Source organism: Protopterus annectens, chromosome 1.part2 (genome assembly GCF_019279795.1).
Source record: "Protopterus annectens isolate FY-2018-M chromosome 1.part2, PAN1.0, whole genome shotgun sequence".
NCBI lineage: Eukaryota > Metazoa > Chordata > Ceratodontiformes > Protopteridae > Protopterus > Protopterus annectens.
The window spans coordinates 1,200,850,959-1,200,995,137 of record NC_056727.1 but is presented as its reverse complement, the minus strand read 5'-3'; positions in this window follow the sequence as shown (position 1 = coordinate 1,200,995,137).

Sequence of the window (144,179 nt, the reverse complement as noted above, 5' to 3'; positions counted from 1 at the left end):
CAACATACTTAGTATTTTGTTACAACACATTCCACATAATCAATCTCTTTTCAGCAAAATAATACACAGTTCACTCTGTCAACATCCTGCAATCTAAGCAACATTTTTGATTATGTTTACATTTTTACGCGAATTATTACACAAATGCAAACAGTCGACCAGCTTTGCCTTAATCCCCTAAATGTTGCCCTGTATCCTTCAGCTACACCAGTCAGTGTGCAAGATAAATATGTCATAAAGCCAGTTCTGTCTTCTACTACAACTCATGTTTATGTATAATGTATGTATATTTCATAGTTTCATAGTTTAGTACTAGGCTATCTGCCCTGGGGCATTTGTAAGCCTAGCCATAGTGATGTGGCTTTTGCCACCCCATGAAATGGTACAAAAATGTACAGAATAAATTTAGAATACTGTGCCTCTGTCTAGTAGTGACACAATGAAGGTCCCCTTATATAATAGAATTAGTTTACTGTGCCCCTGTCTAGCAGTGACACAGATGTGACCCCTGGGGTAAACTTACGATCTCCCATCCACTCATCAAGATTTCTCTTGAAGAGAGTCAGTGAGGGGCTCTGCCTAATATGAACTGGGATCTTGTTCCAAAGCATGGGAAGCCTCTGGGTTATGAATCTATCCCTCCAGCATGTCCTATTCATACTTGTGCCGAGGTTTAAGTCTTTAGCTCTCGTGGTCCTGATGGATTTGGATTTTTTGAGGTGGAGCATGTCCATCAGATCCTGATTGGACATGGCCTTGTACATCAGGCAGAGATCACCTCTGAGCAGGCGGTATATGCTACTGAATAGTGCTGAAGTTTCTTTAGTCTGGCAGAATAAGACATATGTTGGAGACCCTTGATCCTCTTGGTGAGGTACTTTTGTGGTCTCTCCAACTGTTGCAAATGCCGGGTGAAGTACATACCAAATGGGGCACTGTACTCAATCATGGGTCTGATGAGGGAGGAGTATAGGGGTACAATGACATCCTTGGATCTGGATGTGAATCCCTTCAAGATGAGGTGTGCAAGGTAGAATGTTTTTCTAACCACTTTGGCAACGTGGGTGTCAAATGAGAGGTCGCTGTCGACTTGGGTCCCTAGGTCTCTGATTACTTTTACCGTACTCAGTGGGTTGCTGTCTATGTGATAATTTGTGGGTACTTTGTTTTTCCCAAAGGGGATGACTATACATTTTTTGGCATTTAGTTTAAGGCCGTGACTCCGGCACCAGTTGTCCGTTTCTGTGAGGCCTTTTTGTAGGATGTATGTGTCCACTGGTGTATCGACTATGGCGCCTAGTTTGCAGTCATCTGCGAACTTTGTCAGCCACAACACTCCCATGTTTGCTTTAACATCTGAGAAATAAATGCCAAACAAGAGGGATCCCAGGACAGATCCCTGTGGGACACCACTTGTGACTGGCTTTGAGTCTGACATTGCTCCAGCGATTTTAACTTTATGGGTTTCGTCCTTTAGCCAGTTTGCAACCCATCTAGTGACATAAGGGTTTACGTTTAAGCTGTTGAGCTTATCTATGATGCCTGAGTGGGGTATTGTGTCAAAGGCCTTAGCCAAGTCCAGGTAGGCTGTATGGACTGCTTTGCCCTCATCAATGGCTCTAGTGACTGTTTCGAAAAAGTCAACCAGGTTCAAAAGGCAGGATCTGCCCTTTACAAATCCGAACTGGGTGGGGTCAAGTGTCTGTAGGTCCCCTATGTCTCTGTTTATGAGTTCCATAATGATTCTTTCCATAGCTTTGCAGACCAGGCTGGTTAAGCTTATGGGGCGGTAGTTCCCAGGGTCTGTAGAGGTACCCCCTTTGTGGAGTGGGACCACTGTTGCTGTACGCCAGTGTTCAGGTACATATCCTGTAGTAAGGCTAAGGTTAAATAGCATTTTTATGTGTGGGTTTAGCTCCTCTTGGAGTTCACGTAGCACGCAACCCAGGATACCGTCAGGTCCCATTGATGCTGTGTTTTTAGCTTTGTTGAGGGCGGTTTTCACTTTGACATCTGAGATGACAGGGAGATTACATTCAGCTGGGATAAGTATTTCTTCTTTTGGGGGTGAGGGAGGGGAGAAATTTGCACTGAACCTGTCAGCCAGAATGTTGGCAATATCTGTGGGTTCAGTGTATTTTTTGTTGTTGTGAACCAACTCTGAGCATATCTGAGGGTTTCCGCCCAGGTTTCTAACATAGCTGAAGAAGGCTTTGTGGTTATCTTTAGTGTCCTTAGCGATTTTTCTCTCAAAGTTGGCCTTGGATGTTTTTATGAGAGAATGTAGTTTTCTGCTAATGTTGATCAGAGATATCTTCCCTTTATGGGATTTTGCTCTGACGTGCAGTAGCTTCCTTCTTTTGTTATACAATTTGTTAATGGCTGAGGTCCACCAGACAGGACGCTTGCCTTTGGTGGAGAGGGACTTGGATTTATTTGGGATTACATGATCCATGCATTCTTGGAGATGTCCATAGAAAGCATTTGTGAAGGTTTCAGCATTGTGGGATGTGGTAACCACTGGCCCAGTGGGCTTAAAGGATACCATCTCAGTCTTAAGAAGAGTGAAGTCTGCTTTTGAGAAGTTTTTCACTGTGGTCTTTTGTGCTGGGGGTGGAGGTGGGATATGTATATCCAGGGTGATTAGTTTGTGGTCAGATCTCACTAGTGAGGGGTATACCTCCAGTGTGGAGCATTTTGTCCCCATGTTTGTGATGATCAGGTCTAGTATATTATCTCCCCTAGTGGGAGAGGTGACTAGTAGTTCCAGTGCATTTGAATTTATGAATTCCAGGAATCTTTGGGCTAGGGTGTTAGGGCTAGAATAATGTACCCAATCTATGTTTGGGTAGTTGAAGTCTCCCAGTATGATGGTATTTTGTGATACATTCATATCCTCCAATGTCTTCAGGAAGGCTGAGTGGGGTTCCTGAGATTGGGAGGGTGGTCTGTAACATGCTACCAGTTGTATAGCAGTTTTGCCTATGGTTAGTTGCACCTGTATGGTCTCTGATGCTTCATGTGTTGCTACTAACCTGGAGGTGTGGGTGTCCTTGATGAATATGGACACTCCCCCTCCCTTTGTGGTTCGGCCCGGGTTTTGGGGCCGAAAAGCATGATACGAGGTATAGCCTGGTAGCGCTGGGGTGCTCTCAGGAGCCTTGAACCAGGTTTCAGTTACTGCACAGACGATGTTCTCCATGCTGAGGAGTGCATCGAGTGCTGCATCTTGAGATTTAGACTTCTGGCATTGAGCAGCATTACCCTTAGTTTTTTTCCATTTTTGTTTTCTAAGGAGGTGGGTTTGTCTTTTGAGCCTTGCCTAAAAAAGGCACTATGGGGGTGACAAGAGCCTTAGCCAATATCCGGAAGCCCAGTGGTGACAGGTGTAAGCCATCCCTTGCAAAGCAGCGTGGCTTGTCCAACATGTCATCCCAGGCAGACAGACATTGGATCCCCTTAGAATGACACCAGTACTTGAGCCAATTATTAAAGCTGATCATCTTGTCTTTGTATTGTGGCATCATTCTTGGTGAGGGCAAGATGCTGCTCAGGGTCAGGGTCATACCAGCCTGGGCTACATAATCTGAGAGCTCCTATATGTCTCTTTTCATGTAGTCCAGGGAGGTACGTCTCAGGTCATTCACGCCAGCATGGACAATGACGGAGTCATATTTGTACTTGCTTTGGAGTGACCTGAGTGCGTGTGTTATGTGGCAGATCCTAGCTCCCGATAGGCAGCTCACAGTCACCCTCTCCTTGTTCAGCCTGGTCAGCGGGACATCAGTGTGTCTGACTATAGAGTCACCTATTACTAGTGTATCAGGCATGGTGTTTGGCCTTAAGGGCTGTGATTGGTTGACACACTGATTTATTGAAGTATGTGTTGCATGTGCTTTGTTTTGAGGTGGTGGATTTTTGGAGGTCTGCTTTGGGAGCCTCTGTTGTTTTGGTAAGTTTTTTATTAGAGCCTCCGAGTATGTCTTTGTGTTTTTATGTGTTTGGTTTGCAGTTGTGGTAGGTCTATGTGGGACTGGGTTTGTTGTGTGTGTGGTTACCATCTCCTCCTGTCTGGTCATGCCAGCCCTGAGTTGAGAGAGTTCAGCCTCCAGTTTGGCTATATAGTTGCATCTCTCACATGTATTTGTGTTTGTTGGGAGGAGGAGAGGGTTGTCTGTGTACATGAGACAATTGTAGCATTGTCTCAAGATACCCAGATTAACCAGCTGAACTGGAGAGGACGCCGGTAATCTACCACTCGACATGCTAGAACAGTATAAGGGAGTGCTGTGCCTTTAAGGGAAGTGGATATTCACAGGGGTGGTAGGTGGATGTAGTGCTTACTTAGTAGAGAAGTTTTGAGAACAATTAATTAATTTATGTATAATGGCTAACAAAACAAATTACTTTCTTCAGCATGGGGATAACAGAAAAACATTTTTTTTCTGAAAATAAATATGTAAGCAGTTCTTTAAATATGTAAGCAGTTCTTTTCTCAAAACATCAAGTTCTTTACTTAGACATACAAAACAACACTCACTCCATTCCTTCCAACTTTAGCAGAGGTTGTACTAAACACATTCATTCTCTTCATATAAGAGAACAGTTTCTCAAACCTCAGGTAACACTTCCTGTGGTGCAAATCTCAGGTGACACCACTTCTGGTAGAGGGTGAAGAATATTTTGCAGTTCCTTTTCAGCCCTGGAGACGACTTCCCTCTACCGCCCCCTTTTGGAATCTCCCTTTGTTAGCAGTTGTAACCATTTTGCATAGTGCCTTCACAGCTAGCTCCACCCTGGTTTGCCTGAGGCCCTCTCTGCCTGTTGTACTTGTCCTTAAGGGCACAATGTACACAACCCTCAATATACCACTAGTTGGAACATATATAATGGCATATACACAGACTGACTTTCACATGTGCACACAGACATACACATACAGCTAGATATATATACGTCTATGTATGTATATATCACACACACTAATATACACCCATACTTTATATATATAAAAGTACAACAAGCAGGGAGGGCCTCAAGCAAACCATGGTGGAGCTAGCTGTGAGGGCACTATGCAAAAGGGTTACAACTGCTAGCAATGGGAGATTCCATATATGCAACTGTAATGACCTGCCATGAACCCACCCTATACCAGGTATTACTCATGACTGATTCTGATGAACACTATTCTACTGACTTGTATTCCACTTAGACATACTGTATATAGTGTAAATACTTTTGAATTTGTTCCTACTGTAATATCAGCATCTGCTTGTAATATCAGTTGTAAACACTGTATTTTGTTTAACTGTTAATATTACTTAAATTTGTGTTCTCTCTTAACTTTTCGTCTCACTTCGTACCTTTGTGGAGCTTTTCTCCCCAGGACTCTGCTGAAAGTGGACACCTGTTGTCCATTCGGACTATCCTGGTAAACAAATGTTAAATAAAATAAAATAAATATATATATATATAAAAATATATAGACAGATATATATACACACACACATGCACATACATACATATACTGATTATGGAAAATGTGTGTGTACCCTTAATAAATATTTAAAATGTTTGCGGCAGTATGGAGTGCAGGAATATGCTCGCATCTTAATTGCCAACTAAAATGGTATAAAAGAAAGTAGGTCAAAGGCAAAATTCAATAAGTTAATTCCTCATATGGAGGATTATTAGATGGAAGACTTGCATGTGGAGAATGACCTAGAATCAATCATACAGTGCAAGAACCCATTCAAGGCTAACCTGTGATTTTTATTTTTCACACAGGAAACAATATGAATGTTGGGAAGAGCACTTTGGGAAGAATCCTATTGGATGGTTCATGTTATACATACATGTGTGTCACTTCACATTTGTAACTACTTTCATTCCCACTGAGGAAAGCCTGTTGGCTGAAGCCGGTCTGGGATGTATATTATTTTTCAATAAAATACTTATGTATTTCATTTAAGTCTCATTTGGTGCTTTTTACTGCAATTGGTGCTGGCATTTTTTGTCTACTTGTATCAGTTTCTGCCTTGCACCTGGTCCTACTTGCAGAGAGTTTTTTTTTAACTTTGACTTCCTCTGCTCTGCTGTGGACTTTTCAGTGTTAGCACAATTGGTGCCTGTAGTGGAGGTACTCTCTGCTACTCAGGATTATCCCAGGTTTCCCACAGATTATTTCTACAAACAGTGAGCTTTCGATAATTTTGGATCTATTCACTACATCATCCTACAAACTAGTTGAACTGGGCTTCACTTGGCTTATACGACAACAAATCTCTTCGTTTCATATTGGGACTCGGAAGCCATGTTGTTTTTTATGTATAAGGTACTGTTTCAATAATTGTTTGGGCTGGAATCGGTTTTATTCAGTGCTTTTCTGGTCAGTCTGTTTGTGTGATTAAGACTGGGTTTTTAGGACTCGCCTATGCCTGCATTAAAACAAGCCCAATATTGTTTTTTCAGCTTTTTTTTGTTTCTCATGCTGAGGGCATAACTTCATGGCGCAAACACCTATATGCAACTAGTTATGTGAGCAAGAGGTCTCTTCGTGGATGTGTAGCTGTTTTTGCAACAATCATTGTTTTTTTGGTGGATGAATGTTGAACAACACGGAACTGATTTTGGCTATAACATACTTTTGGGAGACTTTATTTTTTATGCTTCACTAAGGCGTATTCAAACGCCAGAAATATGTCGACCTGGATGTATTCACTGGGAATTTAACTAATTTTGGACATTGCAACTACAAGTTACATGGCTTTAACAAACCAGGTATATACACTGGGATCAATGCCGGCTTCCAGCTACTGATTATATGACTTTGGGGCTATATATGTATGAAACTGGGCGCAAAAACATTGTGTCTGGAATAAACTTGGCTACTGAAGAGATAAAATCTTGTTGCTTACCAGTAGGATTACTACTGGACTCTGTACATATGTTGGACGTTATAATGCATTCAAAATAACTTCCATGGTTATTTAATATTTAGGAGTTACAGTTTCAAGTATTATAACTGGCTGCATGTTCATGTTGTCATAAGTGGATTTTCATATACTTGCTGCAACTGTATGTTAAGCCATTTTTTAGATAATTTAAATACAACCAAGATGTTGTTTTGACAGTTTGATACCAATCGAGCTAGATGGAGTTATATCAAGCCAAATTCGCTACACCATTTCATAGGGTTGGATAACATTTTTGTCTACTTATTTTACTTTTATATGATCATAAATGAGTGTTCATACTTTTGATTACTCCATGAACAATACTTATTACTCTCAATATGGATGTTAAGAGACTTTTGGCGTTCGAAAATACAACAGAACTAGCAAAACCAAATGTGAAAACGCCAAAGGCTATGATGTCTTGAGACACCTATGCGTATCAAAATAAGTCTAAAACTGTAAATAAAGTCTTCTCAAAAGTAAATAGTTAAAAGCCAAGCACGCGTAAAATCCAATGATTTATTATAAATTCCAACAGGTTACAAGTTAAGTGCTTTCACCCGCTACATCACAGGCTTCTTCAGAACTAAATTTTTATAAACTGTTGTAGTTTAAATAAACATTTTGGCACCAACAATGTAGCTATTTAAAGGTACATGTCCATAAACAAAGGAACTGCACTTCCTAACATAAAATGAACATGTCAGTACTAATAGTTAACATGTAATTACATCGTAAACTGTCTAAGTAATATTCATAATAAATACAATAAAAAACAAATTGTATTAAAATATGAGCTGATAAAATCCCCCCCCCCTTTCTATCCATTGTGACCTCTCCTGATGTTATTCTTAACACTGATTTAACTTGTTCAACAACGGTCTTATGGACATGTAGTCATTGAGCCCTGGAGGTGTAGAGGCATCAGTGTATAGTTGCCACCAAATTTCCTTATAGGATAACATACCTTTGTAATCTCCCCCCCTCGGGTTGATTTTAATTGTATCCAAAATTGCAAACATAAAATTGTGTTTGTCTCCACACTTTTTTATATGCCTATATAAGGCATTTTTTCGTCCTTTATACTATACATATGAGCGTAAATACATTTATGAAACTTCCTTTCGGTCTTACCTATATAAAAACCTGAACATACAGAACATTTAGCCAAATACATAATCATTTTGGACTTGCAATTTCCCTGTCTAAACCTAATATGGGATCTATTGATGTTATCCAATGTTATTCCCTCTCCTTCGTATGTAGTATAACAAAAAATTACAACTACCACATTTTTTAGTGTGTTTGGGGGAAGGATTCTTATAAGCGAGACCACTTTCCAAATATTTCTTTATATTAGGTCCCATTTTGTAAACAAAAATGGGTTAGGATCCTAAAATATTAGCTACGTCATAATCTGCTAAAATAATATTCCAGTTAGCAGACAAAATTTTCTTAATCATGGATACATATGGACCATATTCCAAAACACATGCTCTACTAAATTTGGTTTCTGTACCAGTTTGTCTTTCCTTATTTGTATGGATAATGTCATGGTTGTTGTAACTGTAACCTAACAAGGGGGTATATTTTTTCCCCATTCCTCTATGACTTGCTTACTCACTTTTGACATCATCTTCGTGTCATACCCTCTGTCCCTAAATAAAGATGTGATGAAAGCTACTTCCTCCAACATTTCAGAATGGGATGAAGTCATCCTTACTGCTCTTATAAGTTGTCCTTTGTATATGTTAGTTAACAATTTTCTAGGATGATTGCTAGAATATTCCAAATAACTATTTGAGAATGTATTTTTCCTATAAATTCTAGATTTTAAATCTTTTTCTCCTTTAGATACATACGTATCTAGATAAGCTATACCTTCCTGACTGCTGGAAGATGTAAATTTTAAATAGTCACTACTGTGATTGATGTAATCCAAAAATTTTTCCAACATACTCCGATTGCCATCCCACAAAATATAGATATCGTCCAGAAAACGAGAATAGTATTTGATATGTTTGAAAAATTCACTTTGAAACAATAGTTTCTTCCCATTCTAGCATAACCAGATTCGCAAAAATGTGGGCACAAGCAGCCCCCATTGCTATGCCCCTGGTTTGTCTGAAGTATTCTCCTTCATAATATATGTAATTGTGTTCCAAAACTAAACTCATCATTTCAATAATAAGACATACTTTGTCCCAATCAAACTCAGCATATTTCCTGATGCTGTTGGCAAATGCGTCCAACCCCCCCTCTTTGGGTATACAGGAAAATAAATCGATTACATCAATGGTGACAAATAACATCTAATAAATCGATTACATCAATGGTGACAAATAACATCTCATCCTTGTACAGATAAATAGGGTAATTTTTCAAAAATTCCCAAGGAGTCTTTGACTAAATGGGGAATTTTGCTGTAAATATGTTTACGCATAGTGTCCACTGCTACCCCCATATGAAAAGTTTTACATCTGCTTCCAGAAATAATGGGTCGAAATGGTGGATTGTCTATATTTTTATGAACTTTAGGAATTCCTACAAGCAAAGCTGCCACTGGATGTTCAACCTTCAAGTAATTATAAATATCAATAGTAATTTGCTTGTCAATCAAAAATTCCTCTGTATGCATATCTATTCTCCTGTATGCTAAATTAATTTCATTCAGGGAAATAACCTCATAATTACCAGACATGTGTAATATGTTGTACATTTTGGAAGCATATTCAATACTGTCGTATATCACTATGCCTCCCCCTTTGTCAGGTTTCATTACCCGAATTGCTTTGTCATTCCTCATATTTCATAATACCATAGCTTCATCTATAGATAGATTAGATTTAAATCTTTTGCCACTAACTGTTTTTTGTAATTGATAAGTTTGTTTAGTAACTGATTTATCATATATTGAAATAGTAGGATGCATGGGTGGCATGAAATTACTTTTCTTTTTCAATGAATTGATACCCATACTTTGATTCCTTGCTTTGTTTTCTGTATTATGGAACATAATTGCCAAATTCAGTTTCCTTAAATACAATTTTATTTCACTTAGTCTACTAGTCTAAAATTTGTAGTGGGGATATATTTCATATCTTTAGAAAACAATTGGAAATGGGAAATATTAAGGGTAAAGTCGGTATAATTATATATATATATATATATATATATATATATATATATATATATTAAAATTTTTGTAACTATTAATTATACCCGCTTTGGTAATATCATGAGCATTGTTCGAATATACTTTGTTAGATGTGTATTTTAACTCCTCCCTCCCGGTTTCCTTGGAGGATTTATGTACCAAGCTTTCCTTTGATACCCTTGATTTTGGTGTGGATGTTGTTCTTTCCAACCCCCCCCCCCCCATTTCCAATCCCTCTGTTGGCCCTTTTGTCCTTTGTTCCAAAAATGTGAGTTCTTATCAGTTTGATAATTAAAATCAGTTACTTCGTTAACATGTGAATCATGCGGGAGATTTTTATGATCATAATGATGGTGGTTACTATTACCCCATACATATGCTCTCCCCTTATAATACTGTTCGATGTCCCTTTGTAACTTTTTATTTTTCCTATTGCATGCTTTCTTAGAACTAATTTCAGCCACATTAAATTGCTTAACGTACAATTTTTCCCACTGTGGGAATAATAGATCATTCAAAATCATTTGATTTAACTTTTCTACCTCCTGCATGTTTCTTACTAACTTTTCATCATTATATTTTATCAGTATTTGCATATATTGTATACCACATTGATCAAAAAACTGATTAAAATCTGCTCTAATTTTTTCATTTAAAGCTACACCCATAGGGTGTTTGAAGAACCTCAACCCCATAGGAATAATTTTCAAATTAATACATTTTAAAAGATATGCATTATCAAGTTTCAAACTGTTAATAACATTTAACTTCTTTCCCAGGGTATAAATAATATCCATGAGAGTACCCATAGGTAATAGCCCTTCATTTTGTTCTTCCCCTGTTACACAATTGTCAAAACCACAATTAGTATCCACATTTTTTTTAAAAAAATTGTTACCATTGTGTACATTGTTACTAGTAGTTGCAGGGAAGTCCTGAATGTTTAAAGTACCTTTATCAACAGGGACTGTCCCTTCTGTATGAACGTATGCCCTCTTTGGTAACATACTTTTTGGTTTGGTGCCAATGCGTTTAGCTTCATCGTCTAAATCACCAAAAGAAAAGTCAAACGTATAATCCAATAGACCCATTTTGCTGCTATTCCGCTGTTCATTGTGTGGAAAAAGGACCGGTAGGTCTATGGTATTAGTACCTCCCTTGCCCATTTGGAATCCCAGGTGATGGGTATAATGTAGTAGACAAACCTTCGTTGCTGTTCTCAAAACTGGTATGACCATCTTTTTCCTTACGACCATTCCGTACCATTACTATAGTGTCTGAAGTTGTTTGTGGATCCAAACCACTCCTATTAGACTTGTTGGTAATGTTCAAGTTACCCATAACCTTAAATCCAATGTTGCTCAGCAACAACGTTAGTTTACTAACTTCACCCTTGAGTTCCACCAGTTCGGCTTGCAATTTCTGCATTGTACTTATCCCGTTACTGGGTGAAGTTAAAAGCGAGGTGTCCCGATCAGACTCCATAGCACTGTAACTCGAAAAATGTAAAGAGACTTTTGGCGTTCGAAAATACAACAGAACTAGCAAAACCAAATGTGAAAACGCCAAAGGCTATGATGTCTTGAGACACCTATGTGTATCAAAATAAGTTTAAAACTGTAAATAAAGTCTTGTCAAAAGTAAATAGTTAAAAGCCAAGCATGCATAAAATCCAACATATTAGGTTTAGACAGGGAAATTGCAAGTCCAAAATGATTATATATTTGGCTAAATGTTCTGTATGTTCAGGTTTTTATATAGGTAAGACTGAAAGGAAGTTTCATAAACGTGTTTACACTCATATGTACAGTATAAAGAAGAAGGACGAAAAAAATGCCTTATACAGGCATATAAAAAAGTGTGGAGATAAACACAATTTTATGTTTGCAATTTTGGATACAATTAAAATCAACCCGAGGGGGGGAGATTACAAAGGTATGTTATCCTATAAGGAAATTTGGTGGCAACTATACACTGATGCCTCTACACCTCCAGGGCTCAATGACTACATTTCCATAAGACCGTTGTTGAACAAGTTAAATCAGTGTTGAGAATAACATCAGGAGTGGTCGCAATGGATAGAGGGGGGGGGGGTTATCAGCTCATATTTTAATAAAATTTGTTTTTTATTGTATTTATTATGAATATTACTTAGACAGTTTACGGTGTAATTACATGTTAACTATTAGTACAGACATGTTCGTTTTATGTTAGGAAGTGCAGTTCCTTTGTTTATGGACATGTACCTTTAAATAGCTACACTGTTAGTGCCAAAATGTTTATTTAAACTGCAACAGTTTATAAAAATTTAGTTCTGAAGAAGCCTGTGATGTAGCGGGTGAAAGCGCTTAACTTGTAACCTGTTGGAATTAAAAATAAATCGCTGGATTTTACGCATGCTTGGCTTTTAACTATTTACTTTTGACAAGACTTTATTTACAGTTTTAAACTTATTTTGATACGCATAGGTGTCTCAAGACATCATAGCCTTTGACGTTTTCACATTTGGTTTTGCTAGTTCAATATGGATGGTTATGGCTACAGTCAGGTACTAATTTAGCTGGATTCAGCCCTTACAGGCCGATATGACCACATTATCAACAGGGTTGAGCAACATAGGCATATTGCTGACTATATCTTAGTACCGACTATAATATCTTATTCTTTAATGAATGATATATAACCACGAAGATTATTCTTTTGTCTTGATGGGACATTATACCCAACATTCTAAATGTGAGAACAACTAAATAGTTCTTTTTCAATGTGGAGTGGCATAAGGCATTCAGCGAGTTAGGAAACGGTGTGTGTTTGATTCTATAATATATTACTCAATTGCCCAGGACAGAAACAGACTGTTTTTGAGGGTTTCTGTACCATGAATGTTACCACTGGGGCTACATTCCAATAGAGTACATTTTCATATAAACATTCTCACAACATGATGTTCAATTATTAGTACTTTTAGGGACATTCTGAGTATTCATGCCTGTATATACTCAACTTCATTAGAATTCTGTCTGGTACGGACATCTGAAGGGGGTTTTACTTTTTCCCTTCATGCCAGTTTGTGGCCAAAGTTCATTGGTCACTACTTATTTACATTTATCTTTATTGGTATGATTTTTGGTAAGTGCCTGGATAGCCTCTCTGATATGTTGGTTTATTTCTATTAGACTGGATACATATTAACCTTAGGGGGTTATCAAGATAGTTCTCTTGACAGCCTGCAGCATATACCCTCCATATAATATTTTGACTTTTCCTGTGTATAGTAACATATATACTTTGGGATCTGAATAGATCCACATTATCAACAGCTTACTTTCATGGATCTGGAAACAATACTTTAGGGGCTCTGTGCTGACAAAAATGACATTTTTTGGTATATCAACCCAGAATGGTATTCCACAACAAACAGATCCAGTTGACGGCTGCAACATTGCTTTTCATAAACTTAGTAAAAGCATGAAAAGTTTGAGAACAAATATATGGCATTTGAAGCTTTTTAAGGTCTACTTGAATAAGGAAATAACCCCAAGGGTCTGAGAATTAAGATCCAACCTTTAGTAAGTAAGATTGATGAAACCTTGACCAATGAATGGTATCAAGCCCAACAACAGGCATCTATGACTTTGTTCGAATTTTAAGCTCTTATTATGAACGAACCATTGAGATCAACATCAAAGAGGTTGGTGACCTGTGTGGGGAAGTCAAAATTTATGAGGGACATTCACAATTTTCCATATGCCTCGATAAGCTGTCAAAAGAACTGTTGGTGTTTGAAAAACAAATCAAGGACAAAAAAAAATCACAAAATGTAATAGGGATCTAACCGATTTCCAGAGGGGATGACCTTTCGACACCACTAAAAATGTCAGACTTATGGATACCAGACAGAACCCTGGTAGGAACAAAAAAAGACCCAGATCAATACTGAAGGGGTCTCACACATACAGCAGTACAACAGCGGAGGATTCCTCCACTACAGACACTGAAGGGACTAACATTGTGGAATCCCCGGTTTCCAAGAAATTTAAAAATCAGACCCATCCTTTAAACGCATTAGGAGGAGGGGTGGGAGAAAACATAGAAGGTACAAAGATAGATACAATCGAGGGTCTTCTACAAACGTTTATGAGACAATAGATTGTAACATTTTGAACATTTCTAAAACTGTTTCAACAGATGACGAAAAGAAACTTTTGAATAAAGGTTTGAACTTTGTTCCTGGGTTTTTTATTGATGAATCGGACATAGTTAATGATATTAATGACTTTTGTCGCAGGATTAACCTCAAACTTTTCTTTGGGTCTAGATCAAACTCTCATAGATCTAATGAGTTAAAATTTCACAAATCCAACTTTGTACCACCTATGAACCGCAACGTAGCTATCTTTCAACAAGCAGTACTGAGGGATATACACTAAGTTAGATCAGTTTGTCCCCTTGAAACACAATCTATCTACCAATGAACAACAGGCATTGCAACAACTTAGGGACAACAAAAATATTGTCATTACTCAGGCTGACAATGGTGGGGCCATACTTATCATGGACACGTATTATTATCTGGGGGAGGGAAATGGACAATTGTCCAACCCTTCCCATTATATGAAGATGCCTATTTACCCCACTCCGAACTTTAAGCGGGAAATTGATGATTTTTTGAATCTGGCTGTCTCAGAGGGCATCATATCTGATACAGTGAAGACACATCGTACGGTCCAAGATCCACAGAAACAAACATTATATCTTTTTCCCCAAGATACACAAATGCCTTAATAAACCTCACAGAAGACCGACTGTATCAGGCAAGGGTTCTTTGACTGAACCACTATCTGAGTTTCTTACATTACATCTCAAACCACTCCTTGGCTTCATTCGTGCCAGAATACAGGATACTACACAATTTTTACAAATAATTTCTGACAGCCAACTGGAACCTGACAGGCTACTCTGCACTCTGGATGTCAAGGCCTTATACACCAATATATGATACTGGGCTGGATTGGAAGCCCTTAACTTTTGGCTGGATAAAGCCCAAATATATCCGGAATGCTTTAACACACTTTTGGTCTGCATGGCTGAGCATGTTTTTAACAAAAATATATTCCATTTTCAGGGGAATGTCACTAGCAGCTTAAAGGTACTGCTATGGGAGCATCCTTCGCTCCTATATATGCAGACCTGTTTATTGGATATATTGAGGAACATCTCATTTATGATTCTACACCCAATCTACATCTTGAGGAACTTGACATTTGGCGTAGGTATCTGGACGATTGTTGGTTGGTTTGGCGTTCAGATGAGGAATATCTAGCAGAATTCGTATTGTATCTCAATCAGAACAAAAGGGGCATAGAATTCACCTTAACATGCGACAGATCTGATATTAATTTTTTGGACGTCACCATAACTTGGAATCCAGATGACACTTTACAAAGCAAAACATTTGGCAAATATCCCCAGTAGAACAACTTACTGCATGCAACCAGTATGCACCCCAACCACATTATCCGAAACATACCCAAATCTCAATTCCTTAGGATTCGTAGAATCTGTTCCTCAGAAAATGATTATGAAAAATCCCAACAGGATCTGGTCAATAGGTTTAGAGCTAGGAGTTGCAATGAACTGGACATACAGGGTGCTCGACAAGTTGCCTCCAACTCAACTAGAACCTCACTTCTCACATATAGTGAGAAAACTCATACTGAACAGGATGAATCTATTAGGTTCATCACAACATTTAGACGAAATATTAACTTAATCAGGAATGTTATGTCCAAACATTGGAACATTCTTACTGCCAATTAGGAACTTATACCTCAGATTGATGATGTATGCAAGTATGGATATAGAAGAGGCAGGACACTTGGGTCATTTTTCTCACATTTCAAAAGGGTAAGCTCAGCTGGAGCTATACACCATCAATTAACCATAAAAGGTGACAAATTATGGGGCACTTACAACTGTGGTCATTGCTCATCATGTCCATTTATTTTCACATCCAAACAGTTCACCAGTAAAAACACTGACAGGATATATGACAATGTTGGACAAACATCATGACCATTTTGTTTGCGTATGTCTGCGCATCGTAGTGACATATGAACCAAGAGAGAGACCAATTCTTTATACAGACACTGCCTACACCACAACTCAGCCAGATTCCAGTTCACTATTATTGACAGGATTCTTGGTGACAGATCCAACAAACATGGATGGCATTCAATACTTACTAAAAAAGAGAAGTATTGGATCATTAAAGTGGGTGCTTTGTTTTCACCAGGTTTGAATGATCATTTATAATATTGTGTTTTATTTTGATTTTCATTTTTATTTTTTGTTACATCATATATATTAATAATGTGATTTTATTGCATAATTTTTCATTCTCTTTTTATTTTCCACACAGGAAACAATTTGAATGTTGGGAAGAACACTTTGGGAAGAATCCTATTGGATGGTTCATGTTATATATATATATATGTGTGTCACTTCACATTAGTAACTACTTTCATGCCCACTGAGGAAAGCCTGTTGGCTGAAACCGGTCTGGGAAGTATATTATTTTTCAATAAAATACTTATGTATTTAATTTATTAAGTCTCATTTGGTGCTTTTTACTGCAATTGGTGCTGGTGTTTTTTTTTGTTAACCTGTGAATTACACCTTGTGGAAGTACTTGTCTTTTGGAGATGAAATTTGGGTTTGGGGAGGCCTATAGCCTTCCATTTACTTATGTTCAAAGGCAGCCTATACCCTGGATGGCCTGGGCAAATTGAATACTACTATAAAGATTTTCTTTAGGAATAATTTTCATTCTTATGACACTACAAAGTCATGTGGGCTAATATTTTGTTTTGTGGGTTACTAAATAAATAAGCCTGTTTTTACTTATATCCTGCCTCCAGTGTCTTTTTGTAACTTACAATGGTGGGGAATGTGAGCAGCTAGTTATAGATTTGCCAGTTCTCATTTCCTTTCAGAACATATGCTGCTAAGTGCAAATTATATTTGGGTTATAAATTCCCAATCATGCTGTGTGTGTTGTGCTCCATAATCATGAAGGAACTATTGGGGAAATCAGGGAGTCACAAAGTGGGACTGACCAAAGGCTTATTGCAGCTGATTATATAGACGAGCATGGCTCCCAATCCCAAGACTATGCTGTGCTGCCTTGGTAGAATCTAGCCAGTGAGAATGATCTTGAATTTTTAGTGACATTTGAGTACAATGTCACCACACAGAAATGCAGTCAAGCAGTCTGAAAAATAATCCTGTCATCTTAGCTGAATGGAAAGACGCTGAAACCATACATGCCCATGAATAAGAAAGACTAATGGCATGGAGTATGATGAGCATAAGAAATGATTGCTAGGACTCTAAAAAACCTGTAAAGTACAAGCAACAGAAATTCATAACTCACCTATTAATGTGGATAAGCTAATAAATGAATAGATGCTCGTCTTAAAGCTCTGGCTTGAACCTAATACCAAACAGCAAAGCAACAATGTTAGAGATTTAGCAGTGGATAGGTTTAAGTAAACTCTGCATAGTAATATTTGAAAAACAGATATTACAAAGTGATCACCTGGAAAGCTAATAACATTAGCAGAATGCTCATCTGTTAATGACACAATGTTTAAAAATGAATTGCCTGCTGCCAGTATTAAAACATGCATTAAGAAAATGATCTTCTTCTGTGAAACAAAATATAGCAAGTAAAGTGTTAATTCCATATGGTGCAGTGGTGTGGTGTGCAGCACTGATGCTTCACAGTTGCACAGTGTGCAGCACACAGGCCTCACAGGTGCACAGTCTGCAGCACCGGGGCCTTACAACAGCACAGTGTGCAGCACCGAGGCCTCACACTGGCACAGTGTCCAGCACAGAGCCCTCACACTGGCACAATGTCCAGCACTGAGGTCTCACAGTGAAACGGTGTGTAGCACAGAGGCCTCACAGCGGCACAGTGTGCAATAGCATGGCCTCACTGTGGCACAGTCGGTGTGCAGCACAAAGGCCTCACAGTGGCACAGTTAGTATGTAGCAGCACTGCCTCACAGTGGCACAGTGTGCAGCATTAATGATTCACAGTGGCACAGTGTACAGCATTAATGCTTCACAGTGGCATAATATGTAGTACTGATATCTATCAGAAATATGCTGACCTGTTTGGTTCATGGCTTGGGTGTCTTTGTGGAGTTTGCACATTCATCCTTTGTTTGGGCAGGTTCTCTCAGCACTCAAGTTTCTGCCCACACCCAAAGGATCTGTTATAGGTGGGTTGGCAGAGTATACACAAAATACCAATCTGCAAACTGGGCGCCGTAGTCGAAAACACATCTGACACAGATATCCTTCAGAAGGGTCTCACAGAAACGGATAACTGGTGCCAGAGCCATGGCCTAAAGTTAAATGCCAAAAAATGCATAGTCATACCCTTCAGGAAAAACAAGGTTACCCCTAGCTACCATATAGGTGGCAATCCACTGAGCACAGAAGAAGTTATTAGGGACCTGGGGACCCAGGTTGACAGTAGCCTGTCATTCGACACCCATGTAGCTAAAGTAGTTAGGAAGACCTTCTACATTGCCCACCTTATCATGAAGGGATTCACATCCAGATCAAGGGAGGTCATAGTTTCCCTATACTCATCACTCATCAGACCAATGATTGAGTACAATGCCCCATTCGGAATGTACCTGACCCGACATTTGCAGCAGCTGGAGAGGCCACAAAAGTTCCTCACCAAAAGGATAAAGGGTCTCAAAAATCTGTCCTATGCTGCCCGACTGAAAGAACTTCAGCTCTATTCAGTCACTTACCGCTTGCTCAGAGGTGACCTGTGCCTGACATACAAGGCCATGTCAAACCCAGATTTGATGAATATGCTTCACCTCAAAAAATCTAGATCCGTCAGAGCCACAAGGGCGGGAGACTTAAACCTCGACACGGCTATTAATAGGATGTGCTGGAGGGATAGATTCATCACCCAAAGACTCCCTGTGCTGTGGAACAAAATCCCGGTATATGTGAGGCAGAGCACCTCGCTGGCCTTGTTCAAGAGAAATCTTGACCAATGGATGGGAGATCGCAGATATACCCCAGGGATTACCTCAGTGTCACTGCTCGACAGAGGCACAGCAAAATAATGGGTATAGTTCCCCATACTAAAGGGGTGGCGTAAGCCACAAAACTATGGGCTAGGCTTGTAAATGCCCTCGGGCAGATAGCCTAGTATAAACCTATGAAACCTATGAAACCAAATACTCACAGCACTAAATCTAGGTACTTCCCTAGAAACTGTATAATTACTACTATATATATATATATATATATATATATATATATATAGTTATGTATAGGGGAACCGATTTTAATCAAATTACCCTTAGGTTGACATCTGTTAGTCGACAAAATTGAATCGACTACACAGATGGTTGACAGGTGTGCAAGATCGCACAGTTCTCAGGGATAGGAAAATATACCTTTTCCCTGAGATTGTTTGACCTCGGAGTAACTATAACTAGCCTGGAGTGTGGATGAGACTGAGGGATTATCCCTCCCCCTTGCAAAAAAAAAAGGATTTTTTTTGTTTGTTTTGCATGCGCCAATATTTTTGCTTGGCACATGCCTTATAGTTTGTTGGCATTAGCAAAGTCTACCTTCAGTAGATGACCTTGTGCATGCTGAAGTTTGGGTCATTCATTGATTTTCAATAGACCTACATATATATGTATATGTAATAATCTATTAGCATTTAGAAAAAAAAAACAATACAGTATTTCCCCATCTGTGCATTTTGTAAATGCTACAACGTGTATATTAGTCAAAAAACTTCACTCCACTATACCAACCCCTCTGATTTACTTAGTGACCCACCTACCTCAGTATTTGAACTCATATGTACTACCACCATTTCTGTGACTTGTACAATGTGGGTTATTATAGCAGTAGTACTGTCCTTGATTGCATTCAACATGTCACTCACTCCTCCTGACCACCCATCTCTACTATTACATTGTTATGAGAGTATACGATTTATTGTGGAAGAAGCTATAGCACAGGAGTACTATTGACCAATAAAGGCTGCTCAGAAGTTTGTTGTCTTTGAATAGGAATGCCGTGTTTAATTAGGCTTTCAAGTTGCTTAACCATATTTAAAGATGCTGTACCTGGAAATGTTTATTAATGTTTAGGTCAAGCAGCCTCTAAAACCTTTTTAAATCCCTCTCCATTTGTCACACAGTCAGTTCTACTTTACCTTTATAGTAATAAGTGTACTTGTAGTACCACCGATCAGGTTAGCCTAGAAAGCAATCTAACAGTTGTATTCTCACTGTAATATTAATTAAAGAATAGGAGCTTCACAATAAGAACTGCATTTTTAGTGTTATATACAACCAAGGCGAGCTGCATTGTGTTAATTAGTGAAACAAACACTTCTAAGTGTCAGTAAACATCTGAATATCACAAGGCTTGTCAAGTACAAACTGGATCTGTATATACTGCAGGTTAAGTCTCTTATTTCTGCTATTTTTCTAATTTTTATGTAGAATTCATTTCACCATGCTCATACTTATCAGTTAACCAAAAGACCTGATATATTAGGCAAAACTTTGTTGGTTGGGAGCACTACAAATGATCGTGTGGCATGTTACTATAACAAAACACTGTAGATGAAAAACGACATGTTAATCTTGATATTTTAGCAGATCAGAATTTGGTTTGCTGCAGATGATGAGCTTTGTTTCAGGTTATAGGAGTCAGTGAACACAAAAAATGTGAACTTCAAGTTTCTTTGCATTATTTCATTTTTTTTCAAGTTTATGCAACTTCAGAGGTAGTATGGTGGCATCGGGGTTCGGGTGCTTCTCACATTTGGGGGTGTGGGGAAATTGCACTCCTGCAAAAATATTTTTTGCATGTTTGGTAACATTATTTACGGAGATTATTTTGAAGTATGATTATTCATAGTAAATACATTCCAAAGGTCGTATTATGATTTCCAATTTAGCTGTGATCAAGGTTTTTATTAGAATTAGGGTAAGAGACAGTACTTGAAAGATCAGAGACAAGCACTACATGGCTAGATATTTTAGATAAAAAAAAAACAAATACAAGGAATGTTAAGACATTATGAAGATAATTAAAAGAAAGGATAGAAAACATATAACAGCACATGTTTAGGAAATTGCCAGTGAAACTGAAACAATTAATAATGAACAAAATAAAGATTTGACAATTATGTAAGTATTTCCTACCAGAGAAAATAAAAAAAGGGATTTGCCTTCAGGCCAACATAACTAATTAAAGGAGAAAAGTATTAAGCAGCAATAAGACTCCACCTGATTTATATGCCTTAGTGCCTATACTAATTGACAATTCAAATGCAGTAAGGAGATGTATTGCAAAGGGAAACTAAACTCTCTAAGCAGGAAACTTGGCTTGGTATAATGGTCAAGGTATTTACCTCATAAACACAAGGTACATGGTTTAATTCTTACCTTTGGGTTGTGAAATTTGGCTAGGTTTAAAATGGCCTGCAAGGGCAGATAGCCTTGTACAATCCTATGAAACAGTCTGCAAAGGAAACCAAATATGAACAACTGGCTAAGTGTTCCTTCCTTACCAGGTGTCTGAATTTTGGGCATTATAGTAGCAGTTAAGATACTTTGCTCTGTTAACAATTATGGCTTGTAATAATACAGTTGATGTCAACGATTTGAGAATAATATTCTTAATAGTGCTAAAAACAAAGATTACTGAGATTAAGTATTACTACCAAGTGCAAAATGCAGGGTGTTAGCATTTTGGGGGCCCCATGGGTACTTCCAGTCTAATTATCACCCTGTCATTGCCACCCCCCTCTAAGCAACCTTTTAGTTCGTGCTGCAAAGTTTTATTAGTAGTACACACAGACAGACCTATAGCTACAATGCTCTTAAATTACAAAAGATCTGGGTACCACACTATATTGGTCCATTTCACAAAGGGACATTAACAGTTATTGTCATATAGTTGCAACATGGATATGTTACTACAACTCTGTACAGAGCTGGACTTGGGTGAAATAGCACATTAGTCACTTCCTACTGTTTCACGTGCGCACACACACACACACACACACACACACACACACACACACTCTGCTGCTTCCCCTCGGTTACTCCCAATCTTGAGCTCCCCACACTGTATTTTGCCTTACTCTTCAGCTTTTTCAAGTAACCAAAATTTCCTACATGCAGTGAAATGCATTTTAAATCTTTCTTTTTACACAACCTTTTCATCAAATTATGGCCTGAACAGAAATTATGATCAAGGAAAGAAATCCAGTGTTGCTGTTCAAATTTAGTTTTTCTCGCTTGCTTTTAAGACCTTTTTTCATGACTAAGACAACACAGCAATAACAATTTAGGAAATAACTTAATTAAGCTGGGGTCCTCAGGTTGTAGATGGTGTGGGCTGTATTTTAGAGCATTTTCCAAATATTTTAATCCAAATGGTGGTCTAAACAAAACTTATGAGTAAGAAAATAATTTCAGTCTTATTTCTTTCTTTCAAGGAAGAAATAAGTTGTGCCCAAGGCTTAATGGTTCAAAGCTGACACAATAGTAACTCACAAAAAAGTAAGACAATGGTTGTACATAGATACTATCTGGGAAAACTGCCAGTCTACTTAACCCCCACAAAAGGGCAGTCATTACCTGTGCATCCTTCCTTGTTAGATTGGGATGAAAGCAGAGGTCCAAATGGCCACACTCATGTATTTCAAGTTACTGCTGACATACGTATACATACCACGCCTCCTCACCTCTCACCCCTACCCTCCAAAAACAGTCACCTGTAAGTGCCTGATGTGTGGTTATGAGGAAAGTGAAAAAAATAACTATTACAGTATTATATTCTTCTTTGTTGCTCCTAGACAGTACACTGTCATTCTACAAGTTATAGTAACCTCTTCTGTACAACTTTGAGGTCTGCGAGGAAAGTAAAACTAACAATGACCACATTTGTCCCCAGCCCAAACACAAGCTATAATGACCTCCCATGCACTGTTGTAAGGTTTGAAAGTGATGAGAATTAAAATAGTAATGACAACACAATCCCCAGCCTCCCACATAACTTACAGTAAAATTCTGCACACACACATCTGAGAAGGGCTGGGTTTAGAATGGGTGCAGGTGATAGCAGAAACCACAACTAAGTCCATACCAAAATCTATTTATTCAGTCTGGGGTGTGGGGGACCACTAGACTCCTAGAATATCTAAGTGTCTGAATGTTCTTTAATATATTTTATGCCCTACCTTTGAAATACAATTACTTGTTAACTGCATATTTTTTACTGCAGCCCAGAAGAATAACGTGTGTCCAGGCATTATTGGGTATGTGATAAAAATCAGTGATATTTTACACACACACATACACACACACAAGCATACGCCATAGCAATACTAGTTTTGCACTTATTTCAGCAAGATAGCAATATATTGTGCAACACTGATACTGCCACACCAGAAAAGTAACTGTTGATTCGCAGTCATCAAACAGCAGCATGGGTAAATCATTTCTATTTACCTCATTGAGGAGTAATGCATAACTGTCATTGCCTCATAATTTTACTCTGTCCTTAATAAAAAAAAAAAAAAAAAAAAAAAAAGTTGGACTGTCTGTGTTGTGTTCAAGTATTTTAGCATTTTGTATTCTGGAGCGTGTTTTTTGGTTTGCTGGTAAATCATTCAGCATTACATGCATCTATCCACAACCCCATTTCCCATTTTTGCACATGGGATTGGTGTGCCTCTTCAACAGTGCCTTCGGTGTGGAGTCTATATATCCTTCCCTTGTTTGCATGGGTTTCCTCCAGGTGCTCTGGTTTCCTCCCATATTCTAAAGACATGAGTAGATTTGACACTTTAAATTGGCTATAGGAGTGAGTGTGCTTGCAAATGCGTGGTATGGAAGAACAACCATGGCAGGGCTGACCACCCAGCAGTGTGTACCTTGGTTCTAGATGATTGTTACTGATTCAGGATACACACAGTGAAATCCAGACTGTGACGATAGGAGGTACTGTCAACCATGCCAGGAGGAGTAGGGCAGTGGATGTGTAAGATATGCCAGCACAGCTAGCTGTAGTTTTGTAAAGAATCATATGTCAGTTGTATATCAAACTGATTTGTACAGATGCTTGTGTTGGAAATGTACGTGTAAAACTCCTTGTGTTAAAAATGTAACAGAGTGCCCTGCTGGAAAGAAAATAAATGTACATGCATTATTGTAACTGTTTAAACGTATATATATATATATATATATTGTAACAGAGGATACTGGAAGAGAAGAGGTTAATCTTAGTCCAGCCAACTTTAAAATATATCTGAAATTAAATTCCTTTATGGGTTAATCCATAAAGGTGTTTTTGAATGGAGACAGAGACACAAAGTCTGTGCTAGTGAATAGTTTTATAGCTCCTGTAGGAAGAGTGGAACACTATTATTGTTTTATGGCTTCCAGATGTTTTAATAAAACTTAGCTAAGGGTCTAGTGTGTATTGTATCACATGGGCGCTAAACCCTGGCAGCTTCTAGTGATGCAGGATTGTGTGGGAAACAGAGTTAGATGACCAAATGAGTATGATGCCATTCTGTAAGCCAGAAATATTTAGATATTAGTAGGAGATTGCTCCCAGTATTCTGTATTCTGTCTTGGATCTGACAACAAGGACCACTCACCCACATCATTTTGCCTTACTGTATTCAGTAAGTAGGAACAGTAATTCTCTAGATCAGTCAGGAAAATATAGTGAGAATAGTTGACCAGCTGTGTTATATTTCATATGTCCTGTGATCGAAACTCAAGTGTTTATTGTAAATAGATATTCGGTATTTACAGGTTCTTTTATTATTTATTATTACATATATTTAAACGTTTCACTATGGCTGGTCCTTCTAGAAAAATATTTAGGTTTTTTGAGAGTAATTGCATATAACTATTTGGTGATAACTCAGGCCACTCCTGAAAGCCTTGCTGTTTGGTCAGCATTACCATTTGTATTAATATTAATTTCACTCAGTAGAATTGGGTACCCTTGGAAAAGCCTTGGATAGCTGGCTTTGTAGTATCTGGTGGCAGTGATAACTACCTTATAATCTAGGCAGAAGAGAGCATAGCTAGTAAACCTGTGACAGCCTTTCCCAGGTGTGTGTGTGTGTGTGTGTATGTATATGAGCTACTTGGAGCAGGAACACGAAACACTGGCTTCACAGACAGAGTGATGGAGGACTTGGCTGAGGACTTAACTCTGCAGCTGTACAGTGGGGAGTCTTATTGAGGACCAGTAGGGAGACGGATAAAGAAACCCAGACCCCAGGCTAAGTGTGTTCCCTGTGTGCTCTTAAGGGAAATTGTGCTTGATGCAGAGAGGTCTGCATCTGGAAATACTGTGTATATCCATTTGTATTCCAAGAGAATGTGCCTCGCCAGTGTCAGTGGTGAGGATTCAGGCTCCTTTATTACTGGCCCAGAGTGGGGGACTTCACACAGACATCAGAGTTTCATACTTCTTATTGGCTAAAAAAATGCATGTTGATTAAAAATAACTGAATAACACATTTTGTAAGAGAATTAGTATAATATTTAAAACATGTTCCTGATTTTGAGCTATTATTCTGCTATTATTGTTGGCTTTGCCCAGAATTCTTGAGCAAATAAGTTGAGAGTTATAGTACCCGATAGTTTGCCAGTATTTATAAAGCACATAGAAAAATAAAACCATCCCTGAAGATCAGAAGCATCAGCTCTTAAAATCCAAGGTGTGCAGTGAGATTGGTCATTCTGGGCTGCTGATCTCTAGGGTTTATATTGTTCATTTTTATTATCAGCTTTATCCTTACAGGGTCATACGACATCCCTGTTCTGGTTAAAGAGAATCATCAGAAAATTAATACACTTTTTTTTCCCTCATTTTCCTCAACCAGCGGCAGCTTTTGTAGGATCCCCACACAGTCAAGGATGATTAACTGCCTCCACCCCAGCCACAGGTATTCCAGGTACCTAAAGCTCACCATGATGTTAGCTTTAGAGGACAGCATTCCATCAGGAGGATTTAACTAAGCAGCATCGGTACTGTACACAAAGGCTACATATAGAAGTGTGCTCAGTAACCGTGCATGGTGCAAATGTCCACAGAAAAGTGCGCATGTAGTAACAATGCTCTGAGCAAATGTCTGAAGTATCTTAAACAGAAGCCAAATTCTACCCTGCAGCTGACATTTTGTGACTATATAAACCAGTGGTAAAATACTTATTGGAATTGTGAAGCTTGTTACTTGACAAACCATGGTTATTCTAACCAGCGATATAATTGAATTTTAAAATAGATATAAATGAGAGTCATTATTATTACCCACTTGGTTTATTAAATACACAAGACTGCTGTACTAACTTTTGCTGGTTTGAAAGATATGTTGCAAAACTTCAAAATAAAATAACTTGCTGAGGTTGGGGGCACCCCCCAGGACCTGGGGCCCCAAACGACCAAAGGGTTTGCTGTTGCCTAAAGCCAGCTATGGAAAATGTGTTGGCATTTGTGATATCCTGTCTCTCCCCTGGGTTAGAATTATAGTTACTAAATGAGGTAGTTTTTGTTGTTTAACCATGCATACCCACTAGAAATAAGTGCCACTTTTCAGAAGTGTCCCAGGAACACTGCCTGGTTAAGTGGCTTGCTGAGAATCAAACCCAGAACTACAGGATGAAGCTTTTTATCAGCTTGCACCTTTAACCCTCCAAGTTACATGGTCAGTAGTTAAATATAATGGTTGAGAAAGTAGTGTTTTAACCATGACATAGGATCTTTTACTGTCTGAGCAGAAATGTTTTGAAGGGCATCATACATTGCAGAGAATGACATATTTTACAGCAATAGCATCTTCTGAGTCCTTAAAGTAGTATTAGCTTATTTTCTGGAAATTTTCTACCTGCTAAAAATAGATGTGTAACTGAAAAGTCTGAACCAAACAAAGTTAACAAACATAAGTAGTACAGGAAATAATGTCAGTGAGATTTGTTTTTTATATTTAAATAAAATGTTTGTTTTGTAATAGAGACTTGATTATAATTTTAGGTTGTACTTCCAAACATAACTGTAGGAACATAAACAGATGAGTAGGCATTTCCAGTTATATAAACAACATATTTCCAAAAGACTTGCTATCAATGTGGAGGGCTTGCTTTGGTGTAACCCTGCTTTACAGATACTTACGCAGAGAGCAACTCTTTTGGAATTTGGCCCAAAGGATAATTCACAAGCATTAGTATATTATAATGTTTCTGTTACTGCTGACAGTATTATTAACAGGGAGCTGCTAGCTCCAGGTTGATATAAAACTCTTAACAATAGGCTTTTATGAACACAGGTTGCATAACTCCCCCAGATGTAGCCTATCAGTAGTAATATAGGCTCTTAATATGAGTGACTTTGATTATCCAACTATTTGCTTGGGTACATTTCACAGTAATTACATTTATTAGACTAGCTTCTTAGATTTTACAAATAAAAATTAGCTGAAGCAATTACTTTCCTAACCAGGGGAATAAGTGTAATGGACATCTTCCAAATTACTAAGGAAGATAATATTGAGAAAGTTATATACTTGTCTATAATAACAGTTACTATGACTGCAAAGGAATTAAAGTTAAACTGTGTATTCAGAAGGAACAAAGCACTGGAATATAAATAACTTTTTAACATACTGACTCCACTGCTATAGGATATATTTTAAAACTGTGGAAATGGGTTGAAGATTTATCTCCTACTGATATCCGGTGGAAAAAAAAACATTTAAAACAAGATGAGACTAACTGCTAATTATGTCCAAGCTGTTAAACAAAACTATAGTAATTATACATATGAAGTTAGATCTACATAGTTGACTTATGATATGAACAAAATGTATTTTTATATACTTTTTGCTCTCTTCCCTGGTACCCATCAGAACCCATCCAATATGTCTTGTGCCAATTCACAATCCAAACACAGGAGGATGTTTGCTGACTGGAGCAGAAATCAGCCATCATCCAAGCAGGCATGAATGCGGTTTGTGCCTGGCTATGCACCTCTGCATCTGAGGAGTGTTCATGTCCCAGTGGCCTGACAGATTGACTTCACCTTCTTCGAATGATGAAGCCCAAGTGTCTCCAAGCTGGAAACTTACTTGAAAGCCCTGCCTCTTGAAACTACATCATTCATAAGGGAGAGAGCTCACAAACAATTCTGATAAATCCTAACCCCACTCAGGGAGGCTGACATATGCATCTCTCTCATTACAGGGGGGGGGGGGGAGCGGGGTCTGCATCATCTCCCCCAGCACATGCACAACCCAGTGCATGCAGTGCAGAGGCTACCTTCACCATCTTGGCAGAGCAAAATGCAAATGCCCAATTGATACTCATTGCTGCAATTAGACAATTACCCCCCCCCCCAAGTATATGTGAGCTAGCACCAGCTAATTACTCCCACAATTCCTGAGGATTCCTCCACTGCACGGGCAGTTACTCAAATCCAGGCCATCTGAGCTGCAGTCAGGATTTTATCAATTTGCACTACAGGGCTTATCATACCTCTCTACTTCTTAGTGCAAGAAAACTTTACAAAACCAAAAATAACAGGGGGACAAAGACCCAAAAATTTGGACAAATTTTAAATATTGCTCCTATTAACTTAGAAAGTTGTTAGAAAAACAGGTTTAGAATTAGCATATATTTTCTGATAGGTATGAAGCCTGAAACTCAAATGGCTGCCATTATTTAGTGACTTCAGTCCTTGATTTCCCAGAAAACCATACATTTTATGAGCAGACCAAAAATATGAGCCAAAAATCTGAACACTTGAGAGGTATGGAGCTGATATATTAAGAAACTGTACAATGCAAAGCATTCTCATAAACCATTTTCTTCAGCAAACCATGAGAAGACAGCACAATTTCTAAACAGTTGAATGATACTACATGGAAAGCAAAGTCCTTGTGATGTATATTTGACCCCAGCCGGAGTGTTAGTAATAAGCCTTCTTTAAATATATAAATTTAAAAAAATGACCCAATAATAAGTTGTCTATTCTCACAGCGGTTAAGTATTTTAATGAACTATCTTTAAACTCTGAGGTATTATCCATGGCATTTTAGTGTCACACAGCAATTCTGAACACTGTAATTCATGCCAACCACCACCACTAGAACTTTGGACAGACGGGAACAACACTAGATAAGTGGTTGTTTGGGGGGGGGGCACAGACATATACACCTTTAAGTAGACAGCCTTAAAAGTGCTTACCACCCTTTCACGCACCTAATAGTGCACACCTCCCAAATGCATAACAACCCTGGAGAAAATGTGTCTTTTACAAAAGCTTAGATGTGCTACTTAATACCCAAGGTTAAAAGACATGCACGCATGGCATTCCATGGTGGACGTATATATTAAAAGAACATATATACATTACTGTATGGAAGGATGGCAGGCAGCAGATGCTGTGCTTTAATGAAGGGGAAACAACAAGCTCTTACCAGTTGGTCTGGATAGTGTGGTAGGCAAACGTTTTAAACAGTTGTTAAACAAGCAACTGCATCCTCTTTAAATACTCCACAGATGCTGCCACTAAGTGATTGTCATGTAGATGTGCTGCCATCTGTTACATTCTGTGGGGTGAACCCACCCCCACCAAACAGGACCATTCAGGCTGTTTTTGTAATAGTAAGCAAGGAATGTGGGTGGGGGGCTATCTTTACAAAGCATAACAGAAAGTGGTGTTATTGTATATCAATATACAACTGCTCTAAGCTATGTAGTATTGTTAACACATATTCGCAAATCTGATAAAATTAATTAACACCTTTAATCAGCTTTTGGCCAAGGACATAGCTAAAACATGTCTTGCATGGATCAAATAAGAAGAAAGAAAATAAAACATCAGAAAAAAAAGAAATACTGTGATGGTGAAGGTCACTACCTACAATGAAAAGTGATAAAACAGACAAAAATAAATAATTTTTCACTGTTAATATATTCACTGTTGAAGTTTCTTTGGTGTTTCCAGAGATCCACTTTAATGAATAAAAGAATTACCAATAGCCCTGTTAAAAACATGCAAAAAAAGTGTAGAGTAGGACAATATAGTACATGGCTATGCTGCTTCAGTCATGGAAAGGTCTAGTGAGGAATCATAGGTGCAAGTTTATTTTTCATTGAACCTGTAAACACCTACAACTTAATATCTCTTTCTGTCAAGTAAAACGGTGCATATTTTCAAAGTTAAAACTGAACGCCAGAGGTATGTAACTGCTCATATTTACATGGTTTGTTTCTGTGCGTTTATACTTGGACTCAAACATTTTTGATCCACTAAGTGGATTTAACTTTGTGAGTCACTAAGTTACTTTCACAATATGAAGAGCTTTCTAGGAAATTAAGGTATATGAATAAAATATTTAATTACCAGCATTTTCTCATCAATGTTTTTTTACTTCTTCGCTATGAAAATTCATTTTACAGCTATTACAGCTGGCAAACGTGACCGAAGCAGAATGAATCGCATCCGAGCTACGGGCATGTACTCTTCATATGCAAATTTAATGTGTATAAAAACAAACACTCAACATGTCTTTGGGCACTATGACTGGAATATGTTGGAATGCTTCTTCTACGTGCTATAAACTGTCTTTGCTGCAACAGAGATTTGTAGCCATCTCTGGTACACTGGTTTAAAGAAAAGGAAATGCACATACAACTTGAGATGCTGTCACTTTGCTGATCACATCATCTACTATAGCCAAAGTAGCTAGTGTTCTATCACTAGAATGCCGACTTACAGGCCCAAGTTATATGATAAACATGTCTTTCATGTTTCCGTTGCATGTTCTTTCTGCTGTGCAAGAGGTCATCATCTTTTCTGTTTTTATGTCATAGCATGTCTGCTACAGCAAGACATAAAATGAGCAAACTGCACACTAAACAGATGGAAGCATGATGGGTCCATGGTAATATCTTGGGCTAACATCTCTAAAGTCTATGGTTCAAAACTGACATAGGTCATTAACTGTCTGTGTGTAATTTGCATGTTCTTCCCATATCTCCATGGGCTACCCCACCTACCTTCAAAAATGTGCTGCATATAGTATTCCTCAACTGGAAAGGGTCTATGGACAAGTCCACTTGCCTAGTCAACAAATGTTAAATAAATGTTTAACTATTCCAAATCTTACACTGTCATTTCAGTCTAAAGTTGATACTGTGTAGCTTTCTAAGCTCTTACATTCTTTTAGCCAAATCAATTATCTACAAAACAGAAATGTTCCTACTGACATTACTGATAAAATTCACTAACAAACTTATTAAACATAGACCCCAAAATTCTCTCCATCCAACTCCCCACGTAAATGTTTATTCTTCTTGAAATGATTCTACTGATTGCTGCTTTTTTATTATAATCCTTAAATCAGTGCTTAAATCAGATAAACCTACACCTAAGTTAACTTATCAATAGTATTATTATTATACTGCACAACATTCAGGGCATTGTTAGAAATGAATTCGCTACAGACACACACACACTAAAACACACACACACACACACACACACTAAAACACACACTAAAACACCATTTAGTAATTATAATCTTGGTTCAAAAAACTGTAGAGTAGTTTGCCTAACATTTTTACTGGAATATCTTGTTTATGGATAATAAAAACAATCTCAAAAAGTCCTCTCTATCAATTAGTTCATTAAGGAATAAATATTTATTTATGCAGTACATGGATACTACAGAGCCTATAATAATTTTTAAGTACTATCTGAGATGGTGTATATGTCATATAGGGAAAATTAATACAGAGTAACAGGAAAACTTAGAGCACAGGATGGAACGTCAAAATTACCCTCCAATTTCAAGAGAAAAAGATACAGTTGTTAACACCTTCCCTGTCGCAAAACCCAGATGTAATTTTATTTAGTAGGATACTTTAAGCAGCGCCACTTAAGTGCTGTTATGATCCAGTCTCACATTATATACTAACAAAGGGCAGCTGTTTTCTGCCTGCTCCCTAGGCTTCCAACTGCTTTTCCTCTATCATAATTTTCTTGATTTTCTGGTAAATCACTGAGGATTTTAGACAGTCAAAATGATAAATATTAAGAGTTTTATACTTATTGTTTAGAAAATGAAAATTGATGCAAAACATGTTGTTCTATTAACATTTTAAGTGAATATGAGCAAATTTTGAAAACTGCCCCCACTCATTCTTTTTGGATTTGTCCAGAACTCTTAAGCAATGAAGCTGAGAGGTATGCTGCTGGTGCTAAGTGCTTTAGTAGCCTTCAAAGCTAGTAACACATTTCTACACTTTTTTTCTCTAAGTAAAGCAGATAAACCTCCATGCACTACAATGAATTGTGCTCAAGCCACTGATCGCAACATTTTATTGTGTGTTCTTGACATGGATGCCTAAATTTGCTCTTCAGATGAATTTCTTGGCATCTATGGCTCGAATGAATACTAAGCTGGTTCTGATCGGAGATCTAATCATAATCCTGTATATTTTGCCACAAAAGTTTCAGTGCATAAAGTTATAAAAGAAAATATGGTGTTGTGTAATGTGGTATCTGCATCTGGGAAGGTGCTCTGAGTCACTGAAGAACCCCAATGTTCCTTCTTTGATGTTACAGAGTTCATCAGCAGTAGAGTCAGCAACTGCCACTGACAAATGCGGTCACTCTAGTGCTTTTACGTATACTATTGTTTACTGTTCTGTTGGTTTTCTTCTTGAGAAAAATTGGCAAAACAGATCAGAACACACCAGCATGCAGCCTGGGTAGATACAGGTTTCGGACCCCCCCACCTCAATACTCACTCTGTCACACACTCCCCCCTCTTTCCTCTTTTCATTAAGAAATCCCTGATCCAAGTACAGCAACCTGGTAAGGCATGAAAATGTTTGCAGAAAATTATTTGCAAACCTTCTTTTTCAAGTTAGTGTAGAGATTAAAGCTATGAACTTTTAATAAGCTGTTTTCTGCAATTCAGGGTTTGATGCCCTTAGTCGCCATTTGCTGCTGTGCAGCTCTGAGCTAATAACTTAAGTCAGTGCTCATGGGTCACTTCTGAAAAGGGACACTTGTGTCCAGTGGGTTTAGCTGGTTAACATGTTAAAAAGGAAGATCATTGGAGATATGAAAAATACCCTTGAAAATAAGTACAAAGTATAAAAACAAAGGTTCAGTTGGTTGTCAGGTCAAAAAGATGGACATTACTAGACCAGAAGTCATATTCGACAATCATTACTGTTGAGCAGATACTACAGAAAATTGTCGGTTGCATCTTAACTATTACTAGAATGAGTCGAGGTCTTTCTTCATAATCTGCTCCTGCATAAGTAGCACAGCTCTGTTATCTGTACAATGTCCGTTATATAATGCAAATGTTGATGTAGTCTTTAGTCTAGTGTCAGTAGCACAGCTGTGTTATCTGATATCTGTATGTCTGTTATATAATGCAGATGTTGATACAGTCTTTAGTCTAGTGTCAGTAGCACAGCTGTGTTATCTGATATCTGTATAATGTCTGTTATATAATGCAGATGTTGATACAGTCTTTAGTCTACTGTAAGTAGCACAGCTGTGTTACCTGTACAATGTCAGTTATATAATGCAGATGTTGATACAGTCTTTAGTCTAGTGTCAGTAGCACAGTAGTGTTATCTTACATCTGTATAGTGTCCGTTATATAATGCAGATGTTGATACAATCTTTAGTCTTGTGTCAGTAGCACAGCTTTGTTATCTGATGTCGGTTATATAATGCAGATGTTGATACAGTCTTTAGTGTAAGTAGCACAGCTGTGTTATCTGTACAATGTCAGTTATATAATGCAGATGTTGATACAGTCTTTAGTCCAGTGTCAGTAGCACAGCTGTTATCTGATATCTGTATGTCTGTTATATAATGCAGATGTTGATACAGTCTTTAGTCTAGTGTCAGTAGCACAGCTTTGTTATCTGATATCTGTATAATGTCGGTTATATAATGCAGATGTTGATACAGTCTTTAGTGTAAGTAGCACAACTGTGTTATCTGTACAATGTCGGTTATATAATGCAGATGTTGATACAGTCTTTAGTCTAGTGTCAGTAGCACAGCTGTGTTATCTGCTATCTGTATAATGTCTGTTATATAATGCAGATGTTGATACAGTCTTTAGTCCAGTGTCAGTGGCACAGCTGTGTTATCTGATATCTGTATAATGTCGGTTATATAATGCAGGTGTTGATGCAGTCTTTAGTCCAATGTCAGTAGCACAGCTGTGTTATCTGTACAATGTTGGTTATATAATGCAGATTTTGATACAGTCTTTAGTCTAGTGTCAGTAGCACAGTTGTGTTATCTTATATCTGTATAGTGTCTGTTATATAATGCAGATGTTGATACAATCTTTAGTCTAGTGTCAGTAGCACAGCTTTGTTATCTGATATCTGTATAATGTTGGTTATATAATGCAGATGTTGATACAGTCTTCAGTCTAGTGTAAGTAGCACAGCTGTTTTATCTGTACAATGTCAGTTATATAATGCAGATGTTGATACAGTCTTAAGTCTAGTGTCAGTAGCACAGCTGAGTTATTTATCTGTACAATGTCAGTTATATAATGCAGATGTTGATACAGTCTTAAGTCTAGTGTCAGTAGCACAGCTGAGTTATCTGATATCTGTATAATGTCTGTTATATAATGCAGATATTGATACAATCTTTAGTCCAGTGTCAGTAGCACAGCTGTGTTATCTGATATCTGTATAATGTCTGTTATATAATGCAGATGTCGATACAATCTTTAGTCTAGTGTCAGTAGCACAGCTGTGTTATCTGATATCTGTATAATGTCGGTTATATAATGCAGATGCTGATACAGTCTTTAGTCTAGTGTAAGTAGCACAGCTGTGTTATCTGTACACTGTCGGTTATATAATGCAGATGTTGATACAGTCTTTAGTCTAGTGTCAGAAGCACAGCTGTGTTATCTGATATCTGTATAATGTCTTATATAATGCAGATGTTGATACAGTCTTTAGTCCAGTGTAAGTAGCACAGCTGTGTTATCTGTACAATGTCAGTTATATAATGCAGATGTTGATACAGTCTTTAGTCCACTGTCAGTAGCACAGCTGTGTTATCTGATATCTGTATAATGTCTGTTATATAATGCAGATATTGATACAGTATTTAGTCTAGTGTCAGTAGCACAGCTGTGTTATCTGATATCTGTATGTCTGTTATATAATGCAGATGTTGATAGTCTAGTCCAGTGTCAGTAGCACAGCTGTGCTATCTGATATCTGTATAATGTTGGTTATATAATGCAGATGCTGATACAGTCTTTAATCTAGTGTAATGGGCACAACTGTGTTATCTCTACAATGTTGGTTATATAATGCAGATGTTGATACAGTCTTTAGTCTAGTGTCAGTAGCACAGCTGTTATCTGATATCTGTATAATGTCTGTTATATAATGCAGATGTTGATACAGTCTTTAGTCCAGTGTCAGTAGCACAGCTGTGTTATCTGGTATCTGTATAATGTCTGTTATATAATGCAGATGTTGATACAGTCTTTAGTCCAGTGTCAATAGCACAGCTGTGTTATCTGATATCTGTATAATGTCTGTTATATAATGCAGATGTTGATACAGTCTTTAGTCCAGTGTCAGTAGCACAGCTGTGTTATATGGTATCTGTATAATGTCTGTTATATAATGCAGATGTTGATACAGTCTTTAGTCCAGTGTCAGTAGCACAGCTGTGTTATCTGGTATCTGTATAATGTCGGTTATATAATGCAGATGCTGATACAGTCTTTAGTCTAGTGTAAGTAGCACAGCTGTGTTATCTGTACACTATCGGTTATATAATGCAGATGTTGATACAGTCTTTAGTCTAGTGTCAGAAGCACAGCTGTGTTATCTGATATCTGTATAATGTCTTATATAATGCAGATGTTGATACAGTCTTTAGTCCAGTGTAAGTAGCACAGCTGTGTTATCTGTACAATGTCAGTTATATAATGCAGATGTTGATACAGTCTTTAGTCCACTGTCAGTAGCACAGCTGTGTTATCTGATATCTGTATAATGTCTGTTATATAATGCAGATATTGATACAGTATTTAGTCTAGTGTCAGTAGCACAGCTGTGTTATCTGATATCTGTATGTCTGTTATATAATGCAGATGTTGATAGTCTAGTCCAGTGTCAGTAGCACAGCTGTGTTATCTGATATCTGTATAATGTTGGTTATATAATGCAGATGCTGATACAGTCTTTAATCTAGTGTAATGGGCACAACTGTGTTATCTCTACAATGTTGGTTATATAATGCAGATGTAGATACAGTCTTTAGTCTAGTGTCAGTAGCACAGCTGTGTTATCTGATATCTGTATAATGTCTGTTATATAATGCAGATGTTGATACAGTCTTTAGTCCAGTGTCAGTAGCACAGCTGTGTTATCTGGTATCTGTATAATGTCTGTTATATAATGCAGATGTTGATACAGTCTTTAGTCCAGTGTCAATAGCACAGCTGTGTTATCTGGTATCTGTATAATGTCTGTTATATAATGCAGATGTTGATACAGTCTTTAGTCCAGTGTCAGTAGCACAGCTGTGTTATCTGGTATCTGTATAATGTCTGTTATATAATGCAGATGTTGATACAGTCTTTAGTCCAGTGTCAGTAGCACAGCTGTGTTATCTGGTATCTGTATAATATCTGTTATATAATGCAGATGTTGATACAGTCTTTAGTCCAGTGTCAATAGCACAGCTGTGTTATCTGGTATCTGTATAATGTCTGTTATATAATGCAGATGTTGATACAGTCTTTAGTCCAGTGTCAGTAGCACAGCTGTGTTATCTGATATCTGTATAATGCCTGTTATATAATGCAGATGTTGATACAGTCTTTAGTCTAGTGTCAGTAGCACAGCTGTGTTATCTGATATCTGTATAATGTCTGTTATATAATGCAGATGTTGATACAGTCTTTAGTCTACTGTAAGTAGCACAGCTGTGTTACCTGTACAATGTCAGTTATATAATGCAGATGTTGATACAGTCTTTAGTCTAGTGTCAGTAGCACAGCTGTGTTATCTGATATCTGTATGTCTGTTATATAATGCAGATGTTGATACAGTCTTTAGTCCAGTGTCAGTAGCACAGCTGTGTTATCTGGTATCTGTATAATGTCTGTTATATAATGCAGATGTTGATACAGTCTTTAGTCCAGTGTCAGTAGCACAGCTGTGTTATCTGGTATCTGTATAATGTCTGTTATATAATGCAAATGTTGATAAAGTCTCTAGTCCAGTGTCAATAGCACAGCTGTGTTATCTGGTATCTGTATAATGTCTGTTATATAATGCAGATGTTGATACAGTCTTTAGTCCAGTGTCAGTAGCACAGCTGTGTTATCTGGTATCTGTATAATGTCTGTTATATAATGCAAATGTTGATAAAGTCTCTAGTCCAGTGTCAATAGCACAGCTGTGTTATCTGATATCTGTATAATGTCTGTTATATAATGCAAATGTTGATAAAGTCTCTAGTCCAGTGTCAGTAGCACAGCTGTGTTATCTGGTATCTGTATAATGTCTGTTATATAATGCAGATGTTGATACAATCTTTAGTCCAGTGTCAGTAGCACAGCTGTGTTATCTGGTATCTGTATAATGTCTGTTATATAATGCAGATGTTGATAAAGTCTCTAGTCCAGTGTCAGTAGCACAGCTGTGTTATCTGGTATCTGTATAATGTCTGTTATATAATGCAGATGTTGATACAATCTTTAGTCCAGTGTCAGTAGCACAGCTGTGTTATCTGATATCTGTATAATGTCTGTTATATAATGCAGATGTTGATACAGTCTTTAGTCTAGTGTCAGTAGCACAGCTGTGTTATCTGGTATCTGTATAATGTCTGTTATATAATGCAAATGTTGATAAAGTCTCTAGTCCAGTGTCAATAGCACATCTGTGTTATCTGATATCTGTATAATGTCTGTTATATAATGCAAATGTTGATAAAGTCTCTAGTCCAGTGTCAGTAGCACAGCTGTGTTATCTGGTATCTGTATAATGTCTGTTATATAATGCAGATGTTGATACAATCTTTAGTCCAGTGTCAGTAGCACAGCTGTGTTATCTGGTATCTGTATAATGTCTGTTATATAATGCAGATGTTGATAAAGTCTCTAGTCCAGTGTCAGTAGCACAGCTGTGTTATCTGGTATCTGTATAATGTCTGTTATATAATGCAGATGTTGATACAATCTTTAGTCCAGTGTCAGTAGCACAGCTGTGTTATCTGGTATCTGTATAATGTCTGTTATATAATGCAGATGTTGATACAGTCTTTAGTCTAGTGTCAGTAGCACAGCTGTGTTATCTGATATCTGTATAATGTCTGTTATATAATGCAGATGTTGATACAGTCTTTAGTCTAGTGTCAGTAGCACAGCTGTGTTATCTGGTATCTGTATAATGTCTGTTATATAATGCAAATGTTGATTTTATTTGATCACTTAACATGTTTCTACTCTTCTTTGTATGCTGCCACATATGCTTACTGTTACAGGACTGCCACTGCTTCTGACACTTCCCAGTTGTTATGACAAAGCTGGGTCTCTGATTAAATAGCCATTTTTAAGCATCTGGCATACACTCCACCTGTGGCACATATGCTGCTGGACTATCCTGTTGCTTATGTTACTGCTTTCTATCAACACAACCTTCCTCAAACTATTTTGGTGTAGTTGGCTCACATTAGAGTTCTCAAGTAAACTATTAGTTGGTTGGATCCACATCTAGGAAGTCATGAGGGTTTGCTCTAATTAGTGTTGTCATAGGCCTCCTATCAGAAATCAGCTAAGTCAGTCCTGCATAGAATTTTATAGCCAGCTTTAGGTTACACCTCCTGAAAACTAGCTATAGATAAGTTCTACTCCATTTGGATTACATGCAGATATCTTACCTGTAATGAAATAGAGTAGAACCTCCATAGTTGACCACCTCTTTAACTTGACCTCATTTTCATAGACTGGACATGCACCACATGTACTCAATGGGAGACCGACCTCTCTATATTGACCACCACTGTAAGTTGTATCTTGACCACTTGGACTTTGACATGCAATGTTAATTTACCCTCTATAACTTGACCAGTTGAGTCCACTCTACACCAAGGGGGTAAAAGGTGTGGGCTTTGCCCCTTAGTTGCATTATTTTTTCTTTAGTACAAGTTCTTTTTTTCATGTTTTGTTATTACCACATATTGGATTAGGACTAGCGTCCTATTATTTATCACATGTTGCTGAGGATTTTTTTCAACGCGTAGGACTGGTCTGAACTGTAGGGACATCCTACAATTACTGAAACATTTTACAGCTAATCGAGACATGATGGCCCAAAGAAAAGACCTCAAACAGCTGACACTGAAGGAAAAGGTTGATGATCTACATTTTCTGGAAAGCAGCAGCCAAAGAAAGACGGCGGAACATTTTGGTGTTAGCAAGACCACAGTTAGCAACATCCAAAAATGTAAACATGAGTATTTGGAGAGATATGGTAAGGAAAGCAGAGATCTACAGTGGAAAAGGAGGAGAACTTCCTTTGATGAAATCAATAAAGCCACATTAAGCTGGTTCAAACAACTGAGGGCAGTTAACTCCTGAATCTCTGGGCCAAAGATCCAAGACAAAAATTCTCAGAGGAATTTGGGGTGGCAGATTTCCAAGCATCAACTGGTTGGCTCGAAAAATTTAACCTGCAACATGAGATCTCCCAGAAAGTCTTGTGTGGTGAATCTAATGAAGTTCCAGTAGAAGTTGTGGAAGAGTTCATCAATAAGTTCCCAGACTTCACCAGAGGCTTCAAAGATGACGACATCTTTAACTCTGATGAGTGCAGACCCTTTTTCCAGGCAAAGCCTGACAGGAGCCTCGTCATGAAGGGTGACAAATGTAAGAGCAGAACACTTTCCAAAGAACATTTCACAGTTCAGCTTTGTGCAAGCTCAAGTGGAGAGAACTTAAAGCCCTTAGTGATTGGTAAACTGGCAAAGCCACATGCATTCAAGAACCTGAAGCCCAAAGATGACCTCGTCACTTGGAAATCAAACAAATGTACATGGATGGCTGGGGCCCTATTTGAGGAGTGGGTAAGGGGTAACAACTGAGAAATGAAGAAGAAACAGTCTATTCTACTGCCAGTAGACAACTGTCCTGGCCACCTGCAAGTGAACCATCTCACAAACGTGACACTAAAATTTCGGGTCTACATCACATAGTTGAACTGTCATAAGTTTGACTACGTAAATGTCGAACCTGGAAGTTTGAAATGCAATAACTTCGAACACTCAGAACAGCGATTTTTTTCTCAGGGAAAAAAACTGCTGTTCCGGTACAAAACCAAAAAACACAAGTACACTTCAGACTGTTCCTAATGTGAGGTCTGTGCCCCCCACACTCCCCCTACTTAAATATACCAACTCCAAGATCACACCACAGTGGAGGAAATAGCAAAGCCGCGGAAACGGCCCACCAAATTTTTTTACAGGGAAAATAACCTGGTGTTCTGCGGCTTCACTATTTTGACATTTCGAACTTCCCAGTTCGATGTTTCGGCGTTCGGACAATTGTGCGTTCAAACTAATAACATAGACCTGAAATTTCTGCCTCCAAACATTACCTCAAAAATCCAACCTCATGACCAAGGCATCATCAAAAGATTTAAAATGCACTAGTGAGCCCAGCTCCTGCAGTGGGTCATTACTAAAACACAAACCTGTGGTCCGCCTGTGGAAGGAACTTCATCTTCTGCATGAGTTAACGTTCCGGATGCTGTCCTCTGGATCAGTTCTGCTTGGGATAAAGTTAATGCAGGAATGATGCAGAAGTGTTTTAAGGAAGGTGGATTTGTTACAATGCAAGAGCATGATGTTTTGGCCCCATCAGAAAGTCCATCTCCCATAGCAGAATTCCAAGGAGTAGACGTTGAAGGTTTTGTTGCAATGGATGATGAGGTAGCAACCTGTAATGAATCTGACCCAGAAGCAATTTTCCAAGTAATATTGACAAAGTACAGACCAGAGTAAAAGTGCATGAATCAGCTGATGAAGTGGAAGAAGCAAGTGAGGATGACACAAAAACTGCAGCGACTCCAAAAGAGGAGGATGTGAGGCATCTGATAATGCAGTTGAAGTCATTTGCTGTGGAAAAATGCCCAGGTATGCTGAGGGGTGGTGTAGCCAGCATTGATATTCTCTAATAAAAGCTGTACAAGAAAGTAAAGTAGATGTATGTATCAGTACAGTAGGCCTAGTTCCTTATGTTGACCAGTTTGTTACAGTCCCTTGGGTGGTCAGCTTACAGAGGTTCTACTGTAATGCATTCTAAAATAATTCCTGAAAGGTACCCGAGTCCCATGCAGGCAACAGGACTCTCCTAGCACTAATCTTAACCACCGGTCCATCTTTTTACACTGGAAATGCACACTTTAGCTATCATCAGTTTTACTTTCAAATAACAGGTTACAAAATAGGATAAAAAAAGATAGGATACACATTCAGAATACAAACATATCATATGTGGCATACCTTAGTTTGTGGCCTGGGCTTCTTTACAGGGTCTAATATTGTATTTAAAACCTGGAAGAGTTGAATTATTTTTTACTAAATGACTCTATGGTTAGAAACAAACATAATTCAGTGGTATGCATGAAAACCCAAAATGGGAAAGGTAATTGCTGTCTGTTCTAACACTAGAATTTTAAATATAGCATCATCAGTTATGTGACAGTTTACTTTGGTTTACTGTAGTTGGCGAAGCTATTTTTAGATGGCAAAAAAGCACTTATGCTACTTATTAATAATACAGACTAGTGCATGCAGCTCAGTAGAAGCAGCACGGCCAAAAAGGCGATGATGCAGGGAGTACTGAGTGGCTTACAACATATCAAGGCCACTAAAAGCAGTCATGATTTCAAGTGGGAGCAGCTGCTGAAGCAGAAAGAGGATTTGTCATCTCAGTCCGTCTCTACAGCAAAGCATGCAAGAGACATAAAAACTGCAATCCTTCTCGCTAAAATTAGAGAGCAAAGTAGGCACTTGAAAAACAAGATGAGAATGAACATCATCAAGATTACTGATTTAAGCGAGGGCAGTCTAGGGGAGGATGCAGTTTGATTTATCAGGAAGGAATTCCAAAAGCTCCTCTAATCCTTACACCATTTGTTGTGAAGGCTCACAGGGTCATCTCAGACATGTTATGCTTTAATGTTGAGTCACTTGATTGTGAAGTGCTTGGAGTAAAATAACTGGGAGACAATGCTGAAGAGGAAGTGAGAAATCAAATAGTTTCTCACTCTGAAGGAAACATCATCATGGCAGGGGATTTCAACTGTATTTTAGATGGAAAAGATTCTAGTACCTTAGGGAAAAGAAAGATAATGCCACAGGCTAAACAAATAAAATTCATGGACTCTTATCAACTAAAAGATATTCATGATTATACAGATCAGAGCTCATTACTATACACATTCTATTCCAACAGCTACAAAACATATTCCAGAATAGATAGGATAATATTCTCCACACAAATAATAAATGATTTAACAAAACAGTAAAATTATATCATGGCCAATTTCTAATCAAAATTCTATTATATTTGAGCTTAACGTCAATAGTACACTTAATGTACAAATAAAAAAAATTCCTGCATATCTTACACAAAACATTTTCAAACGTTCTTAAAAGAAGAAATACAAAATTTTATAAGTATAAATTCAGCATCTAACACTTCAGACATACACATGGGATGCTTTAAAAGCTTATTTATACGGACAAACAAATGGTATTATAACAAAAGGAAGTCTTGGGATAAAGATTTAAAAACAATACAAGATAAACTAGATACATAACACCTTAAAAAATAAAGATAAGCTTACATCTAAAACATTAGAGATGAAATAGATAAACTAAATGAGGAATATAGAGCTATATTTCATCACAAGACTATGATCACCTTAGAAAAATACAAATTTCTTGCCTATTCATCAACCCCCAAACACTAACCTTAAGAACAAAACTAAAAGAATAAATAAGCATAATCATAGTAAAGAGATATACTCTGAGAAAGAACGAGGTATGTAGTATACAAAACATAATAGATGAATTTAGAGATTACTTTCACAGAATCAACCAAACCACACATAACACAGAGTCTAAAGATAAGATAAAAAAAGTTATGTACTCACCATAACGTTCCATCTGAGTAGTTATACTTCATTTTTCTGCAACCTGTGGGTATACAGATCTGTATCGGATCCGAGCCGGCAAATTTTTTCTAGCATCTGCTCCAAGCTCCGAGCTCCTCCCCTTACCCATAATGCCTTACCATCTCCTATCTTCCCTCAGATCGAGTCTGCTGTAACTAAATACATAAGCAACTCAGCCCAATGAACCAAACCTGAAAAGACAGGACAAGGTCCGGGGGACGGAGGGAGGGAATGTTGCAGAAAAATGAAGTATAACTACTCAGATGGAACGTTATAGTGAGTACATAACTTCTTTATCTGAAGTAGTTAACTTAATTTTATCTGCAACCTGTGGAACAGAGTCCCCAGCTACTCCAATCTTGGGAGGTCCTTATGGAAGGATATTCCTGAGCACCGCAGAGCCAAAAAATGCTCTACCCTTAGAAATCATATCTAATTTGTAATGGGAAGTGAAGGTATGTGAATTGGCCCAGGTTGCTGCTGCACAAATGTCATCCAAAGGAACCCTAGACCAAAAGGCAGCAGAAGTCGCCATGGACCTGGTAGAGTGAGCCTTAACAATACCAGGAGGAGATAAACCGTTTGCTTTGTAGGCATGTGAAATACAAAGAGTGATTCATCTGGCCAAAGAAACTTTAGAAATAGCTTTTCCCAGAAATGCTTTGGAAAAGGAAACAATCAATTGGTCAGTCTTGCGGAAAGACTTCATTCTATGAAGATAAAAATGAAGCAGTCTATGAACATCTAACAAATGGAGTTTGTAGTCACTTTATTTTGGAAGTTAGGGAAGAAAACGGGCAGATTAATGGACTGGTTTATGTTTGCTTCAGATGCCACTTTGGGTAAGAAGGAAGGATTAGTACAGAGAGAGACCCTATCCTTGTGGAAGACCAAATACGGAGGCACGGCAGACAGAGCTTGAAGCTCAGAAACCCTCCTAGCAGATGTAATGGCAACTTGAAAAGCTGTCATCCAGGACAAAAATTTCAAATCCACCGAAGCTGCAGGTTCAAACGGAGGAGCCACCAATGCCTGTAAAACAAAGGTAAGGTCCCAAGGAGGCACTGAATCCTTGACAGGTGGACGTAACAGAAAAGTACCTTTAAGAAAAGTCTTACACAGCCTAGAGGAGGCTAAGGCAATGTTGTCTTCAGCCACATGAAAATTAGAAATGGCTGCCAATTGTACTTTCACTGTGGAGGAACTAGCTCCTTGCTGAAAAATGCCAGACAGGAAATACAGCACCGCTGGAACAGGGGCTGTAAAGGGATCTAGTTTTCTCTGTGAGGCCCAAATGGAAAAGTGCTTCCATTTACTGTGATAATTTCCTATTGGAATCTTTAAGAGAAGCCACCAGGATGGATTTTACCGGGGATGAAAGACCTGGAGTCCTGGCAATCAACGGGACTGGGGCAACCAAGCTGTCAGCTTGAGGCTGCCCAGATTGGGTGGATGGGCCCCCGACGGATGGGAGACTAGGTCCGGGCAGGGATCCAGAACCCACGGGGGAGCTAAGAGATGAGACCAAAGGAATGGGAACCAAACCTGACCAGGCCAGTATGGGACAATTTGGATAAATTTGCGCCGCAGTCGGCAAGCTTTCTGAAGAAACTTTGGAATGAGTGGCGATGGTGGATAAGCATACAGAAGCCCAGGGGGGCCAAGCATGGACTAGAGCATCTCTGGGGACTTCCTCTGGTGAGGGAATCAGAGCAAAGAACTCGCTGCATTTCTCGTTGGACAGAAATGCGAAGAGATCGCAGCAAGGCTGACCCCATGCATGGAAGATCTCCTCCGCTACTGACGGTTTCAGAGACCACTCATACGGCACCAGAATAGCCCGACTCAATCTGTCTGCTAAAATGTTGGAGCGACCCGGGATGTGCGTTTCTAACAGAAACCGACCGGTGGAGATCACCCATTCCAACACTCTGATGGCCTCGTGACATAGGGGATATGATCTGGTTCCCCCCTGCTTGATGACATACCAGACAACAGACATGTTGTCTGACTGAATTGCAATCAATCCGAGAGGAAGGACAGTGTGAAAGGCTTCCAACTCTAAAAGCACTGCCCTCATCTCTAGAACATTTATGTGCAACTTGATCTCTGACTGGGACCACGTGCCTTCCCAAACAGTGCCCCCCGCCCCCACCTGAGTTGGGAGGCGTTCGTGGTCACTGTGGCTTGGACGGGAGATGACGCGAAGGGGCGTCCTTCTGATATCTCCGGTGAACTTAACCACCAAAGAAGAGACGTCCTGCAGACGTGTCTGATCCTGATCGGAAATTCCATGGGCAGGTCTAGCCAAGACCATTGGACAGCCAGAGTCCATTGAAGAACCCGCATATGAAGGCGTGCACAAGGAAGAATCGATATGGAGGCAGCCATGGAGCCCAGAGCACCTCGCTCACCTTTGGATACTTGGAGTTGGTTATCTGAGCTATGTGGCACCTAAAATGTAAGATCCTGCCTAGAGTTAAGAATACCTTCATCTGCAAAGTGTCTAGCCGTGCCCCAATAAAGTCTAGAACTTGTACTGGTTGAAATTGGGATTTCTGAACATTGACTGTAATTCCCAGTAGATCTGCCAAGCGAATGATGTAATCTCGGGGCAGACACAGGTGATGCTTGTTGGGCACAGCGAAGAGCCAGTCGCCCAGGTATGGAAACATCTGAATACCCTGAAGCCTCAGGTGAGCTGCTACAACTGCAATTACCTTGGTGAATACCCTGGGGGATGTGGTGAGACCAAAGGGTAGGGCTCTGAACTGAAAATGGCTGGCTCCCAGCCGGAAGCGCAGAAACCTCCTGGAGCTTCTGTGTATTTCTTTGTGGTAGTAAGCATCCTGGAGGTCTAACGAGCACATCCAGTCGCACTCTCGGAGATAAGGTAGAATGGACTGTAGGATGACCATCCGGAATTTCTGTTTGGCTACAGACAGTTTTAATGTTGACAGGTCTAGAATGGGCCTGAGGTTCCTCGTCTTTTTTGGCACCAAAAAGAACCTTGAGTAGATGACTGATCCGGACTGATCGGTGGGGGGGGGCTTGCTCGATGGCTCGTTTGAGAAGCAGCTTTGAAACCTCTAGAGCTGCGGCCTCCCTGTGAGCGGATGGAACATCCAGGAGGTGTTTTTGAATATTTGGAGGGGCAACAAATGGAATAGTGTAACCTCTGGATATTATCTGTAACACCCAGTGATCTGTTGTAATGGACTCCCATGCCACTGGGTGTAAGGACAATCTTCCCCCGTCTGCCTCCAGAGTAGGACAGTCGGGCAACCCCTCAGGGCTGCTGACTGGGTCTATCAGAAAAGGGTTCCCTAGTCCCAAAATTCCTGGGACCCCCCTCTACCTCTGGGTCGGCGTCGATCCTGTCCCCCTCTGCCTCTGGGGGAATAGTTGTCCTGAGAACCCCAGGAAAACTGAGATTTTTGGAACCACATCTTCTTCTGCCCTCTTTGATTCCTAGAGAAGGACCACTGAGGGTTAGAGAAGCAGATCCCGATGGCAAAGTCTTCCCATCCTTTTCGCTTGGGACAAGTGTGTCCCGTACTGTCTTCCCAAAAAGGGAAGAACCTTTGTAAGGAGCGTTGATAAACAACGCCTTGAAAGGGTCCGCGAACTGACACAACCTGAGCCAGGCATGACGCCTCATGGCTATGCCTGTCCCAGCCGCCCTAGCTGCTCCTTCCCTGGCATGGTAAAGGAGCCGCATCGACATGTTTGAGACTGACTTCAGAGTAGACATTTTCGCAGAGAACAACTGTCTGTCCTGCGGCGATAAAGGCTCTGGGGGCGACTCAGCAAATTCCGAAGCAAGGTCTCACTGAAGCTGGATCACATGTGCCAAACAATTCAACGCATGGATTGAAAAGGTCGCTGAGGAATAGACGCGCTTCCCAAACCTATCCACCGACCTGGACTCCTTGTCTGGAGGGTGGACTGAGGAACTCTCTTGTGCTTGTTCCTTCTTTGTGACCACTGCAACCAACATAGCATCAACTGGGGCTCGTTTTGACCAAGGCTGCCTGTCAGAAGGAGGTGATAAAATTTTGTCAGAGCGTTTGGGGATGGGCTCTACGGTGTCAGGCTCTTTCCATGCCCACGTGGTGATAAGGTCCACCAAGGGGTCTGCTGGCGGGGACACCCAGAAAGTAGATGGGCCCATGCCAAAGATCTCCAGGAACACTGACTCATCCCCAGAAGGTTTTGGGGCTGACCAACCTCCCCTCTGGTGGAGGATCTCCATGATTTCTCCGAAGGAGAAGTCTTTGCGAGGTGACCTGGGGGAACCTTCTCCTTCATCTAATTCAGTGTCTATAGTGAGGGACTCGGGGGAGTCCACGTGCCTCCTTTTGCACTTGCGCTTACGGTGGCCCTCTTCAGTGGGGCTCTCAGAAGGGGATTCGTGAGCCACAGGGGTTTCCTCTGGGAAATTTACCTGGGGATCCTCTGGTAAGGGCTGTCCCTGAGACAGGATGAAGGGAGTCATCGCCAAATCCAGGGGGGCCTGGGTGGAATCCGAAGGGATGGGCTGGGGTCTCAATCCCTGGGAGAGAACCCTCTCCACCACTTCAAAGGCGGAGGGAGAGAGGACCTCCTTAGCGGACCTCCTTAGCACCCAGCAAGGAAGACGCCCTCCCCAGATCCAAAGCAGGGACTGGAGTCGAAGCAAGGGTAGCCTGAGGTCTGAGGAAACGGATCGGATCCAAAAAGGTCGGAGCTGAAGAATCTATTCCCTTGGGTCCAACTCCCTGTCTGCGGCTCAGACAGTCGCTCGGATCAGAGGAACTCAAGGTAACAGCCAGAGTCAAGGTTGGAGGAACTGTCGGCTCCGAGCTACCAGCTCCGAAAATCCTTGCAGAGCCCCAAAGCCGAAGCACAGATCAGGGAAGGAGAGATGGGGCGGAAAAAAGGCATGGAGGTCCCCCCTCCAGAGGGAGAAGGGCCTGGCAAGAATCCCATTTGTATTTGGGTCTGAATGAATCTCCACATCATCCTGTCCATGTCCAAGTCTGATAAACTCCAAGTCGACCTCGAAAAGGCCACCGACTCTGATCTGGCTGGTCTGTGCAATGATGGGGAGGAAGGCCTCAGGTCTGAATGTTCCAACGGCTCCGGTGAGAAACGAGGAGACCGGAGCCGTGGTGAAACTGGCCTCATGTCCTTAGAAGGGGGACTAAGAAAGAGCTCCCTGTCCGGGGATCTCTTGCGAGGCCTGTCCTTTCTCTTGTCCCTATCCTCTCTGCGCCTTTCTTTGTCTTTTTCCTTGTCAGCCACGCTGACTGTAGATTTGTCTTTATTAGGCCCATCACCAGAAGAAGAGGGAGGTTGAGTCCCTGTCTGGGTGGGAGATTGAGCACTAGATACCAAGGCCGTGGCAGATTCCAGCATGGAAACGGGGAGAAGGCCTTTGGCTACTAACTTGGCCTTCCGATCTCTGAGGGCCCTAGGATTGAACCTGGTGCAGATAGCACATTGAGTGGACAAATGTGCCACTCTCAAGCAGATCACCCACAGAGTGTGACCATCAGCCGGGGAGAGCTTATGGCCACACACTGTACATTTCTTGAAAACAGATTTTGGCTGATCAGCCATGGTCCTGCACCGAAAAAGAAAACACTACCTACCAGAAAAAAACACACACAAACACAGGTAGGGGAAGGGCAGGCCTGACAACTACTCTACCACGTTAACAAAACTTTTTTTTTTTTTTTAAACCGACGAACAAGCGATACGCTAAAAAAAGGCGAGGAAGGGAAAAACAATCACTCAGACACCCACTAGAATAAGTATTAATAACACTTACTATCCCTGTGTTTAGAGCAAAGGAGACTATGATGCACACTATTGGCGCAGCAAATGATATCTGAGGGAAGATAGGAGATGGTAAGGCATTATGGGTAAGGGGAGGAGCTCGGAGCTTGGAGCAGATGCTAGAAAAAAAGTTGACAGCTCAGATCAGATACGGATCCGTATACCCACAGGTTGCAGAAAAAATGAAGTTTTAACTTCAGATTAATTTATTAATAAAAATCTCTATAACAAACTCAACAAGCAACAGGCAGAAGTCATAGATAAACAAATCTCTGTAGCAGATATATATATATATATACTCAAATTAACAAACAAAATAAAGCACCAGAAAACGACGGAATTATATCAGAGTTATATAAAATTATGTCTAAAACTGCTATCTCTTTACTCCACATAGTTTACAACACAGCTCAGAATGACATTATAATGCCTCCTTCTTGGAAATGCACATTTATATCACCTATACTAAAACCTAATAAAGACCCTAAACTTTTTCTTCATATAGACCCATCTCACTACTGAATGTGGATTATAAAATGTTTATGAATATATATACTGAAAGACTAAAAAAATTCTTACTACATTTAACAGATGATGACCAGACAGGCTTTGTGATTAATAGAAGCACTTATGATATCAAATGAACTCTAGCCTTAATTGATTACTCTAAAAGAAAGAAAAAAATCTGACATGAATAAGCTTGGACATAAATTCAGCATGTGACTCAATAGATTGGGACTATCTGTTCATTTTACTAGAATGTCTAAATTTCTCTAAAAGTTTTATTGATTTACTAAAACATCTATATAAGGGAGCCCTAGCATATATTAAAATAGGATCATACAGCTCAACCAAAATACCTATCATAAAAGGAACCAAGCAAGGATGTCCTCTCTCTCCTCTATTATTCACCCTAATAATGGAGCCGTGGGCTAATGAAATAAGGGAAAATAAAAATATAGAAGGATTAGAGCTTAATGAGGAAATAACTTCTGAAGTCCAACTATTTGCAGACGATGTACTTATTACTACAAAGGGAAATGACTCCTCAATAACATCATTATTTGATTCCATCAATATATTTCAAAGGATGTCTGGATTGTCATTTAATGATAATAAAACCAAAATCTTACCTATATACACAAATACAAATAAAAGAACTATTGATAATAATAAATACAAATCTAATACAGATCAAATTGCATCCTTAGGAATCATCCTTGCTAAAGACATACAATCAATAACACAATTAAATTATAATAAGTGGTATGAAAACATTCAAACTCTATTATTGAAGTGGAATATGATTTTATTCACAACAGAAGAAAAATTAACAATCATAAAAATGACAATCCTAAGATTTTACATATTATTCAATCTATTTTAATACTTCCCATCAAAAAACCTACTAATAATTTAAATTATTTGATATTAAAATTCTTTTGGTCTCCCAAAAAAACGAGAATAGCCCTTCCAGGCGTCACACCCCCTCATCTCTCCAATGGCCATCTTACAACACAACACACCTGTGCTGACACTGGCCCTCATTTGAATCACACCCACAGACCACTGTGATTCATCAAGTAATGGTAACCCACTCCCAGTTGTAACTGATGTGTTCAAGCACAGTAGAGAAAGATTAATTTCTCAATTTTTCCAAGTAGATAGATTTAGAGGATTTAGTTTTGAAAGTATTGGCTGATCTTCCACAAGACAAGGGCCAGGGCAGGAAACATCCATTTAAATATTTTTAACAGCAAAGTGCAAGGCCAGCACAATAACACATTGTAAGGTTTATTGCCTTAACTGTTTGAAAAGGGGTCTGGTGATAATGACAGTCTTGTCTAACTACACAAGCCACAGAGAATATACTTGGAGATAAATCAGTGTCTTTCAAATCAAGCCACCATGCTGTTTAAACCCATATCCAACGTTATTCCATATGTAATCACTCTATCAATCATAAACAAATGAATAAACAAACTATCAGCAGGACTAAATCACATTTAAGAACATCTCCTGCTTTCATAGTCATTAGTTGACTGAGCCATTGCAACACTACAGCCACAGCAGTTAACGCAGTCTTCTTCAGAACTGAGTGAAGGTTTTTGAAGGATGCACCATTGGTAGCCCCCTTTTGTAACCTGTGAATTCCCAGAAAGAGACTCATTACCCACTGAAGTAACTGATTTTCTTAGCCTGATCAGAGCTTCATTTGGTCATGAAAAGGAGACAGATTCTTCAGGCATAAAAACCTTTCAAAAGTAGCTGGGTATAACAATTCAAACCACCAGTGATTTTGACAGCAGAGCTTCAAGACTGTTATGAATGTAGACCTCTTTTTTTTTTTTTTTTTTTTTTTTAACATTTCTGAGATGTAATCCTGATCAAAAAAAACTCTGTTGCTACAAAAATGCCATATTTTGGCTAGAGGCTATAGCTGGGTAAGGATTTGTTCCATTTATATGTGGCACTAATATAGGATGTGGCTCTACTGGACAGAGACACAGGGAACTAATCTAAGGGGGCGGCGAAAGCCAACACATTCTGGCTAAGCTTATAAATGCCTTTGGGCAGATAGCCTAGTACCCACCTATGAACAACATCTAAATAGTTGGAGCAAAGGGGGATAGCATTTCCAGATCTGAACTTATATTCCAGTTCTTCTATAATTAGAACAATTGCACAACTTTTGGATACTTCATAATCGGCTAAATGGAAGGTTTACTGGGAAGCAACTGTTATGCAATTAATAATGAGACCTCTAACTTGTAAGCTAGAAATAATAAGCAATCCAATACAATGGATACTAAAAGATTACTTTATGCATATAACACCCAAGGACACAACCAGCTATATTTACAATATTCTAACAAGTTTTAGAGAATTCATATATAAACATGTTATATATAAAGAATATTTTTTCTACTATTGCCTATAGCATTTACACAAGATTCTTTGTTAACATCAGGCTTAAATAAAATCACATTGTTTAAACAAAATGAAATTAAGTTTTGGTTTCAATTGACTTCAAACACCAAGGCTAAAAGTGTAGATCAGATAATACAGGAATTTCAGTTGGATAAATCCTTATGGCTAGATATATAAATCCTCAGATTATTTTTAGACAATAAAATAAATTTGATCTCACCAACCAAACATGATACAAGTGCATTGCTAGACTACTTTCAGTCAATCTTACAGCATAATCATATATTTAGAATCATAAGAAATGAAACATATAGCTGCCCAGAACGCTATTGGAATTACTTCAACACAATTAACAATGAACCTCCCTGTGATCAAGACAAAATAAACATATTAGAATCGGCAGGGAAAACAACTCTGTCACTTAAATGGAAATTATACACCTGGAGATTTATGTACAGATCTTTTTATACTCCTCAACTAACAAAGAAAATCAACAGAAAACAGAACATTTGTAAAAAATGTAAGTCAGACATAAATATAGATTGGGCTCATATGTTCTATGATTGCCGTGCTATAAGAGTATTTTGGGGGAGTGTTAATGAGCTATTACAGGCACTATTCACAGATAATGTCACGCTTAACAAATCTTTAGTGCTTTTTAATACACCCATATCACACAGTGTTAAAAAATAAAATAGCCTTTACTTTGGGCAATACTTGCTATGGCTAGAAAGAGCATTACAAAAAAAAATGGATATCTGAACCCCCCCCTTATTTCACTAAATTCAAGAATATGTTAAATGATGTTTGTCATTTACAACTTAAAACTATAATTTCTAGAACTAGAAAGATATATGCATACCATATGTGGGTAAATTTACAGAATTTGTTGAAAAAAGATGAACAATTACAATGAATAACTTCAGTTTCTTTTTTTCTTCTATATGTGAAGCACAATCAAAAATGGTTAAGTACTACATTTTATGTAAAGATTAATGGATGTCTTTGTAAATACCTTAATTATTTTATCAGTTACTCTATATAGTTATTTGAATTTTATATGTTACAGTCTCTGAAATTACATTTTTTTCTGTGAAACTTATGTGATTGTTTATACATTTGCTTTATTTAAAATCAATAAAATTGCTTTTTTAAAAAAAAAAGACGAAGTGAGAATTTGATACAAATGTTTTTTTAACAGGAGGTCAATCAGTAAAGATCATGCCAGACTACAGCAATGTTCTGTATACCAGATGCAAAGTTTTTTTCTTGCCCCTAATCTGTAAATGCAGAGATCTTGGTGTTAATGTACAGAAGAGGAAGAAAGACAGAGGCAAAAAAGCTAGCCAACGAAGAGATAGATGGATTGTGTGAGAGAAGACTCATGACAGGCAGGCATGACTGTCAAAAAGGAGAGTGACACTGAATCAAAAGAGATGGAGGCAGTTGATGCAACACCCAAACCCCATAATGGAAATGGGAAAAAGATGATGATGATTGGTGTTCATGTACAGATGTGCTTCCCTACTAGCCTGTACTTTAAATTGAATTATCAGCTGTGTATCTCAATTGTCCCCATGAAAGCAGACACACCTCTCAGTCATTTTCTCCAATCACTTCCCTCTGCCTGCGGTTCAATGACATGGGACAGCACAGTTACAGAGATGTTGTACTTAAGGGGTCTGAAAACAAAGTGCGTGTCCTTCTACATCAGGGAAAAGATCAGTCACTCACAAAGAGAAAACTTCCCGGAGACAGAGTCTGTTCACAGTACTCAGCTGCAGTCATTGAGCGAACCTGTCTGCACTCACTATCATTCTGACCAGTTCACAGACTTCAGGGAAGGGCAAAGAGGACGATGATGCTATGGAGGTTCTGGCGCTGGATTTATCGATGAAATTTCAAACTTTGAAAAAGAACAGAGGATGAAATGAATGTTAGACTGTCGTTCATATTATTAGAAGTGTACACAACAAACCTAGTTGAGCTGAACACCAAATAAGTGGAGACTTTAACACTTTGGCTTGTTCCCTTGGATAGTTAGAGAAAGAGAATATATGTTATGTCATACTGTGCATGCCTGACTCATTGGGTCCAGTGCATGTAGCCTACTTAGAACAAATTCTTAATTTTGTTTAGCATTTGTTTCTGGTGGTGAGGTATGCTGGTACCTTTGGGCATCCTGTTTATCTTAACAGTGTGCAACAAGACGTTTGTTTGGTTTTGAGAGTAATGGGCAGTGCTGTGTTCCTACTGCATTCATTTCACCTGACAACATAATTTCTTCCATCTGACATTGTGACATCAGATGAAAGAGAGATAAAGTTTTGTTATGCAGGAGCTTGGTAGAGAGATTGCAGAATGCCATTGGACAGAATAACAGCAGGATTTCCTCAACAGTAGAATGGGCCAGATGTAGTCAAACATGTAAAAGGAGCCTGGCTTCATGGTGCAGAACGATAGGGAGAGGAGGTGGTCTGCCCACCTCTGCAGTGGTTGGGGAGGGTTGTATACACACATAATCACATTGTGTAGGTATAATTTCCCTGATAGGGACTGGGAAACCACCTCCCATGCTTGGGGAGATGGATGTCTTTTGTCATTAACCTTTTACACATTCTTTCTTTGGTGGTCTACTAAGTGCAAACGGGGATAGGACTGCATAAAGAAAAATCACAAATCAACATGGTGGTTGTCTGAATGATGGCCTCTCTTGGTCGACCCTCATCCCATGGTGGCAAACAAATGGACTGCCTGGCAGAAGTGTCTGATGATTCACTGCCAGTGAGGGCAAAGTGAGTAAAAAAAAAAAAAAAATGAAAGGTGTAAAGAGCAAGCAAATTTAACTGGGCAAGGTGTTCCACTAAATTTCAAACAGCTTTTGGTTCAGTGGAATGGCTAATCATGTGGAAAGTTCTTCAGAAATCTACTTTTTCTACAAACTTCCTTACAATGTCAACTGTTGTATTCTAGACCATTGACCAGAGTTAGCACCAGTAGCCTTCTTTCCCCCTGTATAAAGCTCACTAGGGGATTATGTCACAGATTCCTGCTTTCTCAGATTTTTATTTATTTTTTTAATATCTTGACTATCAAAATTTTAAGTGAGGTCTTTTCTTCTCAACAATGATAAGCTGCCAGCGCCTATTCCCACTGGCACATTGTTTCCTCTACCTGATATGGCTGATAATGGGCCTTTATGAGTACTACAGATTGGATTAGTTATGGAATTCATTTGAGAGATTTTTGGTAATTTCTTGAAAGCTTCATGCCTTGAAATAAGCTATCAGAAATCCTTATTCATCCCTGTAAATAATTGCTCCACCTGTTTCAAATTTTATGTAGGGAAAACGGACAGGACCCTAAATGAGAGAATTAAGGAACATTACTATCATATTAGTAAAGGTAGTAATGTCAGTGCCCTGTCCAAGCACATATTAAGTGCAGACAGTTCCCACTCTTTTAAGTTTATGGTAGTAGAACGTATTTTTGATATCAGGAAGGGAGATATCAATAATTTAACAGAGCAGTTGGAATCCAAATGGATAATCAGGCTGAGAGGAGACTTTGTGCATGCCCTGAATGATAGGGTACCTATTAAACCAAGGCTTAAACTAGAAGTTTGAAGAAATAATATATGTATTCATGATTTTTACAAATGATTCAATGAATATTTATACTTTTTTGGAATGTTTTATTTTATCTGTATGTTGTTATATAATGAATTTGTTTTTGCTACTTAGATGTAGATGGAATGCTACTATTTTGGATGTAGTTCTTTATGGATGTAATATACCTTTTAGCAGTAATTGTACATAGTCATGTGATCTACTGAATTGACTATATAAATGGTTATGTATGTATGTGTTTCAGTATACATCTGATGAAGTAGCTTTGCTACGAAAGCACTTGTGTACCTGTCATTTTATATTAAAGGAAAGAATTATACTGGAATTCCTTGCTGTCCTTGGATCCATTTGTGTCTTTTATAAAGTGATATAAGAGAAAAATACTTAAAAAGATAGAAGTAACGAGACACAAAAAATAAATAATAAACAGGACAGAAATAGCCCAGTGTCTCAGTAGAATCTGGTTTTCTCTCTCGATGCTACAAATGACAAGACACGGAGGAACAAGAGTTCAGGATGTCAGTCAATCAGGGATCACAGCTCAGAAAGGCAGGAGAACTTGATAAACCCCCCGACCTCACTGGAAAGATAGAAAGAATACTGAAATATTAGCACAAACTAGCACAGTTTGACCGTCTGTAATGTTACATAATAAATTAAATTGCATGGATGTACACAACCTTAAAGGAAATATAATCCTGTACGAAGCAGTCTGTGGTATATCCTGCTTTTCCCATCACATTTTTCTCATACAACCAAAACCACCATAGGGTTAGTAAACAAGATAATAACTATAATGCTAATCTTACCTATATTCACCCTGGTAATTCCCAAGTACCCTACCATCCAACCAGCTGTGATCACTTTTCATGGTGTGCACATTTTCACCATTTACTACCCCCTGGCTCTCCATTATTGTCCCTGCTTTTTTAAATTTTTCCAAATCTTTGGGTTTCTAATACCATGACAGGAATGGACTCCATTCCCAAGTCAAGGAAAGATTTAAGTTCATGAAATTAGCACTGTTTCAATCTTTGATGCCAACCAGGAGTGCTCTTCGCAGCACCCACAATGTGCCCAGTAATGACTCCTGCAAATCATACAGATTTACATGTATTGGTAATATATCTAAACATGGTTGTAGGTTCTTTTTTATAAGACCCATTGCTCCTACTACTGTTGGGACTGTCTGGGTATCTTTCTTCCACACTGTTCTCATTTCTGCCAGCAAATCTTGATATTTTATGACTTTGTCTCTCTCTGAACGCAAGACACTGCAGTCACTGGGTATGGCAATTTCAATGATCAATGCTACTTTTGCCTTCTTTTCATGGACCACTATATCTGGTTTTCTAGCATCTACCTTTTGAACTGTTGGTAATGGATGATACCATGTGATGTAAACCATCATTTCCTATGATGCTTTGTGGCTCTTGTTTCCATTGTTTTTCAGCCACTTCAGTACCATGTTTGCAAAGAGCGTCTTTCTCACTGTGTAGTAAAATCACATGCTGCACCTGCCGACACTGTTACTTTGTACAAGTACCTCACTATCCATTACTGTTGCCAGATATAATTCACTTCTCATGGAATATACCGTTTCACCATTATCTTTCACTTCCCATCATCCCATGTAATCCCTGCTATTTCCATTATACTTCCCATGGATCTTTCTCAGTGCAGTTGCTAAGTGTTTCCCATTTTCTGCAACTCCATTTATTTATTGTGTTTTGTTTCCCAGGAAAGTCTGACCAGGCAAGTGGAGGCCTGGGGAGAAAAGCTCCACATAAAATAGACATTTACAATGAACAATAATAAAAGTTAAACATTTTGAGCATTACATTGCATGTAGTACTGAGACAAATACTAAAGACGTTTGTCATGTACATTAGAAGTATTATTTTGCGCAAGTCAGAAACATGTTAACATGTAATAGCTGGGGATACAAGAGCAATGATAATGCATACAGGGTCTGTATAGTGACATGAATGAGGCAGGATGTCTCTAGAGCAAGAGGAGGAACCGGAAATAGAGGAGGAGGAAGGGTATAAGCAGAAATCATCAAGAAAAGCATAAGTAGAAAACATTCTGAAAGTGGAAAGGCTGAGATAAGAGTAGACAGGTAAGATGATGAGGTGTGTAGGAAGGGATGTTTAGTAGGAGAGGATTACGAGTAAAGGTCAGTTGGAGGAGCAGTAGTGGGGATGAAAGAGACAGGGATAAGAAAGGTGAGAGAGTCAGGGTGACTGATAGAGAGACTGGCAGTGGAAGAGAAACAGAAAGAAAGATGGGTTTAGACAGGATGGGCACATGAGCAGAATTACGAGGAAGTTAGGTATTGCTTTACGTTGTGTTTAAAATGAGATGCCCACATCCACAGCAGTCCTGTCCATCCCCATGGTGACTCTGTTTCTTCAGGCCAAGTATTATCTTTTTTCTCATAAATGCCTTCCCCATCTCCTCACTTCACCTACTGGCCTGAACCTTTGTATTCCTACTGCCTACTTACTCCTACGACTGATATACCCACTTCTCACTGCTATGCCTTACTTCAATTCTTCTCACTCCCACCATTGTTTGAACACTCTACTGCTATCCCTTTCTCCTGACATCAAACTGTGTCCTGTCCATCCACAACTGTTATTCCTACCGCCCCATTACCACTTATTCTGATCATTCCTCACTGCTGTTCCTGTCTTCCTACTCCTCCTGGTATCTTGCCCATTCCACGCTGTTATCCCTGACTCCCCACTCCCACCATTGTCCTACTCATTCCGACTATTATCATCATATCCCCATTTCTGTTACTCTCTTGCCCATTCTCAGATATTATTCCGGTTTCCTTATTCCCATCACTGGTTTGCCCATTCTCCAGCATTATAATTACACTAATTCCTACAATGTCCCCTGTCTACTCCCCACCATTGCTCTGCCAATTTCCTAATACTACACTTGTCTCATCATTGTCCTGCCCTTTCCTAAATAGTATACCAGTCTCCCTTCTCCACCACGGGTCTGCTCCTTCCTCACTATTATCCAAGTTCCCAGTCTCACCAATGTCCTGCCCATTTTTCACTAGTGTCCTTGAATCCTTGAGCAGCCATAAGCATGCTCATTCCTCACTAGTAACCCAGTCTCCCTACACCACAGGTCTGCCCACTCCTCACCATTATCCCTGTCTTCCCATTCTCCAAAGTTCTCATCTCCCCACTCCCACAGCTGTTCCGCCCATTCCAAACCATTTGCCCGTCTCCACTCCCCATTTGTATTCTGTCACTTCCCTGCTAATATCCGCATATCCATATTCATACCATTGTCCTGCTCACCTTTCACCCGTAGTACTCACCAGCTTGCACATCACCCTGCTCATTCATTAATGTATTAACTGTGCTACTACAACACCACTCACATTATCTTACAGTCCCTTTTCTTCACTACTATTCAAATTTGTCTTACATTCACAAACTGCCACCCACCTACAGCACTATGTTTATTATAACTTCACTACTGTCCCATCTGAATCCCACTTTTCAGTGGTATCCATAATGGTTTCTCACCAGCCACAGTTAACACCGTTATTCTAGCACCACTTTTTTTTTTTTTTTTTTTTTTTTTTTTTTTTACACACGTTTCAGCAGAAACTATCAAAGATCTGCACCATCATTCCTAAATCTGAAGCATATGGTACTCGCCCATAAAAATCAGTTTGGCATTCCTCACTGCTATCATCATCTGTACCCCCACCTTGCACACACATCTCCCATTAGAGTCCCTTGTTTTTTAAGCATTCCCATTGCCATCTTGTCTCATAACCATTTCCCATTGTCATATTATCTCATAATCATCTCTCCACTGCATTCTCTAAATGATACAGACTCTGCTAGCTCCAAACACACACCAGTACAGCTCCTCTGGTCCTACTTGGACACTACATCAGTAAAGCACTCCTTCATTCCTGCTGCCACCTGATCACCAATGTATCACAGATGTGTTACCCATTCCTTACTACACCTCACACATGGAACACATTGCTCCTATATACCTGTAGGATGCAGTACTGTATCCAACTCCAGTTTCCATCTGTGTTACTGCATGCAGCCTTATTTACAAAATGCTTTTCAGACTCAATGTGCATTACAGTAAAACTTCAAAACATCATAAATTATATAATACTATTAAGCAGACTAACTATACTTGTGGTAGAACCCGAATATTAAGCTACGCATTCATAATAGAGCATTATAAACCACAAGAAATTAAAAAAGTCAACAACTACAGAAGCTTTTTTTTTTTTTATTCTCTAGATGCTTTGAACTGTCTGCTACTTGAAATAGTCAAACAGGTTTTAAAAGAAGCAGCTTCATAGAGCTAAAACACCAGAATCCCCTGCTTCAGCCTCACCTCAATGTAGTCTTCTGCTTGGCCTCAGTACTGTCCCCTTACTATAAATAAAAGTGCCACTCTCTGTGTTCATATCTACAGTGATCCATAACAGATGGTACTACAAGGCCCAGATTAGACATCGACAATCATAATACTATATACAGGAGTGACTGGCTTAGGTACAATATAGTGTTGCGACACTATATACTACATCTGTAAAAACGGTATAGTAGTACACTATAAACTGAAGCTATATATCCAGATTGGATGTCCTGGCAGAATAGTTTGCACTAGCATATGTTCAGATAAAATATTCGCTGTAATCTAATTACAGTCACTGATGGAGATTGTGGTATCCAAAACGATGGGATTATGCAACTTTGAAAAACAGAGAACATGTTTAAGAACATTTGCTCTGGTACTGTGTGCCACAGTTTTTCATCTACAGAAAATAATGAAATAACAGAAACACACACTTACAGAAATGGCAGTCTTCTAAGTTGCCCATAGGAATGTATGCATGTGAGGAGAAAGGTTAGGGGAGTGAGTGTGTGTCCTGTTCACAGTTTAACCAACAGCCACGAATGGAATACAAGGGATAACAGGAAGATTGAGTGAATAATAATAATAATTTCTACAAAAAAAAAATAAAATAAAAGAATACTCCAGAGTAGCATGTATATACATCCTAAATTTCAAACTCAAAGTAATCGGACTATCCTGGTAAACATAAGCACTGTCAAAAGTACTCTCTGGAAATAATACATCAGTTTCCTGGGTCTGTCCCAGATACAGCACCACTACCCATTTTGGTTAGTACCATCTGCCCTGCATAAAAATGTCACCATTTCTCATCTATCTACAAAATTATCATCAGATACATCAATGGTGTATTTGTGGCTATGGCACCATTCTCTATGGTGCAGATGAAGCACAGATATCAATGGGCACATTGGTATGTTCCCCATTTTTGTTTGCTTCACTGAGAAGAGGGATTTGATGTAGGTAGTAGTGGCTTACATCACTGTGTGTTATTGTGCAGTCTGGTTTGGGATTTGCTCCTGTGCACACACAACATATATTTGAATGAACAAGTCTACTGCCGTCATGTGGTAGCAACCTGGCAAGTCTACAGTGGCAAAAAGTAAACAGTCTGTGGTGTAGATATTCTGATGGAGAACTTCATGCAGTACTAGTTTGATGATAATCTTAATATGTTGAGCATGGTGTGCAAAAAGGAACTTTAAGGAAGAAATAGAGCAACACTGCTGAAAAAGCACTGGCAACTTACTTCTACATGTACACAGATCGCATTGGTGATTCTTATAGCATCTTAGGGAGGTGTATCATGATCGACATGGAAACGGCATTCTTAATTACACCATGAGCTGATGGCCCAGACCCTGAAATTAATTTATGAAGGTTGCAACACTGATGCTTTTTCACAGAAAATGTACATTCACTTTTATAAAACATGATGCAGCGGAGGGCTACTTTGAAAGATATTCGTGGATCAGCAGGACAGAATGCATAAACAACTGAGTGCAGCACTAAGAATCACTATTTTTTTTAGCACAAAGCCACAAAAATGTTGGAATGGCTCTCTTAGCACAAGTGCAGGACTTACAGCCCACAAACACTGAATTTCACTATCTGATCTTGTACAGCTGAAATGTTTTTGCATGGGGAAAGGGTTGTCTCCTTTCTCTCCTTCCAAAGCACATATAGTAACCCCGAGATTGTTGTACATCAGAATAGGAGGAAGACTTCAAGGTACTAGGGACAAGCTGTGGTTAAAGCACTGAAGAGGAACTGAACATTAGAGAGCTATACATCTTTGTAGATTCTACTTCAAATGCAGATTTTGAAGTAAGTGGAAAAAAATCATGCAGTATTAGAAACTGGCAAAGACTGTTTTTTTTTTTTTTTTTTTTTACAATGAGTGAAATCAGAAAAGATGCATGTTGAAATGATGGGCTAAACTGAAACTTGTGTATAAATAGTGATTCTTGGTGCAATACAAAATTCATCCATTTTCTGAGAACTCACTTTATCCCTTACATGTTCACATAGATGCCAAGCCTACCCCAGCAGCCAGTGGGCACAAAACAATTAAGTTCATTCTGGATGTGGTGTGGTTCTATCACAGAATGACAATTTGTGCACAATCATACATTAAACACATACAGACACGCAAACACAATCTGGAAGACTGCCAATGAACCTGTAGCAGTTCTTTTGAAGGTGGGAAGAAACTTGTAGAGGCACGGAGGACATGCAGACGTAGCTCTCAACTGCTTACCTCCAGAATTAGGGACACTATTAGTACTAGTAGTGGTGCTGCGGTAGTGTTGTCGCCTCACAGTAAGAAGTCCTGTTCGATTCTCAGCTAGAGCATCTTCTGTGTGGAGACATGCGTTAATGGGCATAACTTCATTGAAAGTTGTGCGTCAGGGCTGGCAACTCGTCACGTAAAAATCTACTGCCAATCATTAGCAGACCGGAGTTCCGCTATGGCAACCCCTAACCAGAAAAGCCGAAAGACACAACAACAACTTGAAACACTGAAAGAATAACAAAATGTGAATTAACATGATTTTTTCTAAAATAAGCCTATAGCTCCGATGGTTAGCATTATTCATTAAGTGTAATTCATCACCTTTTCTCCCAAAATTGCCAGTTTTAGGAAAGATTAGGAGGGACAAAGCTAAAAGCTGAGCCAAAATTAGGGACATTTGGCAGGTATGCATGCAGACAATACATGCAAGGCAATGCCAACTGACGCTCAGACTAAACCCTTAACATGTGGTAGCAGCACTACTCTACCTAACACTATGGCATCTGAAGGCCTAAACGTACTGCCACAAGTGTTTCAGAGACTGACTACAGCTACTCAGGACTGTATGTTGGTGGTCATGACCCACAACGCCAATATGTGTTATAACTATCCACACAGAAAGAAGCTGTATGTGGTGTTATGGCCAATTTTCTTACTTAAATGCAAACAATCCTTGGTTTGTTTTTCCTGTAATAATTAATACATGCATTTTTGCACTATTTACTGATGCTACATATAAGCTTTGCACTTCATAACTGTCCGAAGTGACATTCTGATTATAATAAAAAGGATACCAGTTTGAAAAAAGACTTCTACTTGACTTGTAGTATCATGTTTAAACCATAATGAAGAAATCATTAGAAGAATATATTATGACCCATAACAATTGGTCAGGTTGGTTGGTATGCAAGAACTGTATGATGCCACCACAAAAATTAAAAAGAAAGAAAACAGACGTAAATAGATATTAAAATATACACCATCACATGATGCTTATACAATACACAAAGCTGAAAGAAAGTAGTACAGTACTTTGTTCATAGAGCCGTTAATTATGAACTCTGGCAAACAAATCTTGCACATGCAGAAAGTCTTAAAAAATATGGTGATAGGGACTAGTTTGTTTTAACAGTAACTGACAACTTATACAAAAATGCATGGACTCGTAAGCTAAAAGTACAACTGTCTGAACTGTGACAGGGGTATTCAAAATGATTCTTAGTGAAGTTTGCCATCCTAAAAAGGTTACAAACAGATAAAGGTCCTGAATTGTTAAAGGCCAGTTTCTAGGCCCTTTCAGAAGAACAAGCATTCAGCATTTTACAACTGAATCAAGTCCTAGACTGCAGAGATTTAACTGTATTCCACAAAATATAAGTGTAGTGGTACTTTATGTCCTTTAATACATATAGATACGTAGACATTTTCACCTTTTGTAAGAGCACGCAATTCTTTCTTTCAACAGTCCATCAAAATAAGCATGTATAATGTGACATCATCAAATTCATTAACTGTTTGGAGAACATTTTGTCCACCATTTAAGGGAAAAACATATATTTAACTAATGGAATTTTCATTATTTCAAAATCTAAGCCAAATATAGTAAAAATATTATGTTTCTGAAAAAAATAGATAAGGCACCTTTTTATAAGCAAGAAAGAGCATCACAACATATATAAAAGGTTGATAAATAATCAGATAAAAAAGGGAATTAAAAACTAATTGTGGTGCAATAGCCCTGGTTCAACAAAATAATGTGCATCTATAAAAAAATGATCCTGTATTGATCGAGTCACTCAAACATATGGCATGGATGTCAAAACAAAGGGTGACAATGGGTTTTATCTCACACTGCCCCGCAATACTTCCTGTAACACATTTCTGAAAAAAACATTTCTGAATATACTGTCAAACAGGCAAAGCCTGACAGTAAAACAGTGTTCTGAAAAGATGGCTTGTCAGAAATGCAGAGGTCCAGGACCTGGATAATTACACACCCCCAGACCGTAACACTGAGGGTCAGTTAGGTGAACACCTTCAACAACTAACAATTTAGTTGGCACAGTGACAGTGTCTCAATGTTACAGCCATCAGTGAGGTTCTGCACCAAATACTCCTACCCTATTTCTAGAATAGACTACTCAGTGATATAAAATTAAATTTCATATTTCAGAACACATTCCCTGTACATCATAATCTGGCTCATATTTTGGAGATACCATGAAGAGCCTACAGTTAATACTGCCCAGCACCAAGTATTATGCTGGAATTAATGGTGAGTTTTAAATCCTGTATGCGTACTCATGTACCCCAGAGCAACAGAATATGGACCGCAGAGCATACCAGAATATGCACTGCTATTACACTGTGTTGAAACTGTTAGCAAAAAATTGTGAAATTATAACCTTCCTTCATAATAAACCAGATGATATCCCAATCAGAAAACACCGGCCTGTCAGCATAACCGTGTGATCAGGAAAGAGTAGTACCAAAAAGCATAATTCTTTTCTGGAATGATGACCAGGATGCTAAGTATTCCTCCCGTTAGAGAAACATTCAGATTAGAAGAGGTGTTCCAAATAAAAATACAGTAACATTAACCTGCGCATGATTTATCATAAAGTAAAAGCAGGTCTCGGCTAACTGGGATTTCACAATACTCCAGTCATATAAAGCTCAAGTGTAGGTGGCATATTTACACCATTATTTGCCTTTTGTGCAGGGTCTGCATGTTCTCCCTGTGAGAGGCTCTAAATTGGCCATAGGTGTGACTGTCTGTGGTGTGGAAGAACTAAGCAAAGCTAGTTGCCTGGTGGTGTAAAACTCTGCTCTAGATTGTCACGGTTAAAGTGACACCCCAACATGTGCAGAAATGGGGAGATAAAGGGGTTGTGGATGGATGGATTTAAAAAAGCCATGGCTTTAACAACTTAGAGATTTCTAGACAGTAAAATACAATTTAAAATGGCTGCTCAAAACATTATAAGGGGTAATGTTGGAAATACTGCAAATGCCTTTACCAGGCACAAACCAGTAAATGTCATGCTGTTCAAAGGCAATTTATTGATAGCAGGATGTAATCACTGACTGTGTGACATGAGGCTGCATTGTGACTACAGTTCTATCAGCAATCAGTGTGGAAATAACAAGCGCACCACACGTGGGGATTGCAAAGTAGGTATACTGAAAAATTTTAGTAAAAGATTTAAATTGCTTAAAAAAAATAAAAACCCTACCTTAACAGAAGTTTGTACTGACTATTCACAGAAGACATAATGCAAAGCAGAAGCTTGACATTATGCCCTCCCTTCCTACCTATAGAACATTTGACACTGTTCTATCTCATGTCTGCTTTTCCCCAGATTGAGTTTCTGACTAGGGCTAGAAATCAAAGGTGAAGAGCTGTGCAAAGTAGAGAAGTACTTCAAAAGGCACAGTCTGAAGGCGTAAGGCTAACACTTTCTCCTTCTGCCCTTTGACATTACTGCATTATGGGCGCAGAGGTGGCAGCTTCTGGAATTTGCAGACTTCACTGTGTCAAAGTACATAATGCATATGCTAATACCTCACAAGCCTTAGAGACTGCAGAACTATTTCAGTTAGGTAATTGGTGCACTGGAAAAACGGAAGGGGTGCAGCCTTTCTGACTTACAGAAAAGTCTCTTGACAAGTCTCTGACAACACTCTATAAATAAGTCTAATAAACAAACTACAGATTGCAAGAGGGGGAGGTAGTAATTTAAGTATGTGTGAAATTAGTAAATAGCAGATCAACAATGACAGTGAATGGAGTGTGATTTAAGGAGAAAACTGGAGGAGGGTGACACATGGTGATTTAGAACTGATCAATGACAGCCCTGTCACCAAAAGAAATCTGAGGAAATGGCAGCAACATGCGACTTTGTTAATGGAATGAACTATCTGCAGAAGTTTGAACAATATTATAGACAGGAAGAAAAGGAAATTAATGTGAATAGTGTTGAGCCAAGGGAAAAAATAATAAATAAGATACATGTTTAGCGATACAAACTTTAGGGCTGAATTCAAACATGAGGGCAATCCACATTAGCAGTTAGCAAGGAAATGGATATAGGGTCATCACAAAATATTATCTCTTGACAGCTAATCAGTATGACAAAGTGTAGCATACATGATAAATGAGACCCTGGGCACAAGAGTGTACCAACAGAGGAGAAATGCAGGATGAGATTCATTTACCAATACAAAAACAGCTGACGGAAGCCCATCCCATCATTCATACACACACGCACACGCACACGCACACACACACACACACACACACACACACACACACACACACACACACACACACACACACACACACACACACACACACACACATGCGCACACACACCCCGACAGCCAGGTGTGAGAAATCTGCCTTGTGAGACATAGTAAATAAAGAAAACTTAGAAGTTTCCAAAATAGTCTAGGGAATGCAGTTGAGACCGCTACTGAAAGTGAAGCCAGAACAAGAAATGCTCATGTCCCCTCATGATGGACAAGAAAGTGATCACATTAAAGGGAAACTGAGGAATTTTCAGTCTATGGAACCTTAATCTAAACTGACAGGAAAATGTGGTGGGAATTAAGCCTTCACAGCTCAAGGAATTTGTGTGTTTTAGGTGTGGGGGTTGCTCCTAGAATAGAGGCACTCTTTCAAGGCATACTGTACTGGACACGTATTATTCTCTTGCAAAAAGACCGGTTCATACAAAACCACAACATCTCAGTCTAATGTTTCAGCACAAGTGACATACGGCATGCAGCAACTATTTCATGACACGTTATAATTTTGATTATCCAGCAACGTTACTCTGTACAGACACCACTTACAACAAATAAAAACGAACAATCAATACCATTTCTCAGAAAACTCCATTTCCATAATGTTTTTTTTTTTTTTTGTATTTTACTTATTTTTTGGGGAAAAGACTAAGTTTTTAACAGATTCAGATGCTCCAAATTATCAGGGATACTGGACCCTCCCCCTCCAGCTTGCCTCTCTGAACCACAAAATTTCTACTGACAATGTGTGAAAGTCTCAGGGTTTCTGCTTTTCTCAATTTAGCTGGTCTGATGGCATCTGCTGTGGTGAGGTGCAGAATTAGAATAGGCCTTATGCCTTACAACCTCCACCACAGATGAAAAACAGATACAGAATAACTGTGCAATTACTTCACGTGTGAACACTATCATATTTTACATGGCACATTTTATTTTAATGCAATCTACTATTCTCATCTTCCTGCAAGATATACATGGCAAACTTGTCTCTACTATAGTAATTTGCATTCTTTTTTCAGTGCTCATATTTGATAAAGAAGAAGAACTTGAATAGAAACCAAAAAAGGAAAGAAATTAATGTTGCAGTTTAGCACAGAGGATTAAGGGCATGACCTGGTAATGAGGTTCATCGTGTAATCCTGGATTTCATTCCTTCAATTTCTATTTGTCTACTGTACAACAAGAAAGTGTTTCCAAGACTCCAAATGTGTCTGAACCTATCTGGAAAACCCAGCTATAACAAAACATTTATATAAAATAAAAAAAATAAAAAAACAATTTGAAAAATGTTTCCTAAAGGGAAAACATTGCAATGGAATGAGAATGCTGTCCAGTCTAATAATATAAGGAACCTAATGCTGCATTTGAAGTAGCTAGTACATAGCATAGACTAAATTCAGATCTGCTGAATCTAGACTGTATTGTTATGCTTGAGCACTATTCCCAGCCATCTTACATTAGGAGGGCCCTGCCTGCACCCTTGTGGCACAAGAGTGCAGTCTGAGACTCATCAACGTTGGAGATTTCCAGAAAAACGCTCACTGTGTGCTTTCCCTTTGGCAATTTAGCTTAAAAGTGTTTAATTATGCCCGTATTTAAGCCTCAGATTTGCAAGTAGCTGCACACAGGTCTATATTAAATCAGCGAACACTTAAAATAGCGAACGCTGATTTACTGACCCTTTAAAAGCGAAAGCTTGAAATCCCGAAGACATGGAACAGAGATTTTTTTCCCAGGGAGAAAAATCGCTGGGCCGTTTTCGGGACTTTGCCATTTCCTCCACTGTGGTGTGATCTTGCAGTTGGTATATTTAAGTAGGAGCGGTGTGAGGAGCACAGCCCCCCACTTTAGTTAGTGTTTTGAAGGTTTTTTTTTTTTCTTTTTGTGGAACAGCGTCTTCGGGATTTCAAGCTTTTGCTTTTAAAGGGTCGATAAATCAGCTTTTGCTGATTTAATATAGACCCCGCTGCACACCACCCAATGGGGTTCAGCAGTGCCCTTTATGGACACAAATGCCTTGAAAGACAATTTTCTCCTAGACATCGGTTAGTGAACCCTTCCAGGCTTCCCTGCTGCATTGTGGGAAACTCATTTGCACACTGAGAAGTGTTGCCATAGTTTTCACCCCCAGCCTTCAAAAGAATAAGCACCTTTGTTAATTCTCAAGCAAAATCTTGTCAAACTAGACTACTCCCCAATAGTAGTTACGGTAAAACCCTACCATAATGGACTTTCAGTTTCCAACCATTTCAAACTGATACACATGGGCATCCTGAGGCAGTGTAGTAATTTAAACCACCAACGACCAGCAAAAAACGATAGTGAACACGCAGTAATGAAGAAATAATGATTATTTATTTATAATTCCTTCAAATCCAGACCGGTTTCGGCTATTCAGCCTTTATCAATGAATACAATAAAGTTTTTTTGAATGAAATGAAGCAGCCTGCATTTATACTGGTCTCTGATTACCTGGAAGCAATATTACAGCACCACCCAGTGGCTGGAGTAACAAAGTGCATGTTCCATTCTTGATTAAAGCATATGACCAGTGACGTAAAAATGCCAGAGGTGTAGATATTAAGTCATATTTTTAAAGATAAAAATCAAAGCTCTGGAAGTAAGCCATTATATGACATACATATTACAAGGTAATAGACCGATACCATAGTCACTATTTGTGAATGCATATCATAGTGTAAAAAAGCAGAAAATATATACCACTAGTATATATATATTTTGAAGGGTGATAACCACAAGTTTAAAAGAACTGAATAATAATGAACCAAGTACTGATCATATAATATATTACAAAATAAGACAAAAAGAGTATAGTGGCCTCATTCTCAGCTATATTATAGATTATAATAAATTGAAATAATATGCTTGTAGATAATACAAGTTCAACATTGTAATTGTACAATACTCAATGTTTAACGCCAACATACCAGATACAAATACCAAACCATACATATACATATTCGTATCCTGAACAATTTTTTATCATGCTTTATAGAGTATAATATGAGGTTGTTTGCAGTGCCTCAACTATAATGACAACCACTTAATCCTAAAACAAACAAATACAATATGTCAGACATGTAATTACCCTATGAATTTAGAATCAATTCTCTCAAGTAACAACAAACTGGAAATCAAACAGGTGGTCAGCACATCAATTCTCTCAAGTAACAACAAACTGGAAATCAAACAGGTGGTCAGCACACACACACACACACACACACACACACACACACACACACACACACACACACACACACACACCTCTCACTCAAAACAAGGTCAGAACACATAAACCCACATATGCAGAGGCACTCAACAGAAGCCTACCAAAGATCACAAATCTCTCAAGTGCAAACCACTTGGACACACTGCAAAGCAAATAGAATCCACTACACAAAACACACACCAGTGTCTCAGCAAATAAGCCTGTAAGCATAACACCTCAAAACCAAATGTCCACGTCATAGGCACCCCCCTCTCCAGGCTGGACAAGGAGAATGTCATGATCAGATGCCTGTCAGGTGCTAGAATCCATCAGGTTGTACTAGCACTCCGGTCACTCATCAACAGTTATCATTATGACTGTGTCATAGTACATGTTGGGGCGAATGACTTGAAATGTTCTTGTCTGGACCATGTGAAGACACACATGACTGAACACTCAATGTCCCAGGCAGGTATGTCCCTAGCCCTAAACAGTATTCTACCTTCACCCAGGATGATGCCACAATATAGACAAAAAAATGATTAACTTCAATAACTGGCTTACCTTCTGGTGTCAGTCCAGTGGAATCCAGTTCCTATCAGCCTGGGAAGACATGGTTGACAGACCACGCTGCTTTGCCAGAGTTTGTCTTCACCTGGCTCCTCTAGGCTTTTGCATACTGGCAAAGGTGCTTGTCTCCCCCCATACTAACGTTTTTAGGCAATGCCAAAACAACATTTCTGATGTAAAAAAATCCACAACAGACAAACTCAAGGTTATGCTGCTTATTCCTTTGGAATAAACTCCCAATTCACATGAAACAGAGCTCCTCACTGACCTTATACAAGCACAACTCAGACAAGTGGATGGGAGACTGTAAATTCACCCAGTGGGTGGCAAGGACAGGGCAGTCAAACTCACTCTGCAAATAATTTCTATCTAACCAAGGTCAATTAGGGAACATGGATATAACATGGCTAGTCTTGTAAAGGCCCTAGGGCCATTAGCCTAGTAACCTCCTATGAACCTAAACAGAAAAATAAAATGAAGACAACAGAGTTGCACGTTTTTAAACCTTAGGTGCTCATTCACTTTGTCAAGCTAATGAAGTATTAATTCATAAGTAATAACCTAATTTCATTTCTCGGTGTGTTAATTAACAAAAAAAAGCTCTCCTATCTGGCAAGCTTTATATTTCTGCACTGGAATGACTTCTACACTAGTAGCCAAAAATGTAAAATAAATAAATATCAAAATCTCAGTCCTCTGTTGCTACATCTTCTTAAGTTCCAAACTCTTGGGCTCTTCTGCCTTCAAAGTATACAAGTGCATAAAAAGCAGTTGCCACCAGTATGGATAAGTATTTATTTGTCACTGGTACAAAACAGCAAGTACAAAAATAATAGCAGCAAATAAAATCCAAGAACAGGTACAATGTGCAAGAGTCAGCAATGCTGTAAAAAAGGACAAAACAAATACAACAGTACTGTTATGCAAGGTTCCACGTTGTTCTAGTATACTAACAAAAAAAGATGGCAACAGGAAAAGAATCAGGAAAAACAAATATAGAAAAGAGTAGGAAATGAGCATACCAGAATGTTCTCTGCTCATTATTTATATATCCGAGGTGGAAAGCAGACCCTGGACCTGGAAGCACACGTGCGGCATCCCAAGCCACTGACTGGCAGCTGCCTACATCTAACAAGTGCATGGGAGGTGGTGTGTTGCTATGGTGATACAGGTCACACACCCTCCTGAGCAGGGGATGGGTTAAGACAAAACAAAACAAACTGCTCTCATTGGTGGAATGACAGTGATGAGGGCCTCCCAGGAACTTTGAAGATGAGGCTGAGTCCAGTTGGGGAGGCTCAGTGCTTCACAGGTACAGAAGGGAAAAAAAGGCATTTAAAAAAAAAAAAAAAAAAAAAAATGTTATACAAGTTCTGTCAATGTCACTAATACAGAAAAATAATTCACCTGTGGAATTCAACGGCTACCAAAAACCGACCTAGATCTATAAAGCAGACAGCTTATTGTACTGGAATTTGCATAGCACTATGAAATAATGTGAGCAATGTTTACATGCCAAAAACAAAGGACTAGGATTTCTTTGCACAAATCCTGGTCTCTTTTATAATGATGCTACAAGTGGCTAAAGTCATCTTAACAAGTGAATAAAGGCAGGGTTATCTACTTCCTACGTAAACAGGATGATAGGATCTGAACTGCCCATCACATTAGTTATCTTTGGCAGAGCACTCTGCAGTGGGTAGGACACTTGGGTACGTACTTGTGCATCTTCTCATGTGGTTCTTAATAATGTAGAGGCATCACACTACAGAGGTACATTTAACACAGATGAACTTCACACTGTGTTCCTGCTAAAGCAGGACACACACAAACATAGAAGTCTGGGTCTTGCCCCTGTTTGAAAGAGGATAACGCATTAAGGAAACAGATTAGTTGCCAAATTATCTTATCGATTTGAAGTTTACTCAAGAAAGTGCTACCACTAAATGGTCAAAAACTGCAGGATAAGTAGTAAAGGACATAGACGTAATGAGGGTGCCACATTAGAGGGTTCTCTTAAAGATGAAATAATGGACAGCACTCATATAAATGTCTTAAAAATAATTATCTTAAAAAATGCTAGGGTTAAAAAAGGTAGCAGGTGGACTTCAGGGCTCCACCAGACACTAACTCTCAAACGATCAAATTATTGTGGTTGATAAATATATATACAGATAACTAGGTGACTACAACATAGATATCAACTGCGGACACACTGCTCAAACATCCAGCAGAAGCAATCACCCTCTTGGTTTTGTGACGTTTCCTGACACTTTATCAAGCAAGACCTTCTTAAGCTGGCAAAAGGACAATGTAGTTGACAAGCCATTATGAGTCTGTGTGCTTGCTAATGCCAAAACTCTCCTTCCCAATAGCAGAAAACTAATGCCCTACACTGACCACCTCAAAAAACTCCAGCTTTACTCCATAGCGTATCGCCTACTCCAAGGTGATCTCTGCCTAACATATAAAACTATGTCAAACCCAGAGCTGTTGGACATGCTACACCTAAAGAAATCCCAATCCCTCTAAGCTACATGCTCTAGGGACCTAAACCTTGTCACCACAATAAACAGGACACGCTGGAGGGATAGATTCCTGTCCCAGAGACTTCCTATACTCTGGAACAAGCTACCCATCTATGTCAAGCAAATTCTTCATTGGCACTCTTCAAGAAAAATCCTGATGAATGGATGGGAAATAGGAAATACACCCTGGGGATCACTTCTGTGTCTCTGCTCGACAGTGGCACAGGAAAATAACTTTCTTGGGTGGCGTAAGCCATGGAACCTTGCTGGCTAGGTTTACGTAGGCCCTTGGGCCGATAGCCTAGGTAGGTACTAGGCTAAGTAAAAACAAAATTAATAATGAATATGCACAGAATGCATGATATACTCCAGGTTCTAAGCACCCATAAAGAGAATCAGATGAACAAAGTTGTAAAGCAACTGAACCAAAACTACCCAAGTAAAGAAATGAGACATTAGTTTGTGATATACCAATCTGCTGTGGAAAAATATACAAGGGTTCTTACAGCTAACATCCACACAGTTGGAAATCTGTGGAGGCCATCAGGAAGTGGATCTCCCTGGAATGAGTTTTCAGGACCTCCATATCAACCACTTTAAAATGGCAACCATGACAGCAAGCTGATCATGAACTTTAGGTTTCATGATACAAATGGAGTTTTCAGTAGAGGCAGAAAATGTTCAATCCCCTTCAGAAGTTGTTTAATCAGAATGTGCTGGGCCAGACTTCAGCCTTCCATGGGACAACAGAAACGTATCCCTTAATAGTGGGGTATAACCAAGGTCTAGATCAAAATGTTGCCTGAGTGAGACCAAACAAACTTGTAAATTAAAAGCTGATGAGGACCGAGATACCTCTTGGTTCAGATGGATGACCTTTTCCATTTGAGTTTGAAATATATATTGAATGAAAGGCTTCCACAACAGTTACTAAGTTACTGATGCAGCATTTCAGGTGGAGACAGCCATCTTGTTACAGCACCAAAGCCTCATGAAGTAGAACCAGAATCATCTAAGATCTGAATGACCTGGATGGAAGCAGGCTCTTCTGGACTACCATTAGGTGATGAAATTAACCTTGGTCTTTCTGCACAGAATTTTACCAGAACTATAAGGATAAGTGAAAAGAGGGGGGATACATAAAACCCTCCCCTCCGTTTACTTTCCACTGCCTTACTGGAATGTAGGAATGTATTTGGATAACAATCAGGTCAACCTCTGCAGTGCCCCACTTCTGGATAATGGTCAGAACATTGCTTTACTGAAACTGAAGCTCTAAAATATGGCTTTAGCTGTGATTCAAGTTACCTGCTAGGACATTCAATTCTCCTTAGAAATGAACCACCAACAGGAATATGTTACCACTGCTGACAGTCCATCGGCAATTATGGATTTCTTCCCTGTAAAGAAGGTAATAGGAGAGAGAGAGAGAAAACTGAAGTACTATAATAAGGCCTGATTATCCAAAATCAATAGGCAATAGCTGTGTTTCAAGAGTGCTGTCAAGAGTTTGCAGGACCAGATTTTTTTTTTTTTTTTTACTGGGTAAGTGCACTGGACAAGCCAGGAGCACTGTCTGGTTAAGTGACTTGCTCAGAGTCACATACTAGGCAAATGGGGGAGGAAATAATAAAACCTTGTACCCTCGACTACATGAAGCAGCTCATAAACAGGTTGGAGACTTAATCTTCTGTACTACCTTGCCAGTTAAATGTCACCCATGATACTACTCCAGTGACTTTTCTGACCTTCATCCATGGCAAATCTGAAGAAAGCGGTTCACCATTCCAATGCTACAGTGAGAGATGGCAGAAAATTAAATGAAAGGGAAATCCCATCTCAAAGTGGCAGGCTGTGACTCTACATCCTACGGAACAGCAGCAGAAATTAAAATGAGCATCTCTAATAGGGAATAATGACTGAAGCCAATGGAAATTAACATTCCTTTTAAAGAGCCACATATGGGGGCAGTTCAACTGAATTAACACTACTACCATCATTAGCTCCAGAAAGTGAAAGTGGACATGAGCTTGAACCTGCCTCTGTGACTCATCCTATTAGATCAACACACTAATGAGTGGGGAAAGGTAACAAATTAATTAATAACGAACGGAGCAGCTCTGAAGAGTGTCCAGTACTGTATCGATAAATGGAATATACTGCACTGGAACTTCTCTGATGAGAAAGATCACAAGTAGCTAGAACAAAGCAAAGACCACCAGAGAGTTCTAGGTCAGTGTTACTGGCTACGAGCATGAATAACCCAAGGAAAAACTGCCCTTAAACCATTGTGGCCTAAAGGGGACAGGTCTGCTGAGGGCCAGTTGGGAAGAAGACCTGATGCTTCCCAGCCCTCCATTGGGTTCTGGTCACCTTTTTTGAATAAATGGCTCCGAAGACTTAGAGAAGGAAGAAACACGTCAATAATTAAATATAATTAACAATGCAAAGGGCTCCACGCCTCCCCATCAGATTCTCAATAACCATCTGTAAGGGGTAAACATAAAGCCTCTCACCCCAAAGGGGCACAGAGGATAGCCTGACAAAATTGCGTATGGAATGAGTGCAGCCTGAAACCTGCTGCCACACAGAGGTAGGTACCACTGGCTGTAGTACTAGCCATCATGTTTACTACTCAAACGTACAATAGACTAAACGGAACCGTTCTGGATGTCCCTTACAGATTACCACTCAGCTGAGATGGAAATCCCAGACAGATTTTCCACAACTTATTCAAATATAAAAATCTGGAAACGAAATGTCAAAGACAAGGAGAGGAGGCAGTATAATTGTTAAGGTGTTTACCCCACAGTCACAAGGCACAGTTTGATTCACACATTTGAAAGGAAAATTGGCTAGGCTTAAAATGGCCTGCAAGGGCAGCTATCCTAGTACTTATCCAGGAGTCTATAAGGGTGAACAGAATCAAAACATCAGGAGTACTGATTCTTTTGTTAGACCTGTCCCTAACCTCTGATTGTCTCTTCAGAGATTGGGGTACTGATTAAACTGTGGTTTTCTGTTCAAAAGAAAAAAAAATATAGGATTCTGTATGGGGGTGGGGCTTGTCTTCTTGGCACAAAAGGAGGTGCTTCTAAGCTGGAAACATGGCAACACTAAAAGGTGGGCTGCAAGGAAGGGAATGCTACAGAGCCCTGTTTTTTCTGTCCAAGACAAGTGTTGAGAAACTTTTGGGAAGAAGAACAAGGGTTGTGTAACTTATACAAACTGGATTTCATAAGCTTTAAGTTTTTTTTTCCAAAGCCGGGTACTCAGAAGGAAAAATGGCAGTGAAGAATGACTCAGTAGCTCTATCAATATTTAACACAGAAAAGTCTGCCCTGTAACATCTGGCCAAAGATGTGGAATTATAAGAGTGAAAAAGATGACTATCAGTCCTGTCTGTCATCCATAACTGAACAAATGCTTACCAGAAAACCCAGTCTCAGATTATGTCTTTAATGATGCAAGCTAAGCATGACATAGGTGGAGGCATGAGGTGCTGACATGTCAGCTTAAGCCACAGAGCCAAAATCAGTCCTAACACCTGAACTCTGCAAACAATCCCCATGCACCAACTCAGCTATCAATCAGGCTGACAAAATCCACCAAGGAAAGAGAAAAGGTGGTCCCAAACAGGAGCACAGTGAGGCTGGTAGATACTTTCACAACTCCTGCTGAAGAATGGTCAACTTGGTAGACATGATAAATCAATCAAAGAAGCCAAAATTCTGTCCAAAAACACTTTACAAGGATCCAGTCTCATTCAATGTGCACTTTGAAGTGTCCTCTTGCCTCAGACCGACAAAAAAAAGTTGCAGTAGTAAGCTGCATTTAGTTTACAAGACCAGGTGTTAGAAAAGCACCTTCTGCTCAACCTCATGCCTGTCTATAAAGGAACAGTGGAATGACAAGTTGTCACAGAAGACAATGACCTACTGGTGAAGCAGCACAAGACCACTGCGGGCATGTTGGACTGAGAAGGGATGTTATGTTGGGCTTTTTGTTCCATATCGTTTGCAATCTATGGTCCTGCTATGTTCTTTGACTAGGCCTTCCTAGTAGTCCATGATTTGGATGCCTTTCATCACTAGTAAATGATGATGTCATCAGGAGATTCCATTATCATAATCACCGAGTTCTGAAACTAAAATGACAACAGGCAGTGATGTGTTACCACATGTGGCTGTTAGCACAGAGGATTAAGGTGATGTGATGTTAAGCTGCTTCTTGTGATGCTACTGGTTTGAATTCCCTCAATCTTCCTCTGTCAACTGTGACCTTGAGCAAGTCACTTATTCAGAGTGCTTTGAGGGAATTAGGACATTGGATTAGGTTTCTCAGTGGTTTCCGGGATTGCATACCTAGTGACTACCTATGAACCTATGTTGAAACCTGTCTCAAGGCTAAAAGGGCAGCAACTATAATGGTACCAATTCAGGATTTGGCAATTACAAGTCCACTTGGAAGACTGATGTCTTTTAGACATTAAATGGATGCATTTTCCAATGAAGACCATTCGGAGGACACCTAGACTATGCATATAAACTACGTCTCTTGTGAGACTGTTAATCCCTTAACCATGGTACATGGACAGTGAGTTCTGAGAATTTTAAGAATGACCATGAGGCAGGACACAGTTACTTGCACTCAAATGCTCCATCCAGTGCAGAAGGACTCTAAAAGCAAAATTTTATTTTCTGCTAAAAGTGTAAGATTTTCACTCTTTGTTGCATGCACACCAAAGAAAATATGCTTTGTTCTGGTGTTTGCAGCACAAATATCTTCCAGTAATGTTTACGAGTAATCAAAACCAGCAGCTATCAGTGTATCCCCACATTAGCTTGGCCCATTCTCTGTGATACTACTGTAAAACTGCACGTCATATATAAGGCCAAAAGAAAAAGGGTTTCCCAAAGGACTAATGAACATTTGGTATCAAATTTTACACCTGATGAAAACCAGTTCACTTCATCATTTTGAAGCACAGGCACAGCCCTACTACAACTGAATGCCCAAAAATACACACACACACACACACACACACACACACACACACACACTCTCTCTCTCTGAATGGGAGGCTATTATATATGTTATCAGGAGGAGTATATAACTACAGTTATGATATGGAACCATAGGTGCTTCAAGAAACTTTGACACTTCAGGCAGTATTTCATTTAGGAATTGGCACTGCTTAGCACCAAATGCAGCAGTGTATCAGGCAAAAGTAGAATTAACTTAGCAGTGAAGTAAATCAAATGTATTGTCCAAGGGCACAAATCAAGTCTTAGCTGCTAAATATCACAAAGTGGTTCACACAAGAACGATGCTAGCAGTTAAGGAAAAACGACTGCATTTTAGGCTATTGACATTTTTTTGTTTAGAACTGTGTACTGCCACAGAACATGACACACCAGAGAAACAGAACCATTTATGTAATATCTGCACCACTGTCTAACCCTTGGAAGCACAATGGGCAATCCTGAAGCATGCAGTCACACAAATCATAACTGCAGGAGTCTGGAGAAGTCTTATGTCATACAAATATGCATTGTCTGGATGACCTTGTCTTTCACCAGAATTCAGTAAACAAACCTTATTAGTGTCCTCACACTAACATTCAAGGGAGATATTATGTTTGCTTACTGGATTTGTCTTAGATGCACAGTTCTTCTAGAAGCCACTGATGTACTAGTGCCAAAATCTAAACTTCTGAAGGAGCTGCACAGTCACTACCGAATCCATTTAGTGAACAAAGATGTAAAGATCCCCTCTGCAGTCCAACCACAGAGAACAGATACATGTTTTATGTAGACAGACAATTTGCCAGTTACTTAAAATATGTCAAAAAGACCCTAGCAAGCTAAAGACTTCACTGTGTAATACATTAAACCTCCTTTAAAGAAGGCTCATGGGAAATATGCAAATGACCCCTTAAAGGCATACAAGTGTTTCAGTTACATGGCTTCTGAATGCCCCTAACAAAATTAAAAAAAGCAAAACATGTCATGTCTGCAGCTACTGGGATTTGGGGTTTTACTGTCCTGAATGGGTTAACAAAATCTTGTAAAAAGTAAAACATCAGGACTACTCAAAAGCTATGAATATAAATCACTTGCATGTCCTGAAGGGGTAATGCGCATATTTCACATAAACCTCCTTCAAAGCAAAACTGTAGCTAGACATGCTCTTTGTAGTCCAGTGAGAACCGTTTTCTATACATTACTTAGAGAAGCCATCACTTTTGTAGGACATACTGTGTCCACAACTGTCTAAATTAATGCTTCCAATAAGAATTTCATACACTGAAAAACAAATCTATTTAATGGTTTCAGAGGAAAAGTGATGAAAACATTTAAGTGCTGGGGGGATGTTTCAATTTTTTAACTGACGTCGGTGGGGGCAGCAATAACAGCGTACAAATACAAATTTATATTTGCTGGCTCCCCTCTGCTTCAAAGAAGTTTTAAGGTAATACACAGCTAGGCTCTTTTTGATGTTTTTGCTTGAGTTTTTTTGGGACCTTTTTTTTTTTTTTTTTTTTTTTTACTAGTTGTTGTATCAGTTGCTTAACAGGAATTCATGTTGCCTCTTAGTTACAAAATGTGAAAGTCAGACATCGTGCTGTGGTGTCTGTCTAAAAATATTTTCTTAACTGCTCCTGATTTTGCTTCACATTCTAGCTTTGTCCCTCATAATATCTTTTATTTTCTGGTAAAGCACTGAGGTTACAATCAGTTAGTAACTGCATACATTAGAGAATCAGACTTCTTATTGTTCAGAAATACACATTGATACAAAACCTGTTGTTCTAAGGTTTTACGTCAATTAGAGTAATATTTACATTTTGTTTCCAATTTTGGACCCTTGTCCCACATTGTTTTTAGCTTTCTTCAGAATTCCTCAAAAAAGAAATTGAGAGGTATGGTCCAAACTATATGCATCAGATTAGAATGTTATCATGCATCTGCATTCCAAGGTTTGCATGCATTTGTGTGCATGGGTGGTGTATATTATCTCTCTGTCATATCTACACACACACATTACATTTTTATATTTATATATATATATATATATATATATATATATATATACATACATACACACAAACAACACACACACATGAACTCATGTATAGATACTTTTTTAATGGTGTAATACACAATGAAAAAATAAACAGTGCGGTACAGCTAAAATATTAACTGAACAGTTTCACTTGATGCAAAGATGCAAAAATGCAAAAAAGGTCTCAAACTATCTTGTTTACAGTAACAAATTTGTTGAAAATGTATTCAAGTAAGGTTTACTAATTATATCATTCTAAGAGGATCCAGTATCGGTCTGCCTGGGATGACATGATCGACCAACCACAATGCTTTGCCAGAGATGGCCTGCACCTGTTGCCCCTGGCATTCCGGATACTGGCTAAGGCTCTAGCCACCCCTATAGTGCCTTTTTAAGGCAAAGTTCAAATGACAAATTCACCACCGTAACAGGTACAAGCAAGCAAAATCTGTGGGTATTGCTACTCAATGCTAGAAGTCCAAACCTCAAAATGCACTCACAAACTAGGAGCCATAATCAAAACTCCAAAAGATGTGGACATCCACTTTGGGACACAGGTGGACAGTAGTCTCTTCTTTGATAATCACATCACCACAGTAGTCAGGAAATGACTTAAAATGGAAAACATTGACATCTGTGCAGTGACAGAGACCTGGTTCAAGGCTCCACAGAGTACCCCTGCATTACCAGGCTATAATTCATACCACACCTTTCAGCCACCTAACCTGGACCGAAACACTAAAGGCGGAGGCGTGTCCATATTCATTAAGGATATCCACACCTCCAGGCTAGTTGCTCAGCATAATGCATCCGAGATTATCCAAGTGCAACTAACTCTGGGGGAGATCGCAATCCAAATTGTAGCTTGCTACAGATCCCCCACCATGTCCCAGGATTCCCACTCCTCATTTCTTGATACACTGGAAAATATTAGGGTACACCCTAATAATGGGCGATTTCAACTACCCCACCATTAACTGGGTAAACTACTCATGTACCAACTCTTGTGCTCAACGTTTTCTGTAATTCATAAATTCCAATGTCTTGGATCAACTTATCCACATCCCCCACCAGGGTCAGCAATATCCTAGACCTGGTTATTACCAACATGGGCAACTGGTGCTCCAAACCAGAGGTTAATTCCTCGTTGGTCAGATCCGACCACAAGCTAATCCCCCTAGACATCTAAATCCCTCCCCAGTCCTCCATTAGGGAAACACAGTAAAACATTTCTCCAAAGCCAACTTCAGACAGAAGTGGCAAACTTCACGACACCCATGCTGATGAACAATAGAGATATGACTGCTGAATCCTACACAAATGCACTTTATAAGCACTTACACGAGTGCATGGATCGTGCAATCCCTAACAAAACCAAGATGCTATCCTCCAAAAAAAGGAAGCAAATCTGGTGGTACCCTGCCATAAACTAACTCTACAACAGAAGAAAGAAACTGTTGCAAAAACAGTAAAATCCCATGATTGGAGGAACTTCCTGGTCAGCCTCCGTAAGAAGCTGAGATCCCTCATAAAATCCTCCAAAGCTAGTTACGAAAACAAAATCGCCACGGACTCTAAAGACAACCACAAAGCATTCTATAGCTATGTCAAGAATCTCAATGGCAACACTCAGATCTGCTCTGAGTTACAGCACAATGGCACTAAAAATACAGAACCAACTGATATTGCCAACATCCTGGCAGATAGGTTCAGTGCTAACTTTAACCCCTTTCATCCCCTAAAGGGCCCATCTCTATACCGGAAGAATGCAAAGTTCCTGTAATCACGGCTGCACAGGTAAAAAACACACACTCCAAAGCCAAGAACACAGCATCCATGGGACCTGACAACATCCCAAGCTGTGTTCTACATGAACTACAGAACGAACTGGCACCCCACCTAAGTACCATGTTCAATCATAGCCTCATGTCAGGCTATGTGCTCACTGAATGGCACACAGCAATGGTTATCCCACCCCACAAAGGGGGAGCCACCACGGACCCTGGAAAATACCGCCCCATTAGCCTGATGAGCCTGGTCTGCAAGGCTATGGAACGTATCATCATGGAACTTATAAACAATGACATTGGTAATTTCCAAACTCTGGACCCCACCCAGATCATGTCTGCTAAACCTGATAGACTTCTTTGAAGCGATCACCAAAGCCATAGATGAGGGTAAGGTGGTTCAGACAGCCCATCTAGAGCTCACCAAGGCTTTTGACACCATCCCTCACTCCGGAATTATAGATAAACTCACTAAACTAGGTATAAATCCCTATGTCACAAGATGGGTTGCCAACTGGCTCACTGACAGAACCCACACTGTGAAAGTAGCAGACTCCAAATCCAACTTTAGACCAGTGACAAGGAGTACCACACAGGATTCAGCCCTGGGTCCTCTCCTGTTTGGTATCTACTTCTCTGAAGTACAGGCCAACACAGAAGGTCTTTGGCTAACGAAGTTCGCAGATGACTGCAAACTAGGAGCCATAATCAAAACTCCAAAAGATGTGGACATCCTACAAAAGGGCCTCTCTGAGACAGATGCCTGGTGTCAAAGCCATGGCATAAAGCTCAATGCCAAAAAGTGCATTGTCATCCCTTTTGGTAAAAACTCTGTACCCACGAACTACCACATGGGCGGTAGTCTACTTAACACTGAAAGTGTGATAAGAGACTTTGGGACACAGGTGGACAGTAGTCTCTTCTTTGATAATCACATCACCACAGTAGTCAGGAAATCCTTCTACGTGGCACACCTCATCACAAAAGGTTTCTCATCCAGGAAAATACAGAGGTTATTGTTCCCCTCTACTCGTCACTCATTAGACCCATTATAGAGTACAACGCCTCTTTTGGTATGCACCTCACAAGACATGTACAACAACTGGAAAGGCCACAGAAATACCTCACAAAGAGGATTACCAGCCTCAAACAGATGCCCTACGCAGACGGTCTCAAAAAACTGCAGCTTTACTCCATCGCATATCGCCTACTCAGAGGCAATCTCTGCCTAACACACAAAGCTATGTCAAACCCAGAGCTGTTGCACATGCTCTACTTAAAGAAAACCCAATCCCTCCGAGCTACATGATCTAGGGACCTAAACCTTGTCACCACAATAAACAGAACATGCTGGAGGGATAGATTCCTGTCCCAGAGACTCCCCATACTCTGGAACAAACTACCTATCTATATCAAACAAAGCTCCTCATTAGCACTCTTCAAGAAAAATCTTGATGATTGGATGGGACAAATTCAACCCTGGGATCACTTCTGTGGCTCTGCTCGACGGTGGCACAAGAAAATAATTTTCTTGGGTGGCAAAAGCCAGGGAACCTTTTGGCTAGGCTTATAAAGGCCCTAGTGCCAACAGCCTTGTACCTACCTATGAACCTATAAGTACATTTATTTTACTTAAAGTGCAGTGGTTAAATTCCCTCATATGATAGCAATTCCAAGTCTAAACCATGTTGGCATATTAATTTATTTACTCGTTTTTCCACAAGGTAAAGTGGCTGATTTTTTGTTGACATTTGCAGCCACGACACCAGAAAGTAAAGAAAATAATATACTTAAACAAAAAGGTTAAAGTACAAAAATACAACCTACTACTATGTTTTTAAGTGCATGTTAAACTTTGAATAAGAATAATATGACAAATGGAATAAACAAGACAGAGCAGGGCAATATGCAACATTAAATCCCTTATTCCGTGTACTGAGTACAAGGAATCTGTAGCCTAGCAAATAGCTGCTGCCTGAGGAAACAACACTATCTACAGTTCATCTGTGCAGAAAATAGCTTTGGACTGGTCAGAAATCAGAGAGAAACTACACATGTGAAAAAGGTGGTCAGTGAAACCAGACATTCTGTAGTGAAGGAATGGTTAACTTTACTTTTATCAGCAGAGGATGCTGGAGAACTGGTATGTGTCTGCGAACAGAAAGCAGGGAGAAAGGAGACAGTGTGCACCAAAAACAGGCCTCACCCGTTGGTAAATAAGAATGGCATGGAGACTGTAGATAGGCATTATCTGAGGTGAGGGGAAAGGATACCTGTGTTGGATAAGATTCTCTAAGTGTGGTAACAGGAGAATAGAAAGGCAGATAAAGGGGAGTAATAAACAGCAGCAAAGCAGGAGATGGAGATGCAGGATTAGATGTCAGGATGATAGATAAACATTTTCTAGGCAAAAAAAAAAAGGAAGATATAGAATGGTATATTAGAAATGTTGAATGCAGGGTAAGGCAGGTCAGTATAAAATGTACTAACTTGATTTATATTTAATATTGCTGAAGTAAAATGATTCTATACTACAAGAAACACTTCTTTTTAATTACTACTATTAGCCAACCATTCTAACAGCAGCAAATACCCATACCTTGGGCTATTTATTGTTAATACATAGAACTTACTTAAAAAAAATCTTAGCTCCTCTGTACCAATGATCGATAAATACATGTACACTTTAAGTGCAATTAAAGCATCTGGATTCCTCTCTTACTGAAGTGCTAACCTATGTAATATGAATCACTGACTGCAGCAGTCTAGTGTTCACAAGTTAATCATCTATTGCCTTAACAGCAAACATTCCAATACTGTGAAAGGGTTTCATATGGCTATAAGTAATTAATTACTTAAAATGACACAATTCACTGTCCTGGCACAGACTGGCTGAATCCATGCAATACATGTGAATGCACGCCCAAGAGTCTACAGCTAGCAGCAACAGCAGTCTTTTTTCTTTGGCTGCCTTTATTGAAAGTTCACATCAGTTTGTCAGGAGTTTCATATACAGTGACATCTGTAAATCAGGCCGTCAAGGATTTCATATTGTGTGACACCTATCGCACTACATATCAGGTTTTTCTAGATTTCATATTAAGTGACACCATTGTCACGTACAGATCAGGTTGTCAGGGATTTCCTCATTTCTTTAACTTACTCTTAATGACGGACAAACCTGTTCTCATAAAGCTAGGGAAATAATATGTATTAGAAAATCATAAATCACACAGAAGCAACCACTATGTCCAGTCATATAAATAGTTATGTGTTTATTTACTTCATTTGATTACAGGGAAAGTCTGACTAGGCAAAACAAAAAAACTTTTCATCAGAGGCCTGAGGAGAAAATGTCCAAATAACAAATATATACACAGAAGATTCAGTATAAAGAGTCAGCAAACAGGTCTGCTAATATAAAATAAGTGCAATTAATTCCACATTTACATACAATGTACAATATTGCTTTCTCATTACAATATACAGTACACAGAGTTTTTCATTCTCAATTACATTATACCATGAACAGTGATGGGTATTTGTGTGTAAACTTCACTTAGATTCACTAGAGAACAATACCTTTAAATACAATATGTGGGGTTGTAGTTCTGTAGCAAGTCCTTAAAACAGGAGAAGTGAAACATTTCTTGACACATTTTAAGGTAAAAAATATCATTACAGACTAGAAAGCTTTGTGTTAAAGATTTATTGAGCCTCAGTTCAACTTCAAGCTACTGTGATATATGATCTGTCATTGTGACTGCAGCAAGAATAAAGCACCTGAAACACATCATTTTTGCTCTATTTACAAAACCTAAATGATTTATATGAAATCAGATCATGGAATGATAAAAAGTCATATTTTTTCAGCAAACAATGACATGGGCCAGCTTGTTCAGTGCAGTAAAAACGTTACAGTACATTCCTTACATTTGTACCTGCATTGGAGAATATGCTAAGCACTACAATGCATTTCCCACCTCACCAGTCCTTCCTTATGCATTTGGATTGTATTTTAATAAAAAGCTTTGTAAAGTTTTAATAAACCATGGCTGAAATAAATTTACTTGACTTCTTGGTGATGACAGCAAAGACATCATGTTAAATCCCTGCACAGGCTTTGCATGGTGGAGTATCCATTAAAGTCTATAGGCCCATTTCCATACTATCTAATGCTAATGTCAAGGAGGATAAAGCTCATTGATTTTCACCAGCGACATGAGTGTACAAAAAATACAAGTTGACAACTTTTCTTCGACCAGCAGTGGAAAATATCAAGATAAAGCATTTTGCCCCCTATTAGGTTTTGTCGCCTACTTACCACACATGGTGTAAAAATAAGTAAAAATGATGGCAACACACTTCACCACATATCGCATTTAATTTCTCCACTGTATTAGTAGAACATAAAACTCTGTCACTTATAGTACATGAGACCTTAATAAATATTTTACTCAAAATTTCCTGATACTTTTATTAGAGGTCTTTCTACATTTATTCAAATGTCCATTAATTTTCAGTATCCACATTAACCAGTTCAGGATAATGGGGAGCTGTAGTATATTCTTGCAGGTTATGGGCAAGAGTAACTTGGAACTGTAGATAGTGAACTAGAAATTTCCTCCTGGTCTGGCACCTATGCCTATAGCAGACAAAGGCAGCCTATAAATGCTTGACCACCAATGCAAATGCCTACATATACCCCTTAAAATAACACTAGGGTATCAAAGCATGTTAGATACATTTGGGAAGCATGGATAGGCTTAAAAAGGACCCCCTAGCGTCATTAGCCTATTAATAACCGATGAACCTGTAAGGCAGGGATCGGGTCATTAGCCTTGTAATCACTTATAACCTGTAAGGCATGGATCACATACAGAGGGGCAATTTGAACAGTGACAATTCACCTACCTATATGTACCTAGGATATGGGGAAAACCCACAAGAACACAAGGGAGAAAATTCAAGTCACTCCAGCCAGAAACTGCATGGCAGAAATTAAAAATCTCAATTCTGAAAAAGTGATAAAATGCAGCCCAAAGGAAGACAGGACTGCAATCACAAAATCAAAACACCAAAAACAAACTGCTTCCACAAGAAAAAGATTACTCAGCTGTAAAACATGCCTAAAACCAACAGCTATATTCGCCATGGAAACTGGACACTGCAATCCTACTTTTTAGCAGAGAACTGGAACTTGTCAGCAAATCATTCTTCACCATCAGTGCTTGCTTTAATATGGAAGCATCTAGAATTAGGTGCAGCTACTTCACTGAAACATCATGAGCTGATTCTAGACTTGTGTACAGAATAGCGTGGTTTCAGATATTGTTACTGCATTACGATGTTTCTACTGTGACTCACCAACATCACTGTCAAGGATATTAATAATGTAAAGTTCACAGTAACTATACTCACACAGCTAACAATGGCTTTTGACTTGGTCATTCATCTACTGCTTCTTACACAGATGTACAGATACTGTATTACGTTCAGCCGTCAGGCACTGACTGGTTTGTTACAACTTACTCATTTATTTATTTTGAATTATTCAGAGTCTGTCATGTACCCTAAGGTAGTCTGCCATGACCCATTATATGTTACATGTCCAATCTCCACGCAGTTTCTCTGTGTTAGTGTCATGATGCTACACGTCTCATCTACAGCTCTCTTAACCCATAACAACTTAATTGTGGCAGTATGACTTTACCAACAGAAAGGCTTTTACTCCACTAAGGTTGATGGTCATGGCATTTATAAAAGTTTGGTTGAGTTGAAGGAATTAAAGTGCTGAGTGGCTGACCAAAGGGGCTGCTGATCAAACGGGTGTATATCATAACCGCGAAAGCGCATAATTTTGAACAGCAATACATCAAACACGAAACCACAAACTCTGATCATATCAAAGCCGCGGAACATCAAATTCTTACCCAGAGCAAGAATCTGGTGGGCCGTTCCACGGCTTCGATATTTTCTCCACTGTGGTGCGATCTCAGAGTTTGTATATTTAAGTAGGAGGGTGTGGTGGGCACATTAGACATAGGTTTTTGGTGTGCTTGTGTTGTGTGTGTGTTTCTTGGAACATCAAATTTATTCCCTGGGAAAAAATTCACTGTTCTGAGCTTTCGATGATATCACATTTCGAACTTCCAAGTTTGAGCTTATGGTGCTCGATATTTTGGAGGTTTGATAATGTGATACAGACCCAAACAGACTAGTGGGAGAAAAGGAGTTCAAAAAATCAGTTCTGAAATGGTCTTCATTCTCCTAATCTCATCTCCACCATTTTCTCATGCCTTTACCACTGCTGCTGCTTCTTGTTTCGGCTGTTCCCGTTAGGGGTCGCCACAGCAGACCATCTATGTCCATTTCTTCCTGTCCTCTGCATCTTGCTCTGTCACATCAACTACCTGTGTCCTCCCTCACCATATCAATAAACCTTATCTTAGGCCTTCCTCTTTTCCTCTTACCTGGCAGCTGAATCCTTAGCATCCTTTTCCTAATATATATCCAGCATCCCTCCTCACCACATGTCCAAACCAAAGCAATCTCGCCTCCCTGGCTTTGTCTCCAAACCGTCCAACCTGAGCTGACCCATTAATATACTGATTCCTAATCCTGTCCATCCTCGTCACACCCAGTGCAAATCTTAACATCTTTAACTCTGCCACCTCCAGCTCTGTCTTTTTAATGCCACCGTCTCCAACCCATATAACATAGCTGGTCTCGCTACCCTCTTGTAGAACTTCCCTTTCACGTTTACTGGTACCTATCTGTCACAAATCACTCTTAACACTCTTCTCCACCCTGCCTGTACTCTCCTCTTCACCTCTTTTCCATACTCACCATTACTCTGAACCATTGATCCCAAGTATTTAAACTCATCTACCTTCCAACTCTACTCCCTGCATCCTCACCATTCCTCTATCCTCCCTCTCATTCACACATAAATATTCTGTCTTAGTCCTGCTGACCTTTATACCTCTCCTCTCTACAGCATATCTCCATCTCTCCAGGGTCTCCCTCCACCTGTTCCCTACTCTCAATACAGATCACAATGTCATCTGCAAACATCATAGTCCACGGGCCTCCTGTCTGATCTCGTCTGTCAACCTATCCATCACCATTGCAAATAACAAAGGGCTCAGAATGATCTCTTCCTAAATTTATGGAATACAATTCTTATGACTGGTCATCCTAATCTATTCCTCTTACTGACCCCATCGACAAACGTATCTTATAACTCTCTCTCGCTGCCACCTTTATCAACATCCGATTGTTACCCCTTCCTGAAATTCTTGATTCCCCTTTTCCTCTACCCTGTCCAGTCCCTTGCAATGTTCTCCTACTAGAGGTATTGCAGCCACACTGCTTTAGTGTCTTAACTGTATTAATTACTCCCCACAGGTTCCACTGAACGATACCCAACAGCTGCCTATTCTCTGGACCACCACGCACCCAAGTCATTCTTCTTCTTCCTGCTATCCCTTCCTAAGGCTCACAGTTTCTTCCTCAGTCTGGGACAGCTGCCTGCAGCTGATATAGCTCATGCTTACCACAGTTTTGTGACCTATTCTGCCATAGCACACCTGCCTACTTCTCAGTCTCTTATTCCACATATCTCCATCACCTCTCTCACTCCAACCTTGCTACCCCAAACTAGTGTCTTGTGTTCATCATAGTGCATTACCTCCTTGCCTGTTTTACCAACTTTTTTTCTTTTTATTCATTCGTTAAAGATCCAAGATCCACCGAGATTCAACTACCTCTTTTCTGTGCTCACAGTCACCTAATATGTAAGTGGAGACTGACAGAATTGAACTCTCTATAAACAATGTAGAAACCAACTTAAAATCATCACTGATGTTCTCAAGTCAGCACATAAACTGGAAAAAGGCCTCAATTTCTTTCCTAAAATGAAAAGCAAAAACTGCTCTCTTCAGTCTACCTTATTAAAAGAGACGGTTCAATATGTGCCATGTTCATGATACATCCTGTCACTGTCACAAGGCAGACAGACAGACACACACACACGCAGAGGAGTTTGCCTTGTGATAAGGGGATGTGTATTGTGGATGCAGGAATGTGTGACATACTGCTTTGTTCTATACACACACACACACACACATATATATATATATATATATATATATATATATATATATATATAGATATATATATATAGATAGATATATACACATTCCAGACCACTGAGAGGAACCCCATCAGTGCAAGGTTTTAATGCCTAACACACATTCAGCTGACTGTACTAGATGATGGCACTAAAGGTGGTGGTAGTGGCTCATTACTTACAGAACACCTCACCTCAAGACTAGGTACATAAAACAACAATATGCAACTCTCCATGTTCAACTTACCGATAACTAGACCTATTATCACATAATGACTATTTACAGGCTTTACTCTATGTCCCCCTCTCAACCCATAACTCCTACCTAACTAATACGGAGTGCCTGCGCATTAAGCCAAGAGGATCTTCAACTACCTCTCCAAACTGTCAGACGTATACATTCTCACATGTATAGCCAGAGATATTGGGACTTCATCTACAAACTCTGCATCAGTTAATCTACACCCCAACCAGAGGTGATAAAATTCTCTCTGTGATGCCCACCACTGCTGCCAGTATGTGATGGACACCACTGCGCATCATTCCCATGCTAGGCCAGTAATCAAGGAGCCTAAATCCTCATCATTGACACTGGAAAGGGACGTGCATTTGGAATATATACAGATGCACTCAGTATTTCTAAATGCAGACCTCTCTGCATCAAGTACAATTTCCCTGAAGAGCACACAGGGAATATACACAGTGCAGGGTCTGGATGTCTCAATTTCTGTCTCCCCCCGATCCCCAATAAGACTCCCCAATGGTACAACTGTAGGGTTAGGTCTTCAGCAGTATCTCCAAACTAAGTCTTCCAGCACCCTCTCTGTAAATCCTGTGCTTCGTGTCCCTGCCCCAAGTAGCTGACATACACACACTGGCAGATTTAATTCACAGACACACACGCACACACATACACCTGGGAAAGGTTGTCACAGGTTTACTAACCATGCCCCCTTCTGCCCACACTATAAGGTAGATTTCATTGCCACCAGACACTCACAGATTCAAATTGCAGAAAATATTGAAAACAACATTGATGGACAGACTCGTACAAATAAAGAAAAAAATCTCTAAACTTAGTGTCACTATATTCCTGACTGAATCTGAGAGAATTATACTGTTCCCTAATAACTTACTTGGGCAAGGCAAAATGAAACACATGAGCTATCTTTCTAATCAAAAAGGTATAAGGAAAACTGCAAGGTTACACTCACCAACACTCCTGTGCTTCCAAAAAAGAAAAAAAAAAATAATGCAGGGCATGGGGGCACACAGTATGAGCGACAATCATCAACAGCCAGCATAACACACACACACACACATAAATACGCTTAGCCCTGATAGAGTAGAGAGTTAGTCAGTATCACAGTAAAAGCAAAAAAGCAAAAAGCACTGTATCAGGCTTCCTTCTTGACAATGGCTTGAAAACTCTTCTCAGCACCAAGCGCTCGGACATATCCAAAAATAAGCAAACAAAGAAAATTAAAGTAAGAAAAGAAGTTATTATTAGTACGTTTAAAGTACAGGGTAAGTGCATGCAAAAACAGTATGATACAAAAAAAGTACACAATAAAAGCAATAATTCAAATAAACAAGAGAACACAAAATTCAAAACTTCAACTTCACAGGAACAAAAACAACAGAGTAACAAACCCAAGGTTAATCAAGTATAATTAAAAAAAGCGTTTCAACTAATATAAAAATCTTTCGCCATTCAACCAGGGTTTTCCGACAAAGCACTCATTTTAATAACAAACACACAGAGCACATGCAAATTCAAATTAAAATTTAAACTAGCAGAGAGCATCAATTAAACTGAATTAAAATTTCCAGTTTTAAACAGTAAAATAAAAAATATTTTATTTAAAAAAACTAAAATTAAAAAAAAATATAAAAATAAAAAAAAAAAAAATAGAAAAAAAATAAAATATATATATAAGTTCCAAAGCAAAACAAAAAAGTCAAAAGCTGACTGTATAACCAAACACCAAAAAAAAAAAAATGTACAAAAACATATAATTACAATTAAAAAATAAAAATAATTCTAACTAATTAATGTTTATTAAAATTTGAGATGTGAACATTTAGAAAGAAAGAATAGAGACAATGAGAGAGTCAGACAAAAAAAAGAAAAAGCACAGGACTTAACTTAGCAAAAAAAAAAAATTAAAAAAATATGCAGGGAACAAGACCACCAAGGAGGCCCCATGTGGGTGCTGGTGGTAATAAATATTTATGAAAGGATTAATACCATTAGAGTAGATATAATATAAAAATAGGTAGCATCTAGGTTGAGCAAGATAGAGGTATGAAGATAGCATTAGGTAAGAGTAGATGAGAGGATGAAGAATGAATAATGAAATTAATATTTATTATTTAGATATTTCCTTGTTGAATACCCCCTATTATACAATTCAAAATTACATAGAAAGGATGGGACTAAACCACCACCATTATATTACTATATAATGATGTCATGTCACAAAAATTTATGGTATTTTTACCTATATTTATTGCACATGTGTGGGATGTATCATTAGTGTATATAGTGTCAAGTGTGTTATGGAGGCTTTACATATATATTTTTTATATATATATATCTTTATATATATGTTAGTGTAGTAGGCAATGACCATAGATATGTGGATCATTTACATTTTTTTTTTATATATAATTCAGTGACTTTTTTGGGTAAATTCTGACTTTTGAGACTTTGAGACTTTCATCACATGAATGTTTTGGTTCCATCTACTGTGGTGGGTGGAATTGTTCTTAATAATAATATTTTAATTTTAACATATATTATATCCTACTAGATGTATTTTGTTATAAATATGAGTGCTTTGTCTCTTTCTAATCAAGCCACAAACAGAATAATCTATATTCTGAGATTACTCCTTGTAAAATATAATATCCAAGACGACTTGCAGAACAACCTCATTTTGTCACCTGACTCTAGGGTCCCACAATATCTCATTTTGATATTTGAAACAGGACTTTAGCAGACTGCTACAGTACATACTTAGAGCTTTTATGACAGTGCCTAGGAGGCAGAAATATTTGCAACACTCCCTCCCCTTCTTTATAAAAGCTAACAGATAATGGCTGCTACCAGACTTAGTGTCTCCACACCTACTCAGCACTGTGGGGTCCTATTCCGTGTTTTAACAGCTCATTTACCTTTCCCTTATTTTAATTAAAATGAGCCAGCTGGATAACCATTGCTGTGCCAGTGTCCTCTAAAAAGTACAGCTGTGTACTCTTACCATAAATGTAGATGTTTGAGTGTATTCACTGTTGCAGTCATTATATTTGGGTAATCTGCTGGCAGGTTGCCCTCAGTCGGCCTGAATAACAAAGTCTTGGGTCCTGTGTCGGTTGCTGTCTCCTCTTCCATGACGTCAGGTTGTCAGGCATATAAAACATGCAGCCAACGCCATTTAATTCAGGTTTTCTTGCCCCAGATGTCAGGTGCCCCCCAAATGGGGAGCAAAAAAAAAAAAAAAAAAAAAAAAAAAAAAAAAAATATATATATATATATATATATATATATAAACAGCAATAAATGTAAATGCACTTTTAGCAATATAAACTTTACCTTCATCTAAAAGCAAATACACCACAAAGGCTTTAAAATATAGTGAAGGAAAGAGAAGTTATAGAAAAGGGGGGTGGCGGATGGGTAACCCGAACTGCAACAGTGAATATACTCGAACATCTACATTTATGGTAAGTGTACACAACTGTACTATGTTCTTCGTGTTTCACTGTTGCAGTCATTACATTTGGGTAGAATCCCAAAGCTATGGATGGGAGGATGGAACTAAATAGCATTAGGGGCGGCTATTAGGCCCTGCAGAACTGCAGTGGCAAAGCCTGCCCTGGATTTGGAAAAGAGAGGCAAATGATAATGCTTTGTGAAGGTATGAACAGAGCGCCAAGTAGCAGCTTCTATAATGTCTTTGGTTGGAACTCCTCTGAGAAAGGCTGCTGAGGTACAGGCAGCCCTGGTGGAATTTGACCGGATTCCCTTGGGCACAGGTTTACCATGGTGCAAGTAGCAGAAACGAATGCAGTGGCTTATCCACTCAGAAATAGTATGCTTTGATATAGCCTTCCCCTCTGATCCTGAAGCAAATGCCACCAGTAGTTGCTCAGACTTTCTTAGAGATTTGGTCCTGTTTAAGTAGAATTTTAGTTGTCTGTGTACATCCAATGAATGCTGAATCTGCTCCCCCTTATTCTGCGGATTTGGGTAAAATGTTGGCAGGAGAATAGTTTGGTTAAGAGCCATACTGGATACTACCTTAGGCATAAAGGAAGGACTGGTCCTGAGGGACACCCTGACCGGGTAAAATGTAATAAAATGCTCCACAGCCATGAGTGCCTGTAGTTCTAAAACCCTTCTTGCTGAAGTGATTGCCAAAAGGAAAGCTGCTTTCCAAGATAAAAATTTTATATCCGCAGTAGCTGCTGGTCCAAAAGGAGGCAGGGTGAATTTTTCCAGCACAAAATTGAGGTCCCATGCAGGAGTTGGTGATCTTCTGGGAGGCCTTAAATTTTTGGCCCCTCTCAGATACTGTTTTAGCAGAGGATGAGAAAAGATGGGATGCTCCGTGTTGTAATGAGCCGAGATGGCAGAGGCATGGATTTTTATTGAAGAAAAAGATAGGCCCTTGTCAAGCATCTCAGTCAAGTATTGTAAAATCTGAGGAATATTTGGTTTTGCTGTGTCTGTTCCTTGTGCTTGGTTCCAAGCACAGAATCTCTTCCATTTATCAGCATATGATTTTCTAGTACTAGGCCTTATAACTTCCAAAATGACATCCATCACAGATTTACTGAGAGGTGGTGTTTGAATAATTAAATGATCAGCCAGGCTGCAAGGTTCAGAGTTTGGAGCTGGGTGTGCAGAATTTGATTGTTCTGCTGAGACAGTCGATGAGGTATTTGAGGTAAGTACCAAGGAGGGAGTTGAGACATATTCCTTAGGATTGGGTAACCAGTGCTGGTGAGGCCAGTCCGGAGCAATTAGGATCATTTTTGGCTTTTCCTGTCTGTCCTTTAGTAAGACCTTGGAGAGAAGAGGCAGAGGGGAAAAGGCACAGACTGATAGGTTTTTCCAACTGAAGGATATGGCATCCACTTTCCCTGCTTGTCTGTGATAAGTCCTTGTGCAGAATTTGTCCAGTTGATAATTTTGGGGCGAGGCAAATAGATCTATGTCTGGACTCCCATTTCTGTCTTACCATACTACAAATTTATGGATCCAGTTTCCACTCATGCAGGTCCATAAGATTTCTGCTTTGGTCGTCTGCCAGAGTATTTTGTTTTCCTGGCAGGAAGTGAGCTTGAAGATGTACTTGGTAAGTTCAGGCTGTGTTCCACCATGCCATGGCTAGTCTGCAAAGGGCGTAGGAATGTTTACCCCCCCTGCTTGTTTATGTACCACATAACCGTGGTGTTGTCTGTCTTTATCGGTAGCTGTCAGATGAAGTAAGTCCTTGAAGGCTATCAGAGCATTCTGAACTGCTAGCATCTCTTTCTGGTTGATATACAGATGCATTTGTTTTGGGCTCCATATGACCTGAATGCATCTCCCCGCCAGGTGGGCCCCCCAAGCATAGTCTGATGCATCTGTAGTTAGGGTTTGAGTGGCAGGGGGTAGAGTGAATGACAGTCCCTTGTTTTGGTGACATGTCTCTGCCCACCAAAGAAACTCTTGTTGTAGGCAGGGAATCAGAGGAATCATCGTTTCCAGACAGGAATCATTGTTTCCAGACTGTTACAATGTTGACTCCATAAACTTTTTAGGTACCATTGAAGTTTCCTTATATGCAGTCTTGCATATGGAATTAGTAGAATGCAGGATGCCATGAACCCCAAAGCCTGCAGAATTATTGCAGATAACTGGGTTTTTGTTGCCATCTGTTTGAAGTATGTTGTCAGTTGCATTTGTTGGTCTGGCGTAAGGTAAGCCATCTGGGCAGTTGTACTCAAGCTTGCACCCAGGAATGTAATTATTTGAGAGGGTACCAGTTGTGATTTCTTTTCATTTATTGTGTACCCTAGGCATGTTAGAAGCCTTTTTACAAACACCAGATGTTGAAGAAGAATGTCCTTGTTCTCTGCTTGAATGAGGCAGTTGTCCAGGTAAAGATAAATTTGTATGCTTGTCTGCAAAATGCAATTACTGGTGCCAGGCACTTTGTAAAGACCCTGGGCACAGTAGATAAGCCAAAGGGCAGTGCAGAGAATTGGTAATGTAAAAAACCTGCCTTGAAGCAGAGGTATCTTCTGCACAATTCCCTTATTGGGATATGCAGGTATGCCTCTTAAGTCAAGTCACTAACCAAGTGTTCCTGCCCAGCACAGGCAGTAGCTGTTGTAAAGTCAGCATTTTGAATTTTGGAATGTCCAGGCACGTGTTCAAAATTGATAAGTCCAGTATTGGATGCCATGCATGGTCTTTTCTGGGTACCAGGAAAGTACAGTTGTGTACCTACCATAAATGTAGATGTTCGAGTGTATTCACTGTTGCAGTCATTACACTTGGGTTATCCTGCTGGCAGGCTACCCGCAGTTGGCCTGAATTCCAAAGTCTTGGTCCGGCGTCGGTTGCTGTCGCCTCTTCCCTGACGTCAGTGCGACAGGGGTATAAAAGATGTAGCCAATGCCATTTTCTTCAGTTTTTCTTGCCCCAGATGTCAGGTGCCCCCAAAAGGGTAGGCTTAAAAAAAACCATTGCTAATAAAACATGCACTAAAATAAACAATACCTTCATCTACAAGCAAATACACCACATAGATTGTATAGGATAGAGAAGAACAAATAAGTCCCAGCAAAGAAAGGGGGATGGTGGGTGGGTAACCTGGACTGCAACAGTGAATACACTCGAACATCTACATTTATGGTAGGTACACAACTGTACTATGTTCATCATGTTTCACTGCTGCAGTCATTGCACTTGGCTTGAATCCCAAAGCTGAGGTTGGGAGGCTGGGTCTAAATAAAATTAGGAGTGGCTATAAGGCCCTGCAAGACTGCAGTGGCAAAGCCTGCTCTGGATTTAGAGTAAAGAGGCAAGTGGTAGTGCTTAGTAAAGTGTGCACTGAAGTCCAAGTTGCAGCCTCCAAAATATCCTTGGTTGGTACTCCTCTGAGGGTGGCTGCTGCACTGGTAGAATGTGGTCTAATGCCCTTAGGCACTGATGTACCATGTTGTGAATAGCAGAAATGAAAACAGTGTCCTATCCATTTTGAAATAGTCTGCTTTGAGATAGCCTTTCCTTGTGAACCTGCAGCATATGCCACTAAAAGTTGTTCAGTCTTTCTGAAAGCTTTAGTTTTGTCCAAGTAGAAGCATAGCTGTCTGTGTGTGTCCAAAGAATGCAGAAGCCTCTCCCCTTTATTCTGCGGGTTTCGGTAAAAAGTAAGCAAATTAATGGTTTGGTTAAGAGCCACACTGGACACTTCCTTAGACATAAACATTGGGTTTGTCCTTAGAGAAACCCTGTCCGGATGGAAGATAATAAAAGGTTCCACAGTCATTAATGCCTGTAACTCTGAGACTCTTCTTGCTGAAGTTACTGCTAAGAGCAGAGCTGTTTTCCATGATAAGAATTTTATCTCAGCTGTATTGGCTGGCTCAAAAGGAGGGAGTGTGAGTTTTTCCAAGACAAAATTGAGGTCCCATGCAGGTATTGGTGCTCTCCTTGGAGGTCTTATGTTTTTGGCCCCCCTGTGGAACTGCCTAAGCAATGGATATGAAAAAATAGGCGGGTCTGTACTGTAATGAGCTGAAATGGCAGAGGCATGGATCTTAATTGATGAGAAGGATAGGCCTTTGTCCAGCATCTCAGTTAGATATTGTAAAATCTGAGGAATATTTGTAACAAGCATGTCAATTCCTTGTGCCTGGTTCCAAGCACAGAATCTCTTCCATTTTTCTGCATACGATTTTCTGGTGCTGGGCCTCCTGGCCTCTAAAATGACATCCATAACCGCTTTAGAGAGGGGTGTATTCTGAATGGTTACAGTATCTGACATGCAGCTAGATTTAGAGTTCTGACTTGGCTGTGCAGGATCTGATTGTTTTGTTGGGTCAGTAAATGAGGAATTTGAGGCAATGTCCAGGCTGGGCCTTGGGACAAGCTCCTTAGGATTGGGTACCAGCGTCGGCGTGGCCAATCCGGGGCAATCAGAATCATTTGTGGCTTCTCTTGTCTGACCTTTAGGAGTACCTTGGGGAGGAGAGGCAGTGGAGGAAAGGCATATACTGTAAGGTTGTTCCAGCTGAATGACAGAGCATCCACTTTCCATGCTTGTTTGTGATAAGTCCTGGTGCAGAATCTCTGAATTTGGCAGTTGTTAAGGGAGGCAAAAAGATCTATGTCTGGGCATCCCCATTTCCTTGTTATCATGCTGAAGATTTGTGGATCTATTTTCCGCTCATGAGGATCCATGAGGTTTCTGCATAGTTAGTCTGCCAGAGCATTTGTTTTTCCTGGCAGGAATTGTGCTTGCAGGTGTACTTGGCAAGTCAATGCTGTGTTCCACAAAATCATGGCTTGTCTGCAGAGGGGATAGGAATGTGTTCCCTCCTGCTTGTTTATGTACCACATGACTGTGGTGTTGTCCGTCTTTATCAGCAGCTGTCCTGGATGAAGTAGGTCTTTGAAGGCTGTCAGAGCATTTTGTACAGCTAGCATCTCTTTTTGATTGATGTGTAGATGCCTTTGGCTTGGGGGCCATGTGCCCTGAATACATTTTCCTGCCATGTGGGCCCCCCAGGCATAATCCGATGTTTCTGTTGTAATTCTTTGCCTGGCTGTGGGTAAAGTGAATGGCTGTCCCTTGTTGTGGTGACAGGCCTGTGCCCACCATCGAAACTCCTGTTGCAGGCAGGGAATGAGTGGAATTAATGATTCCAGGCTGTGGCAATGTTGAGTCCAAACACTTTTTAGGTACCATTGTAGTTTCCTCATATGCAGTCTTGCATATGGAATGAGCAGAATGCAGGAGGCTATGTAGCCCAGAGCCTGCAGAATTTTTCTTGCAGATAACTGGGTCTTTGTTGCCATGTTTTTGAAGTAAGAAGTCAGTTGCCTTTGTTTATCTGGCGTGAGATAAGCCATCTGGGCAGTTGTATTTAAGCTTGCACCCAGGAATATTATCTCTTGAGAGGGTACTAGTTTTGATTTCTTTTTGTTTACTGTGTACCCTAGGCAAATTAGTAATCTTTTTACAAACGCTAGATGCTTTAGTAGAATGTCTTTGGCCTCTGCTTGAATAAGGCAGTCGCCCAAGTAGGGATATATTTGAATTCCTCTTTGTCTGCAAAAAGCAATTACTGGTGCCAGGCATTTTATGAAGACCCTGGGTGCAGTGGATAAGCCAAAGGGCAGTGCAGAGAATTGGTAGTGCATTGAGCCAGCTATGAATCTGAGGTATCTTCTGCAAGATTGTCTGATTGGGACATGCAGGTATGCCTCTTTGAGGTCCAAAGTTACAAGCCAAGCCTTTTTGCCCAGCATGGGCAGAAGCTGCTGCAGAGTCAACATTTTGAATTTCAGAACGTCCAGAAAAGTATTTAGAATAGACAGGTCCAGAATCTTTCTCCATGCTTTGTCCTTTCTTGGTACTAAGAAAAGTCTCGAGTAAAATCCTTGTCCCTGCTCTTGTCGTGGCACTGGCTGAATAGCCCTCATGTCCATGAGAGATGAAACTTGGTTTTGTGCCTCTGCCCATTGGTTGTGTGGCAGGTCTGGCATACCTTTTGCCTTTGGAAGGGTGTGAAAGTGGAACCTGTAGCCCTGAGAGACTATATTTAAGACCCATTTGTCCTGGGTAATCACATGCCAATTTCATGAAAAAAAGTGCAAGCTTTCCCCCCAAGGGTGCTGCCCAAAGATAAATGCTTGGCATTAGCAGAGGGAAGTCATTGGGACTGTTTCCTATATGGCTGTGTTTTGTCTTCTCCGCTTTTGGAGGTAGAAGCACCCCACTGTTTGGGCCTGTATGAGCCCTGGGGCTGTTGTCTGCCTCTAGGGTGTCTGTATCTGCCTCTTTGTGGCCTGTCTGACATGGGAAAGGACCAATTTTTAGAAGGCCAGTTCCTGCTAAATCTGGGTGGCTGCACCTGTAAGAAATCCTTCACTGTCTGTATAGATTTAGCTTTATCCTCCATTTTCTTTAGCACCTCTTCTGCCTTAACACCAAAGTATCATGCTGTAATGGAGCATCCAATAATTTTGCTTTAACATAATCAGGCAGAGTCTGTTCCTTTAACCAAGCATGCCTTCTAATGACAGAGCCTGTTACAGCGGCCCTGCAAGAGGCCTCCAGTAAATCATAACCACATTACAAAGTATGTTTTCCCACTTGTTCAGCTGCATGCAATAAATTCTGCAATTCCTTATTTTCAGAACATTCAGAATTTGTCAACATTTTCTGCTTTAACAGAGACATTAAATATTGCTGATATTTAAGCATATGAAATTGACAATTTAAAGCCCTTACAGCCAAGGTAGCAGAAGTGTAAACTTTTCCCCCCATCTGTCCACTGCCCTAGAATCTCTATCTGAGGGGACAGAGTTTTTTGCAGTAGCAGCCTTGACCCCTTTGGGATCCTGTGAAATAGTTTCTGGGTCAGCTGCAGGGTTTTTATATAGAAATTTATGAGAATCTGGCACCCTGTAGTATCTGTCTGGCTTACCAGGTGCAGGAGGTAAAGAGTCGGGAGACAGGCCGGATTCTGAAAACACATCATCAACAATGTCTAGAACAGGAGGAATAGCAAGAGGTCTGTGCTGAGGTAGTAAAAGAAAGTCTCTGAGCCTTTTCTTAGAATCAGAATAATCTTGGCTCTCCCAGTGGAAATGCTTCCTCATGGTATGCAAGGTTTCCCCAAATGAGTAATCCCCAGGAGGAGAAGCTGAAGGAATATATTCTTCAACATCAGAATCCTCATAGGGAGGAATAGAGTATCCCTGTTCTGAAGAGGAGTCAGAGGAAATGGAGACCTCATCAGAGGAATCATATTCAGTGTCTTGCCTAGGCCTCTTATCAGGAGGGGGATGGGAACCCCTGATCAAAGTAATGTCTTCGGCCATTTTCAGCATCTGTTTCTTAGACATGAAAGTCTGTCCTGGAGAGTGCTGTACTTGTTTCTTTGTCTTTAAAACTGTTTTAGTCTTTGATGCTGAAGTTGGCTTGATATAAAGCTGTGTAGGTCTGAAAACACCCTCAGAAGCCGATGCCTGCTCAGCGGCTCCGGACCCATCTGAGGGATTAGTTTCCGAAGGCCCAATACCTTGATTATCCAGAGGCCTAGCTGTCTCCACGTGGGAGTCGGAGCTGTGGCTCTGAGGTAGCGGGTGTCAGGGGCTGCGAAAGCACCTCACTGAGAACCGGCAAACCAGCGACTGGCCTAGAAGAGGCTTCATCATCGGTTTTGGACCTCGGATGCCTGTCCTTTTCTTTTTTCTTGTGCTTTTTATGAGCTCCGGTCGTCGGCTGATCCGACGCCATTATGTAGTTAAACCTTCGGCCAAAGTAATGAAAAGCAAAATCGTACAGACGCTTAATAGTGCATTGGTTAAATCTAGCACAAAACCGACAACTAGCAACGTCGTGGTCAGGGCCTAGGCAAGGAATACAGTAAGAATGAAAATCCTTATGAGGTATTTGCTTCCCACAAGAAATACAATTGTTAACTTTTTCAGACATCGGTCTGGAGCAAGAAAAAAGTTTCCCCAACGGAGTACTTAGCTTTATAGAAGACTTCGGATCTGAAATTCAATTTTGAAAATCTCAGGGGTCGGCCGACCGACACTTGCGAACTGCTTTTGCTTCAGGCACCGCGCGGCAAGAAAGACTGAAGAAAATGGTGTTGGCTGCATCTTTTATACCCCTGTCGCACTGACGTCAGGGAAGAGGCGACAGCAACCAACGTCGGACCAAGACTTTGGAATTCAGGCCGACTGCAGGTAGCCTGCCACCAGGATAACCCAAGTGTAATGACTGCAACAGTTAAACACGATGAACATCAGCCTTGAATAAAAACCTTGTTCTTTTTCCTGTTCTGGTACTGGTTGAATAGCCCCCATCTCCATGAGGGATGTAACTTGTTTCTGAGCCTCTGCCCATTGATTTTGTGGCAGATCTGGCCAACCGTTTGGAATTGGCAAAGTATGGAAATTAAATCTGTACCCCTGGGATACTATGTTTAATACCCACTTGTCCTAGGTAATTAACTGCCAGTTTTGGGCATGAAGTGCTAATTTTCCCCCCAAGGGGGCTGCCAAGAAATAAGTGCTTGGAGGAGGTAAAAGGAAGCATTGAGACTACTTACTGTAGGGTTGTGCTTTGTTTCCTCCAGATTTGGAGGTGGAGGCACCCCATTGCTTTGACCTGTAAGAACCCTGTGATTGGTATCTAGAGCCTTTTGAGCACCTGGATTTGCCTTGGACACAAGAAAAGAACCAATTTTTAGTAGGCCAGTGCCAACTGAACCCGGGTGGCTGCACTTGTAAGAAATATTTTACAGTTTGCATTGGTTTAGCTTTGTCTTCCATTTTCTTTAAAACCTCTTCTGCCTTATTACCAAACAGAGTATCATGCTGTAAAGGGGCATCCAACAATTTAGCTTTAACATGATCAGGCAGATTTTGCTCCTTGAGCCAGGCATGCCTTCTAATCACAGATCCAGTAACTGCAGCCCTGCAAGAGGCCTCCAAGGAATCAAAACCACATTGCAGAGTATGCTTCCCAACCTGTTCTGCTGCATGCAATAATTCCTGTAATTCTTTATTTTCCACACAATCAGAAATCAACATCATTTTCTGTTTCAATAAGCCCATAACATGCTGTTGATATTTAAGCATATGAAACTGGCAGTTTAAGGCCCTAATGGCCAAGGTTGCAGACGTATAAACCTTCTTTCCCCATCTATCCAGTGCCCTGGAATCTCTATCAGTGGGGGTAGGATTTTTGGCTGTAGAGGCCTTTACACCTTCGGGACCCTGTGATATAGTCTCAGGATCAGCAGCAGGATTTTTTAATAGAAATTTGTGGGAGTCAGGAACTCTAATATCTGCCTGGCTTACTAGGAGCCAGAGGTAGGGAATCAGCAGCCATGCTTGATTCCGAAAACACATAATCAACAATGTCTAATACAGGAGGTATGGCCAAAGGCCTATGCTGAGGAAGAAGGAAATTCCTAAGCCTCTTTTCTGATTCAGAGAAATCCTGACTCTCCCAATGAAAATGTTCCCTTAAAGTATGCAAGGTTTCTCCAAAAGAATAATCCTCAGGAGGAGATGCAGACGGGATGGATTCTTCTGCATCTGAATCCTCATAGGGAGGAATAAAAAATTCCTGATCAGAAGAGGGATCAGAAGAAATGGAAACCTGATCTGAAGATTCATAATCAGAGTCTTGCCTAGGCTTCTTAGCAGGGGCGGGGGGGGGGGGGGGGGTTCCTGATCAAGGTAATTAAGTCCTCAGTCATTTTGATCATCTGTTTTTTAGGCATAGGGGCCTGAGCATGTGGCTCATGCATCAGTTTTTTAGACTTAGAAACTGTTTTTGATCTTGTTTTTGAAGTTGGCATTGGTTTTATGTAAAAATGTTGAGGCCTGAAAACACCCTCAGAAGCTGGTGCCTGCTCAGCGGCTCCAGACCCATCCAAGGGAGAGACATCTGCGGGTTGAATACTCTGAGAATCTCACGGCATACTGGACTCCACTTGGGTCTTGGTAGAGGCCTGCGACTCAAGCGTAGTGGGTATCAGGGGCTGCGAAAGCGCCTCACTGAGTACTGGTGAACCAGCCACTGGCTTAGGAGAAGCTTTGTCATCGGTTTTGGACCTTGACGGTCTGTCTCTGTCTTTTTCTTTGCGTTTTTTGTGAACTCTGGTAGTCGGATTGCTAGCCAACGACAGTTCAGGGTAATTAATTCTGGATCCAAAATATGTTGAAGCAAAAATATACTGATGCTTAATAGTGCGTTGGTTAAATCTAGCACAAAACCGACAGCAAGGCACGTTATGATCTGGGCCTAGGCAAGGAATACTGTACAAATGATAATCCTTATGAGGTATTTGCTTCCCACAAGTGATGCAATTATTAACTTTTACTGACATCGTTAAGGAGCAAGAAAAAGTTTCCCCATTGGGGTACTTAGCTTAATTGAAGACTTAGTTTCTGAAACTTGAATGCGAAAATTTCAGGAGTCGGACGACCGGCACTTGCGAACTGCTTCTGCTTTGGGCACAGCGCAGCAAGAAAGACTGAATAAAATGGCGTCGGCTGCATGTTTTATACCCCTGATGACCTGACATCATGGAAGAGGAGACAGCAACCGACGCAGGACCCAAGACTTTGTTATTCAGGCTGACTGAGGGCAACCTGCAAGCAGACTACCCAAATGTAATGACTGCAACAGTGAAACACGAAGAACATCATATATATTTAATTCAGATTCCATAATACATGTACATTTCTTTTCATTTCAGCAGGGTGCACTGCTGATACATTTTAACACAATTGATACAAGCAAAGCTCACAAATACATTTCAGCACAAGCATCTGTACAAATCAGCTTGATATACAAATGGCATATACTTATTTATAAAATTCCAGCTAGCTGCGCAAGCACAAGTCTTACATCCCCTGTCCTACTTCTCCCTGGCATGGCTGGCACTACCTCTTATTGTCACACTCACCAATATGGAACAGCTCCACTCCCTACAAACTATAACTCCCTCTATGTTCAAATCAGACCACATACAGTCACATTAACCTTAAGACTGAAACCAGCTGCACCCTTTAATACCTCAGTTTTCAGAGATTAGGCAAAACAAATCTACTGAAACTGAGTGATGACCTGGCCAAATTCAGCATCCCTTTCCAACTTGTTGACCCCACTGCTTAGGTGGGATCCTTTACTGCCAAATTCTATGTGCATGTGAACAGCTTCAAAGATGCATTCGCCCCCCCCCCAAGATAACTACAATGCCAAATTCAAAACTATACCCCTATGGTGGAAATGAAATATAAACAAACTCAATAATAAAAGGAAAAAAACTCATTGCATGTAAAAAGTAAATGTTACTCACAAGATTCTCAAAAAGCTCTTGCTAAACTTAATATTGAAGTCTGGTACCTGATCAAATCAACCAACGCCAGACAGGAGGTAAAAACTGCCACACATGCAAGACAACAAAGCCTTCTTTAACTATGTTTGAAACTTTAAAAACAATGCCCACCACCTATTTAGAATTAACAGCCAGTGGTATTACATACACAGACCCAGACGGCATAGTCAATCAGCTAGCAGATAAGTTTAGCTCTAATGTCACCCTCCTCACTCTTCATACACTCCTAAATCTTATACCTGCATTTACAAGCCCCTCAAACATCCCAAGAGCAAACCAAAGCACTATCCAAGGCCAGGAATACTGCTTTTATGGGGCTGGATAACATTTCAGGCTGCTTGCTGGTCAATCTGACTAAAGACCTGTCAGATTTCTTAAAACGGCTATTCAATGCCAGCCACCAAACAGGCTTTAAGCTGGATGAATGGAGGACAGCAACTGTTATTTGCTAGCACAAAGGTGGGGCATCAATGGACCCAGGAAATTATAGACCCACAAGTCTGACCAGCCTGATCTGCAAGGCTATGGAAAGGATCAGTCATTATGGAATTAATAAATAAGGACAAAAGTAATCTACAAAATCTCACCCATCCAGTTTGTATTTTGTCGAAAGATTTTACTCTTCTAACATATTCTGGAAGAATCACACCAAGTTCTTGTAAGCAAGTAAAACAGCTTTATTTTACATGCATGGAGACCTGCTACATGATAGTAGTATGCCAGCAGTCTGGCTACTTGTACTTTGAGTTCTGCTTTTATAGACCCTTCTGCACGTACACACACGTAGCACACAGAACATTCATCAGAAGTGATAGTTTGATTACTTGTTTTTACCAGCTAGTACCACAGTTATTCTTGCAACATTAACTTTCTTATCAGCAGTTTAAGATTAACTTCTGCATTCCTCAGTGATCAACACATTCCAGAACATTTCAGTTTGCACGCAGTGAACATTTTTCTGCTTAACCCTTTATATACAGAATACAAAATATGTTGAACTTCAGTATTTTTCCACATTTCCCCCCTTACAACATTTTGTATACTGTTTATTTTACACAATCCCAGATATGTTTTATACCTTCTCATAATCAGAAAAATATGCTTTTGTAGCATTGGCAGAGATAACCTTCGATATTATCATTTTGATACATGGTATGCAACAGCAGCCAAGCAGCAAAAATATGACTGCACCAACACATACAGCAATTAAAATGTTCATCAACACAGAACCCCAGTTTCCAAATAAGTTTTGGAAAAAGTCAGTCAAGGGGTTTGGACCAGGTTTAGTTAGTTCAGAAACTTGTTGAATTATTTCAAGATGGCTCTGGATCTCATGCTCGTTATCAGGAATAAACGAGCAGCACTCCTCGTGTATGAGAGCACAAGTACCTCCCTTCGCCGCTAGGGTGAAATCGAGCGCCATACGGTTCTGCAACACTACTGTTCTCATCGCCGTTAATTCGTCCGTCACCAATTCTAGCGCTGAAAATGTCGCATTACTCAGAGTCTCTAACAGTTTTGACAGTTTTCTCAGTTCCCAGATGGATTTTACTGTCCCATACGCTGGCAAAATACCAGCCCAAGCAATTACATCATCACCTAGGTCCATATGTGAGAGTCCTTTGCTGCTGACGTGCGCCAAGTCATGGTGATAAATCCATGACGCATCAATGTTACCTACGGGATTAATAGGTTTATTAAGAGAACGTGCATTTCATATTTTACCTTGAGGTAATGCATTCACATGTCTGATAGCTGGTATCAGATATCCCAAAAAACAACTTCCTGACCAGCCATATGGTAACCATTTATATGCTTTCCTACCACAAATAAAATAACAATCATTCGTTTTGAGGGTAATATTGGTTGGAAATTCATAACTCCCATTTGGCTTTAGCCCCTTAAATAACAGGCCATATACATACAGCATTTTTTCAACAAAACTAGTATCATTTACATTGATGTCTTTTTTTATAGCTCCAAACTTGGTCTCACACTGCCCTTCTAGGGTACAATTATGAACTATTGTCAAATTATATTGGCTCAGCCCCAGCTTAACTTTCCCAATCTTTTGAAAACACACTGTTCCGTTTTGGCACCCCAGAAGAGGCAGCGCCACCTTGTCTCTCAGTGGTACTTCTGTGGTTTCAAACAACAAATTATTCCAAGTATCATTTATTCCCAGAGGGGCTGTCCCTAACATTAAGCCACTATGTACAGTAGGTATTGCAGTACATACCCAACAATTTGAGACATTCATTGAGGATGCATATGCATATTTAATCGCTTGATATGTATTAAAGTTTGGATGCCAGCTGGTGTGTTTGTCTCTTTTGAATGGCTAGCTTCATTAAAAACAGAAATGGCCAAAACAGAAATATTACAATCACAATAGTTATAAACAATAAAATATTGCAATAGAACCATTTTCTCTTATTCTCATTATTGTCCTTCATGGTTACTGCTGTCTGTTTGTTCCCCAGGGGGATTCAAGTTTTTATCTAACTTAAAATGTTTTACAATTTTACAATGCGTTAGGTGGATCCATGAGGACCTTTCTTTAATCCGAACTGCCGTTGGAGTTGCGATCAACACCTGGTAGGGGCCCTCCCATTTGGGGGATGCCCAATTCTTTCGCTTAACGATCTTGACCCAGACCCAGTCGCTGGGTCTGATTTCCGTGATTTTGTCGTCTCTTGAACCTGAAAAATAATCATTCGTTAAACAGCTGTTAGTATTGGTCAGCATTTTCCTCATGTAATCTGCTATCTCCTCACCCCCCTCACGTTCCGCAGGCAACAAGTTTTGCCACTGCGGGACGTAATAAGGTCTCCCGTACAATAACTCAAATGGGGTGACTCCTTTTGAGGTGGGAGTTGTCCACATGGAAAGGAGGACTAGAGGTAGACAGGTAATCCAAGACTGATGTGTCTCGGCCATGAGTTTTCTTAACTTGCCTTTTAGAATGCCATTGTGGCGTTCCACCAACCCTGCTGACTGTGGGTGATAGGCACAATGGTGTTTCAGTTCAATTTGGAAAACTGTAGACAGTTTCTGAATGATCTGATTGACAAAATGCGTGCCATTGTCAGAGTAGATGTGTGTAGGAAGTCCAAAGTGCGGGACGATGTGATTGACCAAAATTTTAGCCACTGTTTGAGCATCCGGATGTGTCACCGGAAAAGCCTCAACCCACTTAGTAAATGCATCTACTATCACTAACACAAACTTCTTTAGTTGTGCCGGGGTCAATTCGATGAAGTCCATACATATTGTATGAAATGGATAGGGGGGTGTTGGAAATGATGCCGGGGCAACTCTGACCCCTCCCCCGTGGTATTTAGCACATACTATGCAGGATAGACAAAAACGTTTTGCATATGCAATGAAACCCTTGGTCCAAAAGGTAAGGTGGATAATTCTAACCATAGCTGCAGGGCCCAGATGAGAAGGGCCATGCACGACTAGTGCTGCATACCTAAAAAGATTAGTAGGCAAAACATATTTATTATCTGGTCCCACATAGATTCCTTTGTTCTGTCTAACACCATACCTAGTCCAGCGTTGTTTTTCCTGTACTGTGCTAAGTTCCTGCATGACTTGTAAGGTTTGTAAATCAAACTTATCTGTTGGTTGTAATTCTGTAGGTGTGGTTTCAAGTGAAAAGGTACTGGACATAGCTGCCTCTTTGGCTGCTTTGTCTGCTAGGGCATTACCAAGTGATACCAGGTCCTTAGCACGGGTATGAGCAGCGCATTTACAGATGGCCAAACCCCGTGGCCGTTGGACGGCTTGTAGTAATTCAAGGATTAGTTCTTTGTGCATGATGTCTTTTCCCGAGGTTGTAACCATCCCCCTATTTTTCCATTGCTGAGCAAACACATGTACCGTAGAGAAGGCATATTGACTATCCGTATAGATAGTGACATTCCTGTCCTCCGAAAGGAGACATGCCCGTGTTACAGCAATCAGTTCCGCTGCCTGAGCGGATAAGTTCCCGGGGAGTGGTCTTGCCTCTATTATCTGAGTTGCAGTAGTAACTGCATACCCTACCTGCGTGGTGCCTGTTTCTGTTTTGCGTGCCAACCCATCTACAACAGTGTCCACTCCGCATGTAGTAAGGGTTGATCTTTAAGATCCGGTCTTGGTAGAACTTTAGAATGTATGAGATCTAAGCATACATGCGGGATACCGTCTTCAGCAACGGGTAGCAATGTCGCTGGATTTAAGGTAGTGCATCTCTCAATTGTCATGTGTGGCTGTGACAACAGCGTAGTCATACAAGATAAATGTCTGCTAGGTGACAAAAATGTTAACTTGTCCTGCAGAAGGATGACTGCTGCGGAGTGCGGGACTTTTAACGTAAGATCATGGAACAATACCAACGTGGCAGATGCTTGTACCGCCAAAGCGGCTGCAATTACTGCTTGCACACAGTGTGGTAATGCTCGTGCTACTGAGTCTAATTTACTAGAGTAAAATGCCAATGGTCTTAACTTATCTCCATACATTTGCAGTAAATCAGATGTCATAAATCCCTGCTTGCAATCTACAGTCTGTATAAAGGTCTTACTGTAATCTGGAAACCCCAATGTCGCTGACCCAGCTATCAGTTGCTTGATTCTAGTGAATGCCTGTACTGCCTTGTCTGTCCAGTGCAGCAAATCTTTTGCCGCCATCGGTATTGCAAAAATTAAGTCTGATAGCGGGTGCACTTCTTCGGCATAGTTGGGAATCCAACTACGACAGAAGTTCGTAATGCCTAAAAAGGACATCATTTCCTTTTTTGTAGTTGGCATGGGGGCTTGTAAAATAGCATTCTTTCTACTGTCATCTAATCGCCTGCCCTTCCCAGAGATAGTATAACCCAGGTAACGTACTTCTAATTTACAAAATTGTAACTTAGACTTATTTACCTTATGTCCTTCATGTGCCAGAAAGTGTAGTAGTCGAATAGTCTCAGACTTACAGAGTTCTTCCGTAGTCGCAGCCAGGAGGATATCATCCACGTAAGCAGTAGGTGGCACCCTTGGGCGGGTTGGAACTGAGCCAAATTGGTGGACATCTCTTGTGAGAAGATGGTCGGACTTTCGCAGTATCCCTGCGGTAACCTGGTATAGGTATAACGCTTGCCCATAAACGTAAATGCAAACCAAAATCTACTATCTTCCTGTAAGGGAATGGAGAAAAAAGGCATTACTAATATCAATTACAGAAAAGTAGTTATCCGTTGGAAGGATATCGTTCAGCAGAATAGACGGATCCGGGACCAGGGGGCCCGAGGTACCACCGCGGCATTTATTGCCTGTAAGTCTTGTACCATCCTCCATGTCCCATCCGTTTTTTTTACTGGAAATAAGGGCGTATTACACGGTGAGTCTGTGCACAGAATTAATACTCCAGCTTTCAAAAGTGCTGTGATTACCGGTAAAATGCCCTCCTCTGCCTTTCTGCTCAAGGGATACTGCCATTTATGAGGTCTAAATTCTGACTTGGGTGTAATCTTTACCTGTCCTGCCGTTCTAATCAGTCCGATATCTTGCTGACCCTGCGACCATAATGAGTTTGGAATCGTCTGCAATTGAGATTTCTCCATGGGGGTAAGGAGACATAGTCATAATGTCCCAGGGGATTGTATCGGTTCATCTTCCCAGAGGTGCATGGTCGGTCTGGCTTGTGTAACCCAGTTAAGTTTTTGAACCTGAACGCCTTTACCTGCCAACTGTTCTGGTGTCCATCCTACCCATTCAGTTATTTTCTTACCCACGAGGTACCATGACATTCCTTCACCCTCCGTGACTGAAATATGTGTGGTTAATTCATTCTTATACAGCAGCTGCATATCCCTTGTAAGGCTACATGTGACTGCAGAATTACCTAGTGTGTCCCAAAAAAGGCTATGCAATACTAGTTTGGTGACTTTAAAACTAAGAAACTTCTTTTCGCATTCTAAATCAGGTCCGGCACATCTTCTGTAATACATTGTGCAATGTAATGGATCTGACACCTTCGGATTTTTTATTCCGTATTTGCTTAATGCCAAATTTGTAAGATCCGTCACTACACTCTGGGGGCCTGTCTCTATCAAATCATTACTATACCAGTAATGTAGATCTCCCTGCCCCTCTAATAGCATTGCACTATTTGGTTCAATTCTCCTTGCCACCATCCCAGTGGAGGTTGGGACAGCTGCTATGCCAAACAATTGCATTAAATCTCTTCCTAGTAAATTTACTGGGCAGATTTTTGAAATTATTACTCGGAACCGTATGGTTTGGTTCATCTCTGGGTCGGTAAACCACAGAGGTTTGGACAATGGCTCTTTGTAAATACGACCATTTGCTGCTTTTACAAGCACATATTCATCCGAAGTAACATCGGATGATATGGCAGTACTTCTGACTAACGTTCGTGAAGCCCCTGAGTCACAAAGGAATTCTATGTCTCGGCCCTCAACTTGCAATGTGATCACTGGTTGGGATTCCAATTGCATAGTTGATGCTAGTGCTGTTAGATTTACCATTTGATATTCCTCATTTTCTGCCATTTCCTGTCCCCACCCATCGTCTTCACTTGTACCTACTTCCCCATTCTCACTTTCTTCTTCTTCCTCATACCCTCCATCTACGTCTTTCTGACCGTCATATAGTCATGCGGTACCACCGGAAGCAGCCATCGGTTTCTCCGGTCCTCTGCAAATCTCTGGCGAAATGTCCCTTCTTACCGCACTTAAAACATTCCCCTCTCTTTTGCCTACCTTCAAAATCCTCAGAATGACTTGCGCCTCCCCGTCCTCGTCCTCTTCCCCTGCCACGCCCTCTTCCGCGGTTTGCGGAACCTTGAAATAACATTAAAGTTCCATCTTCACTAACTGTAAAAGTCTGGGCTTGTTTATCTTTTTTTTCCTTCAGGAATTTCTCAGCATGTCTAGCATACTCCATAAGGGGCTGTAGATGCACTGTCCTGTGTGTGATCATATGCTTTTGTATAAAGTTACCAATGGCTGTCTTGCAGCCCTTTAGGAATGCATTTTTCAATTGCTATTCATAGGGCGAGTCATTTTCCTGATTTTCTGCCTTAATCAACCCACTATGAGCATCAAAACATTGTGTAAGACAATGTAGATAATTGTCTACGGTTTCGTCATCTGATTGAACGCATTGATTAATGCAAGTCCAATCTGCCTTGGGCTTCCAATGTTCTTCTATTTTATCTAAGAGAGTCTTTATTCTAGTTCTACACACTTCGGAGTTAAACGGCAAGGCTCCTCCTTCCCCTGGTAGCAGGGGGTCCCAATTTCCGCAAATAAGGTGCCACTCTGGTCCTAGGATTTGCCTTATTACTTGTTCAAATTCTACAGCGTTTAATCTATAACTCAATCTCATGCCCCCTACGTCTGTACGGAATTTACGTACATCTACTTTCGGATGGGGAATCCCCTTCTACCGCTTTTCGGATGTCATCACGGGTCCACGGTCGGTAGACCAATATTGTAGGACCCTCGCCTTCTGCGCCTGCTTGAGGATTTGCCATTTCTATCAGCGGGTATTCCTCTCCTTCCTGATCTACCTTTTCCTTAATTTTCCAGTGCCCTTCTCTCCTAATACTTCCGCTACGTAAGTCAAGAGTGTTGTCGGGCTCTCTCTGTAATATAATACTTGGCGTGGGGGGGGCCACCCACCGAAGCCTGGTATTGTGGTGGGTCCTGGTTGGGGGGCACCTCGATAACCTGTGCAGGGTCTGGATACTGGATGGGAGTGGCCGAGGGATTCTGGTGACTACGACTGACTGTGGAAGTTTGATTATCTTCCTTTTGAACAAAGTACACATCTCTTTCACTTGAATTACCACACCCTTTTTTCAAATTTTGTTCCCTATGTCTCTTATTTGCTTCCTCCAGCCATTTCTGTGCCTGGGGAAACCCCACCTTCTTTTGATTCCTTGTCTTATTTCCTGCCTGTTTGTGCAGTACTCTTACTAGATTTTGACATTCTGACTTATTTAAATATCCACTAAACCCATGATCTTTTTTCCATTTATCTAAATATTTTACGTTCTTTGGGTGTAAATCAAACATAAACTTTTCATCTTCAGTTTTGTCGCCTTTGGCGCAACTGGTTCCTGTTCCCATTTCTCTTACGAGAAACTATTCCTGTTCCTGAGATCTCTTGTATATGGAATCTATTCACATATACTCCTTATACTTGAGAAAATTAAATTTCTCCCTTGACTAGTCCCTTAAAATTTAGACAAAAATTCCAATCAGAAACAAAAAATAACGTTTTGCTTACCTTTGTGATTCCTCCGCCCTGTTTCGCTGCCACCTCACGGATTGAATCTGGAAAGAGCGACTGGCCTCTAATTTCGACCTGTTTCAGTCGGAGGTCTTTCGTTCGAGGAGAGCCTGATCTCTCTCCACCTGCGCAGGTTTTCAGCCTCTCTTTGTTCGATTCGCCGTGCAGGGGCCGCTCCAACGTTGGGCGCCAGTTATGTCGAAAGATTTTACTCTTCTAACATATTCTGGAAGAATCACACCAAGTTCTTGTAAGCAAGTAAAACAGCTTTATTTTGCATGCATGGAGACCTGCTACATGATAGTAGTATGCCAGCAGTCTGGCTACTTGTACTTTGAGTTCTGCTTTTATAGACCCTTCTGCACGTACACACACGTAGCACACAGAACATTCATCAGAAGTGATAGTTTGATTACTTGTTTTTACCAGCTAGTACCACAGTTATTCTTGCAACATTAACTTTCTTATCAGCAGTTTAAGATTAACTTCTGCATTCCTCAGTGATCAACATATTCCAGAACATTTCAGTTTGCACACAGTGAACATTTTTCTGCTTAACCCTTTATATACAGAATACAAAATATGTTGAACTTCAGCATTTTTCCACAGATTTGTTAACAGCAGATCTGCCTACTTAACCAGGATGACTTCACTGAGAGGTTTACTAAAGCAGTGGATGAGGGCAAATCAGTGCATGCTTCATAGACCTCACAAAGGCATTCATTACTATCCCACACTGAGGAATCAAAGTATCCCAGGTAAATGTTAATCATTGTGTAACTTGCTGGGTAACAAACTGGTTCACAAACAGAACCCTAGAAAGTAGGGTGGACTGCTCTACCTCTTCCAAATGACCTGTCCCTAGCAGTGTACCACAGGGTCCATATCTTAGGCCACTCCTCTTTGGCATTTACTTCTATGAGGTCAAAGATATTGCTAAAGGCAGACAGCTGACCAAGTTTACAGATGACAGTGGTGCCATCATAAACTTCCCAGAGGGCATCAAGATCCTCCAAGAAAGCTGTCCCCAAACAACAGCTGCTGTCAAAACCATGGACTAAAGCCAAATGCCAAGAAATGTATAACAGTACCTTCAGCAAGCAAGAAGTTTGTTCTAATTATCACACTGGTAATACAACCTTGAACATGATCCACTGATGTGAGACCTGGGAATGTATTCATTAGGGTATAGCGTTCGGGTCCAGGGATGTGATCATTCGACTGTATTCCACACTCATCAAGCCAATCATTAAGTACAATGCCTCCTTCTGTTCATACCTGTCAGTGTGATTTTTCACTAAGAAAACCAAGGGCCTAAGTTATAAAAACTATGAGGGCCATCTCAAAGCTTTTCCCCTCTTCTTGTTGCCATACAGGCTACTGAGATGGCAATCTCTGCCTTGTGTACACACTTTCAACAGATCGTATCCTTTCAGACATACTGCACATTCTAAAGTCCGATGCATACATAAATGCCACTCAAAAGATCTAAATCTCTTTTGCAACATAAATAGATTATATTAGAGGGGAGAGAGATGCATCATAGAGAATACCATTTCTTTGGAATCATCATATTTTCCACCAAGGCAAAGTACTTCTCTTACACTATCCAAATCTAATCTGGATAAAAGGATAGGTAACTGCAAATTCACCCCTTGTTTAGCACCTTTGTCCCTCATGGACAGGGACAACATGTAAATGCTCTGCATTTCACTGGGTTGCACTTAAAATATAAGGGTTAAAACCTTCATGTGAATATAGGCTAGACTTCCAAAGACCCTCACAGATCTACAGGTAAGTATCTATGAAACAACTATATATGTATATATATATATATATATATATATATATATATATATGTCGGTTTACCTTCATTTCGTCGCCAGTCATGTGTTTTGACGTCCTTTCCATCGAAAGGACAACAGCAAAAACTCAATGTTGATTCCCATATTTTCAAACAGCTACAATGGGAATGCATTTAGCCATTCAAACACATAGACAAATGCCAAAAACAGTTTTCAGCCAAACCATTTTCGACATTTGTACTCGGAGGCTTTCCATGATTCGCTCAATCAACTCGCGGAAATGCCTGATCGCACAAACCATTTGTGATCAAATTAAGGTAAACCATATATATATATATATATATATATATATATATATATATATATATATATATATATATATACGCACACACACACACACACACACACACACACAAATGTATACATATAGACACACATGCACGAAACACAACAGCTTGAAGGAAAGGTACATTTATCTTTTCAGAACTTGTTGCCATATTTCTTAGCTGTGACTCTATATTCAGGTCTACTTAACATCAACACCTCCAAGTTCTGTACCGTTCAAGCAGAATTTATAAATCCAACAGAGAACAGAAAAGTGATGGTGTGGTGGAAAAGTGCTAAATAATTAAAAGAAAACACCACGTGCTGCATGGTTCTCAGAATGCTGCTCAACAGAAAGCAATTCTGTAAAACTCCAGAAGAAAATACTGCAATTTCCTGGTTTCAGTAAATGGCGGCTTTATCTTTAAACGATAATGTTGGAAGACAAAACTCCATTCCTTGATTCTATGAATGTTCCCTCCTTAAAACTTCTCTCTATTTCCTCGGTATTACTATCCCAAGGACCTGCCAAAAAAACTACAGCCTAATTAAGCATGTGAATGTTAATATTATTGTTACATTAGAGAACTTCTGTGGATTTTGAATGCGTCTTGGGTCCTGATCTTTGCTTAGGGTCCTTCATTACTCTATATTATATGCTCATTTCTCCATTAAAAAAATTATGCGAGAACCCTTTTGATACATGAAGTGACACAGCCATTAAAGTTGCTAGTTACTTGACTGTGTATGAAACTGAATATTCTAAGTTATTTACATACATCTTGAACAGTCTAGATTTTTGCCTTATAATTTTGGTCTACTCATAAAATTTGTGGTTTTCTGAAAAATAACTGAGGACTGAAGTCAGCAAATAATGGCTGACATTTAAATTTCAGACTTTATATCCCCATCAGAAAATGCATGCCAATACAAAACTTATTATGCTATGAACTTTTTAAGTTTAATAAGAGCAATATTTAAAATATGCCATTGATTTCAGACCTTTTTCACTCCCCCACACCATTATTTTTGGCTTTGTTCAGATTTCTTGTGCTTAGAGGTTGAGGGGTATGTTATTTCCAATGTGGAACGGGTTGTGTGAAACAACACTCTATTGTCTAGTCAAATTCTCCCTGCTGGACTGCTCTAGCAGTCTTCATCCACACTGCCACTACACTTCATCAACTAGGTGACTTGTTCTGCAAACTGTTTTCTATAAAAATACCAACAATCCCTGAAATGTATCTGACATGTCTTTTTCTGCATTAAAACAGCCCCCCTCCCCCAATCTGGATAGCAACCAAAATTAAAAACACCTACTCAGTTACTGTAAAATGCTTATGGGTATAAAAGCAAAAATGTTTCTAGAAATTTTTGGGCTTTCTCATTTCCTACTGCAAATTTCTCCTTTCATTAGTGAAAGTATTTACCACAAATAAGAAACTACTTTACATCAAATGCCTGATTTTTCAGGAGAAAAATTAGAACCATTTAATTCTGTTGCAAATATTGTAATTAATTATTCTGGTTATAAGATTCCTCTTGCTGAAATAATACATTCTGTTCAAATGTAAATCCTACTTCTGAAATATGTTGTGATGTCGTTTATGTTTGCTGCTCCCTTGGAGCCCTGGCAGAGGCTCAAAAGGGTGAGTCAACCAGTCGATCTACCAAGTAATCAAACAACTATAAGTTCTTTACTATTTTTTTTCTAAAGCACTTACCCTTTAGGCAAAACTGGTGCATCCCTTTAACAGGCCATCATACAATAAAATCTCTGTACCACGCACATACTTTTGTTTTTCTTTATTAAGTGGCTGCCTTATGGGGATGATGAGAGTTGCCTTTTTTGTTAACTATATACTGACCAAAAACAATGTAGTCACAAGTTATTTTGTTTTTTCTTAATGTACACAGGGTGATATTAGTATACTGATGAGTTAGAATTTCACCTTTCTTCTTTTTAATCTCTTTGCTTTAAACTGCCTTGGGAATTTCTCTTCGTACTGCACTAGTCTCACTCTGGGTTTGTTGCATAGTATAATCAAGGCTTATTTAGCAGCTAGCCTTCTGTTACTTAGGCCATCACTCTGCAACAGATGTAGATGGCTTAATTCCTTTTGGGAATAGGTTGCTGTCTGTCTACTCCAAAAGTTAACAAGACTCGGTAATTCTGCTGTTCATAGCTGCCCTTCTCATCACTCGGTTACTGTTGGTATTCCATCTTATAAATATATATCAACGTTCATAAATACTGCTGTTAATAGTGCTAATAAATTTCAGGCCTGCTAGTTTTCATTATCAACTTGTAAGCAGTTTTGCACAAATATGATTATCCTTTCCTCATAACAAGGTAGTCAGGTGTGGCTCATTTAATCTCTTAAATAATTTACAAGTTCCATCATCAGCTACTGACATAACATTTTCTACCACCACATTTTAGTTCTTTCCAAATACAGAGCTCTCTTCTACATTAACTACATATGCCTTGTGTTTTGTTCAGCTATTCGATATTCCACCCTTTAATTGTACCCCCCTGTAGGAGTGTTCCTTAACCTACTTCTGTTTCTTATACTGGAACATTCTGCATTAACCCTCCCTTCTGCACCTGCACTTGTTTGCTATGGTCATATCCCTGGGCTTTGTAAAGCTATCCCCAATTATCTTAGTACTTACCACTGTTTGCTGCCTTAGCGATGTGTTCTGTACTTACAGCGCTCACACACTATTCAGTTTACTGAGCATATTACTGCTCCAATCATTCTATAATCTAAGTGAGAGAGGGACGGAGAGCTCCAACTCTGTTACCACCTGCCAATAATCTGGTTAAAGACCCCTTTCTGTACATGTTTAATCTATTCAACAAGCTTCAGAAGGATCCCCTGTATCCCTTAAAGCCTCACTGCCGTCACTGTCTCAGAAACTTAGGTGCGGACGGTATAAGTCGAACCAAATGCTATGGCTTTATTTATTAGAAATTTCTGGCAAAGTACATCATCATGCCTTACTATCCCTGTTAAATCATATTCCGTTGCGGTTTTCACTGTTTGCAAAGTAATTGTTGTTGCTTTTCAATGTTTGCAAAACATCTGTTCAGTTTGTTCTGTTTTCCTGCCAATACATATTTTAAAAAAGTGATTTGTTTGCTGTTTAAAACATTCTTTATTGTCCAATTGGTGTTTTCCTGCTGTTTAAAACATTTTTAGTGTTTCCAGCCTAAATTAGTGTAGCTAGTAGCTGTAGCATAGTCCAGATACAGGTTTGCTGCATCTGGGTCTGTTTGTAGTGGTTGCTGTATTTTGAGCACATTTTCCAAGCCATCTTTGATTAAAAGGGGCCCTTCTGTACCTTGTGATAGAAATGTGCTGATTCGAACCTGTCTAGTGAAGGAGGATTAGTCTAGGGCTTGTTGTAAGCACCCTCTTTGCTTCTTTTAAGTTTTTTTAAATTTTTAAAAGTTTTTAACTTCTGGTATTTGAGCCCCACATTTAAGCAGGTTTCTGCTTGTTTGAACTGAGCTGAACTAGGGTGGGCTACCAGCCACAACTCTGATCTGAGATACCAGACAACTAGAGGCTTCTGAGCTTCCCAAAAAACTTAAGTTGCCTGTTTTTTTTTTTCCCTGATTATACTATTTAATACCGTATTTTAATACTGTAAACTAAACTGCACTGTTTGTACTGCATTTGTCTGCCTTATTGTGCCTATTAAATCATATTCTATTGCTGTTTTCACTGTTTACAAAGCTTTTTTTTTCGCTATTTTCATTATTTTACAAAGTAATTGTTGCTACTTTTCATTGTTTGCAAAGCATCTGTTATGTTTGTTCTGTTTGCCTGATAGCAGTGTTGTAAATAACTGATGTTTGCTGTTCAAAACATTCTTTAGTGTCTCCTTGCTGTTTTCCACTTTTCAAAATATTTGAGTGCCTCATTGCTGTTCTTCTGCTGTTTAAAACATTTTTTAGTATTGTCAGCCTAAATTAGTGTAGCTAGTAGCTTTAGCATAGTTCAGACACAGGTTTGCTGCATCTGGGTCTGTTTGTAGTGGCTGTTGTATTCTGAGCACATTTTCCAAGCCATCTTTGATTGGAAGGGGCCCTTCTGGAGAACTGTGCTGACTGGGACCTGTCTGGTGAAGGGTTATTGGTCTAGGGCTTGGAGCAAGCACCTTTATTGGTTCTTTTAATTTTTTAAATGTTTTTAGCATCTGCTATTTGTGCGCCATAGCCGGACAGATAATTCCAACAATTTTTCCCTTAGATACAGATGTAGTCCATTAGTGTAGTCCTCATCTTTAGTACATCTCTGGTCTAAGTATTATTACTAGTGAGATGTGACCTATTAAACCACCAGCCAAAAAACCCATCAGAAGTATCCATCTACAGTGCACCTCCTAGATCAGTCCTGAAAGCACCCCCTTTGTGATAACAGCACTTCAAACCTAGCATTATGGACAGTTGGACTACCCTTGTTGACTTGGATCTCCTGCGGCAGTGTTAGCAACTGCCTTATGTACAATGACAACCCTCTACTAATAACTCACTCTAGTACAGAGTGAGAGAGATGCATCTACACCATGAATCTCAAATCCCTGCTCTCTCGCACTTGAAACAGTAACAATGAAGAAGTTGTCAACTAACCCACTGCTACTAATGCACATAGTACCACTAACTCATACACAAAGTATGCAGGCAACACACAAATCAACATATGCGGAGGTTCTCTCAAAAAACGCTTATCAAAACACCAGAGACCTCAAAAACAAAAGACTGCTACAACTAACACAGTTCCCACAGCACCCAAGACACATAGAAATACCAGTGTCTCACCTACCATGCCCTGATGGCATAACACACACAAAAAAAAACTAATTTTCTTGTTATTGGAGACTCCATGGTGAAACACAGATGTCCCACTCACCAGGTTAGATAAGGAGAAAGTTACTGGCATCTGCCTGTCTGGTACCAGGATTTGTCAGATCATGCATGCACTCAAGTCTCTCTGCAACAAGTACCATTATGTCACTGTCATAGCTCTTGATGAATTGAATGACCTTACTGGACTATATGGCAAGAGACATGATTGAACTCTCAGAGTTGTCTCTCAGGTACATATGTCCCTAGCTGTCGCTCGTCTCTCTCTAATTTAGATGACGAACAGGAGAGGTAGTTCGCTAATATGCTCTATTACACAGAAACACATCCGGATGGATAGCAGCTTTACAAAATATAAACAAACTGATTAACAGACAGACTACACAGACATATATGCTTACATCTCAACAGCTTACTACAAAATAGCAGTCAGGTTCGCACGTGCTCAGTATTTATACACTTGAACATGCCCCTAGAAAGCTTCTTAAATTTGTACACACACAATGATCTACACTAACCTTGAGCAGCCTATTACCCTCACCTAGAATGATGCAACAGTATAAACAAAAACTGATCGATTTCAATAACTGGCTTAGTTTTTGATGTCATTCAAAGGGGATACAGTTTGTCAGCCTTGGATGACATGGGCAACAAACCTCACTGCTTTTTCAGAGACGGTTTGCAATTGGCACCACTAGGCTTTTGGCTGCTGGTAAAGGCTCTTGCCACCCTATAGTGCCTTTTTTAGGTAAGGTGTCAAAAACAAAATTGCCAAAATGAAACTTACCAAGTATAACAAAAGGGTTATGCTGCTAAAAGATTGGAGATTAAAACAAAAACTGCACACCGGGGAAGCACTTCTATCACTGGAAGATGTAGATGTCTGTGCAGTCACAGAAACCTTCTTCATGGCCTCAGAGTACCCTGGCCATGCAAAGCTACAATGCCTTCAACACCTTCAGACTGAAAAACGAACATGTGAAAACCAAAGGAGGTGGTCCTTCTTTCTATATTAAGGATAAATTCACCTCCCAACTAGTTAGACTGGACAACTCTATTCAGTTACTCCAAGTTCAGATTACTGTGGGTAGGACCCCCATTCAAGTCATAGCTAGTTATAAGATCCCCCTCCATGGATCATTATGCGCACGAGGTCTACTTGACCAAACTGGAGAAAATCCAAATATTGCCAACCCTCTGGCCACAGGGATTTCAATTATCCCACCATCAACTGGGAAACCTATCCTAGCCCTAACTCACTAGCGCAATAGTTCCTTGACTTTTTGTTAACACAAATTACCTGGAACAAATTGTTCAAACTCCAACAAAAGGAACAAACATACTAGATCTGGTCCTCACTAACATGACAAACAGATGCATCACAGTGACTGTCGGACCATCATTAGTCAAATCTGACCATAAATCAGTCTTTGAGATGGCACTAACACCAGAACTCACAAAGGGTGAAGTGAGACTAAAAAACTTCACCAAAGCAAACTATACCTTCCTAGGGGAAGGTATAAATGCCTTCCAAATCCCAACCCCAGCTGGGAGTGGTAACTACACCAAAGCTTTCACTAAAGCTCTGTACAATCACCTGTAAAAGTGTACAGAATTGGCTGTTCCTGACAGAATCAAAGCCAAATCCCCAAGTAAAAACAAGCCACACTGGTGGACATCCAGCATCATCAAACTTCACAAAAAATTGCTGTCTAAGAAAACTAAGGTGAGGCCCCAACAATGGAAAAGCACCCTCCTCAACCTCAACAGGCAAATTAAACAGGTCAAATCCTCTGAGGGTAACTGAGAAAAATTTTGCAATCACAGCCAAGGATAACCACAAGGCCTTTTACAGCTACATATGTAGCCAAAAGGTAGGACCCAAGCATGCGTCAAACTAGTGACTAACAGTATCATACACACTGGTTCCAAAGTGATAAGCAGACCTGCTAGCGAACAGATATGGTGAAAATTTCACTCCCTTAGCCCCTCCAATCTTATCACAAACCTTGCCCCCAACTTCCCCCCACCCTACATACCTGAAGAGAAAACCACAGTGAAAAACTTCTCTAAAGCAAATTTCACACTCCTCAAAACCGAGGTGAAATCCTTCAAAGCCCCCGGGCCTGTGGAAAATACGGCCGAGACCGCAGAATCCTTTATAAATGCATTCTATGAACACCTTCAGGAATGCATGGATCATGCAATCCCAAATAAAACCAAGACCCAATCCTCCAAAGGCAGACGTCCTGTCTGGTGGACCCCAGCCATAAACAAACTATACAATAGAAGGAGGAAGCTACTACATGATAGAGCAAAATCCCAAAAAGGGAAGGCATCTCTGATCAGTATTAGCAAAAAACTACGGGCACTCATAAAATCGTCTAAGGCCAGCTTCGAGAGAAAAATTGCACAGGACACTAAGGAAAATCACAAGGCTTTCTTTAGTTATGTTAGGAACCTGGTTGGGAATTCCCAGATATGCTCAGAATTAGTCCAAAATGACAAAAAATACACCGAATCCAAAGACATTGCCAACATCCTAGCTGACAGGATCAGCGCAACCCCTCCCCCCCACCAAAAGGGCAAATATCTATCCCAGCAGAGTGTTGCCCCCCTGACATCTCAGATGCTCAGGTAAGAGCCGCCCTCTCCAAAGCAAAAAACACAGCATCAATGTGACCAGATGGTGTCAAGGGCTACGTCCTACATGAACTCCAAGAAGAGCTAAACCCAAACATAAAACTACTGTTCAATCTCAGCCTTACTACAGGATATGTACCCAAAGAGTGGCGTACAGCAACAGTGGTCCCTCTCCACAAAGGTGGTGCCTCAACGGGCCCTGGAAACTATTGCCCCATAAGCCTGACTAGCTTGGTCTGCAAAGCTATGGAAAGGATCATCATGGACCTCATAAATAAAGATATTGGGGACCTACAGACACTGGATCCTACCCAGTTCGGCTTTGTTAAGGGCAGATCCTGCCTCTTAAACCTGGTCGACTTCTTTGAAACAGTCACCAAGGCCATTGACGAAGGGAAGGTGGTCCACACAGCCTACCTGGACCTTGCAAAAGCCTTCGATACAATACCCCACTCGGGCATTATAGATAAGCTCACCAGCTTAAATATAAACCCCTATGTCACTAGATGGGTTGAAAACTGGCTCAAGGATAGAACCCACATGGTTAGAATTGCTGGAGCCATGTCAGACTCCAAACCAGTTACAAGTGGTGTCCCACAAGGCTCAGTCCTGGGACCTCTCTTGTTCGGTATATATTTCTCTGAGGTACAGGCCAACACAGAAGGACTGTGGCTGACCAAGTTCGCAGATGACTGCAAACTGGGAACCATAATCGACTCTCCAGCCGACACAAGCATCCTCCAAAAGGGCCTCATAGAAACAGACAACTGGTGCCAGAGCCATGGCCTCAAGCTAAACGCCAAAAAGTGTATAGTCATCCCCTTTGGCAAAAACAAAGTGCCCACAAATTACCACATAGGTGGTAATCCATTAAGTACAGAAGAAGTAATTAGGGACCTGGGGACCCAAGTTGATAGCAATCTCTCATTTGACAACCACGTGGCCAAAGTGGTTAGAAAAACATTTTATATAGCCCACCTAATCATGAAGGGATTCACATCTAGATTAGGGGAGGTCATCGTGCCTCTTTACTCATCCCTCATCAGGCCCATAATCGAGTACAATGCCCCTTTTGGGATGTACCTTACCAAACACCTGCAGCAACTGGAAAGACCCCAAAAGTACCTCACCAAGAGGATCAAAGGGCTCAAACAGATGCCATATGCTGCCCGGTTAAAGAAACTCCAGCTCTACTCAGTGACATTCCGCCTGCTCAGAGCCGACCTATGCCTGACGTATAAAGCCATGTCCAACCCGGAATTAAGGGACATGCTGCACCTCAAAAAATCCAAATCCCATCAAGCTACGCGCTCGAGAGACTTGAACCTCAGCACTGAAATAAATAGGACATGCTGGAGGGACAGATTCATAACCCAGAGGCTCCCTTCACTCTGGAATAACATCCCAGTCCAGGTTAGGCAGAGTCCCTCATTGACTCTCTTCAAGAGGAATCTTGATGAGTGGATGGGAGATCGTATGTTTACCCCGGGTATCACTTCTGTGTCACTGTTAGACAGAGGCACAGTATACTAACCTCGAAAAAGGGCATAGCAAAATTAATTTAAAATGGGTGGCGAAAGCCAAACATACTCTGGCTAGGCTTATAAATGCCCTAGGGCAGATAGCCTAGTATGAACCTATGAACCTAAGAGCAGGTCATTAAAGTCTTTTCTAAGGCAAAAATCACAGCATCTATGGGACCAGACAGCATTCCAGGCTGTCTTCAAAACAATGGTGATGTTGGTTCATGTTTTAGTTTAAGTATCCTATTCAGTCACAGCTTAATTGTTATTCCCCTCCACAAAGGTGGCTTAGCAACAGCCCCAGGGAATTATAAACCCATAGGGTTGACCAGCCTCTTCTGTAAAGCCATGGAATGTATCATCATGGACCTCAAAAATAAAGACATAGATGACCTCTAAACCCTGAATCCAACCATATTCTGCTTCATCAAGGGCAGATCCTGCCTGGTAAACCTAGTGGATTTCTTCGAAAATGTGTCCAGGGCCACTGATGAGGGCAAATCTGTGCACATATGTACCTCATCTTGGCAAAAGCCTTTTAAACATCCCACACTCAGGCATTACCAATAAACTTAGCAAACTGAATGTAAACCCCTTTATTGTAAGATGGATTGCCAAATGGCTCACAAACCAGTCACACTCTATCAGAGTGGATGACTCCACATCAACCAGCAGACCTGTTATCAGTGGTTTGCCACAGGGGTCAGTGCTGAGCCCCCTACTGTTTGGTATATACTTCTCAGTTGTTCAGTCCAAAACTAAAGGGCTGTGACTGATCAAGTTTGCGGACAACTGCAAACTGGGTGCAATTACTGAATACCCAAATTATGTCGGTATACTTCAGGAGGGTCTTATGCAGACCAATGACTGGTGTCTTAGTCATGGTCTCAAACTGAATGCAAAGAAATGCATCATCATTCCCTTCAGTAAAAGCATCCTTTCACACTATCAAATTAACAACAGTACCCCATGTACCTAGAAAGTGGTAAAAAATCTGGGATCACAAGCAGACTGCGACCTTAGCTTTGACCACCATGTGTCTACTGTAGTAATGAAGGCTTTCGACGTAGCACACTTGATTAGCAATGGCATCGCCTCTAGAGCAAAGGAGGTTATAACTATACTTGTCACTGATCAGGCCCATACAAAGCCCTTTTTGGAATGTACAATACAAAGCACCTGGAGAGATCACAGAGATTAATAAGATAATCAAGGGACTGCAGCATATGCCTTACACAGACCAACTGAAGTCCCTGTCACTATACGAAGTATCGTACAGACTTCTTAAGGGAGACGTATGCCTAGTTTACAGAGCAATCTCTGAACCAAACCTAATGAATTTGCTGCACATAAATAAATCAAACGGGACTAGAGCTACCCATTTCAGGGACGGAAATAAGGCCTGCAACTTCAATAGGACATGCTAGACAGACAGATTTGTTTCCCAGTGACCGCCTCATCATTGGAATAGGCTGCCAATTCATGTGAAGCAGAGGAACTCTATGACACTGTTCAAAAGGAACTTGACTGAGTGGATAGGGCACCATAAATTCCTAATGAGGATAGTACCCACAACCCTACTGGACATGGGTAGTCATTACTAAATACAGTCCTGGGTATTGACTAGAATATCTATGGTATTACATTGGGATGAAATGGCTAGGCTTGAAAAGACCTCCGGGTCAATGGCCTAGTAACCCTCGTATGATCATTCTGTCCCATCTGCTATATATAATTCAGTTTCACATTCTGTTCAAGGGATGAGGGTACTCCTTTCTTTGCCTAGGGACACTTCTTGGTTGAATTCTGCAAAGCTAAAATGTGTACATATAGATGATTTTAGTATATGTAATGAGAAGCTGTTTCTCTTTGCATAGCTATATACTCTGTCTTGATGAACATTTTGATAGTAGGAAGATTTAAGTCACAACTCAATCTCTGACTTAAGCCAACTTTTGGCATGCAGAGCCCACTAAAGAGCGGGTGGTGGTGTGATTAAGTGCTTCATTTTTGATAAGCAATGTCCTCATAATAAAGCTCATGACATCTTTATATTAACTATTCCTTTGGATCTTCATAAATCCAACAAACCAGCAGGTATCACTATTCCTACTACACAAATACTTAAGTTTATAAGATACTCCGTTACGGATTATACTGAGCATTAAACCAGAATACCAATGCCTTTTGGAACCTTAACTTTGATTGGACAAAATTAAGGCACAAGTCGGTTACTCGTAATATTTATCTTTGTGGGTTAAGCCAACCAATGACTAACTTTTCAGCTGCACCCTGACAAGAAGATTGGAGGAGACTATTACCAATTGGATGCTTTCTTCACCGCCCATGTAACACTGAGGCTACAGAACTTTTATTTAATACCATAAGTGATCATTGTGCAAGCTTTTCCATTTAGACACAGGATAAACTTGTGTTAGTCATAAATCAGAAGCCTGTTAAAGCTGGAGCAGAAAAAATTGAAACATTATAAAAGCAGTAGATATTTTATTGCATTTATCCAGGGCATCCTGAAGAGGCACATTAATTTGAAGTCCTTTAGGGTTAAACAAGCAGCTGTACCCTGCAAATAAGAAAATTAAAGAATAAAAAATAATGATCTCTGGGCATACTTGTCAACCTTAGAACAAGAATTCTGAACAAAGCCAAAAATAATGGGGCGAGGGTGCAAATTTTAAATACCGCTCTTACAAATTTGATAGAGCAACTGATTTTGCACTAGCATGCATGTTGTAGAAGACATTAAGTCTGAAATTAAATGTCTGTCATCATTTAATGACTGCAATCCCGAATGATTTGCCGGAAAACCACAACTTTTCTGTGGACCAAAAACTATCATGCAAAAATCTAGAGAGTTTAAAGGTATGCCTCAGGGATAAGATGCTCTCTAGGTAAGAAAAGAACAGGTCCGCCTGCTCTACTGTGTCAGTGCAGACTACTTAATCAGTATAAAATGACAAAATCAAACAGAAGAAATTAAACTTTGCAAAGTCATTTAATCCCTTTCCAAAAGGTTTTGGTGACATGAATCGCCTCCTCTTTACGAGACACCTCAGCTTCTCCTGAATCTAGTTCAATGGTTGCTGAACTCCTCATGCCCTACTTCGAGGCTGCTGCCTTTTCTTCTACAAATGGGTACAATACAAATAACAGTGAAGCCAAGTGATCATTACGCCAAACTCTGTCCGCAGACAAAGACATTAGAGGTTTCTTGACTTCAGCTAGGCTAACAGGTACAAGACCAAAAAGGTCTGACTTTATCCAACCTGAATTCATCAGGTTAGTAGTATATGTGGCAACCACCCCACTTAAGTGTCTCAAAGTCTGATGGAAAGTACAGTTCCAACACTGTAGCAGGAAGCTTTTCTGATATCTCTGTACAAAGGTGGAGTCTCCATCAAAACAACTCTATGACTACAGCAGTCCTTAAATTATTTAGCTAGGGTAAGGCTGGTACAGCAACAGCTCTTATCAACCTGGCTTACTATGGCTCAGGAAAGGATTCTCAGTTAATACTGCCCCCTTATCTATATCTGAATATATTTTGGATGACTAAACAACAAGTGTCCCTGGATCTAGAGACATTCCTAATTTTGGCTAAAAAAAATTGCTGTCTTTCCTGAATTTTTTGAGACATAGTCCTGCATTACAGTCAACAAATAATGATAATAATTGCAGCTACAGACTTCTTATAGTTTAGACAATGCATGTTTATCCATGCCATTTTATTTTTAATAACTTTCTACACGCTATACAGATTTAGAGTGTGTCCGATACATGCTGATATGGGGTCTTTTATTTTTGTCTGATTATATCTGGCTTTGCTCCTACCTGAAAGCAAGGATGAATCCGTGTTTATTTTTTGCAATACTTATCCAAGGTTTTCAACATAATTACATAATGCTCAAGGAGATGTAATTTTTTTCTGGAGGGGTGGGGGGTGTTATTTCTCTTAATGTCACCAGTGCTGTGGAAGCTTCCAATGTACATACTTTTCTCTTAGTTAAAGCATTTTGTTTGCACATTAATGTACTACTCCTGTATAAATCTCTACTCTACATATTTATTATACATTCAGACTCCTTCAGATAGTGCTGCAACTGAAATTTCTAGGATCATTTTTTTCCCAGAGTCACAAGTGAAATGGTTAATAAGTTAGATGGACATCCAGTCAATAAACAAACTAAATGTTGCCTTTATGTAACTTGTCTTCTTTTGTCATACCCCCACATGCTTTTAGCTGCACCAGATACCTCTGAACCCCTCTGCTGGTTTATACTCCCCATTCCCCTCTTAGAAAATGCATTACAGGAAACAACCACTGCATCAGTGAAACAGCATGTTCTTATGTATTCATTGTTTCCTTCCAGGTGAAATCTTTGTTTGCTCCCCTCTTTGCCCCTCCTCATTCAACTTAAGCCCTCCCTCAAACCCCTAGTAATGAGGTACATCCATAAAATATATTTTCATTCTAGTGTGTACATGTCTGGTGCTTCCAAACATTTCCCCATAATGATGCCCACACACTCAATATCACCGATATGGCAACTCCTAGTTGTACAAATTCACCTGCCTAAAGCTCAGAATTGTTGCGTTCTTTTGGTCTCTGTATGCCCTTCAGATCTGGGGACAGCGCTTCACTTGTGGCCTTGTTAGTGCCCTCTACAAAAGGATGCCAACACCTGTATCTCGGGTCAACCTCTTCTTCCCAACTATAATGGTAACATGTTGATTTTGCCATGGTTTTCTTTAACTATAGTGACTAAAGATAATATTTATCCTCATACTGCTATCTCCTCCTTTATTAACGCTAAAGACATTATCTGGCATGAATGCTATTCAAATATTCTTCACACTGAAATATATAGCCTTGCATTTTCTGCATTATCTCCAGCAGCTATGTATCTGCCTACCTGCAACTTTCACCAGGTCTTGTTAGAAGTTAGTACACCATCTGTGAACACCACACACATGTTAATGAAGACAATAGCTCTTGATCTAGTTCATCCATTCTACTGTGACAACTTCTACAAGTAGGTTCATAGGTTGGTACTAGGCTATTGGCCCTAGGGCCTATACAAGCCTAGCCATAACAATTTCCTGGTTATTTCTTCCCACACTATTTACTTCCCTGGACCCCTGTCTAGCAATGCAACTGACATGATCCCCGGGGTGAATTTCCTTTCTTCCATCCAATCATCAAGGTTCCTTTTGAAGAGGGCCAAAGAGGTGCTCTGATTGACATGTATTGGCAGTCTATTCCAGAGTCTGGGGAGTCTAAGTAGACTAAACATGACTCCACCTTAATGCCAAACATGCCAAAGCCCATTGCTTGTCTGCTGATTTCTACAGTTTCACAATCTGTCCCACAACTATCACCTAATGCTTCTTTTTTATTCAGCAATTGTTTTAAGCCATCATTTGAAACCCTTTTCCATACTGTTTCATTTTCCCACCAGTCTCCCGGTCTAGCAAGATTCCAGACGCATAAGCCACTTTCAGACAACCCTCTGTCCACCTGTATGGTGACCCTGTTAGATGCTTTTAAACCTTTGTTATTGGTGTTTCTTTCTCTGACTGTAAGGTGTTTGGTTATAATTAATTAAATAAAACTGGACTTCATTAGAACTGGCAAGACTTGTGCATGAATCTATGCCGCTATCAATCTGCTTGATGATTAACATTAAAAAAAGAAAATCATACGGACTTCTCACCATAAGTTTCAGTGAAATGGAAATAACAGGTCTTTAACTACCAAGCATTTTTTGACCTAGCTTTGTTGAGGTCATAGGCCTGTCTAAATTAATACCTAAACTACTATCAGTTCTCTCAGAAGAAAATAGAAAATACCCAAGATACTGGTTTGACAAGAACCCTGATTTTACCTAACACATAGAAGTTATCAGCACCAATGTTCTCTGCATATTGAAACTTTCTTTCATACTAACCAATTGTCTTATCTACCAACCTAGAACAGCAATAGGTATCAATGCGCTTATTCCAAAACCTTAAAAAATTATTATTGCAAAACTGTTCTGGGCCTCATTAAGTGTTACACATCATGCACAATCAAAACTCATTTGTGGAATATGAAAACGAGCATCCAGTCATCCCCCTCACTCTTTCCTCCATTAAAACATTGTTTTGTGCAAATGCAGTTTAGTTTCTCATTATTTGTTTCCACTCAAAATAATCTGCCCTAAGCATTCTGCTGAGAGAACTACTTTCTGATTTTGAGTCATTATGCTTGTCATCTTGATGGCATGAAGTTGGATTTTATTCTAATGCACTCAGAAATTTAATAGCACAATAGGTTTTGGAAAAATATCAGTTTATCTCACTAAAGAGATGTATAGCTGTGTCATGTCTGGCAGCATTGACCGATGACAAACTGTAATCAGAAAATCATATATTTTGGACATAGAAAGAATATGAAATAAGCATGCGTACACCACACTGATAGTGGGTTGGATAATCTTAGACTCTTTAAGGCACCTGTTCTGCAGTGCGCGACAATGTTAGAAAGGTAAGTGGTAATGCAGCTATGTGCATTATCAAGTTTACTCCTACTCTGGAGGTAAAATCACTCGCATTACTTACTTTTAGCTATAGTAGTGGAAAAACAGGTAGATGGTCCATGCAGAGCGAGCAGTACAGTGTACGGCCAGAGCACGTAGTACAGTGTGCAGCCATTAATTACTTGCACATTCTCTCTTCTGTTGACATACCTAGTGTCACTAAGATGGAGTGCAAGTACTTGTTAGTCAATGACGAATTTTCATTCTGCAAATCAAGGGGAAACATGCCAGGCAGCAATCTGATACCTTTTACTACCTAGTACAAAGTATCATGACATGATGTCAGCACATCAAGCAGGAAGCCATACTTACTGTACTGAAGAAGAGGACAGAACACGTAACACATGTGGATGCTGGACCAGTACTAAATGCAGGGTACAAGACTTTTTCCTTAAAGATAAGAAGTTAAAATAGGAAAAAAAAATATCTTAACAATTATTGTAAATTATTATTTTGGTATCACCACTATGCACACAAACCTTAAGCTACATAGTCAGCACCAAACACACAGAAACAAAATGTTATCATAGCCAGTTAATTTAATATCCACTTTATACAGCTAGTACTCATTAACCACCCAGAGACTAGTCCAGCTCTATAATCCCTACTCAGTCAAATAACCTCCTCCAACAGTTTTCTTTCCAACCAGTTCCCACAGACACCATCAAAAACACCTCACAGAATTAAAGTGTGCTACAACTGCCCCTGACAATCTACCTGGAGAATATCTTAAAGTATCAGCCGAGGCTATTACGTATCCAGTTTCAATTCTGATAAATCAATCCATATCTGAAAATAAAGTCCATTCACTACAGGAAAAAAAATCATTCATTATTCTACTGCATAAGAATAGAATCAATACAGATCTTTCAAACTACAAGCCAATAGCCATTTTATCGCCTCTATCAAATATATTACAAAAGTATATTAGAAAATGTACCTGTAATCTGTCAATGGTTCATCTCCAAGACCCATGCTTACAGTTAATCAAGGTTATCAGAACTTGTCAGAGATTTGGGATGCATAGGTATGCTTAAAAAGGCCCTTGCAGTCATTAGCCTAGTAAACACCTATGAACCTACGCATTCATTTGCCACATCTGAAGTATCTAATAAATAACCAACTTCTGTCTTCAACCCAACACACCTTCTGTCATCATCACACCACAACTATTGCTTTGCTGAATTTTGTTAATACTTTCAACACTGCTAGAAATGACAGAAACTTGGTATCACCATCTTCCCAGACTTAGAAAAAGCTTTTGATACTGTCTCCCACCAGAAACTTTAAAATTCTCATTCTTGGGACTCTTCACTGCCAACGGTTCTATAGCTACCTCTCAAACACAGTAAAAGCAATGAAAAAAAGTAAAAATCGTTCCTCTACCGTTCTGCCTGTAAGTATTGCTGTTTCACATGGATCTATGTTAAGCCCATCAGTTTACTACTTATTAATCAATGTGTGCTACACTGCTACAAAAAACGCTACCCTAGTTCAATACCCTGATAATTTGACTTTAATCTGCCCTGCCAAATATCTTTCTAAATTCCAAAACCATACACAACAATCCTTTTTGATCGAAACATGACTAAATTCACAACTACTATTAAACCCAAAATTACTGGGTGTTATGCATGAATGGATGAAATTTGAGGTCTCTTCACTTTTTCCCTTAGAACAGCTCTATCTCTCAATTTAAACACCATATTCTCATTCTAAGGCCCTTCACTGGTCCAATTAAGTAATCCTACAAGTTAGCACTATTAAACCATAAGCACTACTTACTCTTATACTCTCTACGATTATCCTGTCCTCTATTGGTCCGTCTTAAATTCAGTTTCCCTACTACTCTAGCATGTCCAAAGGTCAGTCAATGGTTTCCTCTCCAATCCAGCTGGTGAATCTGGGAATTTTGAGGCAATGTTACAACTGTCTCATGTACACGGACAACCCTCTCCTCCTCGAAACAGGTTCAAATATACGTGAGAGATGCAACTATTTAGCCAAACTGGAGGCTGAGCTCTCTCATCTCAAAACTGGTGTAACCAGTCAGGAGGAGAAGGTAACCTCACACAACACAATTCCAGTATCACATAGTCCCACCACATCAGCGAACCAAACACATAAATACACAAAAACATACACGGAGGCTCTAAATAAAAATCTACCTAAGCAACAGAGACCTCCAAAGCAGACATCCAAGCAAACGCTACCTCAAAACAAAACACATACAACACATAACCCACAAAGTCAGTGTGCCAAGCAGCCACAGCCCTTAAGGCTGAATAACACACCTGATACTCTTGTTATAGGTGACTCTTGTCAGACACACTGACGTCCCGCTCACCAGGCTGAATAAAGAGAAGGTCACAGTGAGCTGCCTGTCTGGTGCTAGGATCCGACACATAACGCAAGCACTCAGGTCACTCCAAAGCAAATACAAATATGACTCAGTCATTGTACATGCTGGTGTGAATGACCTGAGACGTACCTCCCTGGACTACATGAAAAGGGACATAGAGGAGCTCTTTGATCATGTAGCCCAGGCTGGCATGACCCTGACCTTGAGCAGCATCTTACCCTCACCTAGAATGATGCCACAGTACAAAGACAAAATGATCGATTTTAACAATTGGCTAAAATTTTGGTGTCATTCAAAGGGGATCCAGTGTCTGTCAGCCTGGGATGACATGCTCGACAAGCCACGTTGATTCGCTAGGGACGGCTTGCACCTGTCACCACTGGGCTTTTGGATATTGGCAAAGGCTCTTGCCACCCCCATAGTGCCTTTTTTAGGCAAGGCTCAAAAGTCAAACACACCCCCATAGACAGCACAAGGAACAAGAAACTAAGGGTAATGCTGCTAAACGCCAGAAGTCTTAACCTCAAGATGCATGCACTTGAAGCTCTCCTCAGTATGGAGAACATCGATATCTGTGCAGTGACAGAAACCTGGTTCAAGGCTCCAGAGAGCACCCCAGCACTACCAGGCTATACCTCATATCATGCTTTTTGGCTCCAAAACCCGGACCGAACCACAAAAGGAGGGGGAGTTTCCATATTTATCAAGGATATTCACACCTTCAGGTTAGTGGCATTGCACGAAGTATCGGAGACCATCCATGTGCAACTAACAGTGGGCAAGACTGCTTTTCAGTTTATAGCATCCTACAGACCACCCTCTCAAAGTCAGGAATCCCATTCAGCTTTCCTGAAAACATTGGAGAACATGAAGATCTCTCCAAACACCATTATATTGGGTGACTTCAACTACCCAAACATTGACTGGAAGCACTACTCAAGCCCCAGCACCTTAGCCCAAAGATTCCTGGAAATTATAAACTCAAATGCTATGGAACAACTAGTCACCACTCCCACAAGAGGGACAACATACTAGACCTGATCATTACCAACATGGGGACTCTATGCTCCACACCAGAAGTATATCCCTCATTGGTAAGATCAGACCATAAATTAATTTCACTGGATGTCCACATCCCGACCCCACCCCCAGCCCAGAAAACCACAGTGAAAAACTTCTCAAAAGCGAACTTCTCACTTCTCAAAACCGAAGTAGAATCCTTCAAGGCCCCAGGGCCAGTGGAAACTACAGCCCAAACTGCAGAATCCTATATAAATGCATTCTACGGACATCTCCAAGAATGCATGGATCATGCTATCCCAAACAAAACCAAGACCCAATCATCGAAAGGCAGGCGTCCAGTCTGGTGGACCCCTGCCATAAATAAACTGTACAACAGAAGGAGGAAGCTACTACATGATAGAGCAAAATCCCTAATAGGGAGGGTATCTCTGATCAGTACTAGCAAAAAATTACGATCCCTCATAAAATCCTCCAAGGCCAGCTTCGAGAGAAAAATTGCACAGGACACCAAAGACAATCATAAGGCTTTTTTCAGTTATGTTAGAAACCTGGGATGCAACTCCCAGACTTGTTCTGAGTTGATTCTAAACGACAAAAAATACACTGAACCCACAGACATCGCCAATATCCTGGCAGACAGGTTCAGTGCAAACTTCTCCACCCCACCCCCCCAAAAAAGCAAGTATCTATCCCGGCAGAGGGCTGCCTCCCAAACATCTCAGATGCTCAGGTGAAGGCTGCCCTCTCCAAAGCAAAAAACACTGCTTTCATGGGATCAGATGGCGTCCCAGGTTGCATCCTACATGAACTACAAGAGGAACTAATCCCTCAAATAAAACAGCTATACAATCTCAGCCTCACTACAGGATATGTGCCCACAGAATGGCGTACAGCAACAGTGGTCCCACTCCACAAAGGTGGAGCCTCTACGGACCCTGGAAACTATCGCCCCATAAGCCTGACTAGCTTAGTCTGCAAGGCTATGGAGAGGATCATCATGGAGCTCATAAACAAAGACACTGGGGACCTACAGACACTAGATCCTACCCAGTTCGGCTTTGTCAAGGACAGATCCTGCCTTTTGAACCTGGTTGACTTCTTTGAAACAGTCACCAAAGCCATAGATGAAGGGAAGGTAGTCCACACAGCCTATCTGGACCTTGCAAAGGCATTTGACACAATACCCCACTCGGGCATCATAGATAAGCTATCCAGCTTAAATATAAACCCCTATGTCACAAGATGGGTCACAAACTGGCTCAAAGACAGAACCCACAGAGTGAGAGTTGCTGGAGCCATGTCAGACTCGAAACCAGTCACAAGTGGCATCCCACAGGGTTCTGTCCTGGGACCACTCTTGTTCGGTATATACTTTTCCGAGGTACAGGCAAACGTGGGAGGACTATGGCTCACCAAGTTCGCAGACGACTGCAAACTGGGCGCCATAATCAACTCTCCAGCTGACACAAACATCCTTCAAAAAGGTCTCACAGAGACAGATAACTGGTGCCAGCGCCATGGCTTAAAGCTAAATGCCAAAAAATGTATAGTCATACCCTTTGGCAAAAACAATGTGCCCACAAATTACCACATAGGCGGAAACCCATTAAGTACAGAGAAAGTTATTAGGGACCTGGGGACCCAAGTTGATAGCAATCTCTCCTTTGAAAACCACATTGCCAAAGTGGTTAGAAAGACCTTCTACATAGCCCACCTCATCACAAAGAGATTCACATCTAGATCAAGAGAGGTAATCGTGCCCCTTTATTCATCCCTCATCAGGCCCATCATAGAATACAATGCCCCATTTGGGATGTACCTTACCCGACACCTGCAGCAATTAGAAAGACCCCAAAAGTATCTCACCAAGAGGATCAAGGGTCTCAAACAGATGCCATATGCTGCTCAATTAAAAAAACTCCAGCTCTACTCAGTTGCATACCGCCTACTTCGAGGCGATCTATGCCTGACATACAAAGCTATGTCAAATCCAGAATTAATGGACATGCTCCACCTCAGTAAATCTAAATCCCTTAGAGCCACATGCTCGAGGGACTTGAACCTCAGTACAAAAATAAATAGAACTTGCTGGAGGGACAGGTTCATAACTCAGAGGCTCCCTTTGCTCTGGAATAGAATTCCAGTTCATGTGAGGCAGAGCACCTCACTGAATCTCTTCAAGAAGAATCTCGATAAGTGGATGGGAGATCGTAGGTTTGTCCCAGGTATTACTCCCGTGTCACTATTAGACAGAGGCACAGTAAACTAAACCTTAAAAAGGGCACAGTATACTCAAATCAAGGGGTGACATAAGCCATACAGAATCGGGCTAGGCTTATAATTGCCCCAGGGCAGATAGCCTAGTATGAACCTATGAACCTATGAATTGTCCGTGACACATGGCTAAAGCTCATCAAAAACTAGATATATTACACCAAGGCAAAAGCCTACTTCACTGACGTGGCCAGTTGTATACTCTCTACTTTCTACATGCCATCTCTAGTCTGTGCTGCCCCAATCTTCACGAACTTTCAAGTCTCAAAACTATCTTTATGTGACCAATGTTATAATAAAATAGCCAAATTTGCAGTAAACTATAACAGAACACACCACTGCCAAGCCCTCTAGGAATTAAACTGGCTCGAACTACATCACTAAGTTCTTTCTCAACTAACTACAATACACATGCTTTTCTGTAATCCAGAAAATTGCTCAGCCCTTAACAACTTAATACAATGCTACTCCCCCAAATACAATTTTATGCCCTAGATAAAAATCACTAATCAATATGACTTAATCATCTAGGGGACTATCTATATTCAAATAGTGTAGCTAAACTATGGAAACATCTCTCTACCACTGAAATCCATTCAGAATGCACATTCATTTAAACTACAACTAAAACTTTACCTTTCAAACCAATGGATCTGCTCCTGTATAGCTCCAGGAAAATGCCACTATTATCTTTAGCTTGGCATATGTTACCGATTGAAAACATAGCTAATGTTTACCCCCCTCCATCCTCTGTCTCCTTCAAGATATACTTGAAACTGACTCACCTCCAGCTGTCACACAAAACCAAATCCTAAAAGTACTATCAAAAGCTAAAAATACTGCATCGATGGGTCCTGACAATATCCCTGGATGCATCTAAAATACCATAAAACATTATCTGTTCACCATCCCCCCACTACACTGTTCAACCTCAGCCTCCATACAGGCTTTGTACCAAGTGAATGTTGAATAAAGGAAGGACCTTTAACCAACCCGCATGTCTGACCAGCCTCATATGCACAGCCATGGAAAGACTTGTGGAACTAATCAATAAGGACACGGGGAACCTCCAAACACTAGACACGTCTTAGTTTGAATCTATCAAGGGTAGATTATGCTTACTCAACCTGGTGAACTTTTTTGAAAAGGTCACCAAAGCAATGGATGAAGGTAAAATGATACACACCACATACCTTCACCTGGCCAAAACTTCTGAAACAATCCCCCACTCAGGCATAGTAGAAAAACTAAATAAACTGGGAATACAACCTCTTGTGTCACCCACTGGATTGCCAACAGGCTCACAGATAGGAGGCAGAAAATCAAAATAGAGGAACTTGCCTCCACAAAAAGACCAGTCACCAGTGGAGACCCTCACGGTTCTGTGCTGGTACCTGTCCTTTCTGACATCTAATTCTCTGAAGTAAAAGCCAGTATCAATGGGATCTGGATTACTAAGTCTGTAAATGACTGCAAGCTAAGAGCAGCCATTGCATCCACAAATGCCAAAAATGCATTATTTTATTATTTGGAAAGTCATCTACCTCAGGGAACCACAACGCTGACAATACAACCCTAACAGCTGGCCCAGTTGTTCGGGATTTGGGAACTTATGTGATCAGTGACTAAACATGTATCCATTGCTGTAAGAAAGGGAGGTTGGCAATGGCATAATAATTAAGTCGTTTACCTCACAAACACAAGGTACAGGGTTTCTCAACTTTAGAAGCAAAGTTGGCTAGGCATAAAATAGCATACAAAGGCAGCTAAGACCAGTATTTACCTATGAACCTTCTATACTGCAAAGATTACAAACAAAGGGATTGTGTATAGATCAAGGAATGTCACTAACTCCCTTTACTCACCCCTCATTTGCCAGCCATTGAATATAATGCCCCATCTGGCATGCATCTGTCCAGACACACACAACTACAGATACACCTTACTAAAAGGATACAAGGCCTAAGTAGCATGACCTACATGAACCGACTCAAAGCCCTGTGACTATACTCTGTATCCTACAGACTAAGAGGTGACCTGTGTCTGGCATACAAAGCATCCTCTGATGGATTTACTGCATATCAGCAAGCCAAATCACATCAGAAATACTTAGTCTAGGGATCTAAACCTCTTCTGCAACATCATCAGAAGGGTCTGGAGGGACAGGTAAATCTTGCGAGGGCACCACAGCTTTAGAACTGAATGCCCCATCAACATAAAACAAAGTTCATCCCTTTTCATATTCAAGTGCAACTTGGATCTGTGGATAGGAAATAAAATTTACCTCAGGACTGTCCCCGTACTACTAATGGACAGAGGCAGCTCCTAAATGCTTTATCCAATGCATGGATCTCCTCAAATTATCCACAGTATCCCAGTTATTCTCACCTGAGATAACATATAATTATTGACCATGACGGACGGGTAAAAGCCAGTCTATAACCAAATGAAATAGGTTATTTCAAGTATTTCAAGTACCAAAAGGGAAATTGGCTAAGCTTAAAATGTCCCATAATGACAGCTAGCCTAGTAATTACCCGTGAATCTATATCGTCAAACCATTTCCCTTAATTCAAAACCCTAGCATATGCACAGTTTTGTGACACTGCTCAGTCCCCACCTCTTTACTTCTACTGTAAACCTTATGATAGCCGCATATGTAATCTATGAACATGTTTTATTCCCCAAATCTTAACTACATAACACTTACTGCCTTACCTAGTTCCTCACCTCCATTTCAGTGAATTTCTAAGCACTAATCACATGTTCCATTATTTACTTGACAAACCCACTAATACACCTCCTCAAATACTCCAATGTTCAACAGCTACTAATGTACAAGTATCTTTTTATATTGCAACGGTTGTTTTTATTTTATATGAATGTAATCTAATTAGCAAACAAATGTGTACCTGTTAATGTATACTACTTAACATCTGCTCATGTATATTACTGAATGTCTGTTTAAAAATGTTTGCAACATGTTGCAGTTTTCTTCCCCACTGAAAAAAGTTTTTTTTTTTTTTTTTTTTTTTTTTTTTTAACTAAACCCAATAAATAAAAGTAAAGTAAAAATAAAATAAATCATCACAGTGAACTTCACCAGATATTAGATACGTCCTACTTACAGTCATTAAGACTGCAGTGTTATTTACCTGCATAGAAGCAGACAGCATGCCAGCTACAAATGTAGCCACACTGCTTGTCAGCTTTGTGACTTACAAGCTATTTTATTCTATTGATACCTTACTTTGGTTGGTGGACCTTTACTTCTCTAATAGCATTTATCTTTTGACTTACTCTGCTACATCTATTTGGAAATGAACTGTTTTCTATAAAATGCCATCTTTACAGTTTTTCAGTATCACCTTTCCCCTACAAACTGTCCTTTTTTTTATTACAGAAGGGCCCTATAAAACTGCATACATTCTATGTAATTATGCTTAGAAGTTTAACTACATTATAGGATCATAGGAAGTTATGAGGCTATTGGCCCTGAGGCCCCTATAAGCCTAGCCAAGGGTTTAGCCCATGTTTATACAAATCAGCACCCGATGCCCATGTCCAGCAGGGACACAGGTGGAATCCCAGGGATGTATTTCTATTTCTCAACCAGTTATCCAGGTTGCACTTAAAAATGGGTAGAGAGGGAGTATATTCCACAGATGGAGGGGGGGTCTCTGTCTCCCACCAACAAGTCCTATTGATGTCACAGACTAGGTTGAGGCCGCGCATGCAGGTTACTCGAGTGAAGCTTGACTTGCAGATATGCAGCAGTCCCATCAAGGCAGGGTCCGAGATCGCCTTGTATGCCAGATAGAGGTCACCTCTGAGGAGTCTGCATAAAACTGAGTAGAGGGATAGGGCTTTTAGCCTATGTATGGTAGATTTTTGAGGTCCTGGATTCTCCTAGTGAGGAATCTCTGTAGTCTCTCCAGCTGCTGCATGTGCTTTGCGAGGTACATGCCAAATCGGGAATTGAACTCAATAATGGGCCTTATAAGGGAAGAATACAGGGATGCTATGACCTCCTTGTCCCTGGATGAGATACCCTTACTTATGAGGTGGGCCATGTAGAAAGTTTTCTGTAAAATGGAAGTGACATGGAGGTCAAAAGTCAGGTTGCTATCAATCTGGGTGCCCAAATCCCTCACGACTGATTGCATGCTTAGGACATTGTTATTAATGTGATAATTTGTAGGGACATCACTCTCCCCAAAGGGGATGATGATGTATTTTTTTGTATTCAGCCTGAGGCCATGTTTCTGGCACCAGTCATTTGGGTGCGACCCTCTTATAATATCTTTCATATTATTCTGGTGTATTGGACAGTATGCACGACCCCTAACCGGGAAAAGCTGAAAGACATAAACAAATTGGACAGTATGCTCTCCTGTTTCCTTAGAACAGCATTTTCTTAAACCAAAGTTTTTGTTAGACCTGCTTATCTGCAATCCAGCAAAGACCAATTAATGCATTCTCTCCTATGATTTCCTTTTCAACACGTATCCAAAACATATTTTTTTCAAACTGTAATACTACACAGTCTGATCTATCTGATAAACCAGCACTTAATCATGTTGTGACACTCTCAGTCAGCTCATACATTATAATCTATTATCTCTGTTTTTCTTTTCTGTCCACCGTTGTGGCATTAGTGAAAAACTCAAATGCATGCAAAAGTATACTTTTGAGTTCCATATAATGTGAATTAACTTCAGTACAACTACTATCCTTACTGTGGTCATCTCTCTCAGCAGTTCAAAACCACCTCGACATGGCATCACACAGTATGTTATTAAATCTTTAAGCAAAAGCTGTTTAAAAAAAAGCTGGTGAGAAAGCAAAACTTAATTACTTGATTAATATGTCTGATGATGTCTCCAGTAATGTGTAGCCCCCTGGCACTCCCCAAGTCCAGACATTACTGACTTCTCTCCTCAGTCTGTCTAGATATGAAAAAATCCTGGCACTTCCCCAAGGAATGCATTCCTGAAGACTTTATTCACAACACAGACATATTTAATTATTAAGGTAAAGGAGAGACGTGCTAATTCTATTCTGCTCCAGGACTGTTTATATCATACTGTTATGTTCTGTGGTTTCTCTTCAGGCATGCTGGCACAGTTTCCAGCATCATTCCACTTGGGAAACACTGCCTTAATTGTCTGGAAATGTAGATACTTTTACTGGACGATGGATAAGGATGGGATGGACTTTGGAAAAAAGGGGCGAGTTCGAATTATAAACTACAAAAATGTCTGTAACTTTCAGTAAAATCTCATTTCTCTGTGGCACCAGTCACTTGTACTTTGAAAAAAAAATCGTCAGTATTGAATTTTGTTGCAGGAAGTAACATTTCATACTCTTCCGTTCATTATTGTTTCAAAATGGTTAGAAGGCAAGATCAAGCTGCCACAGTACGGCAATACTGACTTCAATTAGTTGAAAGGTACGGTGGCAGTCCTGTAGGAAGTTCATCTGACAGGCTGTCACTGATCGCTGCTTATTTTTCTGTGCTAATGGACAAACTCTTAGCAGGTAAAGCTGCTTTTTCTACTCAGGAAAGAGAATCAGACTTTCTTGATCTATTAACCCTGACTAAATAGCCTGTGTGCTCAGGAAAGAGAATCAGACTTTCTTGATCTATTAACCCTGACTAAATAGCCTGTGTGCTCAGAGGTACTGGAGCTCAGATCTGCCTTCACAAGAGACGGCCATAAACTGAGGAACTTCATAGTTGAAAGAAGAAAATGCACAATGCCTGAAGTAAATCTGGTTCAAGGAAAGTTACAATTTTTATTAACAAAATAAAATGAGTTAATAAAACAATGTAGGGGGAGTGAGAAATTGAGGCAATGGGAATACACATACTATGTAACTAGGCCCATCATTAGCATGTCACAGGCCTTTTTATGAAAACAAAAATAGTCCATCTCTTCAGGACTGGCAGTAGTGAGGAGTCCTTTACTTTACAGAAAAATTAAGATGACAGATACCATATGCCGAGCCACAAGGAGATGATGTGGCAAATCATAGGGTACAAGGGCCTCTTGTGATGTCTAAAATAACCTTGCATACACTGTGAACACATTTTAACACAATGCAAGCTTACACTAGTTCTTCCCCATGGCCCAAAAGCCAACTCACAAAACCATTTGCACACTGATGAGCTTTCCGCACTGGACCCTGAGAATTCTGGTGCACTGGGCATGTTTTGTGCAGTATTTTTTCATGTTTTCACTTTATAACTGTGTTAGTTTACATTCAATATCTTGTAACCTATCACATTGGGGCTTGTTGAGCTGCTGTATAAACACCTCCTCTGATGCTGCTGAAGATAATGGTGCAGGAAGTAACAACACACAGAGTGATAAGGCAGCTGTGCTAAGTTGCTTTACTGAATTATGCAAAGCTCCCTGATCAACTCTTCATGAGACCTGGTTCTGAATTGTAAAACCTTTCTTAGCAGAAGCGTTAAGAGGCCAAAATGCATTCCACTGCCCACTTTCTGAATAAGACCCATGGAGTACTTGGGAAACCTAGACAGTCCATTTCCACTGTCTATGTACAAGATAAACAGGAGACCTTAAACATCAGCTATTTTCCAACCCTTTTGTAGTCACAGGACTGCCCTAATTTAGTAATAATTTTCAGCAAAAATACTAAATATAATATGGAACAACCAACAAGCATGTGAGAGAGACACCAAATTACCAATGCCTTTTGACCTTTCTTGAAAAAAGAATTATGTATGTTTACTTATAACAAAAGATAAAGAAGAAATGGAAATGGATATTGTAGTAGTCATATCTAATATATACATAGATAAATGAATAAATGTTTCAAGTACTGTTTCCTAAGAAATGATTACTGAATATTACAGTTTAGCTTAAAATGTTCTTGGGGTAAGATTTGACTTGACAGCACTGGATGGATGGACATGCTGGCAAAGCAGGGTGAAACATCAGCTACAGTACTGCTTGAAACAGATGAGAATGCAGTTTGTTAGGATCATGGAACACTCCCAGTTGTTGAAGATACCATTTTGGAAAAGAAATATGTTGCACCAAATT